The 142,356-nt window shown below is 43.3% G+C and overlaps 8 protein-coding genes across 12 annotated transcripts; 4 read left to right on the top strand and 4 right to left on the bottom strand.

The window, feature by feature from the left end:
- The first annotated feature begins 7,907 nt into the window (after positions 1 to 7,907).
- On the top strand, positions 7,908 to 16,295 carry CHIA (chitinase acidic). Its single transcript, XM_045895369.1, is given in 15 exon segments — positions 7,908 to 7,932; positions 9,132 to 9,161; positions 9,699 to 9,900; positions 11,419 to 11,478; positions 12,151 to 12,189; positions 12,191 to 12,240; positions 12,243 to 12,325; positions 13,561 to 13,670; positions 13,852 to 13,947; positions 13,949 to 13,973; positions 14,239 to 14,424; positions 14,905 to 15,024; positions 15,112 to 15,253; positions 16,008 to 16,084; positions 16,116 to 16,295. Coding segments are annotated over 15 exon segments (1,425 nt in total).
- A 9,103-nt stretch (positions 16,296 to 25,398) lies between these two features.
- Positions 25,399 to 30,387, top strand: CIMAP3 (ciliary microtubule associated protein 3). Its single transcript, XM_045899037.3, has 6 exons — positions 25,399 to 25,417; positions 25,648 to 25,790; positions 26,425 to 26,523; positions 27,264 to 27,394; positions 29,036 to 29,153; positions 30,162 to 30,387. The coding sequence occupies exons 1-6, from the start codon at positions 25,399 to 25,401 to the stop codon at positions 30,228 to 30,230; spliced, it is 579 nt and encodes a 192-aa protein (XP_045754993.1). The 3' UTR covers positions 30,231 to 30,387.
- A 5,208-nt stretch (positions 30,388 to 35,595) lies between these two features.
- Positions 35,596 to 44,304, bottom strand: LOC123842558 (pepsin B). The gene is made up of 9 exons (XM_064587482.1): positions 44,249 to 44,304; positions 43,342 to 43,498; positions 42,059 to 42,176; positions 41,441 to 41,559; positions 40,564 to 40,763; positions 39,295 to 39,417; positions 37,126 to 37,273; positions 36,129 to 36,227; positions 35,596 to 35,894 (listed from the first exon to the last, which is right to left on the bottom strand). The coding sequence occupies exons 1-9, from the start codon at positions 44,302 to 44,304 to the stop codon at positions 35,742 to 35,744; spliced, it is 1,173 nt and encodes a 390-aa protein (XP_064443552.1). The 3' UTR covers positions 35,596 to 35,741.
- A 22,771-nt stretch (positions 44,305 to 67,075) lies between these two features.
- LOC135363997 (pepsin B-like) lies at positions 67,076 to 73,579 on the bottom strand. The gene is given in 8 exon segments (XM_064587481.1): positions 67,076 to 67,228; positions 67,455 to 67,553; positions 68,431 to 68,578; positions 70,579 to 70,754; positions 70,796 to 71,061; positions 71,561 to 71,678; positions 72,831 to 72,987; positions 73,524 to 73,579. Coding segments are annotated over 8 exon segments (1,173 nt in total).
- A 4,177-nt stretch (positions 73,580 to 77,756) lies between these two features.
- OVGP1 (oviductal glycoprotein 1) lies at positions 77,757 to 92,860 on the bottom strand. The gene is given in 12 exon segments (XM_064587527.1): positions 77,757 to 78,190; positions 78,193 to 78,705; positions 79,674 to 79,809; positions 83,786 to 83,902; positions 85,461 to 85,646; positions 85,742 to 85,850; positions 87,304 to 87,428; positions 87,936 to 88,101; positions 88,319 to 88,375; positions 89,373 to 89,577; positions 89,991 to 90,020; positions 92,803 to 92,860. Coding segments are annotated over 12 exon segments (1,854 nt in total). The 3' UTR covers positions 77,757 to 78,038.
- Positions 92,861 to 95,617: 2,757 nt separating this feature from the next.
- Positions 95,618 to 104,229, bottom strand: WDR77 (WD repeat domain 77). 3 transcript variants are annotated; one of them, XM_064588658.1, is made up of 11 exons: positions 103,972 to 104,229; positions 103,535 to 103,720; positions 102,383 to 102,524; positions 101,792 to 101,841; positions 99,344 to 99,414; positions 99,157 to 99,211; positions 98,609 to 98,680; positions 97,946 to 98,054; positions 97,340 to 97,408; positions 96,658 to 96,733; positions 95,618 to 96,602 (listed from the first exon to the last, which is right to left on the bottom strand). In XM_064588658.1, the coding sequence occupies exons 1-11, from the start codon at positions 104,084 to 104,086 to the stop codon at positions 96,540 to 96,542; spliced, it is 1,008 nt and encodes a 335-aa protein (XP_064444728.1). In that variant the 5' UTR covers positions 104,087 to 104,229; the 3' UTR covers positions 95,618 to 96,539. The 3 variants fall into 3 exon arrangements, with proteins under 3 accessions (XP_064444728.1, XP_045752928.1, XP_064444727.1); XM_045896972.3 differs by having other exon boundaries at positions 95,618 to 96,733; XM_064588657.1 differs by lacking the exon at positions 99,157 to 99,211 and having other exon boundaries at positions 95,618 to 96,733.
- Positions 104,230 to 104,319: 90 nt separating this feature from the next.
- On the top strand, positions 104,320 to 118,622 carry ATP5PB (ATP synthase peripheral stalk-membrane subunit b). Its single transcript, XM_045896974.2, has 7 exons — positions 104,320 to 104,488; positions 104,769 to 104,805; positions 108,803 to 108,948; positions 110,633 to 110,796; positions 111,202 to 111,327; positions 117,086 to 117,265; positions 118,283 to 118,622. Exons 1-7 carry the CDS (start codon positions 104,449 to 104,451, stop codon positions 118,358 to 118,360), a joined length of 771 nt encoding a protein of 256 aa, XP_045752930.1. The 5' UTR covers positions 104,320 to 104,448; the 3' UTR covers positions 118,361 to 118,622.
- A 139-nt stretch (positions 118,623 to 118,761) lies between these two features.
- Positions 118,762 to 140,658, top strand: CUNH1orf162 (chromosome unknown C1orf162 homolog). 3 transcript variants are annotated; one of them, XM_064588660.1, is made up of 6 exons: positions 118,762 to 123,886; positions 137,874 to 137,950; positions 138,742 to 138,808; positions 139,287 to 139,381; positions 139,641 to 139,708; positions 139,854 to 140,658. In XM_064588660.1, the coding sequence occupies exons 2-6, from the start codon at positions 137,914 to 137,916 to the stop codon at positions 140,013 to 140,015; spliced, it is 429 nt and encodes a 142-aa protein (XP_064444730.1). In that variant the 5' UTR covers positions 118,762 to 123,886; positions 137,874 to 137,913; the 3' UTR covers positions 140,016 to 140,658. The 3 variants fall into 3 exon arrangements, with proteins under 3 accessions (XP_064444730.1, XP_045752925.1, XP_045752926.1); XM_045896969.3 differs by lacking the exon at positions 118,762 to 123,886 and adding an exon at positions 135,874 to 135,933; XM_045896970.3 differs by lacking the exon at positions 118,762 to 123,886 and adding an exon at positions 135,962 to 136,106.
- Positions 140,659 to 142,356: the final 1,698 nt, after the last annotated feature.

Here is a 142,356-nt window from a genome sequence, read left to right as displayed (position 1 = left end):
TGTCAATTTAATCATTATTACTTTTTTCCCTTTCTTACCAAACTATTACCATTTCTCTTTATTGAAGTTCTGCAGTTCACTCTTTTAGTTTATTTTTACCTTTATGTTTAGGTGTGGTTTTATTTTTTTTCCCTTCTGTTTGATACTAAATGCTCACTTTCAATCTGAGGACTCACATTACTTTTTTCAATTCTCAGCCTTTATCTTTTTAAAAATCTTTTAGTTCAAAATAATACATGTACATAAACTAGGAGTTGAAAATACTACACAATTACAAAATAAAAACAGCAGTTCCCTAGAAGGCTAATTCCATCAACTATATTTCTTAGTACTTATTAATATTATGTACCCATTAGCCATTATTTGTACAAGTGAAAGAAGAGATGGCCAGACAGAAATAAGTTTATAAATCATAAGTAGAAATGTTCTTAGTATACAGTAGTTCCCAGGCTACTGTACTTAAATATACTTTATAAAATAGTATATTTTATTTTATTTATAGAGTATAAAATAGTATATTTTATTTTATTTGAGTTTAAAATAGGAATAAAATAAGAAGATCATAATTGCTGAATTTCATACACTTTTTTCAATGGAATTTATTACACTTACTGAGTACCTACTATATTCCAGGCACAATTCTATGCATTGGAATACATAAATGAAGGAAAGAGAGAAAGATCCTTGTTCGTATGGAGCTTACATTTTAGCCAGGAAGACAGATATTAAATAATAAACATAATAAATACATAAACCATATAGTATGTTGGATGCTGAAACGTGTTATAAAAAATGGAGAGGAGAGGAGCTGGAGGTTTCCAGGGTAGGGATCGCCGTTTGAAATGGCGTGGTCAGCCAGTTTCTTAGGCGTGTGACCTATGTGTTTGCTTTAATGCTCTGTTGTTAACGTGTTGGATTTTAATCATTTCTGAACATGGGATCCCCTGTTTCCATTTTATACGGGGCTCACAAATTACCTGAGCAAGTATATAAAGGAATGAAGATGTTAGTCTTGTGGCTATCTTGGGGACAGTGTTGTGGAGGGAAAGATTGGTACAAAGGCCCTAAGGAAAAATTCCTGACATACGAAATGAAGGAGACCAGTTTTGTTGGAGAAAAGACAGAGAGTTGTGGGGGCGGCGGGGGGGAGTTATAAGAGATGTGGTCAGGAGAGAGCAGATTGTTCAAAGCAGCAGTTGGCAAACTTTTTCTGTAAAGGGCTAGTTAGTAAATATTTTAGGCTTTGTGGGCCATATGGTCTCACTGCAACCACTCAGCCCTGCTGTTGTGGTAGTGGTGAAAGCAGCCAGAGACAATGCATAAACGAATATGCATGGCTGTATTCCAATAAAATGTTATTTATGGATGCTGAAATTTGAATTTTGTATAATTTTCATGTGTCACTAAATGTCCGTTTTGGTTTTTTTCCATCCATTTAAAAATGTAAAAATCATTCTTAGCTCCCAGGCTACTGTACAAAAATAAGCAAAGGTCACATTTGGCACTCAGACATTAGCTTGCAGACCCATGGTTTAAGGCTTTATAGAGCATTATAACGACTTCTGCCTTTACTCTGAAGCAATGAGGAGCTTTGAAGGCTTTCAAGTGGACAAATCATTTGATTTCTATTTTAAAATAATTTGGCTGCTCTGCTGAGAATGTAGTTTGGAGACTACAGCAGTGATCCAAGAGAGAGATGATGGCTCAGAATAGGGTAGCAGCAGTAGAGGGTGGTGGTCAGAAGTGATTGAATTTAGGCTGTGTTTTAAAGTTGGGGTTTTTTGTTTTGTTTTGTTTTGTTTTAACTAAACAGATTTATTTATGGATTGTATGTAGAGTATGGCTGGGGAAGGAAAGGATTCAAGGATAATCCCAGCATTTTGACCTGAGAAACTGCAAATATAGAGCTGCCATCAACTAGAATGAGAAAGGCTGAAGGTAGAGCAGGCTCTGGAGGAAGATCATGAATTCAGATTTGGACATGTTGAATTAAGGTTCCTATTGGATTTCTAGTGGGAAATGTTGAGAAGGCAGTTGGACATGAAACTTTTGGAGGTTGGAATGTAGTTGGTACTTAAAGTCAATAGACTTGATGAGATCTTTAAGGGAATGAGTGTGGAAAGGGAAAGGAGTCCAAGGACTAAACCCTGGGCATTCCAACATCCAGAGGCTGCAGAGAAGAGTAGCAATGAGAAATGAAGACCAAAGAAGGAGGGATGCGTGAGGGAGAACACCAAGACAGTCAAGAGTCTGGAAAGAGGAGAAAGTGATCAACTGTGTCCAATACTGCCAATAGGTCAAGTAAGGTGTGGTCTGTGAGCTGACCATTAGGTTCAACAACATGTGGGTCATGACCAAGAGCAGAGGCAGAACTCCACTTGGTGGCAAAAGCCTGAGTGGAGAAGGTTTAAGAAAGAATGGAAGGAAAAGAATTGAAGACAGAAAACACAAACCTATCCGATGTGCCTCAAAGGAAAGCAAAGAAATGGGTTAAGAACAAAAGACGATAGAAACTAGGAGCTGGACTTGCATGTTCAAGCTCATGCTTCAATGCTAGAGGTATGAAAACTAAACATTTAACACTTCCGATACTTGTCACCTCCAGATTTTATGTTATTATTTTCATTTACTCAAAAATTTTAATATCACTTCATTTTGTAATAGAACTAAACTCTTATGTTTACATTAATGCAATGCTCATGAACCGTACTTTTACTACAGCTTCTCTAATACTGGTTTCTCCAGTTCATCTCCTCCTTTGTTTTTGTTTGCCAGGAAGGGCTTGAAGTTGTGGTCTTCCATTTTCTCACAGGTATGAACATGCCTGACCGTTGCCTTTCTACTTGATCAATAGCTTGTTAGACATAAACCTCTTGGCTCACTCTTTTCCTCAAAATTTTGTATTAGTCCTTTCTTTTTTCTGGCATTGCATATTGAGCTACTTCTATTCCTGTGGCTTTTCATTTATTTTGGGTTATTGTTGCTTTCGCTGATTGCAGCTGAACAGTTTTTTTAAGTAGTGCCATGGCTACTACAGACCTTGAGTCCCTTCACAAGTGAGAATGTTCCTTTGATACTTGCAAAATTCCTTGACAGAGTATTATATGACAGGCTAATACTTTTTTTTCATCAGAACTCTGTAGGTGTAGACAAAAACTCTTAGCACCGTTTCAAATTCTCACTGCCTTACCTTTTAACTTTAACCACAACTGCAGCAACCAGCTCTGCGTAAGTTTCAATCGCCTTTGTAGTTCCTTTGCTTCAGGCCTGTGTCCTGCACTTCTGGCTTCTTACATGAGGCTTCTTAGATAGAAGCTTTCACTAAAACATGGACACCCTACCCATATAGAGGAGTTAATGTCATCACTGGGAGGTCAGGGACCCATGGTCTTTCCACTTTTCTTCTCTGGATGATCTAGAAACACATTTCATAAGACTTCTAAGACAGTCCCAAGGGACTCAGCATCCAGTTGCCCCTAGCAATGACCAACTTAATAATATATTTTTGTATTGGTCTTCCCTTTTTTTCCCCTGTTTCATTCTTTTATCTTTTATTCCTGCTTCCTGGATTCTACTCCCAAATAAATTACTCTCACATGAATTACTTTCAGGTAAATTTAACCTTAGATAATAGGCATTGCTTCATTGTGCTCTCACATTGAATATTGATTGTTGTGGGGATTTTTGAGGCCAGTGGGTACCCACTACCCCTTCATCAACCCATACCTTTTAAGTTATTTCATAAATTTTTCTTTCTGGTGGCTGAAGAACTCAATAACTTAACCAAGATATGTCTTGGTTATGATGGTTCTTTATCAATTTTTCTTGGAAGATAGCTGAGGGGTGATGATTAAGTTAACTGATGCCCTGTAGGCTGGCTTCCTGGAGAGGAAGTTGGCTCGCTGACTCTGGATACCAATGATAGCCTACAACCTAGGGTTTAATGCAATCCATCCTGGCAGGGAGCTGACATGTGGATTGAGACCTCAGCCAAGTTTCCACCTAGTAGTAGTGCTGTAATCACAAGGGTTAAGATCACACCCTGGGGAAGCCAAGTGTTCTCCCAATTGATGAATGCTGAGATAGTGGGTGGAGCTGAAAGCCAAGGTTCTGCTGTTAGAGCCTATGTCTTAATTTCACTAGGAAGAATTTGGTTCTTTAATAATTAAGGAGTTTAAAAACCCTAACATCTAAGGCCCAGGATCTTTCTCTCAGATGTAGATTTACAGTCTGTTAGATTGTTGTGGGCTTCCTGAGAATAAGATGATCATGAGAGGATCATTCACATGTACTGCAGATAGAATGCCTTTAAGGGGGCACCTGGGTGGCTCAGTCAGTTAAGCGACTGCCTTCGGCTCAGGTCATGATCCTGGAGTCCCAGGATTGAGTCCCACATCGGGATCCCTGCTCAGCGGGGAGTCTGCTTCTCCCTCTGACCCTCCTCCCTCTCGTGCTCTCTGTCTCTCATTCTCTCTCGCAAATAAATAAATAAATAAATCTAAAAAAAAAAAGAATGCCTTTAAGGAGGTAATTAAGGTTAAACGAGGTTACAAGGATGGAGCCCTGATCCAATGGAACTGTGCCCTTATAAAAAAGAGACACTAGATCTTTCTCTGTGAGAATATAGCCCGAAAGTGACTGTCTGCAAGCCAGGAAGGGAATCTTTCCAGAAACTGAATCTTGTTGGAAACTTGATCTTGGACTTTCCAACCTCCAGAACTATGAGAAAATATATTTCTGTTATTTAAGTCACCCAATCTATGGTATTTTGTTATGGCAGCCAGAGCAAACTAAGACAATGTCCAAATTTAATCAGATGGCTATTTCATGTTTCTTATTACCCACAGAGGATGACAGCAGGAGAATGCAGAGAAGTCAACACAAAGACAAATTGCTTAAGCCCAGTGTTCACTCCAAATGGTATGCTAACTGGATTGCTTGCCCAATGCTATAAATATCCTAAATAGAGCCATTCCTAGCAACAATCCATCTGTTCTCAGCCATCTGTTATGAACTTAGGATTCTGAGCACAGAAAGTTTTCTGGTGCTGAACAACTGTGATTTGGGGACCCAATCCAGATATCCCTTCCCACACCTTTTTCTTTTTTTCCCCCCAACCCTGTCTTAGCAACTGTGAAATCAGGACTGCTGCACTAAAAGACAGGTGGAGAATATCCTGGGTCACTGCTCTACCTGGTTGTTGATGGTTTCTCAAATTGCAGCTTTGCCCCTTACCTTTGCCCGACCACCTGCTGTGATACCAATACTCTGCCATGTGGGCACTGAGAAGCCAGTCTTATCCTGGTGCTGGTGCAAATGAAGTGGTCCAACTATTGCATGACCACAGAAATGGGAAAACGTTGGTGCAGGATTCCCACCAAGGTGATGGTCCCGGGTATGGGCAAAATGCCATGGATATTTATGGAAGTAGAAAAAGTCCCTTGCTAGGTAGGAAGGAAACCTCTGAAATCATGGGATGTGGGATAGAGATGCATTCTCACTATCCTGCATTAGATTGTCCTAGGAGAACTCTCAATCAGGTTGTCCCAGGTTCTTTGATGCAACTCTCACAGGTGGTGGACTCTTCTGTTAATCTTCATGCTACCGATTCTATTTCTTCCCCAAGTTTTTATTTAAATTCCAGTTAGCATACAGTATAATATTAGTTTCAGGTATAGAATTTAGTGACTCAACACTTACATACAGCACCTGGTGTTCATTACAAGTGCCCTCCTTAATACCCATCATCTATTTCACCCTTACCCACCCTTCCTCTGGTAACCATCAGTTTGTTCTCTATAGTCAAGAGTCTGTTTCTTGGTTTGCCTCTTCCCTCCCACCCCATATTCATTTGTTTTGTTTTTTAAATTCTGCATGAGTGAAGTGGTATTTGTCTTTCTCTGACTGAATCTATAGTCCAGAAGTAGGTGCAGCTAGGGAGAGCCAGGGGCCATTTTGGTATCTCCTAATGTCACTATCCTTTTAGAATATTCTATTGAGTTATACCACCCAGTATCTGCCAATGTAACTCACTGTCAGTGGAAGATTGTAGGTCCCAGGCCTAGTAGGCCATGCAGGAGAGACTTCCTTCCCTCTGGGATGTTACTGGCTCCATGGTCATTTGAGTTGACTTGGGACCAATGTTGTAGCCATTACTCAGTTATATCTTGACCTTTGTACTGCATCTCCCAATAATGGCCTTGTTCAACTCCACAGAATGTGTATGTTCGTCAGTAAGGAGAACAATCAATGACTGGTTGACCCTGGTTGTACATGACACTTTCTGGTCTGTATACTGTGCCCACGAGGGGGTCTTCCTCCTTATGAATGAACATCTTCCTTGGTCAGTCTCAAGCAAATGAGACCTGCACCCTGCAGAAAGTTCACCCAACCATTTTTAGCTTTCCAGTACTCCCTTCCAGGACTCTGTGCCCATCATTGTTCTGGTTTTCTTTTCTTTTTTTTTTAAAGGTTTTATTTATTTGACAGAGAGAGACAAAGCAAGAGAAGGAATACAAGCAGGGGGAGTGGGAGAGGGAGAAGCAGGGTTCCCGCGGAGCAGGGAGCCCAATGCAGGGCTTGATCCCAGGACCCTGAGATCATGACCTGAGCTGAAGGCAGACGCCCAACCATCTGAGCTACCCAGGCGCCCCTCTACCGACTTTCTCTGGTCCTGCCAGTGGGAACTAAGCACTCAGGGCCTAATTATCATGGGATGAATGGATACAATGTAGTTTCTAAATGTGATAGAGAAGTCAGTCTGCACCCATAGAAGTCAGCGAAGGTGCTGATATCCCACAATGGGCGCCCATATGCCCACCAACTACTTCCGGGTATTGCACAGGACAGTAGCATGTAGGCAGTACAGACAATAGGTACTAGAGTATATAAGATATTTCAGAGGAAGAAGAGATCACTGAGCTTCAAAGAGAGGGGCTAAGCTGGGCTTTGAAGAACTGTAAAATTGGGGCAGGCAGTGAGGAGAAGGAGAAGACGTTACAGGCAAAGGGTGGAGAGATAGTATAAGCAAAGGCATGCAAGACATGTTTGAGGACAACAAGTAGACCATTTGTCTGAAGCAGAAATTTATTATAGGATAATGGTAGTGGATAATGTTTAGAAAGGTAGATTGGAATTAATTTTAAACATAAAATTCTAGACAGTCAAGTTGCAAATATTTCTATTAAAAGAGACTCCTTTCAATATCATCACCATCATCTCTACCCATCAGCAACACTAAATATTTTTTTTAGCATCTTCTGGGTGTAATTTGGAACTATGGAACACTAGAGAGTTCTTGTTGACCTTCAGAGGGGACATTTTGGAAACCATTCTTAGATAAAATTATCATATAATCATGACTTAAGATCATTCCAAAGAACAGGTGTTCAGAAATGTTCAGAAAGTAGCACCTAAGATGGAAAGTTTGTACTGATTGTACAAATTATACATGAATAATTCCATGAAGAAAAAGGGTTTAAAAACAGCTAATAACTTCTAAGGGCTTTTATTATTTGCTTTCCAATAAAGATATGCTTTGATGCCAGGCACGAAATGTCCACAACATAAAAACCTAACCAGAATGTTTAAACAGATGCTTATCAGCCCTGGGAACTGCCATAAAAGCTATTAAGCTGGTGGTTTCTATTGTGGTGGTCTCTACCACCTTGTTAGGAGTCATAGCATTGCTTTGTCCTTATTGAGCAGAGAAAGTGGTGGTGCTGGGGAAGTATAGGTTGCAGGTCTAAGGTGTGGTGTTTGTAGGGGAGGAGATCTGTTGATTTACTGATTATTTACATACACATCTGAGTCCATTGTTCTCCACTTGGAAACCCTTATGATAACCTGGGACTCAGATGGTATAAAAAGCAAATCCAGGCTCTGCTAGACCAGTACCAGTGACAGCCATGGCAAAGCTTATTCTCCTCACAGGTGAGTCTGTAGTCAGAGACAGAGCCTTACTCTTACCTGATTTCTTTTTCTCTCTGGATCTGACAGCTGTGAAGCAGTCTTCACATTATACCTCTGGGCTCTTCCATTCTTCTTCCATCATTTAAAATTTCCAAGAGAATCCTGACATATACAAATCAGTCTCTTATTCTAATCTCAGCTGACTCTAGTAACATTTCTACCTTCATTGATCCCATGGGCATTGTCCTAACAGAAAGGCTTATTTTCTTCCAATGCTTCTCTTATTCTCTAATCCCTTATCAATTGTTTCTTGTTCTGCATTCATCTTCCTGCACCACCTCATTTTAATTGGTATCATTTTTATTTACCTGCTTGAATCCTTGGTCTAGCCTTTCTAGGGATGAAATCAGTAGAACTGAGATAGAGTGATGTGAGTTATCTTTGTTCTACTGTTTTCGGAATTACTTCTTTTTTATCCCCTACTGTCCTCCTGAGTTGCTGATGTATCATAAAAATGTCAGCTAGAAATGCAATCATTTAAAGGGGTTAAGTCAGTAACTTGTTTAGAACCAAGCTATATCCATTGTTTATTAGTTGTTCTAGAGCTGTGATTTACAAACTTTTTATAGTTTCAAAACCTTTTCTAAATGAAACTTCTAGCTCACTTTATAAAACACTCATGTCAGAAGTGCTCTGGTAGAACCAGGGAGAGGCATCTGGAGTCTTGCCTCACAGTTCCTGGTACTTCTCTTCTACTAGAAGAGCTCCTGAAAAGTGGCTGCAAGGAAATGCCAAAGCTTCAGGAGATACTGGATTCACGGCTTTAGAGGATGCCTTGTCTGTGGAAGGATATAACCATCCCGGTTCAGGGAGGTGCAGCACTGATGGATGTGTACTCATTGAGTAGAGTACATTCTGGGTCATTCCAGTAAAAATTCAGTAAAGCTTCCAAAACAGTACCCTGTGAACTCTGCATTTAGTAACATTTATTACTGACATGAAAGGTGGAAGAAGAGAGTGCCATGGCCATTTTTGACTAAGATGAGGGAAGTGTGGATCTATTGGTGCCTTCACTGGAAAACCCACTCTTCAGCATAATCCCTACGTGCCCCTGGGCTGTAACAACCTATGGCAAATAGGATGGCTCCCAAGGCCTCAGAATCAGATTCCACAGGGTATAGACAATTGGTTCAGAGTGCATGTGTTTTCTTTCCCTCTAGGTCCGGCACTTCTGCTGAATGCTCAGCTAGGTAAGTCATGAACTCTGTCTTCTTTCTTTGACACAATCTTTTCCTACCATAAACCACAAATCTCTATAAATTACTCATAATGCAATTGTCTGATTAATGTATTTTTTAAAGTATATCAAGAGATAAGCCATATGAGGGAAAGAGAGCTACTGTCTACTTCACAGATGGGTTTGACACTGAGAGAACCTATTATTTTGGATTGGCTGTCACTGCTCGCCTCTTTAGCGTGACCACTGGGAGTTATAAATTAGTATTCACTGGGTTTCACAGGACTACTGGACATCTTTTCTTAAGTGGTTCTTAGGCTTAAGATCCCCAAATGAATCTGTTGGAGTCAAAAATAACTAACCCCAAGTCAGTGACTAGTTCCCAAGTTAGAATCTTTGAACTCATCTGCAAAAATATTTACATTAAACACCCCCACATAGAGATCAGGCATTGAGGCAAAGGGAGGGAAACAGAGACAGAGCCAAAACTCATAGCACCTTTCAGTGGCACCTAAATCAGGCCATTATTCTCACTTCTTACTGCTCTCAGGTTCTGCTTACCGGCTGACATGTTACTTCACTAACTGGGCCCAGTACCAGCCAGGCCTGGGGTGCTTTAAGCCTGATGACATTGACCCCTGCCCATGTACTCACCTGATCTATGCCTTTGCTGGGATGCAGAACAATGAGATCACCACCATTGAATGGAATGATGTGACTTTCTACCAAGCTTTCAGTGGCCTGAAAAACAAGTAAGAGATGGAAGAGATATCTAATTTGGTATCTCCTGGGTTAGTGCTTCCCAAACATAAATGTGCAAACAAATCACCTGGGATCTTCTTAAAATGAGTTCAGGTTCAGTGAGTCTGAGGTGGGGACCAAGATTCTACATTTCAAACAAGCTCCCCGATGATGCTGATGCTTCTGGTTCAGGAAGCTACACTTTAAGTAGCAAGGATATAGATAACATAGCACATTGCCTGCTCTAGCAGGTATTCAAAATATATCAATTTTATTTCTCCTTTTCCATGTCAATAGCTTTTTTTATGATCCAAGAAACTGCAAGCCATCTTAGCTACTCACATCAGAGAGCAGGAGGCGGAAGATAATGAAGATTAGACGTCACTGAGGCCCCCAAATCAGAAATGTCTGCTGTATTTTAAGAGTTCTATTTGTGTAAAAATGAAACATAACAAAGAAACAATAACCCTGGTATCTTTTAATTTCTGATTTGCTCAGTTTAGCTATTTCTAGGAGAAATAAGGCTACAGGCCATCACTATCATCAGTAATGGTACTATCTTGAATGTAACTACTAGAATATAAGTTATGATAGAGGAAGTAAACTTCTGTGGAGTGGTATTTCTTTAAGTGTGATCCATTGACTATGTATCAGAATCACATGGGGCACCTGATAAAAATGTCAATCCCTCCCACAGTCCAACTGAATCAGAATCTCTAAGAAAGGGGCTATAAGCCCAGAATTTTAATGTTTTCCCACTCTGACCGTTGAACTCCATTCTTATATAAACTGTTTGAGAACCACTATTCCAGAAAAATGGGCATAATTTTAAGCAACTGATTTATAGTCATTATCTTGGAGGCTGAGAAAGTAATTATGCTCCAGCAACATTTATCATTTCATCTGATGGAACAGAATATGATTTAATTATGCTTTTAAGTTTTATATATATTATTGCCAATAGATACCTGTTTTTACAAAATCCACTCCCATAATTTGGATTTCCTCGAAGAATTTTGAGTGCATTTATGATAACAACACAATTTTGTTGTTGTTGTTGAAGTCTAATTAACATACAGTATTAGTTTCAGGTGTGCAATATACTAATTCAACAATTCTATACATTACTCAGTGCTCACCATGATAAGTGTACTTTTCCTCTCTTTCACCTATTTCACCTCATCCCCTTACCTACCTCCTCTCTGACAACTACCAGTTTGTTCTCTGTATTTAAGTCTGTTTTGTGTTTGTCTCTTTTTTCTTTGTTTATTAAATTCCACATCTGATTGAAGTCATATGGCATTTGCCTTTCTCTGACTGACTTATTTCACTTAGTATTATCCTAAGTATTGGATAACAACACAATTTTTATAAAGAAAGTCTTCAGTAGTGAAGGAAAATTATCCTACAGAATATCTTATCAAGGCAACATCAAACTATATGACCAGGCCCAATACCAAAGCAATGTTATTTTAAATAGAAGGACTCATGGATTTTGAAATTTCTCTTTTCTATTCTTTGCTTTGTAGGAACAGCCAGCCTAAAACTCTCCTGGCCATTGGAGGCTGGAACTTTGGAACTCCCCATAAGTCCTCTCTGGGAGAGCCTGGTGTTCATCTGCTATTGAAAACAAGTTATGTTCCTTTACACTTCACAATCTAAGACAGGTTATGAAGGATGCACATTAAACAAATAGGCTACTGGAATAAATTACTCTACCAGTACCTCAATATTAAAGTAGAACACAATTTATTTTATATGTTTACATTTAGATGTATATTCTGGGATTCCATTCACAGAGGTTTAGTTACTGAGATTTCAAAACAACCTCTTCTTAAAGTATTTCAAAAGCACAATCCATGTGGAGAGTGCTATAGCACTTCTATTTACCTTCTGGGGGAAGAGAAGAGAAAGTCATGCAAACAAACAAGAAGACTTTGAAGGCATATGAACTTGGGGGGGACTATTTGGAGAGAGAACACAGTGAGCTGGGGTAGCCAGGTTTCAAAGCAACAAGTGCAACCTATGGAAAAAAAATCAGAGTTGGGTGGATAACAAAATAAAGGGAACTCTGAAATACCATGGCTGGCTGAGTACTGATTACAAAGTAATGACAAAAGAAAACTAGAAGCATACTTATATCTGGGTTGTGGGTCCCCAGTGAAGAGCTCTGAGGCAGAAATATAAAAGTTTGATTTTACTAGAAGGTGTTGGGACCACCAAGGCGTTCCCTCACCTTGCCTTCTTTGGGTCTCCCTCAGCTTCATTGCCATGGTTTCCACTCCTGAGAACCGCCAGACTCATTGCCTCAGTCATCAGATTCCTGCACCACTATGAGTTTGATGGGCTCGACTTTGGGAGTACCCTGGCTCTCATGGGAGCTCTCCTCAGGGCAAACATCTCTTCAATGTCCTAGTGCAGGTGAGGAGGGAAGTGGCAATCTCTAACCCAAGAATATTCAAAGCCTATTCTTTCCAAGGAGAATCTGGTGTTTCCCAAGTGCAACTAAACTGAAATTTAGAATTATGGAATCTTCACATCACAAAGATTCTTAGATATCATGCCTTCATTCAACAGCATTTCATAAAGATAACAACAAGAACACATGTGTGCTATGTGCCAGACACTATGCTACTTTATTCTACTATTGTATTTTAAAAATTGTAATTCATTTCACCTGTACATCTATTCTATAATCTAGGTACTATAAGTATCATAATCTTTATTTTACAGAGGAAACTAAGGTTTAAGTAACTTGCTTAATATCACACAACTAGTAGGTGTCATAACTACCCATGCAGTCTGGCTACAGAGCCTACTGCTTCTAGTCATTACACTAGACTTATTATTTACTTATTTGTTGACAGCTGTAGAGATAAGAAAGAACATCTCTATTCTTAGCCAAAACATGCATCCAGTCATAATTTATAACTTCCAGTCATTGGCTTTAGTTCTGCTCACCAAAATAACAAAGGATAAAACATCTTTTGTAATCTATCATTCAATATTTGCAGACTGCTGTAACATCCTGCCTATAATTTCTCTTCTTCCCTAATTCCTTTAACTAGTATCACATGACAATTTTCAGACCCACCCTTCACTGGAACACACTCTGGCACACTCTAATAATACAACTATAAAAACTGAACCCGGTCCTCCAAATGAGATTAAAATCACCCAAAATAAAGGTGCTCATGCTAAATAATGGAAACCCATCACTTGGCTGTAACCACTTCCCTTATTGACGAAATCAGCATTTCATATGATGGGATGTCAGTCTTACAAAGTAATTCATTTACTGGATAAAGGGAAGCAACATGTATACTGCCAAAAGCTGGATACAGGTTACTGCAGCAACTATAAGTTCAGAGTATAGTGATATAAGTGGAGCTCCGCCTGGTCATCTAGGACCTGCGTTTTGGGCATAACCTGGCTACTAACTTGCTGTGGGACTTTGGTGAAATTGTGTAACTTCTATTCATATTATATAGCTATAAAATCGATTGATATCATCAATCCTATCTACTTTACAGAGATATTGAGAAACTAAAGTAAGATAAAATATAGGAAAGCATTTTGAAAAAGAAAAGCATGATACAAACTTACTTGTTTAAGGAACTGAAATCAGATGCATAGATGACCTACTGTACTTGATTATTCTACAGGGGAAGTGCGTGAAGGAGGCCAAGCAGATCAACAAGCCCAGTCTGATGATCACTGCTGCTGTAGCTGCTGGCATCTCCAACATCCAGTCCAGCTATGAAATCCCCCAGCTGGCCCAGTGAGTCATTCACCCTATCCTCAAACTCCTGTAGTTATCACTTTTGCAAGGTAGACTTGTCCTCAGTCTGTCTTGCTATTCAGGGACCTCATTTAGGAGGCTTTGGAAGTGGTAACTTTTGCCTGCATAGGTGTGGGAAATGACTGTCACAAATGTTTTTAAATCCCTTACCCCACCTCAGGTACCTGGACCACATCCACATCATGACCTATGACCTCCATGGCTCCTGGGAGGGCTACACTGGAGAGAACAGCCCCCTGTACAAATACCCGACTGACTGGCAGCAACACCTACCTCAGTGTGGTGAGTCCCTGCACACATGCAGATGCAGACCAGAGATGAGGCTGTACACCATATGGAAATTCAGGGACAACACAAATGAAAATTCTGCAAATGTCTCACTTGGATAACTATCCTTCCAATCTCATTAACTATAATTTCACCAAAATGCTTTGAAAAAAATACTATCTGTCATTAACATCATACAATTTGCCTGTTAGAACAGTGGACTAACATAACTAAGCGCTGGGTCATCAGCCTGGTGGAGCCTAACACACTGTCACTGCAGGATTACGTCATGAACTACTGGAAGGACAATGGGACTCCCGCTGAGAAGCTCATCGTTGGAGTCCCCACCTATGGCCACACCTTCACCCTGAGTGACTCCTCCAACACTGGCATTGGCGCCCCCACCTCTGGCGCTGGTCCTGCTGGGCCCTACGCCAGGCAGGCTGGGTTCTGGGCCTACCGTGAGGTAGGTAGATTAGACTATACAGTTCTGTGAATTCCATGCCCTGTGCTGAACAGAATGAAGGCTCATTCTGTCTGCTACTTATCTACTTAAAATACAGCTATCATTCCAAATGCTTTAAGAGTTTAAATTCATTTACCTATTCATTTACCTAATCCAGTATGAAGAGCACTTAGAATGTGCAATATCCCTTCAAGCAACAAACTACATACTTAAGGTCATTTATATTAGCATGTAAGAAAATAAAAGAACTAGATCTCTCAAAGTAATGTGGGCTCCCAAAATCAAGTATTAAGGGTAGGGATAACAGGAATATTTCAAAAGCAACTTGATATTATTTACTTCAAATAACAACCCATAATTAGAAACCAGGAAAATCCCAATTGGAGACATGAAAGAAAAAAAAAATCAAAGAGGCAAGTGTTTGTTTTTTCTTTCATGGGAATCTTATTTAAAAGATTTGAATCTCTTGACTTTTTAAAGATCTGTACCTTCCTGAAAAATGGAGCCACTCAGGCATGGGATGCTCCTCAGGATGTGCCCTACACCTATCAGGGCAACGAGTGGGTTGGTTATGATGATGTCAAGAGCTTCGGTCTCAAGGTAAGGTCAGCCTGTCTGACATACTGCGGGCCCAGCCGTGAGTCCAGGGAAGTAAAATGACCTCTGGTGTCCTCTATCCTTAAATAGGCTCGGTGGCTTAAGGATAACAATTTTGGAGGTGCCATGGTCTGGGCCATTGACCTGGATGACTTCACAGGCACTTTCTGCAACCTGGGCAAGTTCCCCCTGATCAACACCCTGAAGAAAGCTCTTGGGCTGCAGAGTGCAAGTAAGTGAAAACAGAAGGATGCCAGGGGTATACAATTGCTCCTTCTCCCAGTCAAAAGGCAACTCTAACATCTGCCCCCCTCCACTGGCCAGGGAGTCACTTCACATTTCACCTCACTGCTCTTGCCCAGCTGAGACACAGGTGCTCCATTCTTTCCCTACCCTTGAACTTCCAGGTCAGGAATGTCATGCTTTTATGGCAAACCAGGCCTACCTGAGTTTTCCACCTCGGCTAAGTCTTAAAGGTGTGGAAAAGCCCCAAGAAATTTGGTTGACCTTCAATATATAAGCATTTACTTTTCTATGAACACTTCCCTCATGAAAAGTCTCTTTCAGCCCACCTAGAGACTGAACAAGAAACCCTCAGTACTGCTCACATGTTTCTAATCTGTAATTCAGGGGAAATACCACATCTTAAATTTTTTCCAGATTTTTCTCTCAGAGCTCATTGGCTTGCCACTTATACCCAGATCCTAGGCAAGTATTTTGCACATACTGATGCTCAGTAATTTTTTTTTTTTAATGATTTTGACATCATCAGGGAAGAGAGAACTTTTTAAAATTTAAAAGCAGAGTGGCTTGAAATTATAGCTTTTCCTGAGTATGGAGTTATCTTGTGATCTCCTCACTTGTAGGGATCCAGAGCTAACAGCACTCCACCTCCAGACCTTCTCCTCAGGGCCACTAGTCTCCTCCCCTCTAGGCGAGGGTGGGAGCCTCTTCCAGGTCCATGAGTCTGTTTTGTGCTGTTTCAGGTTGCACCGCCCCTGCTCAGCCCGTGGAACCCATAACTCCTCCTCCCAGGAGCTGAAGTGGGGGCGGAAGTGGGAGCGGGGAAGTGGGAGCAGGAGCCCAGCTCTGGAAGCAGCTCTGGAGGCAGTTCTGGGGGCAGTGGATTCTGTGCGGGAAAAACCAACGGCCTCTACCCTGTGGCGAATAACAGAAATGCCTTCTGGCACTGCCTGAATGGAGTCACATACCAGCAGAACTGCCAGGCCAGGCATGTCTTTGACACCAGCTGTGATTGCTGCAACTGGGCATAAACCTGACCTGTCTCCATTCCCGGGTCTCCTTCGCTTGGTACATCTTGCTCCTACCTAGAGTTCTGCAATAAAAGCTGTCAGTCAAAACATGAGACTTGGGGCGCCTGGGTGGCTCAGTCGGTTAAGCGTCTGCCTTTGGCTTAGGTCATGATCCCCGGGTCCTGGGATCGAGCCCCGCATCGGGCTCCCTGCTCAGTGGAGAGCCTGCTTCTCCCTCTCCCACTCTCCCTGCTTGTGTTCCCTCTCTCTCTGTGTCTCTCTCTGTCAAATAAATAAATAATCTTTTTTTTGAAAAATTTTTTTATTATTATGTTATGTTAATCACCATACATTACATCATTAGTTTTTGATGTAGTGTTCCATGATTCATTGTTTGTGCATAACACCCAGTGCTCCATGCAGAACGTGCCCTCTTTAATACCCATCACCAGGCTAGCCCGTCCCCCCACCCCCCTCCCCTCTAGAGCCCTCAGTTTGTTTTTCAGAGTCCATTGTCTCTCCTGGTTCATCTCCCCTCCAATTTCCCCCCCTTCATTCTTCCCCTCCTGCTATCTTCTTCTTCTTCTTTTTTTTTTTTTAACATATAATGTATTATTTGTTTCAGAGGTACAGGTCTGTGATTCAAATAAAAAATCTTTAAGAAAAAAACAACAACAACATGAGCCTTTTTGGGTTAAGTGATTGGGGTGGAAACATTTCTAGATGTGAAAATACAGGCTGCTCAGGGGCAGGGGGTGGCCGAAGAAAAGAGTGTGTGACGAAGTAGGGGAGCCTGGTTGATCTGCATGAAGGTCAGAGGCTGTCAGGAGGAAATGCCTGAATGTTTGGTGCTGGGATGGGATGAGGACATGAAGAAGATAGGTCTGTAGCCTGGAGACTGCCCTCAGGAAAGAGCCAGAGTGATTCCGTGACACTTGGTGGCACAGGCCTGTGCGGCTTGCTCAAAAAGATGAAGCCCAGGGCACTCTGTCCATATCTGCTGAGGTCCCAGAGCTGGCACAGCGCCTCTTAGACCAGGAAACTTTGGGGATGTCTGCCCAGCCTGTGGACCTGCAGTGCTCCTTTATCAGGAGATTGTCCCCTTCTTTGAAGTCATGGCCGTGGTCCCCAGCTGCTGTGCTTATACTGAATCTTCTCCTCCCCTGGCTTGGCTGATTGACTAGGATGGACATCATTAGACTCAAGAAGGCTAATCAAATCACCAAGCCTTGAAATCTGCAACAGGCAACAAGGAGTGGCTGTCATACCCTGAGAGTGGCTTGCCCGGGGATACTTAAACTCAGGAGCTGTAGTGAGAGGCTGTGGAGAAGGGCAGTTGCTCTGGATACAAAGCAAGAAGACCGAAGGGGAGATGCAGTTGAAAGCCGCCACGAGAGACAGAGGACGCTTATGGACAGCTTTCCGCCTTTTAATTCCAGCTCCTTCCTGAGACTCAGATGCCTTTCTGCCTTTGGACTCTGTGAAACACCCCTATACCTCTGCCGTAAATTCCTCTTTGCTGCTTAAGCTGGCTTCAGTTTGTTATTTTTTGCAACTAGAAGAATCCTAATACAATGGCTCCTATTTTTTTTTCTTTTTCTGGAAGGCTTAGTGTATGTCAAACTCTGTTCTAGGTGTTTTACATGTATTTTATTATTTAATTCTCCCAGCCACCCTGTGAGGAAGATAACATTAGTTCCAGAAAACTGCGGCACAGAGGAATTAGGTCACCTGCCCGAGATCACCCAGCTAATAAGTTGCAGAGCCAGATCCCAAGCTAGGCAGGCTGGCTCCAGAGCTCACAGTCCTAACGACTGTACTTCACCACCTCCCTTGATACAGACGTCAGGGTTCACGCTGTAGATGGCCACTTTGTCGATAGTGATAAGGCACAAGCAGCTTTCTGGGTCATGACGACACATTCATGAGCTCACAACACTTGTGGTTATTATGTGCCAGGTAATGTTCTAGGTACTAAAGACATATTGGTAAATAAGATAAAGACTCCACCCCTATGGTGGTTATATTTTGATGGTGAGAGTGTTAGGCAAACAAAGAAATGAAAAAAAGTGTAACAGTGATAGAAAGTGAAAAGGAGACGAATGTACTTTAGTTTGGGCAGTCCAGGAAGGCCTCGGTGGGGGGCAGGGGCCTGGGTGGCGCAGTCGGGTGAGTGTCTGACTCTTGGTTTCGCTCAGGTGGTGGGATCGAACCCTGGGTCAGGTGTGGAGTCTGTTTGAGATCCTCTCTCGCTCTCCCCCTGCCTTTCCCAGCCCCTCTCTCTCTCCCAAATAAATAAATAAATCTTTTAAAAAAAAGAAAAAAGGAAGGCGTCTGTGGGGAGATGAGCCTTGACATTCAAGAAGAGCCAGTCATTTTGAGGTCTGGGAAGAGGGAGTTTTGGGCACAGGTGCAGCAACTACAGAGTCCTTGAGGTGGAAATGCACACGGCACATTAGAAGGAAGAAGACCAGGGCTGCGCCGGGGTAGTGGGCACAGGAAAGAAATAGGCAGGCGTCAGATCACGCAAGGTCTTGAAACATGGTTAGAAGTTTGGATTTTATTGTAAGTGAGCTGTGGAGCCATTGGAAGTTTATAGCAGGGATGGAGAGGTGGTGACATGATCTAAATTCACCATCGAGAAGAGAGGGCTAGAATAGGGTTATAGAACGTGGGAAAATCGCATTCATGATTGTAGCTGATGTATTGAGTTCTGAGCGCTTACATGACATGCCTTGGAGACCAAAAACATAGATATGGGAGTGTCCTCAATAAGCTGGTGAAGGCAAAAGTCAGCAAAATTGGGTATTATTGTTAATGTAATTACATTTCTAACCAAAGAATAAAAAAGCCTAGAGTAAAATAGAGCATAGGAATTTAGGCAGACTTTTTGGAAGGAGTTTCTGTTTAGGTCACTACTATGGCAAATAACACTGAGGAGGGGATGCAGGGAACTGGACTTGGTGAAGGACATGAAAGAGGCCATTGACTCTGAGGAAAAGTATCTTTTTTTTTTTTTTTAAGATTTTATTTATTTATTTGAGAGAGAGAGCATGAGAGAGAGCACAAACAGGTGGGGAGCGGCAGGCAGAGGGAGAAGCAGGCTCTCCACTGAGCAGGGAGCCCGATGCGGGGCTTGATCCCAGGACCCTGGGATCACGACCTGAGCCGAAGGCAGACACTTAACCAACTGAGCCAACCAGGTGCCCTGAAGAAAAGCACCTTTGAACAACACAGTGGCCAGCTGCTAGATCAAAGTGGTTTCCAGGACTAATACCTTCTTCCGATGTCACTATTTTCCCATAAAGACTGATTCTGTCACCATTTCTAGAATGCAGAAATTACTGCAGCCTAAAAAATGGTGTCCCCCATTTTTCCTGCTTCATTTACATATTAATTAGTCAATCAAATGAATGTTTACTGCATACCTACTACATGCAAGAAGAGGACAGGCAAAATCCAGCTCTAGATCCATGAAGGTTCTAATGTTACCTCCTTTGACTCTTCTCATTCCCTCCACTTCAACTATGTTAGCCTCTTTTCTGTTTCTCATATAGTCCAGGCCAGTTACTGCCTCAGGGCCTTTGTACAAGCTACAACACTCTCCTCAGGTTTCCATTTGACTTTTGACCTCACGTTCTTCAGACCCTTCCTCAAAGCCAACTTCTCAGCAAGGCCAATCCTGGCTGCACAACCTTAAATTGAAACCTCCTTGTTCCTTCTGCCCTTCCTGTGCTTCTTTTCTCTTGGTACCTGCCATATCATACATCTTATGTATTTACCATTTTTATTGTCTGCCTCCTTCAGTAGAATTAACCTCTGTGAGGATAAGGATTTTGGTTTACTGCTATGTTCCCATTGTCCAGGGTGCCCGGCATATTACAAGAGTTTAATAAGTACTTGTTGAATAAATAAATCGGTTAGGGCAGGAAGGGAGACAGGAACTAAGAAGGTGAGTATTCAAAGCATGAGACTTTGTACTTTATATAGACTATCTCCTGCATGGTGAATATTGTCCCCACATTATAGGTGAGGGAATTGAGATCTTGTGAGAAAACCTTGCCCAAAATTATGCTGTCAATAATTAGAACTGATTTTCAAAGAGGGGCCTTTCCGGCTTCCTTCTCACCATAATGCTACCCTTCAGAAAGCAATGTCACAATGACTTGGAGGACTTCAAGGGTGGGGCTGCTGCTTAGCAGCCAGTCTGAGTTACACCCTTCATCTTTATCTGTTCATGAGAGTGGTGACTCATGGAGCCATTGTTGAATGAGGGAAACAGGTCAGTTCAAAGGCCCTCCGATGGGGACATCTGGTACAGAGCTTTTTGGAGATCTTCAAGGTCCAAGCCATCTGATCCACTTGAGTACATGAGTAACAAAATCCTGCCATGGATCACCCAGCCATTTCTTTGGAACTTTGCTAATGGTAATCATGTTCTTAAACTCTAGTACATCTATGAAAACTCATTCCTTCGGTATGGGAGTCTAACTGGAAAGAGAGGGGGTATGCTTAGGATTACATAAAAGCCCTGATCCAGGCAGGGCAGGGGGCAGTGCTCTTCTCATCAAGTCCTGAGCCTTGATAAGAAGTGGCACCCATTTAGATGAAAGGGCAACTTTTTTTTTTTTTTGCACAGAGGTACTCTGGGAGTTACCTGTGGTTCTGGGTATGGAGATGGTAGATCAGAAGTGCATTAACTTTTGTTAAATGCCAATTATAGGCTAGTCATTTGCTGTGTAAGATTTGTCTTGTATTATCTCTTAAATTCCCATGGCAGCCCTAAGGAGGCAAGAAATAATTTGTGCCATTTTATAGATGAATCAAGACTAAGTAGCTTCCACAAAGTCATGTAGCTAGTAAATGACACACCAGTACCTGCTGGAAACCAGTTCTGAAAGTCTTCAAAGCCTGTATTCATTCCTCTACCACCAGATGAGAGAGGCTGGTACTTAAGTCTGGAAAGTGGGATTTAGAAAGTCTCTGTTCCTCTCCTTCTTTCACCTTCTGAAGACACATCCATTCTCTAGATCAGAGGTTCTCAGTCCTATCCAGACCCAAGTCCTGCTTTGAGTAAAAAATTATTTTGTAACACCCCTTTTATTATCCTAATTAAATTCATGGATAACATAACCTGCCACGCATAATTTCATAAATAATATAATGCCATAATTGTAAAGGAGAAAAATAATTTCTAATAAAATAATATGCATTTCAATATATAAATGCTCATATGTGATTACTTTATAAGACAATGAAGTAGTCAGGCTCTTGCACCATATAATAAACAATGAATAAGCCTAGAATTAAGAAAGAAGGTTAAATGTTATCTCATACAAGCAGTTAGGAAAATAAAAAAGCAGATTTATAAGCGGATGCCAGGACAAAGACCAGTGTTAAGAAAATTAATAACACTCCAGACTTACTGTTTCCTGATAACAAAAAGAGGTGAATAGCTTTAGTTACAGTAGGGATAATACTCAACTAATTACCAACCAGTGAAGTAAAAAAAGGAAAAGGAGTACGACTATGTTATTTTTGAAAAGAAGTAAATAATGTTAATGTGCTTCCTCTAGGATTGCCAGATTTTTAAAAATAAACTATTTTATTGGTCTATCATGCATACCAAAAAGGGCCCAAATCATAACCGAACAGATTAATGAAATATGCAAGGTGAACTCCTCAGTGTAAGCAGTATACCCAGTCCAAGAAATGGAACACCATTATTGCTCCAAAAGCCCTTCTCATGTCCCCTCTCTTTTACTGCTTCCACCCTCCTTAAAAAGTACCCCCATTCTAACTTCTAACACATAAATTAGTTTGCCTATTTTTGGATTTATGTAAATGTACTCATGCAGTATGTAAATGTTCATGTCTAAATTATTTCATTCAACACTGTGAGATTAAGCTAGATTGTTACATATGCAGGATTTTTTTTCTACTCCTTTGCTATATAGTATTCCTTCATAAGAGTATTGCACAACTTGTTTTTCCATTCTACCATTAATGGGCATTTAGTTTTTCCAGTTTGGGACTGTTTTGATCATGTTGCTTTTAATGTTCTTATACATGCCTTTGTGGTGCACATTTGTATGCATTCCTGCTGAGTACATACCAAGGAGCAGGAATTATTAGGTCATAGGGATGTCTACTTCAGCTTTGGTATAAAAAATTTTGAGGTGAATGTATCAATTTCTATTTACACTAAAAGTGTATTCAAGATTTCCAGCTGCTTCGCATCCTAGCATCACCAAGTGTTATCTGTCTTTATAATTTTAGCCATCTTGTGGGTAGCTCATTGTGGTTTAAATTTCTAACTCCTTTATGACTACTGAAGTTGAGCACTTTTTATATGTTTACTGGTTATTTGGATATTCTTCTTTCTGAGTTCCCCATTCAAGTATTTTACCTATTTTTTATTAAGTTGTTTTGTCTTATTGATCTGTAATAGTTGCTTTATATATCCTAGATCAACACTATCCAATGTCAATATAATGTGAGCAATGTGTTTAATTTTAAATTTCTAATAACCACATTAAAAAAGTAAAAAGAAACATGTAAAGTTAATTTTGCTACTGTTTTATTTAACCCGATATATCCAAAATATTATCATCTCAACATGTAACCAATACAAAATTAATGCGATATTTTGTACTCTTTCTTTTCATTCTAAGTCTTTAATTTCTGATGTGTATTTTACACTTATACAAATCTCAATTTAAATTAACCACATTTCTGGGCACCTAGGTGGCTCAGTTGGTTAAGCATCTGCCTTCAGCTCAGGTCATGATCCCAGGGTCCTGGGATCAAGCCCCACATTGGGTTCCCTACTTCTCCCTCTGACTACCACTCCCCCTGCTTGTGCTCTCTCTCTCTCTCTCTCTCTCTCTGTGTCAAATAAATAAATAAATAAATAAATAAATAAATAAATAAATAACCACATTTCAAGTGCCCAATAGTTAATATGGGTAGTGGCTCATACATTGGATGGACACTGCAGGTCTTGATGCTTTTGTGCTTATGTCTTCCTCCATATCTTGGCTTACTTTCTCACTTTTCTATTGGTATCTTTTTTTAATTATTATTTTAAAACATTTTCAAACCTAAAAAAAGTTGCAAAGACAGTACAAAGAATTTTCTTACTTATTTACCCCAATTCTTTAATTGTTAAATGTTACTTCTCCCTCTCTCTCTCTCTCTCTCTCTCTATATATATATATATATACACACACACACACACACACACACACACACATCCAGTTGACCTTTGAACACATGAGGTTAAGAGTGCTCACTCCCTGCGCGGTCAAAAATCCACCTATAACTTTTGATTCCCCCCAAATTTAATAGTCTACTGTTGATAAGAAGCCCTACAAATAACATAAAGAGCTGATTAACATGTATTTTGTATGTTATACACATTATACACTGTATTCTTACCATAAGGTAAGCTAGAGAAAATAAAATATTAAGAAAATTGTAAGAGAGAATACATTTACAATGCTGTACTGTAAAAAAAAATCTGCATATAAGTGGAACTTTTCATTGTTTCTCATCTGTCTCTTATACTTTTTTCCCTGTATTCTCTGTCCTTTTGCATCTCCAAGCTTCAGGTCTGAATATTTTCTTCCGATTCAATTCCCAGTTCTTTCATTCTTTTTTTCAGCTTTTGTAATCTGCTGTTAAACTCATGCCTTGGGTTCTTACTTTTAGAGATGGCACTTTTTATTTGTACAATTTTTATTTGATTCCTTTTTATGTAGGACATATGACAGTTCACTGTTTGATGGGACAATGTGCTGCAGGGTGTCCAGGCTCCCTGGCCCAGTGATCAGGAGCATCCCCTCAGTAATTTTTAACAAGCAAAAGGCTTCCTCAAGTTTCCAAAATATCCTGTAGGATTCAGTATCACCTTTTTTGGAAACCCTACATTAAATGTGTGACATCATCCCTGCAGACAGTTCTAGGCCAAGGTGTGTGTGGAGGGTAGCATGGAGCAGTCACACCCTATGTCTGCTGCCTCCCACATCTGATAACTCCTAAAGCTATCCAAAACTCAAGAGAAAAACAGGTTGGTGTTAATATCCAGGACAGGTAAAGGTAAAGAAGGTAAAGAAGTCAACACACACCATGACCTTTCTTCTTGGGTTAGGATGGGAGTGCTCCTGAGGGGACTGGGTACCATCTTAATAATAACCTCTTGCAACTGCCACCTGCCAAGTGCCAGGGCCTGATTGCTTTCATCCCGTTCTCTCAATCCTGCCGTCACCCACTAAAGAGGAATTATTATTCCCAATTTGGAGATTAGGAAACTGGGACTTAAACCTTTAAGTGACTGCCCAAGATTTTACAACTATTAAGCACTTCTGTGATTCCTCTGCAGTCCCTGCCCCACTCAAGATTTCCAACCCTTTTAAAACCTTGTGCGTGGAGCGCCTGGATGGCTCAGTCTTTAGGTGTTCGGCTGAGGTCATGATCCCAGGGTGCTGGGATTGAGCCCCGCATCGGGCTCCCTGCTCGGTGAGCCTGCTTCTCCCTCTCCCTGCTGCTCCCCCTTGTTGCGTTCTCTCTCTGTGTCTGTCAAATAAAATCTTAAAAAAAAAAAAAAAAAGAAAGAAAGAAAAGAAAGGAAAGCCTCGTGCGTGCCACGTTTAGAGGCAGGAGAGGGCACCCTGCAGAAAAATGGGTCTAAGAGGGGCCTAATAGGGAACCGTCTAGGCTAAGCTCCATTTAGTCCCCAATTCCCCTGCTGTAGGCGTTGTCCTGGAGCCCACGCCACCCGCCATCACTGCAGGGGCTGCGTTTTCCTAGGTCCCTGATCCTGGCAGTCCAGATTTCGGGGCATTCTGAACCCAGCGTCCCTCCCTCTTCAGCAGCTCATTCCCAGTGGCCCAGCTTCCAAAGCCCTTCTGCTCAATCCCTCACCCGCGCAGCTGCTGTAGCCGCTGGTCCAGCAAACCCCCCACCTGCACCCAGCCACAAAGTTCGACCTGCTCTCCGCCCGGGACTAAGGGGTGCGGGAGTCCCGCCCCACTGCGCAGGCGCGCGCGGAGCCACACCCCTTGAGTCGCCCTGCGTTCCCTTAGCAACGCGGTACACAAATGCTTGCCTGGCCACCAGCGCGATGTGTTTCGGCAAAGCGGGTGCGCTGGGCTGGGATAGAGGAATCAAGGGTAGAGGGCAGGAGCAAGAGTGGGGAGGCTGGCGGGCGGGGGGTTGCAGTCCGTCCCCTCCACGGGGTTCGGTCTGGTTTTTGTTCTCGACTGGGCCCCAGTCCCGTCTCGACCTACCCACAGCCCACGCGCCCCCAGAGCGCTCACTTGGACCCAGGGGCCTTCCTCATGTGGAGTTTCTCCTCTTTCTTGATCTTCAGAGTTGCTGGTTAACTACCCCTTTGGTACACGTCAACAGAGGAAGCTCTTTCCTCACCACCACCCCCCAAACTTGTTGGGGAACAAGTTTCTTCCTCTCCGAGGAGCGCCCCACAGAGGGCCAGGATGTTACATTGCAGAAGATGTGAGTATACACCTTCCCTTGGGTGGGTCTCAGTTCCCTGACTATCTGCGAATACCCAGGTTCCATGGAAGAAAAGTTCGATGGAATTTGTGATCTTTGGGGTGACAACATGAGAAGGTGCCCTGGTCCTCTGCAGCCAGCTGTCAGATCCAATGTAGGAAATTAAAGGACCCTTGCTCCCCACTTCCAACACCCACCAAACGCAAGCCTTTCTTCATATAGTCCTCTATATTGTCCCCACTCCATTCCCACCTTCAAAAGCCTCCAAACCAATGCCTCCCATTAGTCCAAACTGGGAATGTTGCTGTGCTGCTAGATCAGTTTATGAAATGTCATCAGACTGAGGGTGGGATTACAGCAAATTCAGCTCTGTGGGGCTTACAGGACTGGATTCACTGGAATGCACCAGAATGTCATTTACTATACCTAGCCAGCCACATTTCTTTGCAGACTGGTACACCTGCCTTGCTTATATAGTTGTTTCTATGGTCTTCACTCGGAGGAGTCAAAAAAGAAAGCAACTTCTACAGAAGATTCAGATAAGAACAATTTGAGTTCACTCTGTTTTGATGACTATAATATTCTCTGTGTATTTTCTTTCTTTCTTTCTTTTTTTTTAATATACTACCTGAAGGTATATGGATTGGCATACAACCTCTCTAAGATCCCGACCAGTAGAAAAGGATATGCTTTTGGTGCCAGAACAGCTGAGAGGTTTAAGGAAATCAACAAGGTTAGAAATGGCTTGAGTGTGCTTAGATTTTAGTGTGATCCACGTTGCTGCATGTATTTGCCTCGGGAAGCAAAGCGGGGAGATCGGAAAGTTACCAAAAATTGTGCCCTGAAATTCAAGAAAAATATTTAGACAAACGCTATGAAGAAGTCTATCTGAAAAGCTTGGGTGTTAGCATCTCAAATGTGTGTGAGAGCCCCAGGAGCGTGGAAAACAATTCTTCAAAGAAATGGTATCAAGACCGGGCTTCAGGGCTGATACAGCTAACATTAAGTACCAAAGCTTTGTTTCTATTATCTTGCCACTTAAAAAACAAATTGCTACTTTTGAACCCTTTTGTGTGATTGGATTTCAAGTCTAAAAGTCTTCAGTATAGGATCCTAATCTGTTGTTGGGTATTTTTCTGACAGTGGAGCTCAAAGAGAGGGGTACTGGCTCTAAAAAAATCTCTGAGTGGGATGGTGGGGGCAGCAGGTGCAGCAAGTCACCTTGGTCCTTTAACTCCTGCAGATCTCTTTCTACAGCCCCAGCTTATGTGCCTTTAGATAGCTGAACCCCACACTTATCTTGGATTTCTCCCAACTGTAGCCTTATATCTATAGCTGGGGTGGTGAAACTATAGCTGATACAAGAAGAGAAAGAGGATGAGTTTGTTTTCTTTAATTAGAGGCTTTATATGTATATATATATATATATATATATATCACCCTCTAACATGTTTATCTTTTTCTGACAAACAGGACATGATGCTTTACCCCGGCATGTACCAGGCTGCAAATCCTCAGGAGCAAATACACAAACAAAATTTTGCTCCATTTAATGCCTTGTTGCCTCGATTTAGGACATACTCAAAGGGCAATTATTATCCTGGGTATGTCTCCTCTCTTCTGGAGCATTTCATCAAACAGCAATAGAAAAGGATGTATAAAGGAGGGGTTCCATCCAAACCATGCCAGCTGAATAAGGAACCACCCACCCATCTTTAAAGAGCCAACCTCTGACCTTCCAGATCTCTGGCATTATAGAATTCTAAATCATAGGTGTTTCACTCAATCAATAGCTATAAATGTGCCAGGCACTTCCAAGGGGTCCAGAGATTTTGTGTTAAACCCCTCACACAAGGCTCCTCATTTCTTGGAACTTACTCTCTCAAATCCGGACAGATGAGAAGCAACTACACTCAAAAAAACCCAATGGTAATAAGGACGGTTACCATATAATTTAGCAGTCAGACAGTGACACTTCTGAGAGTGAGCTTACTAATTATGGCAAGAGACTAGCCATGAGCTAGGTTTGCCACAGGCACACCAGGCAGCGTGGTGACCCGGTGATGTGCTGTGAAGACAGTGAACAGGGTGGTGGTAATGGATGGATGGCGCCACTTTGGCAAGGATGTCCAGAAAGGTCTTTAGGGGCAATGACACTTGACCTGAAGTCTGAATGACAAGACTGAGCCAGCCCTGTGAAAATCTGGGCCAGGGCTTTCCAGGCAGGAGGAGCGGCAAGTGCAAACGCTGTAAGCTGGGGAGGGACTGGTGGGAGGAATAAGGAGGAAGCTGGTGTGGCTAGAGTGTGGAGAGCAAAGAGGAACTGAAAACAGAGCAAGAGTGCTGGGGCTGAGCCCGTGGCCCAAGTAGACCGAGTGCTTCAGAAAGCCATTCGGCAAGTGTGGAACTGCGGGGCAAAGGGTCGAGGTCTTTGTTTTGCTCATGAGAAATCCAAGGATCAGTGAGTGAGTGTAACTTTCTCAAGGTTGCATTAAGGAAGTGGAAGTGTTGACTCTTGGCCCCCGTGTCCATTCTAAGTACTATTTCCAACACAGCAAAGAGTCTACACGAAAGACCAAGTGTTATGAACAAAGGCAATTATAATGCCACATCAATCAAACTTTAACTGCTTCTGCCTCCTTGTCCTGAGATTGCTGATTGACTTATCATTACACTTCTAGCCCCAGTTTCCCATCACAGGCAGTACTTATTCATGACTGTGGTAGGCCCTTTTCTCACCCACCACTCCTGGGATCTTTTGGTCCCTCAGCCAAGGATACTGAGTTGCAGAAATATTTTTCAATCTAGAGTTCATTTTAACCCTAACTGGGATGTCAAGACTAGATCTCTCTCTTTTTTTAAAAGATTTTATTTATTTGAGAGAGAGAAAGAGCACAAGCAGGGGGAGTGGCAGAGGGAGAAGGAGAAGCAGGCTCCCCACTAAGCAGGGAGCCCAATGTGGAGCTCAGTCCCAGGACCCCAGGGCCATGACTTGAACCGAAGGCAGATGCTTAACCGACTGAGCTACCCAGGCGCCCCAAGACTAGATATCTTTAACACTCACAGCTAATCAGAAATACATTAACAGGCAAGGGAACCCCACACTTGCCCCACATTAAAGAGCTAATTGGGCTTTTGCTTTTTCTCAAGGAATTAGGCCAAGTTCAGGGATAGTTGTGGTACTGATGGAGTTCCTATATGGTCCCTAAGTCATTACACATGATGCTTTGTATTTTTATTTCTAGCCCTGGCACATACAACCTGGAGGTGAAACCACCCCCCAAAATCACCTGGCCAATGAAATTTGGATCTCCAGACTGGGCTCAGGTTCCATGTCTACAGAAAAGAACCCTAAAAGCTGAGGTAAAAAGACTGGACTTCTGTACAGCCTCTCTCTTGTACGTTCATATGTATCAAGGGTTCTTTTCCAGGAGTGTCTGAATGAGCTTCAGGAAGTCCTTGTTCCCCTGACAGCATATGTATGTGCAGTTTTGTGCAGATATGCATATGAGAATCTTTTTGGAGAGTTGCACAGTTCTGTTAGATTTTTAAAGATGGGTATGACTGACAAAAGTCACATTTTCTTACTTAATCCTCAAATAATCTTCTGGTGCAGGAACAGGACAATTATACCTCGGTGATAGAGGAGGAAAATCAGGCTCTGATGGATTAAGTGACTTGTGCAAGTTGACAACTTGAATCTAGATCTTGTGACTCCTAAACCAGTACTCTTTCCATACACCACTAGAGTATTAGATCAGCAGGGGGCTGTAGAGCATTCTGGTGAGAAAATGGATTCAGGAGACAGACTGCCTGGGTTCAAATACTAGCTACCATATTGCTGGCTGTGTGATCTCAGGCGATTTTTCTAAGCCTCAATTTTCATTCTTTAAAATGGATATAATAGAATTAAGCTGATAAGGCTTTAAAGATCAAGCAAATATAGAAAAGCATTTAACATAGTACGTGTAACATAATAAATGCTCCACCCATGTGAGCTATCATAATTCCAGAGGTGCTGTTATTTAAGAGGAACCTTGGATTAATTCCACAACTATTTATTAAATGCCTACTGTATCAACATCATCATGCTAGACCTATGAGTAACAGTCAGGAATCAAACACATAATCTTTGTTGTTGAGAAGTTTACCAGTTACACTTGGAGATTTACCAAGTCCTAGCATGACAGCACAGTAAGATGACAGAGACTAGCTCTATGTTGACAGAATCCTAAGACTAGGCTCGTATGGGGTGGGCTTCAGGTGGGCCACAACAGCGGTGATGTGCACTTCTATTTTGCACAGCCAGGAGGACAGGAGGTAGAGGGTTCTCATTAGAATATTGACCTAAATAGTATTCCTTCATTGCAGTTGTCCACCGACAAGGACTTCAGAAAGCACCGGAACCGTGTGGCCTACCTAAGCCTGTTTTACAGTTGAGGAGCTGTGACTACCTTCATATGCTCCTCCTGACCATAGATCCAGGACTGAGGACAGAGCTGCTCTTCCCCCCTGCACTGCCTTGCTCTCTTGTCTGCCAGCATGGGGCCCAGGGAGGGAAGGGGCTCATAACTACTATGTGAGAACAGAAAGACTACATCAGACTATTCTGTGTACACGTGCTGGTTTGTCATATACATATATAGATGGGTCTGGGGTTCCTGCCCAGTGTTCAGTGGGGTGGCTCCATTTTACTGAAATAGTCATGGGTCTCTGTCCTCATGCTCTAATCCCCAGGTTCCAGTTTTATGTATTCTACCACTAGCCCTGAAAAGGGGGCTGTTGGCCTCTCCATATCATGGATTGGATGACTACTTGGGCTTATTCATGGGCTTACTACACATGGAGGGTACTTACAGGCAGAGTAAAACATTTATATTTTAGAAACTCTTCCAGATTTCTGAGTTTCTGACATGCAGGAGCAGGGTCAGGAATTTGTTCCTTTTCCCAGACTGATATTAAACTTACTGGATCAGAAATTCCCCATTTCCCATTACTTCATCTATGTCATTTGTGGGTCATCATATTAATTGAGTTCCTACCATGTGTCAGGAAGAGTGGCAAGGACTGGGAATATAGAAAGAATCAAAATAACCTTATCTCCTGGTCTGGAAGCTACAGAAGCTGTGCCCTGCTGTAGACGTATCCGGAATACCTGACTTCCTGGAACACACCCTCTAGGCCTTGGAAATGCTTTACTTTCTAGCACTTTCTAGCAACCCACAGAGAAACTCACTTTTACATTCTGGTATCTGAGCATGTGAAAAGAGGCAGAGAGCACAGCAGCCTGAAAAAGCAGAGGCCTGGTGGAAGTATATAAAAAGACAAGAGAGAAATGGCATGGAAAAATCCAAACTGAGCCTTGGCCTGTTGAAGCTGGGGGCTGGATCCCTGCTCCCTGCTCCTTGCTGGAGAGACGAAAGGTCTGGGGTCTGTGTGACTTACTAGCTCAAAGCAGTACCACCCCATCTCGGCTGCAGTCTAGCACAAAGGCCTGGGGCCCCGGGCTCTCTACATAAGGTCTGAGCCTAGAAGGGCCTCTATCTCTCTGAAAGTGGAACAGCTGCAGAAGGCAGAGTACCAGAAATCTAGCCTAAAGCCTGCTTCCAGGTCTACATTGATCCATTCCTGAGCCCCACCCCTCACCAACTGCCCAGCCTATTTTCTTGTCAGAGCCTCTACCTGGTGTGGCCAAGTTCAGAGAACTCATTACACATCAAATCTTCTCAACAAGGTAATATTCTTCTGCACATGTGTTTGATGGTGAATGGCACATGGAAGCAGGCCTTAATGAAAACCTCTACCATGTTGGTGCAAAGAGGAGATTTTGAGATTTCTGGTGACATTTGCATAGTAAGAGCTGGGTCAAAATGGAACTAAGAAAGGGGGAAGCCAAGAATTCACTACTATTGGTTGGCTCTAAGTTCTGGATTTAGTTGTCAGATACAAAGGGGTCTTCCATTTCTGTTTAGCTCTTCCGGCCACAATGGTGAGCCTAGGAAAATGGCCAGAGTTCTAGAGCAGAAGCTCTACCAGGAACAAAGGATATGCCTCTATCTGAAGTTGAATCTCTATGGAAGCTAGACCCTGGGCGACCCCAGGTAAGGACTAGGGAACAGCAGAGGAGCCCTGCCAGCAGAGCCCTCTTCCTCAAATATCTGATCATAGGTCTCTCCTCCACTGAAACCCATATGGGTCCGTTTGACAGCAGAATCAAGTCCAGAGATTTAACAAGGCCCTGCCCCTCTGACCGCAACCCACCTTGGCTGCCTCATTTCCTACTATCCTCTCCAGTACCTTGTGTCCAGCCAGTCGGGATTTCCTGATGCTCTACAATTACACAAACTGTCTCCTGCCTCTGTGCTGTCCTTATGCCAGTTTCTGCATGAGATCCCTTTTCTAACTTTTTCTACCCAGTGAGTTCCTACACATACTTGAAGGCGAAATCTAACATGGTTTCCTTTGTGATACTTCCTCTTTCCTGCCACTCTCAGGCACCATTCGCTGTAACAGTCTTTATGTCACTTGTATTATGAATGTGGTTGTATAGCAGGCATTGCTAAGCACTTGTTATCACAAAACATGTCAGATCTGGGGACTTAAAGAGAAAAATGAATGGTCTCTTTTCTCTTGATCATAACTGAGTTGTGGAGGCGGACGTGCAATGGGTACGATACAGTGCAATGTGTAGTGAACTGTCAGAGGTACAAAGTGCTATGGGGGGAGGGAAGGAGGAGCAATAACCTCTCATGGGGGGGTGGGCGGAGGACACGCAGGAAGATGTCAGGGATCAGGGAAGATTTTACTTACACAAAGAGATTTCAATAAATACCTTATGAATAAATTAATGATATTTCATCAGTGGTGATGGCATAAGCAGTAAATGGAAAGAAAACTCTAGAATGTGTTTTACAAGTATAACCCAAATATAGACTGGGGTCCATGTGGCCACTTTCTTCATGAATTCACATTTCAAAAGTGCATTACAGCAGCTAAAAACAATTAAAAGAGGAATTCCAATTTTTGTATCTCTTGCAGAACATTAAAAAGTCTCTAATTTGTAAGCAAAGGCAACATTTCTCAAAATCTTCATCCTATGTTCCCTTTCATCAATCCTATGTTACTGTGGAGCATCTCCCCCAAGAAATTTCCAATTCCAAGTCTTTATTTTCACCTCTCCCATCCATAGTTTCTATCCCTTCTCTCTTCCCTATTACCTTCCAGCTTTTTAAAAATCTCATTTACTCCTCATTCCTTTTACCTTTTTTGACCCACTAGCATCTCTCTTCCTCTCTTCATCTCTCTCTCTTTTTCTGTCCCAGTCCCTCAGTCTCTGTCACATAAGATACAAGAATCAGACAGACAAGATCTTTATTAGTGTGGTGGGGACAGAGTGGCATATTGGAAGGTAGGGAACACTCCCATATGAGTAAATTTTGTCCCTGTCCTACCATGATAGACAAGGTGGAACAGACCATAGCTGTGGACAGCTTCTGTTGGGTGCTACTTTCTAGAATCCAGGAGCAGACAGAATTGCTAGCTCTGGCTTTACGAATACCATATGTTGTTCCAGTGTCTGCGGTTTGTCCCTGCTGATGAATTTCAGGCTACTCATGATAACTTGTATTTGTTGTATTTCAGTGCTGAGAACTTTCTAGCAATTATATCTCCATCTCAAGATCTTTGCTCTATATAGTTGAGGCCATCCACCAGAGCATGAATAGAGGTGATACTGAGGCAGGAACAGTGGCTGATGGAGCAGGGATGAGGATGCAGGTGAATTGGGGCTGAACTGAGCTCCCTTCCCTTTGACAAAAGAAGGCTGTATCTCCCATAAGAGAAGCACAACAGAAAGAAAAAGCAATTGTCAGAGTGCAGACATTACCCAATTCCATAAGATCAGCTCCATCGTGTGTTGGTGAAGGAGAATGATGCAATGATGTAGAAAAATGTACACCTCCATCTACCACTACCACCCACAAACATCTAGATTGAGAATTCTTTGCATCTTTCTTTCCAGGTAAATCCTTCTAATTACATTTCTTGAAAGAACTTTGGGTCCCAGAGCAATACCAGTTTTTACCTCCCTAAAGGCAGCATTACTGCATTAGAAGAACCCACTGCAGATGATTGTTCATAACCTACTGTGGAATGCAAGTTCAGCTACTGGGCTTACTTCAGACCGGAAACATGCTCAAGAGCAATATGCTGTACTTGATAGAAAATTCCTAGTGAGCCAATGCCATGTCTCATTTATAATCTCATGCCTCCATGGCTTGCACATAGCAGACTATCATATAGCAACACAATAAAAATATTTAATACATTGCTCTGGATCTGATTTTAACACTAACTGTATGCTAACCTGTCCATACCCCACTTTCTTCCACTGTAAAATGAGATTGGGGTTCTAAACTCAAAAGCTTTCAGGCCCAGGCAGGTAAAGTACATATGTGAGCAACCTGAGAGCACCAATAGTGAGTAGGGGGTCTGTGAAAATATAAGATAATGTCAACATACATTAAAGTTGTTTTGCTAACCTACAAAATCAAAACCAAAACAAAACCCCAGAAAACCCACTGTGTTGTCTGACCAGATTTGGTCTCTGAGCACAAGTTTGGAATGTCCTCTAAGGTTTCTTTTTCTTCTCTAACATTCAAGAATGGAGAGAAGAATGTGTTGGAATGGAGAGTGCTGGGAGGGCTGGTCACCACCACCAGAGTACTTCATGTAGGTACCATTGTGTCCTTAAAGTCTGTGCTGTGGGTCCTCACTCAGAGACCTCTGCTTTCTGTCTCGCCCATTGGTCAATTCACAGATGCCCCAAAGAGCTGTTGCTAACTTTCAATCTAGAATAAACTTTTTCTTATGTTAAGTTAGCCACTGTATGTCATTAGTTTTTGATGTAGTGTTCAATGATTCATTAGTTGCATATAACACCCAGTGCTCATCACAACATGTGCCCTCCTTAATACCCATCACCCAGCTACCCCAACCCCCCCCCCCAAGCCCTCAGTTTTTTCCCCAAGTCCATAGTCTCTCATGGTTTGTCTCCTTCTCTGACATCTCCCCCTTCTGTTTTCCCTCCCTTCTGCTATGGTCCTCTGTGCTATTCCTTATATTCCACATATGAGTGAAACCATATGATAATTGTCTTTCTCTGCTTGACTTATTCCACTTAGCATAATCCCCTCCAGTTCCATCCATGTTGATACAAATGGTGGATATTCATCCTTTCTGATGGCTGAGTAATATCCCATTGTATATATGTACCACATCTTCTTTATCCATTCATCTGTTGAAGGACATCTCGGCTCCTTCCACAATTTGGCTATTGTGGACATTGCTGCTATGAACATTGGGGTGCATGTGCCCCTTCTTTTCACTACATCTGTATCTTTGCGGTAAACACCTAGTAGTGTAATTGCTGGGTCATAGGGTAGATCTATTTTTAACTTCTTGAGGAACATCCATACTGTTTTCCAGAGTGGCTGTACCAGCTTGCATTCCCACCAACAGTGTAAGAGGGTTCCCCTTTCTCCACATCCTCACCAACATTTGTTGTTTCCTGTTTTGTTAACTTTTGCCTTTCTAACTGGTGTAAGGTGGTATCTCATTGTGGTTTTGACTTGTATCTCCCTGATGGCTAGTGATGTTGAACATTTTTTCATGTGTCTGTTAGCCATTTTTATGTCTTCTTTGGAGTAGGGTCTGTTCATGTCTTCTGCCCATTTTTTGACTGATTATTTGTTTAATACAAGCAGAATACAAAGAAGATATTTAGAAGGATCAGCAAGGATGTTTAGAGATTCTTAATTTATTAGTTGAGGGGGTAAAAATATAGTGCACGGAGGGATCAGACTAGTCTAAAATGCTGCTGTCAGCCCAGAGAAATAGTAGGGCAATTTCAGAGTCTTGCTGGGAGGGTGGAGACAGCTGCCTCTTGCTAGTCTACTTAGAGAGGGCAAAACCCACCCTGTTGACAGCCAAGTCGTAGACAGTGTAATATTCCCTGAGGAAGACATCTCCCAGAATCCACAGGGGCTGTCCACTGGGGGAGGGCAGGTAAGTGACTTCAATCCCAAGGGTGCAGTAGCCATTGTTCTGAAGAGACAAAGGACATGACGATATAACCAGGTGCATGGAAAGGCCCTTCCCCACAGGTACCTATATTCCCCACCCTATATTCCATGACACCTGTGAGGTCTCTGGCTTCTTGTTCACTCTCAGCCCTGCCACTAGTGACTTCCCATAGGTGCTCAGATGTGAGCTGGGACACAGAACAGCTGTTTGGGTCCATCCAATCCCATATCCATGGAGCCTGGAGTGCATACTTACGTTTAGGACATAGGTAGAGGGAGGCAGAGGTAAAGGTGACCCACTGATGACAAAGGTAATGGTGGGCATGCTCTGTATGGAGTTGCAGTTGACCACATACTGAGAGAGAGGAGAAGCAGAGCTGTAGAATGTCAGGGGACTGGGGGCCCAGACAAAGGGCCCGACCCGAGTCCCCCATTCCCTGTGAGACTCTCTTCTTGACCTTCCAGCAGAGGTTGGTTGAGAGCATGGAAGGCAAAGCCTGGTTCCCAGGCAAACACTGACAAGATGCTTTTGCTTTCCTGGACCTCCTTGGACACATCTCAGCTCTGAGATTTTGGTTGTATTGATATGGCCATAAGGAGTTAAGCTTATTCCAGAACACATATTTCTACCACCAGAAAGTACCACTTACAGAGAAGAAGCATGGGCACATCCTGTGTGAAGCATGCTCTCACACAATTCATATCCACACTAGTGTACAACTATCCACGTACTCATCACAAACACACACACACACGCCCTGAGGAACCAAGATTTAGTCTAATTAAACTAGACTCTTGCATGCAGGAGTAGCAAACTACAGAAGTGGGTATAGGGGAACAGGGGTGGGCGCAGAAGGCTGCTCAGAGTAAAAGCCAAAGGAGTATTCCTAGGGAAGAAAGAAACCCAAATGCAATGGAGAAATGCAATATGCCTGGCTCTGTTCATAGAGTCAAATGACAGTGCCACACCAAGGTGAGATGTGTTCCAAGGGCCTGCAATGGAACAGCCACCCCTCCCGACAATCATTCAGCCCATACTCACAGTTGGAGTTGGTGTTATTCCCTCCCCTTATGCCTCCTTGCATTGAGGGTTCATGCCTGAAAGGCCATGATGTGTCCCCACGTGTTCTGTTCCACCAGGAGCTCAGTTCTCCCCCAATCCCTCCTCTTGTCTCTCATGAACTCATTGCACTCAGGCTCCTATGCTGAGGCTGCCTGGATGTGCAGAGGAGCCCTGGCTTCTGGTTACTCACATCACCATTCTGATCTTGTTGGGCTCCTGTTGCCTTCACAAAGAAGTCCAAGTACTGCTGGGGAACAGTCAGTGGGAAGGTTCCCGTATCCACGATCCCCTGGCAGCCCTGGGAGCACAAGCCAGTGGCCTGGTTATCAATAAGAAACCTGAGGGGCACACCAATACAAAGAGAGTCAGGCATTTCTAGGGGTAGCTGGGTGGTGCAGTCAGTTGAGCGTCTGACTCTTGGTTTTAGTTTCAGTCATGATCCCAGGGTTGTGAGATGGAGCCCTGCATTGGGCTCTATGCTTAGCTCGGAGTCTGCTCGGGACTGTCTCTCCCGCTGACCCTCCCCCCGCTCTCTCTCTCCCCCTCTCTCTTTCAAATAAATAAATAAATAAATCTTTAAAAAAGAGAGAGAGAGTCAGACATTTCTGCCATAAATAAGTGCTGCATCCTCCCTAATCTCCTAACCCTGCGGCTCTGAAAAGATGAGTCTTCCAAAAAGCCAGGCCATACCTTGACACTGCAATCCATGTAATAAATCTGTGTCTTTGGGACCACTGGAATAATATCCTCAGTCTTGCTCTGGTAACTACTCCAGCTCTGACTGAGCTCTGTGGGGAGTAGGGACTGTGTCTTATCCTCTTTAATCTGCCTATATGAGGCCCAACACATAGTGCCAAACATAGCTAAAGTTGGTAATCAAATCATAAATACACATTGGGCACCTACTATGTACAAGACACTCTTAGAAGAATTAGGGTGATATGAAGAGGACTAACTTATATTCGCTGTTTTTAAAGAGCATATTCTAATGGACATGAGACAACACCATACATTAAGCCACAACACCATAAGGCAATAGCTGGTGATCTCCATAATGTAGTCCTATGTGATTCAGTCCCTGATCCCTCATCCAGCTTTTTCGGCTGCTCTACTCTTCCTCTTCAGTCCATTTATATTTTGGGTACTGTTGGTGAATCAAGGTACTTGGATGTAATGGTGAACAAGACAGACACCACAAACTTAACAGAAACACGTAAATGGTGTTTAATTGTAGCCCTGGTGAGTGCCATGAAAGAAATTCAAGAGGCCAGAGAGGAGGGGACTTGATCTACTCTGGCCGTGAGAAGCAGTTGGTCAGACAAGGATAATTCTGAAAAGAGATGCTTAAGGGGTGAGTGCAATTGGTCCAAGTGAAAAGACCCCTCTACTCCAGGCACAAAAAACTACTTGTCAGACATCAACTGCTTACCTCTCTACTCATGCACATTGGGGTGATTCCACTGTGTCTAGCCACAGATGAAGAGAGACATGTTGGGACACAAGCCAGTAATACTATGGGACTGAAAGAGAGATTGGGTCCCTGAGAGGTCTTTTGGGGGGAGGTAGGAATTTATCTGGTCTCCAAAGGATGTGCACAGGACATGAGGGGCTTCAGGTGATATAGTCAAAAGAGAAGAGGCAAAAAAGTCATGGCAAGGTGCAAGGACGTGGTGAAGTCTGTGCTGCACGTCAGGAAGTGGTGGGAAGGCTGTAGCGATAGGTAGTGCCCAGCTGTTGTATGGTCTTGAGCAAAGGCCAAAGAAGTGTATCTTTAAATGGAGGTGATGGAAATTTCCTGAAGGGTTGGAGTGTAGAAGTAACCGATTCATGGTACTAAGCTCTGGGAACAGATATGCTTGGGCTCAAATTTGGAAATTTGTGAAATGTGTGACTTTGGATAAGTTACTGAACCTCTGAGCCTTGATTCCTTTATCTACACAATGAAATAAACTACTGACCACCTCATACTGTTGTAGTGGAATATACATGCAATAATATATATAAAATATTTAGCACAGTCTCTGGCACATCAAAAACATCAATGAGAGCTGTTACTTTTACTGATGAAGGACTTGGTAAGGACTGTGCTACTTGGGATAATGAAGCTCCCAGGAACAAAGACATGGATTCACAGAAGCCTAGGAATGACCAACCTGCTGACACGACAAGTTTCAGTGACCAAGTCAAAAAGTTTAGTCAAGAGCTAGATGCCAGGGTCTACTGAGCTCCAGGAACAATCAGCCTGAGGGTTTGCTGAATCTTTCAGAAGTGTGTGCCAGTGCAAGAACAGGAAATATTGTCACACTGGAGAACATCCTAGGGGTGTCCATAATCCATAGGAAATTTCCCCTGTACTTACTCATCGATGGCAATCTGCCAGTACATTTCCCGGGTGACAGGAGCCCAGACGATCTCACCAAGATAAAATTGGGAGTCCACACCTCCCAGGATGAGCTCCCCACCATACTGATAGGTTGGTTGGCTATAGAGAAAAGGAGAAGAGCATGAGTTCCCACAATACACATGATCAGGCAGCTCCTTCCTTCCCTCTCACCATCCCTCTCTCTTTCAGACACAGAGGAACCACAGGACGAAGGGTCTTGTCCTCTGATCTGCTCTTCAGACTTCACCAGGCTGAAGGCACGAGGGAGAGGAGCCTCCTCAGAGGAACACCCAGAGTATCAGAGAACTGGAAATATAAATCATGCCCATAAAAGGGGAGATGGAATTGGAAGCCAGGCCTCTGAAAACAAAACAAAGCATCCCAGGGAAACCCTTCTGGGGACAAAGTGAGAACAAGAAGAAACACTTCAGGGAGTACCTGGAATTGGGACCTGACAGAGAGAGATCTCCTGTGTGCAGTGAAGGGGACGCTCCTGTCATGCTCAAGTTGGTAACTAAACAGTGTTAAGGGAATTCAGGTCTCTTCTGTTCCTTACGTTTGGCCTGCCACTCACTGAAGAAAAACATCTGGAATCAAGTACCCTGAGGATCATTGTTCAGGGAAAAGAATCAGTAAGTAAAGTTTGCTATGAAAGCTCAAGGCCAGTAGAGTAGGAAATGTACTGGATTTGTGACCAAGATTTTTGCATTTGAGTCATGGCTTCACACCTACCAGTGAGTTAGTAGTGACCCTGCTCAACATTGACCACCTGTTTGGTCCTGCATTTATTTTCTGGCAAAACGAAGCCAATAGAATCTTTGAGATGTCATTTGAAGAAATTACTATGGGAACACTTTGGAAAGCCAGACATATATTGCAATAATCATTTCATTGTTGTTCTCTTTACTAGAAAATGATCATCAGGCTTGTTCTATAGCTCTACAATTGTACAAAACTAATACAATATCTTCAAATTTATTAATCAAAAGGTGAGGGACTATAGTTCATTTTTAAGAAAAGAGTCATCTTATGGTTTATGGCCTGAATTAAAAAATACTTCTAGTGCTTTTAAAATAAAATTCCCTCCAAAATGAAGTAATAAATTTTCAGAGATGCGTGAATTCATATAGCAAGTTATACTCATTGTATCAGGAAATTTTAAAACCTCGGCCCTGTCTGGTGTTGACTTGCTGAAAGCCCCCACAGTCTCATTTGCTGAGACCTACCCAGGGCAAGGGTGCTCACCGAGAGAAATAGAAGCTGAAGATGGGCTGGGTGAGTTGGTCCTGATACATCATGTTCTGCAGAACTGTTGGGCCATTGTCCACTGCCAGGTTGGAGTAGGCCATTCCCAGAATACCGTCAAAGTTTGCATAATAGAAGGGGTTGCTGGGCTCAATCTCACTCAGACCAAATAGCTGGTTATTGATGACGATGTTCTGAACCTGGGACAAGCAGGGAAAAAAGATCAACAGTTCAGGTGGATAAAGCCTTCCCAGACTTAGGTGCCCAGAGAATGGAATCTAGACCCTTTTTGGGGGAGAGGAAGTTGGCTTCTTTCATGCTTAGCTCAATCATGGGTGGGGTATGGAAGATGAAGGGACAACAGCATCACCCAACCACGTATGTCTTGGAAAGACGAGTGTAGGTGTTGGGGAAGCAGAAGCTGTTGTGTTTTGGAGTTAAGAGTTTCCACTTCCATGGACAGTGAAAGGACAGTGGCTGGTTTTATACTGAACAATCCATGTGCACAAATGACATAGGAATTGTGGGTGTTTGATGTAAAAGGAAAGAAAATAGTGAAAGGAAGATCTTCAAATACCTAGAGTAAAGTCATGTGCCCGAGGAAGCAGATGTGCTCCATGTGGCCAGAGGGCAGTAAGACCAGGGAGCAAAGTCACAGGCAGGCACAATGTAAAGAGCTCCCTGCAGTCAGGACTGCTGTGGGAGCAAGTCCTGTCTTGGGAGAAAGGTTTAATTAGATGGCCTTTGGTGTCTTTTCCAACCATCAGCTTCCGGGCATTCGTGCCTACCTAGTAATCATGGGTCTCTCTGACAGCTTTAGGCTCTAAAAAAGGGGAGCCAAAGAGCAGACCCACAGAAGGATGAGAACAGCACTTACATTAACAGTGTCATATCCCAGGAGCACAGTCAGGCTGCCACTTCCATAATACAGTGTATAGGTTTGCCCATTGTTTCTGTAGGTAGAGGAACTGCTGGGGTTGAACCTGTTGTGATTGACTGTGCAAAGATAGAATGGGAAGTTAATGTCAACACATTTTCCGAAATACTTGGAGGACACTTATCCTTGATGGCCTGAGACCGTCAGACCAAGCCTGGGGTTGGGCCTCAGCCTCAGATCCTTTGTGCTGAAGACAATCTGTAGCCCCAGAAAAGTCTGTCCCCTTGGCAAACAGATGTTGCCCCTTCCTTCCATTTCCTGAGGAATGGCTCAACTCAAAGTGACAGGAATTGGGGCCCACAGGAGAAAGCTGAGGAAAGGGAACAATGTAGAAAAGAACAGAAGCCTTGGTCTATTTCTGCTGTCTCTCTCCAGAACTGTAGCACTTGTGAAATGTAGACCAAGGGCAAGATTTCCACATGGTCTCAATTTAAGGAGGATGAGATCATGGGTATGCACCAAGAACTCTGGACTTGGATGCTGAGATTGTGCTCAATCCTGACTCTGCCCTGGCCTCTGCTACTATCCATGGGTGGGTGGTGATGGTGGTATACTCACAGCAGGCCCGGCTTTGGCAGTAGGTAGAGGGCACCCACAGGTTGGAGGAGCCTGTGTCAAAGAGGACCAGGAAATTTTGTGGCGGTGTCCCAATGCTGATCTCTCCAAAGTAGTAGGACTGCAAAGAAAAGTTTGTCACGCTCATTTAGTAGCCAAGCCTTGTCCTAAGGATGGGGAAGACAGTGACTCACTAGAAACCACATTTGGACAAATTATATTTTTCTCTTTCCAGAAGTTCTCCTTCACATCTAGAGCCAGATCCCCTCGATATTGCCCATTTTTGTCCCTAATTGCAAGACTTTGACTAGGTGAGAATTGGTCTGGCAAACCAGTCTCTTCTTCCAAAGCATTTTCCACTTTGTATCAGGTGATAACACCATGGATTTACCATGCTATGCCAGAACATGCACACTTGGAAAAGCAATCACCTTTTCTCCATTCCCAGTGCCCAAACCCCTCCCCACATCACACACACACACACAAACACACACACACACATAAACACACACACACACATCCTTCTTTTTCTTCCAGTGTTAGATATTTCCCCACCATTCCCCTCTCTCTGGTCACACAGTAGCTAAGGTGCTAGGAAATCCATAGGAAGGTGAGACTTTGGTTTAGTAATGAGAAGTAGCATGGAAAGCAAGAAGAGAACTTCACTGAAACACAGTTTAAGTTCTAAGTGAATTCGGGCCAGTCATGTCACTTACCTGCCTCTCCTTCCACCATCTATAGAAAGTGGAAGTCGAAATAGGAGATCCCTAGGGTGGCTTCTAGATCTGACACTCATGTAACATCTCACTAAGGACAGTCCATAGGACACCAGTGTGTTGAGATGCCCTGAGCAGACACTGCAGCCTCAAGAACACTCAAATACTTGCTCTGAGTACCAGTGTATGTTTCCAAACGGGGAGATCTATGTCATCTGGAGCCACTGGAGATTTTGCCTGGCAGCTTGGCATGTGCTCTCCTTCTTTCCCCTGCAGCCCATCACTGGGACTTCCTTTGGCTCTCTCAATTGACTTGAATATGGTCACTGTGGATCTCTTAACCACATAAATGGAGCTTCAGAGAATGAGCCAGTAATGAGAAGAAGGAAGGAAAGGGAATCCAATAGTGTTAAGTGGTACCAACTCATAACTTATCCAGAGACTTTCCACAGGAAGGTGAGACTCAGGTTTAGTAAAAAGTCCAAAATCAGAGCTGATGAGAGGTCTAAGTAAGTATCCAAGAATGGTTATTAGCCAAGGGTTATGGATACCACCTCCCCTTTCACTTACATCCAGGTAGTTGGTGAAGGGTTCATAAGCAACAGCATCATTATTGTAAAGATACTTGGCGGCTGGATCAACCTTTGGGTGGTTCTTCAGGAATGTCTCTAATACACCCCGCTCTTCCATCACCTGGCGGATGGACTTGCCTTTCTTCAGAATGATTCTGCAGAGATTAGGGCAAACAAAAGGAGTGAGCTTCACCTTCCCCGTTAAAGAAATCACTTCAGTGATCTGATCTGGCGTTTTTAAACCTACTTCTACCCAAGAAGAGCCTCTTGTAAGAAATCCTTCTGGGGCGCCTGGGTGGCTCAGTTGGTTAAGCGACTGCCTTCGGCTCAGGTCATGATCCTGGAGTCCCAGGATGGAGTCCCGCATCGGGCTCCCTGCTCAGCAGGGAGTCTGCTTCTCCCTCTGACCCTCCCCCCTCTCATGCTCTCTCTATCTCATTCTCTCTCTCAAATAAATAAATAAAATCTTTAAAAAAAAAAAAAAGAAATCCTTCTGGATTTTAGCAAGTTCTGCAGTCACTTCAGCATTTCCAGCCTGAAAATCCACTATAACATATATTTGGGGTTTCCTGCTTATATACACTCTTTCCACAGAATAAATACCTGTTCCTTCCCAGTCCCTCCTCTAAGCTTTATAGATATTGTACATCCTTCCTTCTTGGCTAACAAAACACCAACCCACCTTTACTAATACACACACACACATACACACAGCATCATCATCATCATCATCATCATCATCATCCATTTCAAGTCTAGGGTCCCTGTGGTTTTTGGGTTCATGTACCAAGACACAATCTGCCTGCCTTTCCATGAGATCTGCAGGGGAAGGCCTTTGCTTTACCCTAGCTTGTGATGCTCCCTTAGGGCTGAAACTCACAGTGAAACTGAATCCCCATACACACCTTTCCACACCCTCTGAGAGGTGTAGACAAATCAAGACCAAGACCAGGATCTTCATGGTGCTGATTTTAGTGGCCCACAGACATACCAGGACACAGTGGCACACTCAAAGGTTGGGACACACAGAGTGAGATTGCGTCTCTCTTTTATACCCTGATCTCCCTGAACTTTTCACCTGTAGGCACGTGGGCTTCTTAACCTTGAACCAACTTGTGCCCCTACATATCCATGGATTCTGTTTGTTTTTCCTCCTGGCAAGAATTACGGCCTTTAATATCCACTCTGCAGTCAATTTAAAAAGTGATTAGTGGCTTTGCTGATGGAATCCAAAGATTAGGATGTGATAACAAATGTGAAATTCACTGGGGACAAAGGATCCTGGTGCCCACATCTACTGGGAAATGGGTGCTGGCAACTTCTGCCAGAACAATGGAACAATTTGTTCTTTGGCTCCAAAGTCCATGTGCTTTTTGGAGATTTACAGTAGACTCTCCACTCCTTCTTCCCCTTTTCCTTCCTGTTCCTCTCATCAGACCCATCTATAGTCTTCTGATGTGATTCTCATGGTCCATGACACTCTGATCTTTATTTTCAATTTTTTAGTTCACAATTAGCCAACATTTATGGAATGTCTACTCTGTGCTCACTTCTACACTAAGCTCTGGGAGTACAAAGAAAATTCAGAAATGGTCCTTGTAGGCAGTCAGCATCCTGCCTAATGACTGACATATAATCTAATTATGAGATGATGTGATCACTCTAGCATCCAAATGTGTGTTGAATGAATGAGAATGATAAGAACAGTATTCATAAAGCAAGCAGAGACAAGAAATGATAGCTTGTGGCAGGGGTGGGAGGATGGAAAAGCCTTCAGAGAAGAGGTAATTTGAGTTAGGATCTTCCTGGTTGGTAGATGAGAAGGTAAGGAAAGTGGGAAAAGCCACTGGAGGCAGAAGCAAAGCCTGAGCAATGGCACCCAGAAGTGCAGTTTGTGTCATGAAGTCAGAGAACACTGTGACCAATGTGGCCACAAGAGCACTTCTCAACATGGCTCCTCACAAGCCAAGACCCACCCAAAGGACCTGCACTGGGTCTGCACAGTCCTTATCATGCCAATTGGCTCTGGAAATTATTTTCTCCTCAGAATTCTGTTGCAATGGAAAGGACTGTAATGCTAAAACAGGGATACTCTTGATTCTACAAAACTATATTAAAGCAGCATGGATTCAGTATCCACAGTATTTTAACTTCTAGTCCATCAAACTATTTATTATTAAGCCTCATACTAATGGAGCACACTGTGGAGCATCTGGATCAAACTCCTGGAGCACAATATTAAGTGTCTACACGGGGGTGACTGGATGGTGAGGTGGACCTCATATGCCATGCTAAGGACCATGGACTTTATTCCTTAAGCAGTAAGGAGCCATTAATTTGTTTTAATCAAGGAAATGACACATTTAATGCCTTCTATAGACCCTTTACTAGTTTCTAGATTGGAGCCTTCTAGAAGGCTCTTCTCTGAAGGCTTTTCCATGTGATGAAAGAGGCCAGCTTACAAAATGATTCCCTAGGTAAAGTTGTAACGGGCATGAGAGAAGTTACTGGAACTTTGTCATGAATGTACCTTGAAGCCTTTGAGCTATGCACAAACCCAAAGAGTTTCCAATTTCATATGCATGATTTAATGTTTCTTTATAGAAAGAAATTGTTAGAGGGAAACTGGAAGATCTATAGAAGATCTAACTACAACTCTCACTTACCGACCTTGGACCAGGCACATATTTCATTTAACCGTTGTAACAACCTTAGATTTAACTTCCCCGTGATCACATAGTTAATCAAAGGCAGAGCTGGGACTTCAAGTCCTGTTTGCCTGAACTCAACCTGTATCTCAGCACAGCCTCCTCCTCTAAGCCTGGGGTGTTCACGCTCTCTCTGTCTCAGTGTGCACAAAAGTATCAGCTTTCATGATAATGACAGAGATTTATATGTGATTTGATTTTCTGTAGAAAGGGATTCTAATGGCTTTTCTTCTGCTCTTCTAGTTGTCTGCTAGAAAATGTAACCCTGTATGCTGCTGCCTCCTGGTGGCAACATTCCTAACTTCACAGAAACAGGGTTTGGGAACCTTTTATGGGACTCTTAAAAGTCAATGAGAAAGTGACAAAAGCTCCTAACATCGTGTCCACAGCTCACTTTCCTGTGTGGAAACAACTGGTGTCTGCTCATCAATCATGTCCTTGAGGCTGTGTCCTGCCTCCTTGTCCACCCCCCTCCAACCTGTCATCTATTCCAAGGACTTGTCCATCACACATCTGTGCCTCTGACCTCTTGTCAATCCCTTAACACGGCAGGCTCTCTTACTGCGCTTACCAAGTTGTCTTTGCAGCAAGACATTAGTACCTAAGCTCTCTGAGTCTGCTTCCTCAGCATGAGATGACATGTCTGTGAAGCACTCGTTTTTATCAGAGATAAACAACCACTCGTTTTTATCAGAAATAAATCATTTGACTACTTGTCTTTTCTCTCCCACTAGCGTTTAAAGTCTTGTAGACATCTGGGTCCTGAAATATCACCCACTGTGCTCAGCACAGCGCTGTCCACTCAGAATCATCACTCAGAATTATCCACTAGGAGAGGGGAGAAGGTAGCAAGATACAGAGGCTTCCATCCCCAGTTATTCAAGGGGCGCTTGGGGACAGTCTCTTCAAGGACTGGGTCTATTAGGAGACATAGTATTGACATTGTTCTTTGGCAAATGCCAGTTCTTTCAGACACAAGTAAATTATGTCTAATGTGCCACATTATCTGTGGAAAGTGATTACAGTCTTAAAAGACCACTGTCATGGCCATCTGTTTCTGGTCATATCACAATATTTGAAGAGTTTACATAGTCAGGAAGGATGGAGGGTTCAGCAGGTATTGTTAGAATCCTTATAAATCAAAAACTCTTCAATTTCTTGACTCAGGGATACGAGGTCTGGGTCAGAGCATGCACCTAGAAAGATAGCACACCAGAGACAAGGGATTAGTCAGAGGTAGGGTCCTAGGGTCGGTCCCTTGATCTTAGGAAAAAGAAATATTTAGCCAAAAGCTACTAAGAAGTGTATCTGAAAAGCCTGGGTGTTAGCATCTCAAATGTGTGTGAGAGTCCCAGGAGAGTGGGAAACAATTCTCAAAAGAAAGGATACCAAGGCAGGATTCAGGGCTGACACAGCTAATGTTAAGTACCGAAGCTTTATTTATATGCATCCTATTATCCTGTCACTTAAAAACAAATTCCTGCTTTCTTCCATTTTGTGTGATTGGATTTGGGTTCTGAAAGTGTTCAGTATAGGGTCCTAATCTCTTGTTGGACATTTTCCTGACACTAGAGCACAAAGAAAGGGATACTGGCTATAAAATACCTCTGAGTGGAATGGGAGCAGCAGGGGCAACAAGTCATCTTGGTCCTTTACCTCCCATCGATCTCTTTCTACAGCCTCAGCAAATGTGTCTTGAAATAGCTGAACCCCACCCTCATCTTGGTTTTCTCCTTACGGTAGGCTTACTTCTATAGCTGGGGTAGTGAAACCATACCTGATACATGAACAGTGTGGGGGTCAAGGGCAGGTTGCCCCCAAATGTGCTACGTTGGCATATTGGTTATTTTAAATAAAAATTACTTTAAAAACAGCTGGTACAAGGACTCTCAGACCCTCCTCTGTCCCCCTAAAAGCAGGAAACCAATCTCCTGTATGAAAACTGCCCTCCCTGTACTAGGAAGTAAAAAGAAACCCTTATCACCAGAGATAGGGACTTTAAAACTGAGAAAGCTGTAAAAACAAACCTTGTTATTTTTTCTAATCTACTACCTCAGCCTAAATTCTGCTTAGAATTTCCTAATTCAAGCTTCCAAACACCTTTTTTCTTTATCCAATCAATTCCTCACAAATTTATTTTCTCATTGTCCAAACACTGCCTGCCTTGATCATTTCTTTAGGTCTCATTGTTGGGCCTCCCTGAGATTAATAAAACTTTGGGTATTTTATTCCTGTTAATTTGTTTCATGTAAATTTAATTCTTAGTCCAGATGGAAGACTGAATGGTAGAGAAAAAATTGTCCTTTCCCAGTAACAGAAAGAGGAAGATTCTGTTTTATCTACTTAGAGCCTTTATATGTATGTATATATATCACCCTCTAACTTATTTGTTGACTTATTTCATGGAAATAGGTCATGATGCTTTACCCAGGCATGTACCAGGCTGCAAATCCTTGGGAGGAAATACACAAACAAAATTTGCTCCATTTAATGCCTTGTTGCCTCAATTTAGGACATACTCAAAGGGCAATTATTATCCTGGGTATGTCTCCTCTCTTCTGGAGCATTTCATCAAACAGCAATAAGAAAGGATGTATAAAGGAGGGGTTCCATCCAAACCATGCCAGCTGAATAAGGAACCACCCACCCATCTTTAAAGAGCCAACCTCTGACCTTCCAGATCTCTGGCATTATAGAATTCTAAATCATAGTGTTTCACTCAATCAATAGCTATAAATGTGCCAGGCACTTCCAAGGGGTCCAGAGATTTTGTGTTAAACCCCTCACACAAGGCTCCTCATTCCTTGGAACTTACTCTCTCAAATCCGGACAGATGAGAAGCAACTACACTCAAAAAAACCCCAATGGTAATAAGGACGGTTACCATATAATTTAGCAGTCAGACAGTGACACTTCTGAGAGTGAGCTTACTAATTATGGCAAGAGAGTAGCCATGAGCTAGGTTTGCCACAGGCACACCAGGCAGCGTGGTGACCCGGTGATGTGCTGTGAAGACAGTGAACAGGGTGGTGGTAATGGATGGATGGCGCCACTTTGGCAGGGATGTCCAGAAAGGTCTTTAGGGGCAATGACACTTGACCTGAAGTCTGAATGACAAGACTGAGCCAGCCCTGTGAAGATCTGGGCCAGGGCTTTCCAGGCAGGAGGAGCGGCATGTGCAAACGCTGTAAGCTGGGGAGGGACTGGTGGGAGGAATAAGGAGGAAGCTGGTGTGGCTAGAGTGTGGAGAGCAAAGAGGAACTGAAAACAGAGCAGGAGTGCTGGGGCTGAGCCCGTGGCCCGAGTAGACCAAGTGCTTCAGGAAGCCATTCGGCAAGTGTGGAACTGCGGGGCAAAGGGTCGAGGTCTTTGTTTTGCTCATGAGAAATCCAAGGATCAGTGAGTGAGTGTAACTTTCTCAAGGTTGCATTAAGGAAGTGGAAGTGTTGATTCTTGGCCCCCGTTGGAAGTACTATTTCCAACACAGCAAAGAGTCTTGGGCAATTTTTCTCAGACAATTTTTCTAAGCTCCTTTCTTTAAAATGAGTATAATAATAGAATCAATCTACTAAGGTTTTAAAGATCAAGCTAATGTAGAAAAGCATTTAACATAGTACCTATAACATAATAAATGCTCAATCCATGTGAGCTATCATAATTCCAGAGGTGCCATTTTTTAAGAGGAAACTTGGATTGGGCGCCTGGGTGGCTCAGTTGGTTAAGTGACTGCCTTCGGCTCAGGTCATGATCATGGAGTCTCGCATCGGGCTCCCTGCTCAGCAGGGAGTCTGCTTCTCCCTCTGACCCTCTTCCCTCTCGTGCTCTCTATCTCTCATTCTTTCTCTCTCAAATAAATAAATAAAAATCTTAAAAAAAAAAGAGGAAACTTGGATTAATTTTACAACTTTTTTTTTAAAGATTGTATCTATTTATTTGTCAGAGAGAGAGAGAACACGAGCGGGGAGGAGGGGCAGAGGGAGAGGGAGAGGCAGACTCCCCACTGAGCAGGGAGCCCAAAGCAGGACTTCATCCCAGGACCCTAGGATCATGACCTGAGCCCAAGGCAGACGTTTAACTGACTGAGCCACCCAGGCGTGCCTAATTCTATAACTACTTGTTAAATGCCTACTGTATCAACATCATCATGCTAGACCTATGAGTAACAGTCAGGAATCAAACACATAATCTTTGTTGTTGAGAAGTTTACCAGTTACACTTGGAGATTTACCAAGTCCTAGCATGACAGCACAGTAAGATGACAGAGACTAGCTCTATGTTGACAGAATCCTAAGACTAGGCTCGTATGGGGTGGGCTTCAGGTGGGCCACAACAGCGGTGATGTGCACTTCTATTTTGCACAGCCAGGAGGACAGGAGGTAGAGGGTTCTCATTAGAATATTGACCTAAATAGTATTCCTTCATTGCAGTTGTCCACCGACAAGGACTTCAGAAAGCACCGGAACCGTGTGGCCTACCTAAGCCTGTTTTACAGTTGAGGAGCTGTGACTACCTTCATATGCTCCTCCTGACCATGGATCCAGGATTGAGGACAGAGCTGCTCTTCCCCCACCCCCACACTGCCCTGCTCTCTTGTCTGCCAGTATGGGGCCCAGGGAGGAAAGGGGCTCATAACTACTATGTGAGAACAGAAAGACTACATCAGACTATTCTGTGTCCACATGCTGGTTTGTCATATACATACATAGATGGGTCTGGGGTTCCTGCCCAGTGTTCAGTGGGGTGGCTCCATTTTACTGAAATAGTCATGGGTCTCTGTCCTCATGCTCTAACCAGGTTCCAGTTTTATGTATTCTACCACTAGCCCTGGAAACAGGGGCTCTTGGCCTCTCCATATCAAGGATTTCAATGAGATTTGGGCTTGTTTGGGCTCGTATTTGGGCTTGCTGCATATGGAGGATATTTGAAGGCAGAGCAAAACATGTTTTAAGGGTTCTTCCGGGGCACCTGGGTGGCTCAGTCGGTTAAGTGTCTGCCTTCAGCTCAGGTCATGGTTCTGGGGTGCTGGGATCAAGCCCTGCATCAGATTCTCTGCTCAGCACGCAGTCTGCTTCTCTCTCTCCCTCCTCCTCTGCCCCTGCTCATACAGTCTCTCTCATGCTGTCTGTCTCATGCTCTCTCTCTCACATGCTCTCTCTCTCTCTGAAATAAATAAATAAAATCTTCAAAAAAAAAAAAGAACTCTAAGCTTCTGAGTTCCTGGTGTGGAGTGGGAAGGAAGGTCCTGATTTCTTTGCCTTTCCCAGATTAATATAAAATTCACAGAGCCCCAAATTCCCAATTTCCCACTATATAATCTGTTTCATTTGTCAATCATCATAGAAATTGAGTTCCTACCATGTGTCAGGAAGAGTGGCAAGGGCTGGAGATATAGCCAGAATCAAAATAAGCTCCTTCACTGGCTTCTTAGACTGGCCTGAAGTATGCTGAGGCCTCCCCAGAAGGCTAATGGACTGGGTCTGCTCTCCAATCTGAATGATCCCCAGAAGACTTCCAAAGGTATAAAGGTCAGAACACACAGAAGCCACCTTCAAAGTACTTATCTAGACACTCTGGCCTGAGAGGTAGGCCCTTTCCTTCCAACACTAACTGAAATAACTCAAGTATAATTCCTTCAGGATGGGCACGAAGTGTGGTCTATCTTATCTTTTAATTGGGAGGTCTTTAGTCCCGCTTAGTCATTAGCAGAAAGGTGAGAAGTCTGTATATGTCTGAATACCAAAGATTGAGAAGCTGTCAGTGACTACAGAAAAGCGTTAGTATTAGTATTACAATACTCTCTGAATTGTTGGCACAGAATTTGAGTGAACACAATCAATTTAGGCTGGAAGGAAAATAAAATCATTTGCCATTCCTGGGCTAGACTATTGAAATCCTTCTCTAGCTATTCACATGGATGTAATAGAATTCAGGATTTGCTTTGGGGCTGTGGGAAAGATGATGCCCGTACACTTCAAAATCCGAAAAAGAAATTCAGACTGATTTTTGTTTTTTATTTTATTTCTTTTAGTGAAAAGTGTTCCACAGCCATTTTTCCCAGGCTGCTTGTGTTCAGAGCTGTGAGGGGCCAGGATATTAGATCTCAAGAGAAGGGTAGCAAGATGACTCAGAGAACGACAGAATTTTCCTCAGTGTATTTTAAGCCTCCATTAGCCATGCCAGTTATGTCATAGTAAGCCAAGAAGCTAGACTTCCATGTGTAAGGACAAGAAACTGGGACACAGACTGAGGATTAGAAGTGCTGAGTCAGAAGGTCCACCCATAGGGAACACTATGATGAACTTCTCTGCAGGGAACCCATAGTTTGTCCAGTACTTTTGACATATTCCTGAATAAGGCAACACAGGCATTATTTCCTTGCCAGTCGTCCCATTTAATTAACAAAATCTCCCAAAGAGAAAGCCTCTTTCCCAGAAAAAGAACAACAGAAGCTCTCCCCAAACCCTTCCCTATACCCCTCTGCATATGATTTGAGGCTTTTCTTGTTACACGGTTGAAATAATGCATGCCTTGATCCTTGGATCCTACATACAGGGAACTGTTTTTGTCCTGAACATCTGTCCCAGCTACCATGGAAGTCATAGGTCTTCACACCAATTAAATCAAGGAGCCTGGAACAAGATGTTTTGAGCCATCAGGAGCTGGCAGCATTTTCTTATAGACTATTTAGGAGCAGGAAATGGTAGCAGTGGGAAGCTGATGATGTCAACAGATACCCAAATGGCCCCTCCAATGTGGCTTCCTGACAGGCTCCAGGGAACAGGTTATGTGACCCCCATAGGGCTAGACAGGATGTCTCCTCTACCTGCTTGAAAGAAACTCAAAACAGAAGGTTAGGAAATGTGGGGTGTTAGAACATGTGTCTCAGAAACATGTCTCTAGGGCCATGGGAATCACAGGTGAGTAGCTCTCCTATTGCTTTATCAATCATAGCTTTCTTGATTTTACAGCTTTTTCCAAAAGTAATTGCTAATGAGGACTGCTAGTATAAGGGTTTGCCATGGTCTTGAGTCTTGTTCCTCTTCTCCCCAAAGTCCACCATGTTGACAATTTAAAGGGGCCACTGCCATATTTCAGAGTCACTAAGTTCCCAAACCTCTTTGGCAACTAAAGGCACCAACTTTCTTAACATCATGTTGTTGACCAAGAAAGAATTCACTGACAATTTAAGCAAAGAGGCATTTATCTGGGCAATTAGAATTGTAATTCGGAGACACAGGTTCAAGTAGAAACCTGACTCGGGTTCTGAGGAAGAAAAAGAGGACGCAGAGCTGTAAAGGTGAAAGGCCATGAGAGCAGCTCTCATTCAGGTCCTCCAATCCAAAACAGGGATTGGTTGGGTTAGTGTGCAAATGAGGGATTGAAACTTCTTCAACTGCATTGGCTCCTGTCCAAGGGAAGAATGTGACCCATTCAGGTGTCATGGTGAGGAGGAAGTTGAGTCCAGGCTGAGGGCTTCTAGCTGGCAAGAAGTTCATGGCTCTTCCAATGAAGACTTGCATAAATTCCTCCTCCCTTATGGCCTCCCGACCCTATTTTCAAAGAGACTTTCTTAGCTAGGCTGGCTTGCTTCATCTTGATATCTCCTCTTACAGTGTTTACATGATGACTTGGAGTACTATCCACCAAAAAGCTTAGGAATCTCTGCTCCAGGATTTGGAGGCCTGAGAGACCCAGTGCACTCACTTCCCCATCTCTGCAATTTCATATCCTGCATCAAAGTTCCCCTTACCAGCAGATACAGTTGCTGTGATAAGCAGTCTAGATATAGCCTGTTGCTTTAGCCTCATCTTCAAAAGCCTCTAGGATTTCCAGGGAGAGAAGAGAAGGAGATTTTGGTAGCTACCTTCATTGTCTATTTTCTATACTAAGTGCCTCTTGGGCTACTTCCCAGTTCACAGCAATTCTCCATTTCTGGAAATAGCCCCTAAAATACAGGGATAGGTTCTGGTGAGGTATAACTTGAAACAAAGAGAAACAGACTCTAAGATCCTTGAATCTGAGTTACATTTAATGACAATTCTGGAGAGAAGGCCCAGGAATTCCTGGCAGAGGTCCAGGAACTGTCATACCTGCTGTGACTTCACCTTCCCTTTTAAAGTTCTCATCTCCCAGTTTTGTATGGCCTGCTAAGCTCTTTCCTGCCTCAAGGCCTTTGTTGATGCTGTTGCTGGGTTGCCATTTCCTGAGAAAATTCTTCTTCCTGTCCTTTGTATGCCTGATTCCATTTAATTCTTCACAGCTCAAAGGTAATGTGATGTCCTCTGAGAAGACTCCCCTGACCACCCTAATTCTTTTTCTTTTTTTCCTTTTCCATTTATTTTCTTTTCTTTCTTTTGTTCTGTATCTTTCACTACATTGTAAGTCCCACAAGAGCTGGGATCATGTTTGTCTTGTTCACTGCTCTATCTCCAAAGTGATGCACAGTGCATAGAATACAGAAGGTGTTTGTAAATACTTACTGATGAAAGATATAATAAATTGTTCCACTCTCTCAATTCAATAGTTTCTTCTTTGGGTTCTTATAGATACTTATATCCTTCCAATAAATTCTTTTTTGGCTTAAGCTAGCCAGAGAGTTTTTCTGTTGCTTGTGATCCCAAATACCTTAACCAGTGTACTGACGGCAGCACCCTTTGCTATCTCCAGGAAATGCAACTCTTATAGAAAATCCACGAAGGCATCAGCTCCTCTACAAGAAGACACCGGAGGAGTGCTCCATTCTCACCTTAATATAGTAAATTGCATTGAATATTCAGTCAATGCCATCAAATTCATGGTGACAAAGGAAGTGAGTGACAGAACAGATGAACATTTTGTGGTTGAAGGCTGTGGATGGTGGTGAATCTAGGCAGAGAGTTGGTCTGTATTAACATCAGCAGACCCCAGGAATCCTCCCACACCATCTCTGATATCAGCTTTTATTATGCACTTCGTAATAACTCCTGTTGGATTTTTACAGTTAAGATGAACTAAAAAATATTAATTTACTCAATGGATGAGTGTTTTTAACTTAAACTTTTTTTTTCTTCAGTGTACCTATTGAATAGTATTTTTCTATTTGTAAGATCAAAGATACATGTGCATTTTCTTTATTAGGGGCAGACTATATGTCTTTGATTCTAAGATGTTCATTGTTTTATATTTACTGTTTCCAAAATTAAGATGTAATTTACAATCTGTGAATACATTTAACAAAGCCCTTCTGATCCCCAGAGAATTACTATTAAATATAGTCTGAGTCCTCTACTTGAAGGTGCTTTAATATCTTAGGATATTTAGTTCCTCTGCCATAGTTAGCAATGTTATAGCCTATTAACACTTGGTTAAACATTAGGTTTTTTCCTGATTATACTAAGCCTGTGATGAACTCTTTGAAACTAGATCACAATCTCCCTAATTTATCTATTTTTTCTAGTTCAAGTATTTAATAGGTAGGAAGTTGTTTTTTGGTTTTTGGGTTTTGGGTTTTTTTTAATGAAAGTATATTAGCCAAATTGGGTAACTTAAGAGTAGGGGGAGATGTTGAAGTTTGGGGAGATTAACCTACCAACATTTTTTATTTGAGTGATTTGTGGGCAAGATAAGGAAAAGCTATATTGGTGGAGTGGATACTTTAGGCAGAAGAAATATGGATCAAATACTATAGATGAGAATTAGCTTGCTAGCTGATAGGTAACCGTCAGAAAGTTTACTTAGCTGTTAGAGTGAGAAGAAAAGTAGTCACTGCAATTCATTCTAACACTGCACTTCCAGAATGGCTATCTCTGGAGAACCCGGAAAGAGAAAAAGAGACAGGGGCAAGTTACTTTTTATATCAAATAATTTTTTGCTGAGGGTTCTAGAGGGGAGGGATGTGGGGGGATGGTTAGCCTGGTGATGGGTATTAAAGAGGGCACGTACTGAATGGAGCACTGGGTGTTATATGCAAACAATGAATCATGGAACACTACATCAAAAACTAATGATGTAATGTATGGTGATTACCATAACATAATTTAAAAAATAATTTTTTTGCTATCTAATTTTAAGAATAATTGTGGGAATGCACCATTTTCATAATTAAATAGTGACTTACCACTGACTTGGGCAACTCTGTACATACAAGTCAGGTTTAATCTGAGAATCCCCTTTGTCCAACTCCAAGCCTAAATGCCTGTGAGACCCCCAATCCTTTCTGATGGCTTCCCAGAAGACAAGCCCAGGGCTCTGCATTCTCATCAGCTGGGGTGCTTCTCCATCACCAAGCCCCTTCTCTCCCACTCATTGTTTCCTACACTCCTTTGAGTGTTTGACAGCCCAGTCTCCATTTACCATTGTTATTTCTACACATCTGCTGCCACCTGTCCTTCCCACCAGCAGACGTCGGTTTCTCCCAGACACCAGCCTCTTTCCCCTCTGCAATACCCATTTCCAGCTCTCCTCTGGCACCACTGTTTCCTACCCCAGCCCTATGGACTCTTTCTCTTGCCTTCACCCTCATCCCCTAGCCATGGAAAGACTCTTACTTCCAAATGCCAAAGTTCCAGCTGCCAATGGCCAGCAAGTCAACTGGATCTCTGTAGCTGCAGAAAGAAACAAAGGGGCACATTCAAGTGAGATCTCTGTGAGGCTACAGGATACAGACATGTGGAAAGTGACTATTCTCCCCTCATTCTCGACTGGTAATGGGCAGCTCCCAAGTATGACCCTAAAGTCCCACATGGCAAGTGTTCCTCCCCATCTGCCCACATTAGTGTTTACACCATAATTTACCATGTGTGTTAGACATCTATGTCTCCTTCTCAGGAATAAACTATCTGCAAAAGGGCTTTGCCTGCCAGAATCTTATGTTATTTGAGAATGAATTACGGACTGCACTTGGGCTCTCCATTATCCCTCTGTCTCCCCTTCACTGTGGATTCAATTCCCCTGACCATTCTTTCAGGGCTCAGAACTGAGGACACAGGACATCAACATCATTACATTCATAGGGAGTAGTCTCGTCATTTATGCCAGTGAGGGCATATATCAGGTGTGTGCACAGATGTGAATCTGCATCCGTGGGGAAGAACTTGGCTGGTTCTGGTCAAGACTGGGGCCAGTTGATAAAGTAGCACACTGGCTTATAGGCTGGGCCTGCAAGGAGAAACCAGCCATCACTGTAGTCTCCACTGCCGGTCTCACATGCTGATGACCTCTACAAGGGGAAGGGCTACCTTGGAGTTAGCTTGGCATGATCCCGGTAGATACTGCTATGCTCCTCTCCCATGCCTATGGGAGAACTTTAAACAGTCATGACACTTTTTTCAACAGAATCTGAGCAAGGCCTAAGCACCTTTTATGACTCAGAAAGCTTTAAAAATCATTTAGAGCCAACACATAAAATAAAATCAATTTGCCATCACAGAAACAAGTAGCCAGGATAATTATGCTCCTTGTATGAATAACTTCACAGACTGTTCAAGTTCATTATCAATAAAACAGCTACCTTTTGTAGATGGCATATAAAGGGATTGGTGCTTTGTTTAGAGGCTTTACACACATTGTTTTGCTTAAATTTTAATTCCTGCAATGGTCCTATGAGGGAAATATTATCCTCATTTTTAGATGATGCTCAGAAAAACTTCTCAAAACTGAAAGATTAAGATTAATACCAATTCAGTCATCTATTCTTTCCCCAAATATTTACTGGGAATGTACTGTTTCCAGGCAGTCTTATTCCAAAGCTCATGTTCTCCTCACTCTCCTCTCCTGAGTGGCCCCATTTGGTCTGGGCCTTAGTCTTATCTCACACTTATAGCCAAACACTTAGGTATCAATCATGAAGAAGGTGAGGTTTGAGGGGAGAAAAGACAACACAAAGACAAGTATGGACTGCTAGGAATAGAGACTGTACCAGTGTTGGCATCAGAACATATGGATAAGTCTTGGTGCTGAGTACTGAAGGCCAAGTCACTTCCCCTCTCTGTGCCTTAGTTTTTTTATCTATCAGTGAGGCATTTTGGATTTGATGAGCTCTGTTTTCTCCCAGCTCTGACATTCTGGAATCCAGCAAAATGGCTGGTGGCTTGTGGTTCTAGTCCTGACTTCATCGTGGAAGGAGAAGGGAGTGCAGAGTTGGAAGAAAGGAGAGGAAGAGGAGTAACTTTCAGGAAGATTAGACTGGGGAGAGAAGGTGGTGTTATTCCTGACACAGGAGCTCCTACAGCAGAACAGCCATACCTAAAAAACAAACAAACAAAAAAAAAAAAAAACAAAAAAAACAAAACAGGAAGTTATACAGGCTTCCCAGTTGGGGCTTGCTGCCACCCAGGAGACTTCCGGGGTGTCAAGCGCTCAAGGGCCTTTGGATTTATTGGTGGCCTCTCCCAGGGCTCGATTTTATCATTCCCTAGTCTAGACTTCCAGTTCCTCTGCTCAGGGCCCAGGGCATGGGGTGGGGGAGACCCTGTGTAGCAGCGTCCTGGAAACAGATGTCTGCCCTCCACCCCATTTCTAGGGAACTCCCCCTCTCCACCTGTGAGAAGGAAGAAGGGTGAAAAGACCGGAAGACTCAGAGCTCCAGAGCAGCATCCTCCCCATCATGCCTCCACACCAGCTCCCTTGGTCATGGTCAGCCTCCTTGATCAGCCCTATAGAAGAGAAGACCCCTTTATCACTGTGGGAGTGGCATAGCTACCATCTCAGGACCACACGTCCCCAAGGCCTTCACGTTCATATCTCCACCCATCCCACATTCATGAGAACGGGCACTGACCCCCCAGTGGAGAGAGTAAGCCAGCAGAACCCCCTAACCAGCAGGCCTCACTACTCTTGACACAACTGCTTACAATTGGAGGTATTAACTCAGCACTGAGGTCAAGTCCCCTTAGGGGTGTGGAAGCCCAAGGAGAGAGTGAAGGGCACCATGCTGGGAATCATGGTCCCAAGCCCAGGGCCCAGGGCCAGGAAAATACACGAGGGGCTGCGATGAGATACTGAAGCATTCAATTGAGGAATGTAATTTTCCTTCTTCAGGACTGGGCCCTACACTCAAGGCCAGTAGCAAAGGTCCTGGAGAGGATCCAGTTCAGGGAAAGGGCACAATTAGCCCTGCTCATCTTCTTCCCTGTACCTTTGTGCTTCTATTGCCACAGCTCTGGAGGGGAAAGACAGGGCAGCCATAGGAGGCTGCGGCTGCCAATTCTCTTCCCTTATTTCAGCCCAGGGCAAGGACAAGGAGAGGGCAGTTGCTACCAGAGAAACGTAGACCTTGTACCTATGCCCACTTCTCCTCATTCTGGGAGGGGTAGTGGCAGTAGGGTGTAAGGAACATTGTGACCTACTTTTGGTAGAGCCTGACTCCCTAGGAAAAACAGATCAGGGGAGGGCAAAGTGTGCAGGAGGGGAGGGCGGTCAGTGTCACCCAGGTGTCAGGCAGGGCTTGTTTCCGCTCACCTTGATGCAGGTGTCAGGGCTTGTTTTTTCTCACCTTGATGCCCCTGAGGCCATAGATTTGCCACTGCCAGCAGCTGTGCTCTCTCAGCCAGCAGATAAGAGTGGGCACAGGTGCAGGGGCCGCTGACAGCTTGGCCTGAAAGCAGATCCTCAGGCTGAGCCAAGAATTTGGCTGAGTGCATCTCACCGCCTTCTCTGGAAGGAGCTGATTCAGATGCCCAGGGTGAAATTGATCTTTGGGTCCCTAGAACTTGACACAGACTAGGCCCCTGATGAAAGTTGGTTGGTTTTATCCTAAAACTTCGCTATTAAAACAGTAAGAAATATTTATTATTTCAGGGCGCCTGGGTGGCTCAGTTGGTTGGGCAACTGCCTTCGGCTCAGGTCATGATCCTGGAGTCCCAGGATCGAGTCCCGCATCGGTCTCCCTGCTCGGCAGGGAGTCTGCTTCTCCCTCTGACCCTCCTCCCTCTCATGCTCTCTCTCTCTCTCATTCTCTTTCTCTCAAATAAATAAATAAAATCTTTAAAAAAAAAAAAGAAATATTTATTATTTCATATAGTTTCTGCAATTCAGGAGCAGCTTGGCTGAGTGTTTCTGGATTGGATCCTGTCATAAGAACTGCAGGTTGCAGTCAAGATATTGGCTGGGACAGTCCTTGAAGGCTTGACCAAGTCCAGAGGGTCCATTTTGAAGCTGACTCATTTACATGGCTGGCAAGCTGGTGCTGGCTGTTAGCAGGAGGTCTCAGTATCTCTCTGTGGACCTCTCTGTAGGGCTCCTAGAGTGGTAGCTCTTTCTCTCAGAGTAAGTGATCCAAGGAAGAGCATGATGGAAGTCCCACTCCAACATAGCCACAATATTCTAGTAGTTACATAGGCTGGTCTTAGTGTAGGAGGGAACTGGCGGGCAAGAATCACTGAAGGCCATTTTGGAAGCTGGTATCCACACTGACCTGCAGTTTTTTGAACGCCCATTGTGTGAAGGTATTTTGCTAAATACTGGGATTCAAAAACTGAGACACCATCCCTGCCTCCAGGAACTCAGAGACTAGTGGGGGAGATCTAGATATTGCAGGGTGCCAGGGGAGCACTCAGCAGGGGCAACAGCCCAAACTGGGTTGCTCGTCAACAGCCTCCCAAGTGTCTGACCCTCCTATCTAGCTTTTTTTAGTAGAGTTTTCATATTTTGTCAACTTATCCAGTGCTTCCCAGGGACATGTGCCTGGTACATGGAGAGTGCTCAATAAATCCTGAGTCTTACTATCCTCCTTTCTCTAGACCTGATTCCTGCCTCAGACTCATCTTGTTGGTAGAAGTCCTGATTGTTCTCACTTCCTCAGTTTGCTGACCTGACTCTACCCAGATGCTTTACTATCAACTGTGCACATACTTACAACTCAGGATAGGATTCGCCTGCCTACAGCCTGTAACTATAGAGCCTCTATCAACTGAATTACTCCTCAAGCGATGGACTGATCTGCATCTTTTACATTTAATGGTGTTTACCTCCTCATTCTCCTTTGAAAGGTAAAGTGATACACTGGCATATAGAAGGGCAGATAACCCAGACCCAGCCCAAGATCTTTCTGGAAAATTAAGAGAGTTTTACCAACTATATAAAAATTAATCCTCAGGATCCCCCAAATTCTCATACCTTACAACTTGTCTAGCATCTAGGACATGTTTTATTCCCTTGAGAGAAAACCTGTATTTTTTTTTTCCATTTTAGAGTATCCTGAAAATTGGCCTAGAAATCTTTCTGATCCCCTGGGGGAGAAATATCAACTTACCATCCACTTCCTACTTCCACCACTGCCTGAAGACCCCAAAATTCTGACCTGTACAAGTACTGAATCATGAATACCCACTGACATATGGGAAAAGGAAAAACAGTGCATCATTTAAGGGAAACCATTAGCTTGAAGGAAAAAAAAAAATTCCAATAAATACAAAAGTGTTTCTGAATTTCCTATTAAAAATCCTTCTTATAACATTTTTGCTATCTCATGGAACATGTCTTTATTACTTTTCTTAAGAAATATTTTTTTGGTCACTTTCACTGATGTATTTTTCTTAATGAAACTTATAATCAATTTATCAAATAAACACACATACACTCTTTGGGATTTTAAATTAAAACATTTAGAGATTGACATGTGAAAATTGACAACACTATAATATTGAGTTTTCCCATCTAGGGACATGATTTATTTCTGAGGGATTATGAGAGCCACAAAGAAGAAATTTATATATTTTATTTCCTCAGATCCTCAGGGCCCAGCAGATTGCCTGGGGTGTAATAGATAGTCAATAAATATTTGCTGATTCTTTATCAGGTTTGAGTGAAATGTGAATGAATTGGGAGGCTTTTCCTATGCTCTAAAATTATTTAATTGTTTCTTAAATGTTGATGGGGTATCTGGCTCTAGTGGGTTTTGGCAAAACTTTTTTTTTATTATGTTCAATTAGCCAACATATTACATCATTAGTTTTTGATGTAGTGTTCAACGATTCATTAATTGCATATAACACTCAGGGCTCATCACAACACATGCCCTCCTTAATACCCATCACCCAGCTATCCCATCCCCCAACCCCCCTCCCTTCTGCAACCCTCAGTTTGTTTCCCAGAGTCCAGAGTCTGTCATGGTTTGTCTCCTTCTCAGATTTCTTCCCATTCAGTTTTCCCTCCCTTCCCCTATGGTCCTCTGTGCTATTCCTTATGTTCCACATATGAGTGAAACCATATGATAATTGTCTTTCTCTGCTTGACTTATTTCACTTAGCATAATCCCCTCCAGTTCCAACCATGTCAATGCAAATGGCAGGTATTCATCCTTTCTGATGGCTGAGTAATATTCCATTGTATATATGAACCACATCTTCTTTATCCATTCATCTGTTGAAGGACAGCTCAGCTCCTTCCACAGTTTAGCTATTGTGGCCATTGCTGCTATGAACATTGAGGTGCATGTGCCCCTTCTTTTCACTACATCTGTATCTTTGGGGTAAATACCTAATAGTGCTATTGCTGGGTCGTAGGGTAGCTCTATTTTTAACATCTTGAGGAACCACCATACTCTTTTCCAAAGTGGCTGTACCAACTTGAGTTCCCACCAGCAGTGTAAGAGGGTTTCCCTTTATCCACATCCTCACCAACATTTGTTGTTTCCTGTTTTATTAATTTTTGCCATTCTAACTGGTGTAAGGGTTATCTCATTGTGGTTTTGACTTGTATTTCCCTGATGGCTAGTGATGTTGAACATTTTTTCATGTGTCTGTTAGCCATTTGTATGTCTTCTTTGGACATGTATGTCTACCTGTTCATGTATTCTGCCTTTTTCTTGACTGAATTATTTTTTTGGAGGGTGTTGAGTTTGAGAAGTTCTTTGCAGATCTTGGATACCAGCTCTTTTCTGTAATGTCATTTGCAAATATCTTCTCCCATTCTGTGGGCTGCCTCTTAGTTTTGTTGACTGTTTCCTTTGCTGTACAGAAGTTTTTATCTTGATGTAGTCCCAAAACTTCCTTTAATACTTTCTAGCATCCCACAGAGAACCTCACTTTTACATTCTGGACCCTAAGCTCATGGAAAAGGGAGAGAAAGCAACAGCCTGAAAAACCAGAAGTCTGGTGGGTTTGGGGGCGGGGGGGACATGCCAGACAAGAGAGAAATGGCATGGAAAAATCCAAACTGAGGCTTGGCTTGTTGAAGATGGGGGCTGGATCCCTGCTCCCTGCTCCTTGCTGGAGAGACGAAAGGTCTGGGGTCTGTGTGACCTACCAGCTCAAAGCAGCACCACCTCATCTTGGCTGCAGTCCAGCACAAAGGCCTGGGGTCTGGGATTTCTACATAGGGTCTGAGCCTAGAAGGACCTCATTATCTCTGTGAAAGTGGAACAGCTGCAGAAGGCAGAGTACCAGAAATCCAGCCTAAAGCCTGCTTCCAGGTCTACATTTATCCATTCCTGAGCCCCACCCCTCACCAACTGCCCAGCCTATTTTCCTGTCAGAGCCTCTACCTGGTGTGGCCAAGTTCAGAGAACTCATTACACATCAAATCTTCTCAACAAGGTAATATTCTTCTGCACATGTGTTTGATGGTGAATGGCACATGGAAGCAGGCCTTAATGAAAACCTCTACCATGTTGGTGCAAAGAGGAGATTTTGAGATTTCTGGTGACATTTGCATAGTAAGAGCTGGGTCAAAATGGAACTAAGAAAGGGGGAAGCCAAGAGTTCACTACCATTGGTTGGCTCTAAGTTCTGGATTTAGTTGTCAGATACAAAGGGGTCTTCCATTTCTGTTTAGCTCTTCTGGCCACAATGGTGAGCCTAGGAAAATGGCCAGAGTTCTAGAGCAGAAGCTCTACCAGGAACAAAGGATATGCCTCTATCTGAAGTTGAGTCTCTATGGAAACTAGACCCTGGGTGACCCCAGGTAAGGACTAGGGAACAGCAGAGGAGCCCTGCCAGCAGAGCCCTCTTCCTCAAATATCTGATCATAGGTCTCTCCTCCACTGAAACCCATATGGGTCCGTTTGACAGCAGAATCAAGTCCAGAGATTTAACAAGGCCCTGCCCCTCTGACCGCAACCCACCTTGGCTGCCTCATTTCCTACTATCCTCTCCAGTACCTTGCATCCAGCCAGTCGGGATTTCCTGATGCTCTACAATTACACAAACTGTCTCCTGCCTCTGTGCTGTCCTTATGCCAGTTTCTGCATGAGATCCCTTTTCTAACTTTTTCTACCCAGTGAGTTCCTACACATACTTGAAGGAGAAATCTAACATGGTTTCCTTTGTGATACTTCCTCTTTCCTGCCACTCTCAGGCACCATTCGCTGTAACAGTCTTTATGTCACTTGTATTATGAATGTGGTTGTATAGCAGGCATTGCTAAGCACTTGTTATCACAAAACATGTCAGATCTGGGGACTTAAAGAGAAAAATGAACGGTCTCTTTTCTCTTGATCATAACTGAGTTGTGGAGGCGGACGTGCAATTGGTACAATACAGTGCAATGTGTAGTGAACTGTCAGAGGAACAAAGTGCTATGGGGGGAGGGAAGGAGGAGCAATAACCTCTCATGGGGGGGTAGGCGGAGGACACACAGGAAGATGTCAGGGATCAGGGAAGATTTTACTTACACAAAGAGATTTCAATAAATACCTTATGAATAAATTAATGATATTTCATCAGTGGTGATGGCATAAGCAGTAAATGGAAAGAAAACTCTAGAATGTGTTTTACAAGTATAACCCAAATATAGACTGGGGTCCATGTGGCCACTTTCTTCATGAATTCACATTTCAAAAGTGCATTACAGCAGCTAAAAACAATTAAAGAGGAATTCCAATTTTTGTATCTCTTACAGAACATTAAAAAGTCTCTAATTTGTAAGCAAAGGCAACATTTCTCAAAATCTTCATCCTATGTTCCCTTTCAACAATCCTATGTTACTGTGGAGCATCTCCCCCAAGAAATTTCCAATTCCAAGTATTTATTTTTCACCTCTCCCATCCATAGTTTCTATCCCTTCTCTCTTCCCTATTACCTTCCAGCTTTTTAAAAATCTCATTTACTCCTCATTCCTTTTACCTTTTTTGACCCACTAGCATCTCTCTTCCTCTCTTCATCTCTCTCTCTTTTTCTGTCCCAGTCCCTCAGTCTCTGTCACATAAGATACAAGAATCAGACAGACAAGATCTTTATTAGTGTGGTGGGGACAGAGTGGCATATTGGAAGGTAGGGAACACTCCCATATGAGTAAATTTTGTCCCTGTCCTACCATGATAGACAAGGTGGAACAGAGACCATAAGCTGTGGACAGCTTCTGTTGGGTGCTACTTTCTAGAATCCAGGAGCAGACAGAATTGCTAGCTCTGGCTTTACAAATACCATATGTTGTTCCAGTGTCTGTGGTTTGTCCCTGCTGATGAATTTCAGATTACTCATGATAACTTGTATTTGTTGTATTTCAGTGCTGAGAACTTTCTAGCAATTATATTTCCATCTCAAGATCTTTGCTCTATATAGTTGAGGCCATCCACCAGAGCATGAATAGAGGTGATACTGAGGCAGGAACAGTGGCTGATGGAGCAGGGATGAGGATGCAGGTGAATTGGGGCTGAACTGAGCTCCCTTCCCTTTGACAAAAGAAAGCTGTATCTCCCATAAGAGAAGCACAACAGAAAGAAAAAGCAATTGTCAGAGTGCAGACATTACCCAATTCCATAAGATCAGCTCCATCGTGTGTTGGTGAAGGAGAATGATGCAATGATGTAGAAAAATGTACACCTCCATCTACCACTACCACCCACAAACATCTAGATTGAGAATTCTTTGCATCTTTCTTTCCAGGTAAATCCTTCTAATTACATTTCTTGAAAGAACTTTGGGTCCCAGAGCAATACCAGTTTTTACCTCCCTAAAGGCAGCATTACTGCATTAGAAGAACCCACTGCAGATGATTGTTCATAACCTACTGTGGAATGCAAGTTCAGCTACTGGGCTTACTTCAGACCGGAAACATGCTCAAGAGCAATATGCTGTACTTGATAGAAAATTCCTAGTGAGCCAATGCCATGTCTCATTTGTAATTGTATGCCTCCATGGCTTGCACATAGCGGACTTTATCATATAGCAACACAATAAAAATATTTAATACATTGATCTGGATCTGATTTTAACACTAACTGTATGCTAACCTGTCCACACCCCACTTTCTTCCACTGTAAAATGAGATTGGGGTTCTAAACTCAAAAGCTTTCAGGTTAGGCAGGTAAAGTACATATGTGAACAACCTGAGAGCACCCATAGTGAGTAGGGAAGAAAGGGGTCTGTGAAAATACCAGAAAAAATTAATTAAAACTGTGCTGCTTTCCTCAAGAAGAAACACCATTTTGTAATCTGAGTTGGCCTCAGAGCACCAGTTTGATATGTTCTCCAATGTTTCTTTTTCTTCTCTAACATTCAAGAATGGAGAGAAGAATGTGTTGGAAGGGAGAGTGCTGGGAGGGCTGGTCACCTCCACTAGAGTACTTTATGTAGGTACTACTGTGTCCTTAAAATCTATGTGTGGGTCCTCACTCAGAGACCTCTGCTCTGTGTTCTTGCCCATTGGGGAATTCACAGATTCCCCCAAAGAACTGTTGCTAACTTTCTTTTTTTTTATTAAGATTTTATTTATTTATTTGAGAGAGAGAATGAGATGAGAGAGAGATCATGAGGGTCAGAGGGAGAAGCAGACTCCCTGCTGAGCAGGGAGCCTGATGCGGGACTTGATCCTGGGATTCCAGGATCATGACCTGAGCCGAAGGCAGTTGCTCAACCAACTGAGCCACCCAGGCGCCCCTGTTGCTAACTTTCAATCTAGAATAAACTACTACAAGCAGAACACAAAGAAGACATTTAGAGGGAACAGCAAGGACGTTTGGAGATTCTTGATTTATTAGTTGCAGGAAGTAAGATTCTAGTGCACAGAGGGACCAGACTAGTCTAAAATGCTGCTGTCAGCCCAGAGAAACAGTAGGGCAATCCCAGAGTTCTGCTAGGAGGGTGGAGACAGCTGCCTCTTGCTAGTCTACTTAGAGAGGGCAAAACCCATCCTGCTGTTCCCAATGTCATAGACAGTGTAATATTCCTTGAGGAAAACATCTCCTAGAATCCACAGGGGCTGCCCAGTGGGGGAGGGCAAGTAAGTGGCCTCAATCCCAAGCGTGCAGTAGCCATTATTCTGCAGACAAAGAACATCAGGATATAACCAGGTGCATGGAGAGGCCTTTCCCTACCGGAACTTCCCACCCTATATTCCTTGACACTTCTGGGGTCTCTGGCTTCCTGTTCACCCTCAACCCTGCCACTAGTGACTCCCCATAGGTGCTCAGATGTGAGCTGGGACACAGAACAGCTGTTTGTGCCCATCCAATCCCATTTTCCTGGAGCCTGGAGTGCATACTTACATTGAAGACATAGGCAGAGGGAGGCAGAGGTAATGGGGTCCCGCTGATGACAAAGGTCATGGTGGGCATGCTCTGTAGGGAGCTGCAGTTGACCACATACTGAGAGAGAAGAGAAGCAGAGCTGTAGAATGTCAGGGGACTGGGGGTCCAGACAAAGGGCCCGAGTCCCCCATTCCCCGTGAGACTCTCTTCCTGACCTTCCAGCAGAGGTTGGTTGAGAGCATGGAAGGCAAAGCCTGATTCCCAGGTACAACACCGACCAGATGCTTTTGCTTTCCTGGGCCTCCTTGGACACATCTCAGCTCTGAGATTTTGATTGTGTTGATATGGCCACAAGGAGTTAGGCTCATTCCAGAACACAGATTTCTACTGCCAGAAAGTACCACTTACAGAGAAGAAGCATGGGCACATCCTGTGTGAAGCATGTTCTCACATAAGTGTGTACCTATCCACATACTCATCACAAACACACACACACATCCTGAGGGACCAAGATTTAGTCTGACTAAACTAGACTCTTGCATACAGGAGGAGCAAACTACAGAAGTGGGTATAGGGGAACAGGGGTGGGCACAGGAGGCTGCTCAGAGTAAAAGCCAAAGGAGTATTCCTAGGGAAGAAAGAAACCCAAATGCAATGGAGAAATGCAATATGCCTGGCTCTGTTCATAGAGTCAAATGACAGTGCCACACCAAGGTGAGATGTGTTCCAAGGGCCTGCAATGGAACAGCCACCCCTCCCGACAATCATTCAGCCCATACTCACAGTTGGAGTTGGTGTTATTCCCTCCCCTTATGCCTCCTTGCATTGAGGGTTCATGCCTGAAAGGCCATGATGTGTCCCCACGTGTTCTGTTCCACCAGGAGCTCAGTTCTCCCCCAATCCCTCCTCTTGTCTCTCATGAACTCATTGCACTCAGGCTCCTATGCTGAGGCTGCCTGGATGTGCAGAGGAGCCCTGGCTTCTGGTTACTCACATCACCATTCTGATCTTGTTGGGCTCCTGTTGCCTTCACAAAGGAGTCCAAGTACTGCTGGGGAACAGTCAGTGGGAAGGTTCCCGTATCCACGATCCCCTGGCAGCCCTGGGAGCACAAGCCAGTGGCCTGGTTATCAATAAGAAACCTGAGGGGCACACCAATACAAAGAGAGTCAGGCATTTCTAGGGGTAGCTAGGTGGTGCAGTCAGTTGAGCGTCTGACTCTTGGTTTTAGTTTGAGTCATGATCCCAGCGTTGTGAGATGGAGCCCTACACTGGGCTCTATGCTCAGCTCGGAGTCTGCTCGGGACTGTCTCTCCCTCTGACCCTCCCCCCGCTCTCTCTCTCCCCCTCTCTCTTTCAAATAAATAAATAAATAAATCTTTAAAAAAGAGAGAGAGTCAGACATTTCTGCCATAAATAAGTGCCGCATCCTCCCTAATCTCCTAACCCTGCGGCTCTGAAAAGATGAGTCTTCCAAAAAGCCAGGCCATACCTTGACACTGCAATCCATGTAATAAATCTGTGTCTTTGGGACCACTGGAATAATATCCTCAGTCTTGCTCTGGTAACTACTCCAGCTCTGACTGAGCTCTGTGGGGAGTAGGGACTGTGTCTTATCCTCTTTAATCTGCCTATATGAGGCCCAACACATAGTGCCAAACATAGCTAAAGTTGGTAATCAAATCATAAATACACATCGGGCACCTACTATGTACAAGACACTCTTAGAAGAATTAGGGTGATATGAAGAGGACTAACTTATATTCGCTGTTTTTAAAGAGCATATTCTAATGGACATGAGACAACACCATACATTAAGCCACAACACCATAGGGCAATAGCTGGTGATCTCCATAATGTAGTCCTATGTGATTCAGTCCCTGATCCCTCATCCAGCTTTTTCGGCTGCTCTACTCTTCCTCTTCAGTCCATTTATATTTTGGGTACTGTTGGTGAATCAAGGTACTTGGATGTAATGGTGAACAAGACAGACACCACAAACTTGACAGAAACACGTAAATGGTGTTTAATTGTAGCCCTGGTGAGTGCCATGAAAGAAATTCAAGAGGCCAGAGAGGAGGGGACTTGATCTACTCTGGCCATGAGAAGCAGTTGGTCAGACAAGGATTTTTCTGAAAAGAGATGCTTAAGGGGTGAGTGCAATTGGTCCAAGTGAAAAGACCCCTCTACTCCAGGCACAAAAAACTAGTTGTCAGACATCAACTGCTTACCTCTCTACTCATGCACATTGGGGTGATTCCACTGTGTCTACCCACAGATGAAGAGAGACATGTTGGGACACAAGCCAGTAATACTATGGGACTGAAAGAGAGATTGGGTCCCTGAGAGGTCTTTTGGGGGAAGGTAGGAATTTATCTGGTCTCCAAAGGATGTGCACAGGACATGAGGGGCTTCAGGTGATATAGTCAAAAGAGAAGAGGCAAAAGAGTCATGGCAAGGTGCAAGGACGTGGTGAAGTCTGTGCTGCACGTCAGGAAGTGGTGGGAAGGCTGTAGCGATAGGTAGTGCCCAGCTGTTGTATGGTCTTGAGCAAAGGCCAAAGAAGTGTATCTTTAAATGGAGGTGATGGAAATTTCCTGAAGGGTTGGAGTGTAGAAGTAACCGATTCATGGTACTAAGCTCTGGGAACAGATATGCTTGGGCTCAAATTTGGAAATTTGTGAAATGTGTGACTTTGGATAAGTTGATTCCTTTATCTACACAATGAAATAAACTACTGACCACCTCATAGTGTTGTAGTGGAATATACATGCAATAATATATATAAAATATTTAGCACAGTCTCTGGCACATCAAAAACATCAATGAGAGCTGTTACTTTTACTGATGAAGGACTTGGTAGGACTGTGCTACTTGGGATAATGAAGCTCCCAGGAACAAAGACATGGATTCACAGAAGCCTAGGAATGACCAACCTGCTGAAATGACAAGTTTCAGTGACCAAGTCAAAAAGTTTAGTCAAGAGCTGCATGTCAGGGTCTACTGAGCTCCAGGAACAATCAGCCTGAGGGTTTGCTGATTCTTTCAGAAGTGTGTGCCAGTGCAAGAACAGGAAATATTGTCACACTGGAGAACATCCTAGGGGTGTCCATAATCCACAGGAAATTTCCCCTGTACTTACTCATCGATGGCAATCTGCCAGTACATTTCCCGGGTGACAGGAGCCCAGACGATCTCACCAAAATAAAATTGGGAGTCCACACCTCCCAGGATGAGCTCCCCACCATACTGATAGGTTGGTTGGCTATGGAGACAAGGAGAAGAGCATGAGTTCCCACAATACACATGATCAGGCAGCTCCTTCCTCCCCTCTCACCATCCCTCTCTCTTTCAGACACAGAGGAACCACAGGACGAAGGGTCTTGTCCTCTGATCTGCTCTTCAGACTCCACCAGGCTGAAGGCACGAGGGAGAGGAGCCTCCTCAGAGGAACACCCAGAGTATCAGAGAACTGGAAATATAAATTATGCCCATAAAACACTTACATTAACAGTGTCATATCCCAGGAGCACAGTCAGGCTGCCACTTCCATAATACAGTGTATAGGTTTGCCCATTGTTTCTGTAGGTAGAGGAACTGCTGGGGTTGAACCTGTTGTGATTGACTGTGCAAAGATAGAATGGAAAGTTAATGTCAACACATTTTCCGAAATACTTGGAGGACACTTATCCTTGATGGTCTGAGACTGTCAGACCAAGCCTGGGGTTGGGCCTCAGCCTCAGATCCTTTGTGCTGAAGACAATCTGTAGCCCCAGAAAAGTCTGTCCCCTTGGCAAACAGATGTTGCCCCTTCCTTCCATTTCCTGAGGAATGGCTCAACTCAAAGTGACAGGAATTGGGGCCCACAGGAGAAAGCTGAGGAAAGGGAACAATGTAGAAAAGAACAGAAGCCTTGGTCTATTTCTGCTGTCTCTCTCCAGAACTGTAGCACTTGTGAAATGTAGACCAAGGGCAAGATTTCCACATGGTCTCAATTTAAGGAGGATGAGATCATGGGTATGCACCAAGAACTCTGGACTTGGATGCTGAGATTGTGCTCAATCCTGACTCTGCCCTGGCCTCTGCTACTATCCATGGGTGGGTGGTGATGGTGGTATACTCACAGCAGGCCTGGCTTTGGCAGTAGGTAGAGGGCACCCACAGGTTGGAGGAGCCTGTGTCAAAGAGGACCAGGAAATTTTGTGGCGGTGTCCCAATGCTGATCTCTCCAAAGTAGTAGGACTGCAAAGAAAAGTTTGTCACGCTCATTTAGTAGCCAAGCCTCATCCTAAGGATGGGGAAGACAGTGACTCACTAGAAACCACATTTGGACAAATTATATTTTTCTCTTTCCAGAAGTTCTCCTTCACATCTAGAGCCAGATCCCCTCGATATTGCCCATTTTTGTCCCTAATTGCAAGACTTTGACTAGGTGAGAATTGGTCTGGCAAGCCAGTCTCTTCTTCCAAAGCATTTTCCACTTTGTATCAGGTGATAACACCATGGATTTACCATGCTATGCCAGAACATGCACACTTGGAAAAGCAATCACCTTTTCTCCATTCCCAGTGCCCAAACCCCTCCCCACATCACACACACACACACACACACACACACACATAAACACACACACACACATCCTTCCTTTTCTTCCAGTGTTAGATATTTCCCCACCATTCCCCTCCCTCTGGTCACACAGTAGCTAAGGTGTTAGGAAATCCATAGGAAGGTGAGACTTTGGTTTAGTAATGAGAAGTAGCATGGAAAGCAAGAAGAGAACTTCACTGAGACACAGTTTAAGTTCTAAGTGAATTCGGGCCAGTCATGTCACTTACCTGCCTCTCCTTCCACCATCTATAGAAAGTGGAAGTCGAAACAGGAGATCCCTAAGGTGGCTTCTAGATCTGACACTCATGTAACATCTCACTAAGGACAGTCCATAGGACACCGGTGTGTTGAGATGCCCTGAGCAGACACTGCAGCCTCAAGAACACTCAAATACTTGCTCTGAGTACCAGTGTATGTTTCCAAACGGGGAGATCTGTCATCTGGAGCCACTGGAGATTTTGCCTGGCAGCTTGGCATGTGCTGTCCTTCTTTCCCCTGCAGCCCATCACTGGGACTTCCTTTGGCTCTCTCAATTGACTTGAATATGGTCACTGTGGATCTCTTAACCACATAAATGGAGCTTCGGAGAATGAGCCAGTAATGAGAAGAAGAAAGGAAAGGGAATACAATAGTGTTAAGTGGTACCAACTCATAACTTGATCAGAGACTTTCCACAGGAAGGTGAGACTTAGGTTTAGTAAAAAGTCCAAAATCTAGGGGTCTAGGTAAGTATCCAAGAATGGTTATTAGCCAAGGGTTATGGATACCACCTCCCCTTTCACTTACATCCAGGTAGTTGGTGAAGGGTTCATAAGCAACAGCATCATTATTGTAAAGATACTTGGCAGCTGGATCAGCCTTTGGGTGGTTCTTCAGGAATGTCTCTAATACACCCCGCTCTTCCATCACCTGGCGGATGGACTTGCCTTTCTTCAGAATGATTCTGCAGAGATTAGGGCAAACAAAAGGAGTGAGCTTCACCTTCCCCATTAAAGAAATCACTTCAGTGATCTGATCTGGCATTTTTAAACCTACTTCTACCCAAGAAGAGCCTCTTGTAAGAAATCCTTCTGGATTTTAGCAAGTTCTGCAGTCACTTCAGCATTTCCAGCCTGAAAATCCACTATAACATATATTTGGGGTTTCCTGCTTACATACACTCTTTCCACAGAATAAATACCTGTTCCTTCCCAGTCCCTCCTCTAAGCTTTATAGATATTGTACATCCTTCCTTCTTGGCTAACAAAACACCAACCCACCTTTACTAATACACACACACACATACACACAGCATCATCATCATCATCATCATCATCATCCATTTCAAGTCTAGGGTCCCTGTGGTTTTTGGGTTCATGTACCAAGACACAATCTGCCTGCCTTTCCATGAGATCTGCAGGGGAAGGCCTTTGCTTTACCCTAGCTTGTGATGCTCCCTTAGGGCTGAAACTCACAGTGAAACTGAATCCCCATACACACCTTTCCACACCCTCTGAGAGGTGTAGACAAATCAAGACCAAGACCAGGATTTTCATGGTGCTGATTTTAGTGGCCCACAGACATACCAGGACACAGTGGCACACTGAAGGGTTGGGACACACAGAGCGAGATTGCATCTCTTTTTTACACCCCGATCTCCCTGAACTTTTCACCTGTAGGCACGTGGGCTTCTTAGCCTTGAACCAACTTGTGCCCCTACATATCCATGGATTCTGTTTGTTTTTCCTCCTGGCAAGAATTACGGCCTTTAATATCCACTCTGCAGTCAATTTAAAAAGTGATTAGTGGCTTTGCTGATGGAATCCAAAGATTAGGATGTGATAACAAATGTGAAATTCACTGGGGACAAAGGATCCTGGTGCCCACATCTACTGGGAAATGGGTGCTGGCAACTTCTGCCAGAACAATGGAACAATTTGTTCTTTGGCTCCAAAGTCCATGTGCTTTTTGGAGATTTACAGTAGACTCTCCACTTCTTCTTCCCCTTTTCCTTCCTGTTCCTCTCATCAGACCCATCTATAGTCTTCTGATGTGATTCTCATGGTCCATGACACTCTGATCTTTATTTTCAATTTTTTAGTTCACAATTAGCCAACATTTATGGAATGTCTACTCTGTGCTCACTTCTATACTAAGCTCTGGGAGTACAAAGAAAATTCAGAAATGGTCCTTGTAGGCAGTCAGCATCCTGCCTAATGACTGACATATAATCTAATTATGAGATGATGTGATCACTCTAGCATCCAAATGTGTGTTGAATGAATGAGAATGATAAGAACAGTATTCATAAAGCAAGCAGAGACAAGAAATGATAGCTTGTGGCAGGGGTGGGGGGATGGAAAAGCCTTCAGAGAAGAAGTAATTTGAGTTAGGATCTTCCTGGTTGGTAGATGAGAAGGTAAGGAAAGTGGGAAAAGCCACTGGAGGCAGAAGCAAAGCCTGAGCAATGGCACCCAGAAGTGCAGTTTGTGTCATGAAGTCAGAGAACACTGTGACCAATGTGGCCACAAGAGCACTTCTCAACATGGCTCCTCACAAGCCAAGACCCACCCAAAGGACCTGCACTGGGTCTGCACAGTCCTTATCATGCCAATTGGCTCTGGAAATTATTTTCTCCTCAGAATTCTGTTGCAATGGAAAGGACTGTAATGCTAAAACAGGGATACTCTTGATTCTATAAAACTATATTAAAGCAGCATGGATTCAGTATCCACAGTATTTTAACTTCTAGTCCATCAAACTATTTATTATTAAGCCTCATACTAATGGAGCACACTGTGGAGCATCTGGATCAAACTCCTGGAGCACAATATTAAGTGTCTACACGGGGGTGACTGGATGGTGAGGTGGACCTCATATGCCATGCTAAGGACCATGGACTTTATTCCTTAAGCAGTAAGGAGCCATTAATTTGTTTTAATCAAGGAAATGACACATTTAATGCCTTCTATAGACCCTTTACTAGTTTCTAGATTGGAGCCTTCTAGAAGGCTCTTCTCTGAAGGCTTTTCCATGTGATGAAAGAGGCCAGCTTACAAAATGATTCCCTAGGTAAAGTTGTAACGGGCATGAGAGAAGTTACTGGAACTTTGTCATGAATGTACCTTGAAGCCTTTGAGCTATGCACAAACCCAAAGAGTTTCCAATTTCATATGCATGATTTAATGTTTCTTTAGAAACATTTCTTTAAGAAAGAAATTGTTAGAGGGAAACTGGAAGATCTATAGAAGATCTAACTACAACTCTCACTTACCGACCTTGGACCAGGCACATATTTCATTTAACCGTTGTAACAACCTTAGATTTAACTTCCCCGTGATCACATAGTTAATCAAAGGCAGAGCTGGGACTTCAAGTCCTGTTTGCCTGAACTCAACCTGTATCTCAGCACAGCCTCCTCCTCTAAGCCTGGGGTGTTCACGCTCTCTCTGTCTCAGTGTGCACAAAAGTATCAGCTTTCATGATAATGACAGAGATTTATATGTGATTTGATTTTCTGTAGAAAGGGATTCTAATGGCTTTTCTTCTGCTCTTCTAGTTGTCTGCTAGAAAATGTAACCCTGTATGCTGCTGCCTCCTGGTGGCAACATTCCTAACTTCACAGAAACAGGGTTTGGGAACCTTTTATGGGACTCTTAAAAGTCAATGAGAAAGTGACAAAAGCTCCTAACATCGTGTCCACAGCTCACTTTCCTGTGTGGAAACAACTGGTGTCTGCTCATCAATCATGTCCTTGAGGCTGTGTCCTGCCTCCTTGTCCACCCCCCTCCAACCTGTCATCTATTCCAAGGACTTGTCCATCACACATCTGTGCCTCTGACCTCTTGTCAATCCCTTAACACGGCAGGCTCTCTTACTGCGCTTACCAAGTTGTCTTTGCAGCAAGACATTAGTACCTAAGCTCTCTGAGTCTGCTTCCTCAGCATGAGATGACATGTCTGTGAAGCACTCGTTTTTATCAGAGATAAACAACCACTCGTTTTTATCAGAAATAAATCATTTGACTACTTGTCTTTTCTCTCCCACTAGCGTTTAAAGTCTTGTAGACATCTGGGTCCTGGAATATCACCCACTGTGCTCAGCACAGCGCTGTCCACTCAGAATCATCACTCAGAATTATCCACTAGGAGAGGGGAGAAGGTAGCAAGATACAGAGGCTTCCATCCCCAGTTATTCAAGGGGTGCTCAGGGACATTTTCTTCAAGGTACTGGGTCTATTAGGATGTCATTGCTCTAGCCCTTTCCAGCGGTGAAAGCAGGAAATATATTTATGGATACACATATTTCTATATCCATTTCTATATCAACCAATCCATATATATTTTTAAAACCATGATTTCCTGCTGTTACTTCTGAATCCAACACCCCAGGGTTCATTCCTGCCTTTCCTTTTTCCCTATCTATAACTATTTCTCTGACTGTGAGAAACACGGCTCTTCTTATCCACAGTATGTTTCCTTCTGTGTTTAATTCTGAAATACACATAAAGCAGTTTCAGAATTGCTAACCTATGTAAGTATAAAAAGCAAATTTGCTAGAGTACCGTATTTGTCCATAGTTCCTTTTGTCTTTAGCCTTTCAATATAGAGGCAAAATGCTATTTTCCAAAGCTGCTAAGGTTCGTTCTTTCCTTCCCTAATTCCTTCAATGTGATTATGTTGTTTCTGTATTTTAATATAGTTAAATACGTTTGTTACTCTTTTTTTTTTAAGATTTTATTTATTTATTTGAGAGAGAGAGAGAGCACATGAGAGAGGGGGAGGGTCAGAGGGAGAAGCAGACTCCCTGCTGAGCAGGGAGCCCGATGCAGGACTCGATCCTGGGACTCCAGGATCATGACCTGAGCCGAAGGCAGTCGCTTAACCAACTGAGCCACCCAGGCACCCACATTTGTTACTCTTTGTATTTCAATTTTGAGTTGATTTTATTTATTTTGTGGGTCATGTGAAACATTTTCATGGTTCTAAAAGTGAGAATTACACACATATGCGTACTCGGGTAAGTATCAATCCCTCCTTCCCTGGTACCCTGTCCCCAGTCTCCCATTTTTTCCACCCCATCTTCACTCAACTCCTACAGGTACCAATCTCATTATTTCCATATTTATCCTCTCTGTAGTACTCGTGCACAAATGAGCAGACACGTGTATTTTCTGTCCCCTTTTTTCTTATGCAAAAGATAGCATACTATAGATATTCTTTTGTGCTTTTGTTCTCTTGACAATATTAGAGCTGCTGTTTAAGTGATGTGTTTGGATGACAACACCAAGAGTGTAAACATAAATATAGAAGAAAAGAGACCCAGAGAAGAGACTTGGAGCTCCCCGGCGTTAAGCGATCACGAATGAAAGGAGAAATCAGTATAGAACACTGTGAAGGAATGACCAGTCAGGTAAAAACAAAAGCTGGAAGCACCGTGAAGAAAGTGTGTCAAGGAGGACAAAGTGACCAAGTGTGTCAGTGCGGCTGCTGTCTCAAGGAAGGTTGGAACTGACACTTGGCCACTGCAGTGAACAGCATGGGCATCACCAGTGACCTTGGCAAGAGGAGTTCTGATATATTCATGGGAGCAAATGTTACACTGGAGTGAAATAAAAGGAGAATGGGAAACTGTGCTGGAAGAGATTCTGTCTCAGACCACCCGTGAGGGGAGTAGTTGTGCAAGGCAGAGAGGGAAACACATAATCCACATTGGAAAACGTCGACACAGGCTAGACACAAACTCCCTCCTTCCAAAAAAAGCAGTAGGGGAAAGTGAACTTGAAAGGCAGATGCTGACAATTGCATTGCACAGGTCATTTCAAGAAAAGAACTCCAGAGAACTCAGATGAATTCTTGTGTTTCCAGTTTATTCGACAGAAAAGAGATGATTTCACTGGCTTTGGGGCCTGCTTGTACCCATGAATGGTTTATAAATGTCTAGGTAAAAGCAGCTCCTGTCAGGGGCCTATAAGAAAAGACGAGGGCTTTCCCCAGCTTCTGCCTTCAATAGAGCTTAGGCTCCTTGACCCACAGCAGAATTTTCTGGGTTTTCTTTTTTTAGAGAAAGAGCGCTTGTTGGAAGGGTCATCGAGTTGACAGAGGAATCATTTCCATTAATGGGAACACAGGGGTTGTCAAAAGCAGGAGGAATGTGTCCTGGGGCTAGATGACAGGCCCTGAGGATGGCCTCCTGCTTTTGGCTTCCATCTGAAGAACAATATAATCCAACGGGGGATCAGTGTCCACCTCAGAAGTCAAATTCTCTTCTAGAGTCTTGGTCTGCCCATCAGGAGTGACTGTCATCTTTCCAGAGGGGACAGTCATCATTTCAGGGACTACAGCCCTCTTTCCAAGGGGCATGATCTTCCCTTTAGAGGTCCAACGATCATTAGGAATCATAGTCGTCTCTCCATGGGTCATGGTCTCTCCAGGAGTCTCAGTCCTCCCTTCCAGAGCTACAGTGGGCTTTCCAAAGGACTTAGTTTCCCTCCTAGGGGTCACAATCCCACCTCTGGGCCTTGTAGTCATATTTTGAGACTTACTACGGGAATTAATGGTCGGAGACTTTCCTCCTGGGAATGAAATCCTCATGTCAGTGGTCAACGCTTTGGTTATAGTTGGTCTTTCAGAATTCATAGCAGTTGAGAGCCAAAATTTTGGTGAAGGAGTTGAGCTGACCTCTAGAGAAAATCATTGGAACAGGATGAGACTCCTACGACTTCCTTCCCATCCTATTAATTACTGGCAGGACTACAACCACTCCAGGGCTGAAGTACCTACTCCCAAAATCCAGAGTTGAAGGATTTCATAATACACCCACTTGAGGGCATAGATAAAACCCCACTGCATGGAAGCCCTGCTCCTTCACTTCATCACGTTAACGGGACCCCAGACACCTATGGGCACTCAGCACATTTACATTTACTACATTTCTGGTGAATGACCCCGGGAAGCCTGCCAGTTTTCTATGCTTAAGGCCTCACTTTGACCTCACTGATTGCACATTCAGCAAGACCTTGCTGTCCCCAAGGCCTAATAACAGAAACCTCCTGTGTCCCCCATTGTAGGAGGCACCAGGAACAACGCCAAGGGGCAAGGAGGCCACTCTAGACAGCATTTTGTAAAGAACTGGGTTGGAGTCCCATCTCTGCCCCTGCCTAGCAGTGTTAGCTTTCTGAGCCTCAGTTTCTTGGTCTGTAAAATGATGGTTATAAACCATCTCAAAGAATGTTTCAGTTCAAGCATGCTAGGTTCCATCTCCTAAACATCAAAGAGATGTCAAAAGAAATCTGGCTTCCTTTTCTGGCCCTTGTCCCATGAAAACAGGAGGAAGCAACAGAGAAATAAACTGGCATATATTGAACACTAACTATGAGCCAGTAGTTTTCACTCCTTATCTCATTTAGTTCTTGTAATAATGTCATAAGTATAAGGATCATTCCTGTTTCACAGATAGGGAAACCAAAGCTCAGAGGGGTCACATGGAGCACGCCTCTAAACTAAGAAAATGGACTGGCCTGACATCAAAGCTTATTCTCTTCCCTCATTGTCATGCTGCCTCACCAAAGCCTTCGCATCTAACAGAAGGGACCCAGCCAGAGCCTGGTTATACAACTTCCAACCCCAGTTCCAGGCCATAGCTACTCACCAGTCTGCACCAGGAGACTATTCAACTTCTTGACAAGGGGGAAAGGGCCAGTGCCACAGAAAGCGCCCTTGGCGTCATCCAGGTCCAACGTCCACACCATGGCTCCCCCAAAATGCTCTCTCTTTATGAACATTGCCTGAAAAAGTAGTAGTCAGTCAACCTGCTATGCTGGGCATCCCCCAGACTGGGTACAATGGCAAAACACCAAAGACAGACCCTCAGGAAACACTACAGGAGCAGGAAAGCCTGTGTTTGAATCCAGCCTCTAACCACTTCCTAGCTGAGGGTTCTTGAAAAGGTCACACAAACCTCATGTGTCTTTGGGTGCCTGGGTGGGTCAGTCGGCTAAGCATCTGCCTTCGGCTCAGGTCATGATCCCAGGGTCCCGGGATTGAGCCCCGCATCAGGCTCCCTGCTTGGCGAGAAGCCTGCTTCTCCCTCTCCCTCTGCCCCTCCCCCCTGCTTGTGCGAGCTCTCTCTCTCTCTCTCCTGCTCTCTCTCTCTCAAATAAATAAATAAAATCTTTAAAAACAACTATAACAACAAAACCTTATGTGTCTTAGTTGCCTCATTTGTAAAAAAGGAATAGTAACATTTCCAACATTTTTAGGGTCCAAAGAATTCGTACATGTACATGCTACAGCACGGATGGAGCTCAAAGACATTACACACTGAGTGAAAGAAGCCAGTCACGAAAGGACAACTACTGTATGATTCCACTCACAGGGAGTACTTGGAGTAGTCACGTTTGTATAAATGGAAAGCAGAGTGGTGATTACCATGGGCTGGGGAAGAGGGGGAAGGGGCAGTCTGGGAAGATGAGAAAGTTCTGGAGATGCAAGGTGGTATGAATGCGCTACTGAACTGGATGCCTAAAATGTGTTAAATGGCAAATTTTATGTTATGTATATTTTGCCACAATTTTAAAACTGGATTAAAAAAAAAAAAAGAGTTCCTACCTGTAAAATACTTGGAGAGATAACTTGTACCTAGTAAATGTTCATAAATATTAAAAACTGTTTCAGCAAGATCCCAATGCTAATCACCGTTATCATCACTCTAAATCATAGATATTGCTATATTACTTTAAAATCACTTCCATATAACTTATCTCACAGGGATGCTATAAAGAAGAGATAAACTACATTCACAGATAAGAAAATAAAGGCTTTTTTCCATGATTTCTAAAACCTCAGATATAATGACGTGGCAGGGTTTAGACTCAAATCCAGGTCCTATTACAACTTTGCTAGTGTTCTCTGTCACGGGTGATGGAAAAGACAGACTCCATCACATCCACATAGCTGCATGACTTGGCCAAGTCAGTTGGCTCCTTTCTGGGATTTGCTTTCCCCAAATGTAAAATAGGGACCCAATTAGAGTTCAGCTGAAACTGTGAAGATTCCGAGTTTTTATCCTGCTTACAAACAAACAGGTTAGACTGCCAGTTTTATGTGTACGCGTGCACGCACATGCACAATCTCTGGATCAGAGAACAGACCATTATTACTCACAGCAACAGAACAGTCAAATAGCACCTTGACTTTAGTCCTCATGCCCCAGTTGCCCAAAGAATGACACAGCGAAGGCCAGATAGCCACCTGCATGTGCAGGAAGGCAAATCAGACCCTCGTCCCCTCCGGAGAGATTGAGAGCTTCACTGGAATGTAGACAAGTCCTCTCTGGGGAGGGGACCTCTACATCTCTGAACGTCAGCAAAGGCCTGGGGGAGGGGGAAAGGTAGGTTCCTATTTTTATTAGAGCTGGTCTGCTTCCTTTGCTCAGAATGCCCAGACAGTTCAGGAACACTGAGAAATCCATGGATAATTATCTCCTAATGACGATCTCTGAGGTTTCTTTCAGCTCTGGGATTCTGTGATGAAATCCTTTGATCACCCTCACACAAGGCTCTGTCTCCCTGTAGCTCTGCAAGGCACAGTGACGGCCCCTTAAAGCGAGGACACCATTCCTGGCTGGCCTCAGGCCTCCCCCAACACGTAGGTCAATGCCCTCTCCCGTGTCCTGTGGGTCATATTTTTAATTCCATCCAACTGGGTAATTCCATTGAGTCATTGAATTTTTCTGTTTGTGTCTTCTGGTCCCAAACCAGAGGAAGATCCTGGAGGTTGAAAGCCATGCTCTTTACCTCTCTCCCCACAGCGGGCTTCACTCAGTGACATGCACAGAGGAGGTACACACTGGATTCTGCCCTCTGATGCTTTCTACCCCAAACTTCCCCCAAAGAACAGCCAACACCTGTGCTTCTCCATCACCTATAATAGAGGAGATGTGACTTCTAATAAGCCCCGATATCCAGGAAGTTGCCAAGTCCTGACAATTACTCATTCAAAAATTACCTCTTCTTCCAACCACCTGGTCCAGACCCTCATTATCTTCCCTGCACACCTCTGTGTTCCTCAGAGCTTCCAAAATGCCAAACTGGTTACAGCAGGATCACATGGGGCCATACTAAGAACAGTTTCCAGATTCTTTCTAAGACGGGCTGAATATTCGGGGGTGGAGCCAAGACCTTCTACGTTTATCAAGTCTCAGGTGATTCCAAAGCAGAGGCAGGTTTGGAAATCACCAAAGCATGTCATTTCTGTTGGAATTCACTATAGAAACCGGCTCCGCTCACCTTCATTCAACATTGCTTGCACAGGGCGAGGGGGTGATCAGAGTTAGGTTCTAAAGGTTTCAAACTTGCAGGTCATATGGCTGGTCAGAAACCTGATTTTGCTTCCAAGTGTTTGAATTTCCGACAAATTTTTTCTTGTGATTGAGTTCCAGTTTAAAAGCATTATGGTCTGAGAATATGTAGGGAATAATCTCAATCTTTTGGTATCAGTTGAGACCTGATTTGTGACCCAGTATGTTGTCTATTCTGGAGAAAGTTCCATGTGCACTTGAGAAGAATGAGTATTCTGTTGTTTTAGGGTGGAATGTTCTGAATATAGCAGCAAAGTCTGCAATATCCAAACTGTGAAAAGAGCCAAGATGCCCTTCAACAGATGAATGGATAAAGAAGATGGGGTATATATATACAATGGAATATTACTCAGCCATCAGAAAGGATGAATACCCAACTTTTACATCAACATGGATGGACTGGAGGAGATTATGCTAAGTAAATAAGTCAAGCAGAGAAGTCAATTATCATCACTTATTTGTGGAACATAAGGAATAGCATGGAGGACATTAGGAGAAGGAAGGGAAAAATGAAGGGGGGGACTCAGAGGGGGAGATGAACCATGAGAGACTATGGACTCTGAGAAACAAACTGAGGGTTCTAGAGGGGAGGGGGGTGGGGGGATGAGTTAGCCTGGTGATGGGTATTAAAGAGGGCACGTTCTGCATGGAGCACTGGGTGTTATACGAAAACAATGAATCGTGGATCACCACATCAAAAACTAATGATGTATTGTATGGTGACTAACATAACATAATAAAATAAAATTAGGAAAAAAAAGAAAGAAAGAAACCTGATTTTGTGTTAAAATGCCTGCAAGAAGAGGTCCAAACACCTTCACCAGCATTCAAGTCCCTCTATAAACTGGCTGGTACTTTATTGCCTTCTCTTACACTTTACAAAAATTCTCTGCCCCACCCAAATTCTTTGTACGTACTTTGAATGAGTTTTCAGTCCCCACTGAACCTCTCCCCATGTCATTACTTCCTCCTGCTGCTCACCTCCCTCAGGAAGCCCTCCCTGACTCTCCTATCCCGACACATATCAGTGATATTCATGGAGCGTTTAACATGATCTACCTCATATTGTATTTATCTGTTATGGAATTATCTGGTCCAAACAGAAAAGAAGAAACTTGCCAAAAATCTGTGTAAACTGAGAGAAGTCACTTCTCCCCTCAACACCGAGATTCCTTCTCTTCAAAAGGAGAGTGTTGGATAGATGCGATTAGGAAACCCCAGGTAGGTCAGGTATGCCCGAGACTCACCTGATCTAGTCAACCTCACCTCTTTATCCTCCACCCAGGACACGCACACACATGCATGCACACATACACACGCACACACACACACTGTACAGATAAGAGCCTCATGGGAGCCAGAAGGAAACTATATGCTGGAGCAAGAAAGGACCAAGGTCTTACCTTGTAATTGAAGCTGGTGGCATCGTCATAGCCAACCCACTCCTTCCCCTTGTAGGCATATGGAACATGCTGAAAATCAATCCAGCGCTTTGTTGCTCTCTGGAGAAAGGAGCATATCTGCCAGGAGGATCACCAGATTAGTTCTGGGAAGTGCCATGGAGAGAAACACCAGCAGGCACACTGCTCTTTTCCCAGTGGTGAAGAATCCAAAGGATCCCTCACCAGGGAGTGAGAAGAGACAGACCAAAGAGGGAGTGGGAAGCCACTCACACAAGACCTTCTCTCTTTCCTGAACAAATTCCTACTAGAACATGTTCCTTTCTCTAATGTCCGTGATAGAAAGAGAGAGAGAACCAAGGAGTGGCTGACATCCTTAGAAACCAAACCAGGCTTTGCTAAATAATGACAATGCCAAACTACTAATGGTAACCTATCGGACCTTGACCAAACATGTATCTTTTCCAAAGAGTTACCATAAACAAACCTCTCCTCTCTTCATTAGCAATCAGCATGAAGGGCCCAGTCTTGGTAGTTACCAAACTAGCTTGTGAACCTCTAATAAATTTAAAGTTCTCAAAGGTAGGGAGAACTGGGTTGTTACAATCAGTCGCGCAGCTGAGTGTCTACTAGGTGCCCAGCCTCGTGCTAGAAACCACACGCCACATAGAAGTCGAAGCATTCCAGCTAGTAGCAGAAGCTCACGTATGAGGCTTTTTTTCTTTCCTTTCTTCCTCTTTTTGCTTCTTTAAAGGTTCTATCAACATCTCTTTGGCCTATAATGTCTTTCAAGAACACAATTTCCACTATGACGTCACTGGCTTAGCAGGATAACATCTCCAGCCAGCCAGCAGAGAGCAGAGACCGGGGAGACCCTGCGCCTCCACTCCTACCTACAGCACCCACACACACCATGTGCCTCAGTAACTGCTGTCCTTTGCCTCCGAGACCCTTCCCTCTTGTCATTCCTGCCCACCAGGATTCTTCCTATGCTCCAAAGCTCTGCTCCCTGAGACCTTTCCAATCCCTAAGCCACACCCCCGTGCCTCTTGTTGTCCTCTCTTGTGTTTTATAGCCTCCTGAGTCCGTGTCTCTTTTCTCCATTCAGTAGCGAGCTTTGATGAGATGGAGAATAAGGGAATGGAACTGCGGGAAGAAGAAAGAATCTGTAGGAGGGAATGTCTTGGAATTGCTTCAAAATAATCTAGTAGTGGGAGAGAGGGGAGTCGGGGATCGAAGATGAAACAAGATTGGCCAGGAGTGGTTAGTGACTGAGGCTGGTGAGGGGCAGGTGGTAGTGGGGGAGGGGGAGAGGAGGTTACACTATTCTTTCATTTTTGCAAATGTTTGAAATTATAAATATTTCAGGTATTAATTATTTTTATTTAGGCCAGATAGTAGTAAGTCAGGATTGACTTGTATAACAGTTAAGATTCTTTTGAGGGGTCCCCCCTCCACTTAGACTCTACCCAGCCCCTCATCCCTTATGAGGGACTCAAATACCTTCTCCTGAAGAAAAAGGAAATATCTCAGAGAGTGGATTTCTCTTGAGCTAGTAAACCACTTCATTGTCCTGTCTCCAGCCCTCACCCTTGCCTCTGCCTGGTTGTCTTTGCTCTTGCTCTGTTAAAGGATGGAGAAGCCCTAACTAATAGACAGACTTCCCTATTCCTGTCACCTCATAATAAGCCAAGAAGCCAGCTTGCTTGGTGTACTTTCCCGGAGACGCAGGTCCCACAGCTTTGGCCTGCAGTCCATTCTTAGAGGCTTTGAGAAGGCGAAAGGTACGTCCGTAGGTGGGGAATCCCATGAGGAGCTTCTCTGGGGGTGCCCCCAGCTTACGCCAGTAATTCATGGCATATGCCTGCAGGTAGGAAGAACACAAACCCCTCCGTGTTACTGAGGGCCAATGGCCTGGGCTCAGGGCAGGTGTCTGGGCCCCTTGAGATCATTCCTTACCGAAGAGCTGGGGTCTCCAGACAGAGAGAACAGGGGGCTATTGTGCCCTGTGAACTTTTCCCAACTTCCATGAAAGTCATAAGACAAGACGTTGATGAAATCCAGGAGTCTGTGAGGGCGAGAGGAGGACATACGCAGATTCGGCTAACTAGATTTTCAAGTCAGATCACCAGAGGACTAACTGGCTAACTAGCTGTGCCCTGGCCACCCAAGCTGCCTGCCCGTCTGCGTCATTGACTTGAGATGTGCCACCGCAGCAAACTGCTAGTCAGGGACAGCCGTGCCTCAGGTCCCATGCCATCCTGAGAGCTTCCATGGAGGTAGGCAGGAGTCAGACAAGAAAACACATTCGTAGGGCGCCTGGGTGGCTGAGCCGGTTGAGCATCTGTCTTCAGCTCAGGTCATGATCTTGGGGTCCTGGGATCAAGGCCCACATCGGGGAGTCTGCTTTTCTCCCTCTGCCCCTTCCCCCTGCTCGTACTCACACTCGCGCTCTCTCTCTCTCAAATAAATACATACAACTTTCTAAAATAATTTTAAAAAAGAAACACATTTGTGCCTGATGCAAGTGCTAACAGGTTGCGTAAATTGTCATGAGGAAGGCAGTACGCACAGCAGCTAAAGAGCTTCTGTCCTTCCACTATTCAAGGCACCAGTGAAACCACGTCTTCCAGAGCACTTTCAGAATGAACCAGTGTCAGTAAGCACTTACCGGGTCACAGGCATAAAGGTGTACAAGGATTCCATCATGTAATTTTAACGTGGCCAATGGCTCAGTGCCACAGCCGTCTCCATTTTAGAGTGGAAGACATTGAGGCTCTGACAGGCTCACTAACCTGCCTAAGGTCACCCAGCCGGCGGACGGTGGGACTCCCTCAGTCCTGCCTGCTATTAAGACCAAAGATGGCGAACTCTATGCCCCACGGGGCCTCTCCCCTTCTGCCCCGACACTGAACCCCGGCCCCCTGGTGTGCTCACACGCAGAAACACCCCATCCCCTCTTCCGTTCCGCGTTGGCCTCAGCTCCTCATCTGTAAAAACTCCATTCTTGAGGTTGGAGAAAATTAGCCCAGAGCTGGCATGGCCAGAGTGAGTGAGTTACGAGCTCTTCTTTGTTCGGCTTTGTAACTTCTGCACAGACACCCGTGCTCAGAAAGCTAGGCCTGGCTGCGCGTGCCTATTTTTGTATTTGTGGCAGGCGTTGATTAATCATCTGCCTCTGATGCCAGCCATGGGCTGCACAGGGTATGTCTACCGCTGTCCCTTGGCACGGCAGAAGCCAGGCCCGTGGGACGCTTTCCCGTGAGCCCCAGCAAAGGGCTTTGCAGAACGCCCTACCCAAGATGACGTGATTGTGGGGACACCACTTCTGATCTCCTAAAGAAAGCCCAGGCTATGTGGAGCTAACCTTCGTCCCCACCCATGCCCCTCAGCAGTCCGCCCCCAACTAGCACCTGTACGTGGAGAACTCAAGGGCAGGGCTTGAGCGGGGTGCTGCCCTTCTGAGCATGACCGGCCTCCTTCCCTCCAACGTCCTGCCCCACCAGGCAGCACCGTCTCACCTTCCCAGAAGGCGCACATCATAAGCTGTTTGAATGATGTGCGGATCCCCAGAGACAGCCGCAGAAAGCAGCAACCGCGGACGCATGGTGAGCGTGGCCTCCTGCTGGAAGGCAAACAGGAGCTCCTACCAAGAAAGAGGCAGACACAGAGACCCAGACCAAACAGTCAGGGAAAGAAGGATCAGCCAGGAAAGCTTCATTTACAGAGCCCCCTGAGCCAGGCTCTGGGGACACAGAGGTGAGGCAGACACAGGCCCTGCCCCCAGGCTCGTGAGAGAGGTGGCCTTGAGCCACCGTGGTAAGTGACTTAACAGAGGGGTAGAGGGGTGCCAGACAGGGTCAGGAGCACAAGCTGCAGACTGCCTGCCTGAGGTGGGCCAGGCCGCTGCACAGAGGAAGCATTACTTGGGCTGCAGGACTGGAACAGGACCTGGATGTGACCAAGAAAAAGAGCCACAAGACTCCTGCTCTTTGGCCTGACCCTTCTAAGATGATGGTAGTAAAAGAACATTCTGCTACCACTCCCCTGCCCCGTCCCCGTCCCTGGCCTTCTGCTCCTCCTATGCCATGAGCCCAGATATGATAAAAGTAGAATCACTGCTGGATCCTGGAGCTGCCAGACTTGGCCTTACTTCAATTAAGAGGAGAAAAGTCCACCGGTCACTCTTGGGGCTGCCTCTCAGTCCAGGGTACAAGAAGAAGAGGTCCAGACCATCAAACTTATGTCTCCTCAGGAGGGATACAACCGAACCAATAAACCTTTCCCGGTTGGATAACGTGGACAGCATAGTGGTGAACCTGCAGGAGACCCAGGGTGAGGCGAGTAAGGAGGGCTTTCTGCAGAACCACAACCTCCACAAAGCCCCTTGGTTCGTGCCCTGTGGAGGGCACACAGGTATGGCTGGGGGAAAGGAAGTTAGGTCAACCCTTCTTAGAAGCCCCTCCCAGCACTGGGAGCTAAATACCTGGCGGTGATGGGGAATTCAAGCAGCAGGGAGGGGCTGCAGAGTCTCACCTGGATGTGCCAAAGTTCCACCCACCAATGGACAGCAGTGTTCTCAGCTCCCTGTTCCTGTGATGTGGGATAGAGGGAGGTAAGCTGGGGCCCCACTCCAGTGGGTCCCTGGGGAACGGTGGAAAGTAGAGGGGGAGGGAGGAAGTGAAAGGGGAAGGCAGGTGGAGGGAGGGAGAGAGAAGAGCAGAGCAAAGCACAGGGAAGGAAAAAAAGGAAAAGAGGGGAGAACAATCAACCCATGGGTCTTCACAACCCAGGACCCCCCCCCCAGGCTGTCCAAAGTCCACAAAATTCCCCCACATCCCCATGATGCTCCCACATAAAGGAAAAGAAAGAAGTAGTCTAAAATGTTTCTTTTCACTGTTTTCTTAATCGACAAGTATTTATTGAGCAATTACTATGTGCGGTTGATTGCTTTAGGTGCTTGATCAAGATACAACAGAGAGTGAAAGAGACAAGCTCCCTGCTCTCAGGGAGCTTGTGATCTAGTGACAAGGATTTTTACCTTGGCCATCTATAACCATTCACGCAGAGACAGACCTCCCCTTGGACAGGGAGAGAACCCAGGAGTTGTGGGGATAGGAATACTTAAGCAAGCACTTAGTGAGCACTAGCTCTGTGCAAGGCACTCACCCAGCTGCTGGTATACAAACATATTGGAGACCCTGCTCCTTCCCTTAGGGAGCTCATTGGCTGGGGGTTGCAGGTGACAAATGGTAATAAAGATACTAGCATTTGTGATGTGCAGGCTCTCCTTGAAGCATTCTAACAGCATTAGTACGTGAACTCCACCCCACTGGCTTGAAGGATGAGTTGGGGGTTACCAGGCAGAGGCAACAAAGGCCTCACAAGGGCAAGGAGGCAAGAATTAGCTCGGGGTGTTATTCAACAGGGAGTTCTCAGGCAGGGATGCTCCTGGGTCCCACTTGAGAGGCGGCTAGGACCAGAAGAATCAGAAGAAAGTTGATGAGTAACAAGAGAAAGAGGATTAATTTTCTTCCGTCTGTAAAACCTGAAAAAAAAAAAATGATCCCCACATGCAATATGAACACACCTCTGCTTGAGCTTGTTGAACTCTGGGTAGATAATTTTCTCATCCTGGGGATCCTTAGCAACAATCTGATTGTTGTTCATTGAGGCAAAGGCAAATATCAGGTGGGTGCAGAGAAAGGGGTCCAGGTCCCGGGGCAAGATGGAGGCAGGGCTGGGGCGACCCTGTGCCCAGCTGGTAAAATAACACACCAGTTTGTGGGCAGCGCCTGGCAAGGGAGGACACACATTAGCTGGCAGAGACCAAAGGAGGGGATGGAGCTCAGCTTCCACAGAGCACCATGAACACAGTCCAAGGGGCCGGGCCACCAGAACATTCCCCACGCAAACAGAGCCCAAAGCGACCCTGAGGTCTGGTCCCCCTGCCACCCCTACTGCTGAGGCCCCAGGGGGAAAAGAATGCCTTATGGGAATCCTGTTCAGAATGGATCCTCAAGCCTGGATCCTGGCACACAAAGCGACACAAGTGGCAGGACGGAAAATCCTCCGCTGAACTGCAGCGGATCAATGATGCTGGACACAGGAGCCCAGGCAGGGAAGGGCTCCAGGGGACACACCACACGGAGCACCTCTCAGCCAGAGAAGCTCCCTGGATCTGGAGAGGAAGACAGGATTTCCTTACCATCGCGCTGTTTCAGCACAAGAACCAGCCCTGCAGGAAACAAAGGATGGAATCACACTCAGATTCCCATGCTCACCCAGAGCAACATGCCCCAGCCCCGCCTCCAGTCCTCCAGTGCACCCACCAACTGGGCCCCATAGTCAGACACAGACACACACATGGAGACTCGCTGCGTTCACTGGCTTCCTCTTCTCTAAGTTGAGCCGGTGTTGCCAGATCTATCGAAGCTCCTATTTACCCCAACAAACACCACGTGGATACACCCATGCTTAGCACAGGGACAAGGATGACTTAGAAGTCCCAGCCAAAGCTCTAGGCTAGTGGTTCTTACCCTGGCTCCAAGTATAAAAAGCAGTGATGTTCTCCTCCCCTAGAGATTCTGATATCACTGGTCCAAGGTGGAACTGGGCATAAAGATATTTAATGGATAGCTGGAGTGGAGGACCACTGCTCAGATCTCTCCTGCCAGGGCCCCTCCGGCCCTTCACTATGTCCTGTCCCACCTCCACCTAATCCAGCCCCCAAATCCCTGGCTGCTTCTCAGGCACTCGAGAGGTGACAAACATAGGAAGCCTGGTATCTCCTGGACTGAGTGACGTCATGGGGGCCGGGACCTGCCACACTCACCAATCCACAGCAACAACCTGCCCATCTCAGAAGTCTGAGAGCGGCGAGGCTAGGGCTCGAGCCCCTTTATAGGAGCTCTGGGACAGCCCTGGGACAGCGCTGGCATAGCCTGGCCACACACACACAAAACCAGGGCCAGTGATGAATGGGCTGCTGCCCGAGTCACAGTGACCCCAGCACCTCCCATCCTCCCTCTCCAGCCAAGCTGTAGCTCTCAGAGCCAACAAAGCAATAGCTCAGTCTGACCCTGGCACACAGTGGGTGTCTGCCAAGGGCCATGGCGAGGGCAGCGCAGTACTCAGCCCTGTTCCTGGGGTTTGCCCTCCATGGACTGAGTATGAGCAGTAAACACTGCATGGAGGCAGTAATTCTACTGTTACCAGGTTATTGGTTAGGGAAGCAGTGTAATACAAAGTTTAGAAGTCCCAGCTTTGGACCTAGGTAGGCCAAGGTTTGAATCTCAGTGTCATCGGTTAGAAGTTTTATAGTCGTGGGCATTACTTAGATCTTTGAGCTTCGGCTTCCGCACTTGTAAAATGATGATAACAGCTCATACTCACCTCATAAGGTTTTATAGGATTAAAAAGATAATGTATGAAAAACTGTTAGTTCAGGACTTCGCATGTAATAAGGGCTCAGTGAATGGTAGCTGTTACTAAGGATGCCACGGAGTGGGGTTCTCAAACTCACATGCTGACACTTGCCAGATAGGTAACATAAATGGGTGAAGTGGACACAATATAACAGCTCACTCTCCACTTTATTAGAACAGCAGTTCAAGCCCAGTGATACACACAAACTAACATGAAGCCTCTTGGTCAGGAGACAATAGAGATTGGTATGAACAGGGACAGCACTCCGAGTAGCCACTAATGGTTACCATGTAGTGAAATAGATCCATGTTGAAAGATCCGTCAATTTCCTTCTTCCTTCCTTCCTTCCTTTCTTTGTCAGAGAGACAGAGAGAGAGAGAGAGAGAGAGCACAAGCAGGGGGAGCGGCAGGCAGAGGGAGAAGCAGGATCCCCACTGAGCAGGGAGCCTGATGCGGTACTTGATCCCAGGACCCTGGGATCATGACCTGAGCCGAAGGCAGATGCTTAACCGACTGAGCCACCCAGGTGTCCCGATCTCTCAATTTCTTAAGAGAAGACAAAACTCTGAATCTTTGTGTGGGTGAACAATGTTCACCAGTATATGAGCCAGTGCTGAGAATGTGTTATGAACCTAAGGAACATAAGGCATATAATTCTGGATACCTGAGAGCCAGTGTTTTTAAAATACAACAACATGGGGCGCCTGGGTGGCTCAATCGTTAAGCGTCTGCCTTCGGCTCAGGTCATGATCCCAGGGTCCTGGGATCGAGCCCCGCATTGGGCTCCCTGCTCTGCGGGAGGCCTGCTTCTCCCTCTCCCACTCCCCCTGCTTCTGTTCCTGCTCTCCCTATCTCTCTGTCAAATAAATAAAATCTTTAAAATAAAATAAAATACAACAATATGAAGGATAAACAAAACAGATCTGTAGCCAGATACTTTTATGATCCATCCGTTTTCTCTTCCTGCTACAGAGGACCTCAGATCATGAGTAGGTCCCATATTTCAGGGTCTGAATCTCAATCATGGAGGACCAGAAATCGGATGCCCATCTTCTCAGAGACTGGTAGTTCACCTAGTCCACGTGTCACTGAGGTACTAACCAGATGTCAACATAATAAATGACACCGGGAAATACAAGGACTGGTGGTTGAATTTGCATTCCCCTTCCAGTAGGAAGAAACTAGACAATCACTTTTTTAATCAGAAGATTGCTTAGATATCATGGAACAAAAACATTAAATGGTATAGAATGTTTAGGCAAAGGATATTTCCGTAAAACTCTAGGCAAGCCTGATGGAATACCCCACCTAAAAGAGACTGTGTCTCCATTTGTTCATCCATCTTTGTCTTCCTTTAAGTATTCAACAAATATTCATCGAGCATGTGCCAGGCCCTGCTAGGCACTCTGGATACAATGGTAAGCAAGAGTTTCTGCTCTCACAGAGCTTCTAGTCTAGTGAACAGACTGATCACACCCTCAAGAGCTAGTGTAGGTCTCCCTCTTGGAAGTATGTGTCTCATCTCTCTTGGATAGGGGCAATGGGGAAAACATGAGTTTTGTTGCTAAACAGACTTGAGATCCAGTTCTTACCCTGCACCATCACTGGGGCCACCTGAGTCCCACCTGCATGCTCAATGCCACACTCCATTCCTTGGGCTGAGAGTAACCTGAATCAGGAGATAGTTAAGCCTCCTGATAGAAACACTGGATCAGGCCAGGCAACAACTTGTACCACTGGTTACGTTACCCCTGGTGTGGTTTCTAACACTAATGACCATGCTCTTACTTCCCAATTCCTAGCCTGAGTCACCTAATTCTTGTTAAGAGGTCTCTGCATCCCTTTCTCTTCCTGTTCTGTAAACTATAGACACTACAGTGGTTCCCCAGGGCTTGGGTTCTGACTCAGTCTTGCCAGGCACCTGGGGCCCATGCTGGCTATCTTTTAAGACCCCCCTTGAAGTGAATGCCTGCCTTTCTCTACTTCTAAGCCTTCCCTTATGCCCCTTCTTCCTGTCCCCCAGATTCCATATCACTGAGATTTCCCCCTAGGTTTGTGCCCTTCCACCCCGACTCCTGCCAAAAGCACTAGTTCTTAATGCTGTCTCCAGGACAGAGCTAAATCTGCCTGCCAATTTGAACCATCTTCATCTGCATGTGGGTCAGTCCTCTGGGATCCTATTCTGCTGCAGCGGTAAGGCTGGATCTCAGACCTAACCATTCCAGGCCTTAGGATGACTGAGGATGAAAAGAACACAAGGTAACAATGGATGCCCAGGAGTGACCTCTGCTTCATTCAGCGATGACAATGGCAAGGATGGCAACTATGACTCCATGTGCATAGCAGATGATGAATAGTAAATGCTGAATGAGGGTTATGTTCAGTCACGGTGCCATGTCACTCTGCCTGCTCTCAATCCTTGAGTTCTTGCTCTCAAAAAATACAACCATTGTTATATATACTTTTTACACACCCACCCGGATACTTGAAAGTACTCCTCCCTAGTGTTTAGCCTGTTCTCACGAGTAAGAAGACATTTACAAACGTCTTTCAGTTGGCTTACTGAAGAAAGGCCTACAGCAGTGCACCCCCTCCCATATCTTAACAATACTCAACTAGATGCAGGCAAGATCACGGAGCTGAAATACCTTGGTTTTAACAAAGCATTCAGCCAAATCTTTTCTGATACTCGTGTGTATAAATTGGTAAGTGTGACTTGAACAAAATCAATTGGTTGAATCTAAGAGCCCAAAGAGCGTTGACTATATTGGTGCAAACTTGAAAGATCTTTATCATTTTACATCTTTAAAAAGAATGGGATGGGGTTGCCTGGTTGGTTTAGTTGGTAGTGTGCAACTCCTGACCCCAGGGTTGTGAATTTAAGCCCCACGTGTGGTGTGTTTACTTAAAATATTAAAAAAAAAAAGGGGGGGGGTATAGAGCAGTGTTTCCCAATATTTGATGATTTTTGGTTGTGCATGAGGATTTTAAAAACATTAATGTATATTAAAAGTATATATTTCCCCACATCCCTAATTTCATATTGTTTAAAAATTGAGGCAATTCAAAAAAGAATATTTTAATAAATTAATATAATGCTCTTTGGATGATTTTGCTGCTGTAATGATAGTGAATCAGTAAGTCATGCCTATATAGCTATTAAAGAACTGGCCTCCTGCCGTCCTGTGGGGCAGGAGACACCTTGGGAATCAGCAATGTGTGGTGCCAAATTAAACCCTACAGAACTCCTTCAGCATATGGCTCGGGACCCTACCCAAAAAGTGAGCCTTATGTAACCGTGGTGACTGCAGATCAGCAGTGGACTACAGTGGGTCAGGAGGATGGGCTTCAGAACAAGAATAATGAAGATGGGGAAATGGATCTACTCCAGCATTAGACATCTGAACTAGTGAAATTAAATGCAATATAAATGCCTGTAGCTTTAACAAGTAAAATGAGCCTGTTCCCAACCATCACCAGTTAAGTCCATGCTCAGGCTACTGAAACTCTCCTCACGTCTGGGACTTACTGAACCACATGGGCTATCACATTTCTCATTGAGGAGTCACTTTCTATTCTAAACCACCTTTTTTGCTCACTGTAACATACACATTCAACCCAAACTGGGACAGCCATTCCAACCTGGGATGGTGATTTTGATCAGATTTGCAAATGTCTTGGTGGCAATCATTAATAGATGTGATAACTCTCATCAGCACAGACCTGAATCCAAACCAACTTTTCCAGTAAAATAATGTGCTTTTTCAAAAACTAGGTTTTCCTTCTTTGCTGTGATTTTAACCACCTTGAAACAGACATTTCCTTGGGTTCTCATCTCCACTGCTTTCCTCTCTTCTATTCCTGAGTTCAGGAGGAAAAGGGCTAGGCAAATTTAGTTCCGACCCACCTCACCCCTCCTTTCTCTAAGCCATCACAACTTTGTGAAGTTTATCTCTGGGAAGAACTTAAGCGTTTCCATCCACCCACCCACCCTATTACCTTCCAAGAAGTTATGGTCCGGAACAGTGAAGGCTTTCTTCCCACCTTACCCCAAACCCAGTAATCACATGACTACAAATTCCAATGTTTTTACTCGTGGTTATTGTGATGACAGGGCTCATGTTTGGCAAGGGTGAAGCATGGAAGCTTTTCTTACAAATATTTTGTCCATATTCCTTCAAACTGCCCCATATATTGTATTTAGTTTCATAACCAGTAATTGACCGTGACTTCTGGCAGTAACCAGTCCACCAACCCAAGTAACCCAATATTTAAGTCCCAACTAGCTACTCTAAGGGGTTAGGGAAGCACATACACAAAAATACGGCTATGACTAATACCCTGATGACTCACATAAGTGAGATATGTCTAACTGCACATAACACATGCTTCAAAAGACAGGCCAACAAAGCCTAAGCTTTTTATTTCACCAACTAGTATTTCTGATTCTCTGATGCTGTACTTTAAAATCTTCAGAGTCCACAAAAACAGCATTCAGACTTCCTATATCCAAAGAAAGGGGTCCAGAAGCCAGGAAAGGTCAGGCCCCAAGCTGTTTTCCGGAGAGAAACATGGCAGACATTTCTCTGTGAGTCTATGTCAGTTTTTAACTTAACTGAAATGCCTTTACGCTCTCCACCATCCCCCAACCTTTCTCCACGGGATCTGTAACAGGAAAACCCTCATCTTTCATGTATACAATTCCATGGGGTGAGCGGTGCGGGGGAGCGTTATATAGGCACCAGCCAAAATTTTATTCAGCCAGAAAATGGATTTTTGACTCAGTTTAATGGCAAAGAGATTTGCAAAACCACGAGGAGTGTCCTGGCTTTTCCTCGAGGTGAGCTGGATGGGATTTTTGTGAATGGAAGCATTGCCATAAGAAAGGCAGATTAACCTTAAGTTCTATAAAAAATAAAGTTGCTCCTATCTCCATGAGTAGTATATAAGCTGCTTCCAGGAATCCAGGGATGCCCACATCCCACACCCCATCCAGTCATGGCACAGCTACATAGGAAGCATAAAACCCTTTTGTAAACTTTTTTTTTTTTTTTGGTGGGGGGAGGGCTTGGGAAAGAAAGATGTAAGATGAATTTTTTTAATGCCCTCCCACCACCAAAAACTATGTATCTACACACACACTAAGACACACATACATATCCAATTTTAAGAAAGTTTTTCTTCCCTATGACTACAGGATCCCAAAATCCAGCCTCCCTCAGGCTGAGACAATGCCTATTAACTGCCCAGATCTGGTGTACCAACATACTGTATAAGGCTCCTGTGTGGTCTCACAGACGGAGAGGGCAGGGGCAGAGGGAGTGGATACTCATGGGGGATTTGCTTTTTGTCTTAAATCCACTCTACTCGGCCACGCTCTTAGGTCCAAGGGCTGGGAGAGGCTCTGTAGGCAGGATGTGGTGGATGACCTGATGGTCCCAGCCCACTGTGGTAAGGAGAGAGTGATTGAGCGGGGACCAAGTAGCATCTCTCACAAAGTCTCTGTGGGCTCGGCTTCTAAACCTAGAAAAGAAAAAAAGGTAAGTTAGGGCATGGTGAGAGACAAGACTTGGAGAAGAGAGAGAATCCAACACAACCAGGGCACCTTTGTGGATGTGTGACCCAAACTTCACCGTATGTGTGGCCTTGTCACCACGGTAGCAGTGTAGTTATCCACAGAGAACTTCATCAATCATTCAATCCAGTGCCCCCATTTCATAAAGTAATGGTGGCTAGAGCAAGGGTCGTAATACGGGCCAGGATCAGAGAGCAAATCATGGCTCTCTCAGCGAGAAGGAAGTATTAATTCCAGTACTGTGTTTGCTGCCTTTCACCCCAAGCAGGTCGCATTTCACGTATGTGTTCTTTATGTGAAAGGGGTAGACTGTCCCTTTCTGGAGATAGCTGCAACACCAGACATGGAAATCCCACCTACCACCACACCCCCCCTTTACCAGGGACAGAGTTGGCTGTGAGTCACCCCCAGGAACAGGGAGAGTCAGTGTCAGCCTGCTCCCACCGCCCAGTCCCCTTGAGTGAGACCGTGCACTTTGATGAAGACAGAAAGGACCCAGCCACCCGCAGCTCTTCTCCCCAGTTCCTCATCAGAGGACCCCATTTCACACTTACACCTCAGAAAGGCCTGAGTCCAGCACAGCAAGTGAGCAGTCCTCACTGACAGAGGCCAGGAACGGGGTGCTAGGAGAGCAAGGGGAGGGTTGGGACAGGTAAAGCCATGGTCCCAAGATGAATCCTGCCTGGTCTAGCCCCCGCCTCCCACCCTAAAGTGACCCAGAGGAGGTGGCCTGGTCCCCACGTCAGGTTAAGGTCTGGCTACCACTCAAGTCCACATTACAAGTTCCAGGGAAAGAGGAGGGAAATGGAGTAAGCCAGGGTGGACAATCATCCTGGCAACCGACTACTCCATCTGGTCCCTCCCTGCACCTTTAGCAAGAACCCAGAAGCTTTCCCAACTACACAGTCTCAGAAGCCCACAATATTAATCATTCTGGGTGTTGAGCAGGAGCAGGACCTTATTTTAGCCCTGTGCAGACAGAAAACCATACTACCCAAAAAAGGACTATGCTCTTCAGAGATCATTAGAGTTCTGAAGCTTCAGCTAGACCACTGTCTGCTTTAAGGAATGACCTAATCAGCTAATGCTCTGCAAACATAAGCATGCCCCAGCACTGTCCCATTCATACCCATCAGGCCCCTGGGGACAAAGGACAGTACCTGTGTGGGGAGAACACCAGGCCAGTGACACACTGGGAGTGCACAGCTGAGCTGAGGGCACACCTTGCACTCTTGGTGTCCACAAGGGAGATGGTCCCACTCTCGTCCCCTAGAGAAAAGAGGAAGCCCATCACAGTGGATAAGAACATGGGCCCTGGAGTCAGCCAGACCTGGATTTGAATGCTAGCTCCTCAACCTTTTACGAGCTAACCACTCTGAGCATCAGTTTCTTCTTTTGTCAAATAGGGTAATTAGTCACTGGTGGTTGTGAAAATTAATGAACAAGGCAGTTATTATTCTAACCACAAACTATGTCACCACATGTACAGCCTCATGGCTATGAGAGCACAGGAGCTATCCCTACTCGACAACAGAATTCCCTATCTAGCAATCCACTTGTTTTGTGGTACACTGACTTCTGCCCATGCCCAGAATATAGGAGCTGGAGCACCCAATCAGGAATCAAATCTAAAAAGTCATCATGTTTTCCAAAGCCAAACTAAAACCACTTTTGGATCATCCCACCTTCCCACTGGCATAATTCACATAATGCCCAAGCCTGCCGCTGAGACTGAGTAGCTTGAGCCTTGTGCATTACAGGGTCAGCGTGCTCTCATCCTCCCCCTTCCCAGAGTCAAAATGCTGTGGGACAGGTTGCCTTACCAAAGACAAAGACTTCACTCTGCTGAGGATGCCAAGCCAGGGAGGTAGGAAGGTAGCCTGAGGCAGTGCAGCCTGCAGAGAGAAGAGGGATCTGAAACGAGACTCAGAGCCCAGCTCTGTGAAGAAGCTTCTCAAACAAAGTCACTCCAAGTCCCAGAAGCACCTTTATGCGCCTTCCCAAACCCTGCTAAGGCAGTTGTGTCCTTGCCCTTGACCCTCATACCCTTATTTATCCTTCGGCCTCCTGCCCTTTCTGGACACGAGTCATAGGCAGATTTCAGACATAAAGCATGAAGGCAACAATTCTGGCCCCTTTGTCCATCCTTCCCAGAAATGTAAAGTAAATCAGCCACCCATGAACCAACCCTTCCTCTTGGTACCCATGGCACAAAATGGAATCAACAGAGCCTCAGTGGGGAAAAAAGTGATTATGTCCCTTATGTCACACTGACGGAGCATCTGATGACTTTGCCTCTGTCTCTGGCCAAGGAAGCCTCTTCCAGGTGGGTTCCTAGTACCACCCTCCCACCACTGGCTCTCAGACTCACCCATCTGTGATGCTGGCTTGGGACAGCGGGTATCCCAGAGTAAAATTCTGCTGTCCTAGAAGAAGGAACAGCAAAAGAGCTTCACAGTCCAAAAAGCGGCTGCTGGCCAAGTCTCCACACTAGACTTGTAGCCAGAGGGTTGGAATGTGGTTAGGCAGTGGGGAGGGAAGGAAAGGCTGTATCTCACCTCACTGCATGAAAGGAACATGGAATCCTTGTGCGGGGAGGCTGTGACACAGGTGACCTGCCCGGAGTGAGCTGTGAAGGAGAGAAAAGGAAGTATGACAGAGAAGAAGCTGGGGGCATTACCACCACGCAGCCCAATACTACCAAGGGAGGTTTGAGAAACGGGCCTTATCTCATGATGCAATTTAAAAAACTTTGTGAGAGATTTTGGATTAGACAAAACCTAAGAGAAAATGTCGATGGAGTTCTAAAACCTGGAAAGGCTTGGGGAAGAAAATGAATTAGTAAAGACAAGGAAAGAAAAAGTAGGGGCTGAGCAAGAAGAGTGAAGGGATTTACATCCCAGAACAGGAATTTTCATACGACAGTACACACACACCTCCAGAAAACATACAGACACTTTCAAGGGAGGTCTGCACACTGATACATTTCGGGAAATAAACTTTTCCTAAGTTCTCTTTCCTGAAATTGAACTGAGAAGCTGCCAGAATTCAGTTCAAAGTGCCCCTTTCCTGCCTCCGCTTTCACATTCCTCTTCTCCCAGTTGTAGAAGGGACGCGCACCTCTCACCCACCCCACATCGCACCATGGTATGGTGCACAATGCCCAGGTGTATGAAACCCTAAGGTATTAAACCAAAGGGGCTTTTCCCTAAGAGCCAAAGAGCAAAAGAAAGAGCATCTGGGTAAAATTCAGTGCAGGGGCTGGCCTTGTTTCATTCTACCACAAACCACAACATACCACAAGCGCTAGAGTGATTCTGGGACTTATCTCCTCCTAGCAATGAAAATTTTGAAAACTATGGGAGTTGGTTGTCATAAGGACACATCTGACAAGTTGAACTGAACTTAAAAATGAAGTCAGACTTTTTCTAATAGAAAGTTAAGTCTAACTTGGCCAGCTGGCTTAACAATGCAGGGTTAGTTTTTAGCCAGTTAGGTTATTTGGTAGACACTTTTCAGAGATTAAAGGGGCTTACTCTGCAAATCCAGTGCACAATAATGATATGGCCAGAAAGTACCTCCTTTGCAACTATTTAAACTTAAGTTAGATGCCAATTTAAAAATGTGTGAGAAGGTAGTTTTTTGAAAATTTTTCAGGAGGCCTACATGCTAAAAACTTTAAAGATCACTGGTCTATGTTAATTACAGGCTGTGGAAACCACATATTCTAAAGACATTTACCCAGACTACCTGAGATAGTCCAAATATGGCTCTGCCCGAGACAGGAGGATGTAATCAAACCACCTTTTATAGTTCTTTCCTCACCCTAGAATCCATGGAAAGCCAACACAATGAAAAGGATGATTGTGCACTTGAAAGCAAAGCTCAGAGACAAGTACCAAGGGAAAATACAAAAGATAAAGTAGTTCCTCTGCCCTCAAGGGATCTGCAATTCAGTGGGGGGAATAAGACAGAATACAAAGAACTAATGAAAAAAGATGAACGGAGGAAATGCTGAAAGAGTTAGGGCAGACCAGGAACACCCTTCATAGGCCTAAGAAACAAAAGGCATGTGTAGTAGACTCCACATTGGCATTTTAACATTGTTGGACCATTTACAAGTCTTGAACACTGAAGGTCCGAGATCTTTAGGAGTTTGTGATTTCTGCTTTGGCACATATGTGAACCATACACTTTGCAGTTAGAATTGGCAGGGGATGGCACTTAGCCATTGAGTGAACCAGGTGATCATCCAACATCTACATCTCTTAGCCACACAATAAATGCTCCAGGTATTATCTTCATGAAGAATGGCTCCCAGAATAAAGTCAGCTGCTACTGCTATTAATAAAAATGAGTTAAAAAAAATAATAATAACATTAATAGAAAGTGATGGCTCTCACCAGAAAAATAGAAATTTTATGGAGGTGAATATTCAAAAGTTCAAGATTCACAAATCTCAGGGTTATTCTTGGAGAATGTCAAGGATCTACTATGACTGGTTTTAATTAGAGCAGTATGTTTGAAGGGGGAGTGAAAGAAGGGCTTGAATGCCATGACAAGAAAATGGGATATTAACCCACAAGCCACACAAACCACGAAAGATGAGGGACTGCAGATGGACAGATGAGGTGAGCACCACCATCTGTGTGAAGTAAAACCTGAAAGCAAAAGGGAGCGTCAGGAACGGAAAGGGAAATCCCTGACCAAGTGGAAAAGACTCCAAAGAACTCTAGGACCCACTGATAGTGAGGAAGCAGGAGGGGTGGAAAAGGACTGAGAGCTGGAGTCTCATGTGGCCAAGAAAGATGGTGAGGCCAATACTGGAAATAGGGAAATTAAGAAAAGGCAACGGATAGATATTGGGGCCTGATTATAGTTTTGGAAGAAAACTATCAGGCAGAAGGGCAAGGAACTGCTGCCCCTGATATCCAAAGTTCAAAGAGCCCAAGGGGAGAATAAAAACAATACAGCTAAGGCCAGGACTAAAAAGAATGTGCACTCACCCCGGTATGAACTCAGTACCATCTGCTGGGCAAGGTCCCAAACCTTGATGCTAAGAAGCAAAAGAAAACAGATCCTTAATTTTGACCTACAGTATCTACATAAAAACATGTGTTCCAACAAGAACTTCCTTTAACTGATTTCATTGCTCTATGTCATTGCCTACTGGGCTTCTGCTAGGGCCTATTCACAATGGATTGTAATCTCTCTACAGAAATGTTATAGACATGTCATAATTAATCACTGCGTTCTTACAACACGCCCAAAACATTACTCGATGAGGCTAATAGGATAGTAAAGACACCCAAAAGAGATCTCAAATGCAGGACTGGGGCGCCTGGGTGGCTCAGTCAGTTAAGCGTCTGCCTTCGGCTCAGGTCATAATCCTGGAGTCCTAGGATGGAGTCCCGTATCAGGCTCCCTGCTCAGTGGGGAGTCTGTTTCTCCTTCTACCCTTAACCCTGCTTGTGCTCTCTCGCGCGCACTCTTTCTCTCTTTCAAATAAAATCTTTAAAAAATAAAAAAAAATTTTTTTAATTAAAAAAAAAATAAAAATAAAATAAAATGCAGGAGCAATGAGCACAAGGACCCACCAGAAGTCTTTGCTACCGCTAACAGCTTGTGTGCCAGAGCTCAGGACACTGACTGTAGACACAATGTCATCATGCTCATACTTGCAGAACTTGCTGACAATGAGTGTCTCGTTCTCATCCAGTTCCCACAATTCAACAGCACCTGTTGGGAGTGGGGAGAAGGTAGAGGGAAATGAGTGTGGATTACACCAAGACAGTAATTCACTTCCAGGATTCAAGTGAGTCCATGGTCACTAAACTAACAAAGTAAGCTATTTCTATAAAAGCAAAACCCATTATCACTAAAGGATTTAGCTAATTTCCAAGCCATCTGGCTTTATGCTGGCATGACTGTTTTCTTAATAACAGTCCAGACAATTAGGCCAGGGAAAGCTTCTAGAAAGACAGAGAAAGATGGAATGGCTGGCAAAACCCATTATCTGGCTTCCATGAGAAAACACTGGAAAATAAGTCCCAAGAGACAAGGATTAAAGTCTCAACAATCTGTGTAGTACACAGTTCAGTGTGGTTAAATCTTCCCAATTGCTTGGACATTAGTATTTGTTGAACAATTTGAATAAATGCCTTACAGCTTCTTCACAAATGTTGTGAATTACTGAATGTCTTGCACAGTGACAGGTTAAGTACAGAGAACCCCCAGAAGTTGTCTTGAATATGTTGTGCTGAAGCTCAACTGTCAGAGATGCTCAATCTTTAATGTCCCACTTTTATCCTTCCATGCAATGCCTGCCAGTATCCAAATACTGATTTTTTTTAACTCCAAAGACTCCATTGCTGAACCTGACTTTCAAAACAAACAAAGCAGAATGAAGACGTTTAAAAAGAAGAAAACGGGAGGAAATGGAAAGAAGCACAGACTGACTTAAGCATCATCTTTAAGATCAAGATTATCCTTGGTCTGGGTTGAGGGGGGATACTGGGAAGGTTATAGGGAAGAAAAATGGTTCTAATCCACTTCTTAATTTTGTTAGAAATCCCCACCAGGCAATTTAGAATCTCGGAAAGGTATTTTCCCGCTACACCAGAGCTCTCCTTCGGGCCAACACCCTCAAGCTCCCCAAGCACTGAGTATGGGACAATAAAGATTGAACACGGTCCGATCTGTATCCCATGCTCCATTCCACCCGTGGGGTTGTGGAGAAAGTGACTCACCTGAATCGGAAGCCACTAGGATACCTCTGTCCCCAACCCAGGTGAGGTCAGCCACTCCGGCCTCCGTCTGGACTCCAGCGGAGCAGAAGCCTTCGTTGGGGGCTGCACAAGGGTCCTTGAACAGCCAGAGGGAGCCAGCCCAGCAGCGGCCACTCAGGCTGGAGGCCCCGAGCAGGAGAGCCCCATCTAGAGGAAGTACAAGCCCTCAGCGCGGGAGGAGTGCAAGGGCTCGTCTCCATGGTGACCGCACTGAACAGCACGCGGGCCGAGTCTGGATCTGAGCTCAAGAACCCGGGGCAAAGGTGGGGACTGAACTAAGCGACGCGAGGCAGGGGTCAGGAAGGCATGCGGGGCGGGGGCGGCTGGAAAGGCCAGTCCTGGGAAAGGGCATCCCGAGCCAGGGTGAGGGAGCGCCCAGGCCCGGGATCTCGGCTCACCGGACCGATACCGCGCAGCCTCCAATTGACGTTCCATACAGGCGGGCGCATTAGGGGGAAGGTTCCACTCGCGGACCGCCGGGGGCACTAGGGGGGGCGGGGTTTCCTTCCGCATCTCCACGGTTCCAACTCCAACCTAGACCCAAACTGGACGGCCGCCCGAGATTCAGCTCCGGCAGCCCCACGTGGTGCCCCTCTGGGCCTCCGCCCCTCTCCACAGGCTACGGCCACTCTACATCTCGCGAGAATTGCTTCTACGGTTCCATTCCTGGGTCAGCTGCGGCCCTCCGGCAAAAAGTGCTCCGAGTTCAGTGCCTCTTATCGCGAGAAAAAGAATTCGAGGCAAAGTCAGTGGACAGAGGGCGCAATGTTCTCCTCTCGCGAGAGTTGTGAGCGACCATCTTGCTCCCGTCCCTGACAGAGCCTCTTGCCCGGGTCACCGGGACGCGGAGCCTACTGTGCGGACCCTGGTTGACCATGCTGTCCCGGGTGGTTTTTTCTGCGGCCGCCGCAGCGGGTAACCTATCTACACCCTAGTCCGGGCTATCAGAGTGATTGCAAAGGAGTGCGTCTAGGGTTACTGGAGGGGGTGGGAGGAAACGAGGTGTAGGAAGGCGCAGCAAGACTTGGCCCCGAGTGGGGAATGAATTGCGCCGCTCACTAGGGGCGCGCGTGGGGGTCTTGGGAGACTGGAAAGAGGGGTGCATGGCCTTAGTGGGCGGGCCCCGCGGGCACCGAGGAAGGGACAGTCCAGATTTCACCTTGACCTTGCTGACCTGCGCCTTGTTTGTGTGCAGCCCCCTGTCTGAAGAACGCAGCCCTCCTTGGTCCAGGGTAAGTAAGAGGGGTGTAATACTTCCTTCGTCCTTGTTTTATCACCTCATTTCACTTCTCTGTAACCCCCTCTTAGCTTTAGGCCCGAAATTACCTTTCTTTAGGTAATTTTGAAAGGCTTAAAGCTTCATTCAAACACTGGTGCTCCTGTAACTGGAACATTGTGTTATCATCTCATGGCAAAGACTAAGAGGGTAAGTGATGTGTTCGAACAAAACTAGAAGCTGGTTTTGGTGTCTTCTAAGCCCCGCCCCTTTCCCTTGTGACCTTCATCTGGACTTAGCTGCCAGCTGCCACAGTGGGAATCGGGAGTTTCTAGATTGCATACCCAAAAGCAAGTTTTATTAAATAAAATAATGAAGCATGTTATTTTCAGTCTTTCTCCCAGATTCCGACTTTTACTGCCAGATCATAAGAGTCAGAGAAATCATTCATTGATTCAGTAAATATTTATCTTGCCACTTACATGACAAAAGATAGAAAAATAAGTAAAGCTAACCTGTTTTCGTGGAGCTCAGTCTCTGAGAGGAGGCAGCTATAGAATAGTGCTTTAGAGCAAAGACTCTAAAGCTAGAGTTATACCTGGTTCCTCCACTACAAGCTGTGTGATCTCAGTTTCCTCCTCTACAAAATGGAGGTAGTAGTATATTATGGTTAGGAGAACTAAGACTTAATTCCTGTAAAACTCTAAAAACAGCATTCCATATTATAATACATAGTATGTGATAAGTGTTGACATCTGTTTTTAACGTTTCATAAATCATGTTAGTTTTCTTGGAATTTATCTTTTTGCATCCAGACTTAGCCCTAAATCTTGCCAAAATTTGACAACTATTTTTGCCTTGAAAAAATGGCTTTTAATCCACCTGTAATTAATTTTTGTGTGCGATAAAGTGAGGCTGCAATCGCTTCCAACTTACCAGAGAAAAAAGATTCCATACAATCAGGTAAACCATTTTAATAGAAGTCATAAATAAATAATTACATATGTAAGATGTAAGGAACATACTTGATTTCTGTTTCACCTTCCATATCTAATATATGGAGAAGAGCAAGGCTCTTCCGCCAAATTATATCTGGACTTTTAACCATTCTTCCACTACCACTGCTACTGAAGTGTGAACCACCATCAACTTTCACCTGGTCTATTTCAGTAGTCTCTTAACTAGTCTCCTTGCATCTCTATTCTTGTCCCGTTATAGCCCATTCTCCTAGTAGACTTAGGGATTACTTGAGGCCCCCCATCCCCCACCCCAGCAAAACCCTCCAGAGCTCCTCATGCCACTGAAATAAAATCCAAAGTTACCATAACCCAGAAGGCCCAACATGAATTGATCTCCTCCTACCTCTTATTTTATCTCCTTATATTCCTTTAAGCTCGCTCTAGCCATGCTGGCTTCCTTGTTGTTGCTGTGAAAAGCTTATTGTTGCCTCAGGATCTTTGTACTTGGCTCTCCTCTCTTTTCCCCAGGTCACTGACTCAAATGTCGTCTGACCTCCTATCAAAAAAGCTTTTTCCCATTCCATTGCTCCCTAGCTCCTTACCTTACCCCATTTTTCTTCATAGACTTTGAGCAGCCTGGAATTGTGTATGGACATACACACACACTTTCTACAACCCCACTGGAATGTGAAGGCTGGGACCTTGTCTGTTGCTATGCTCCCAGCACCTGACATAAGGGTGAATGTAAGATTGGGGAGGCCTTTAATAAAAAGGATATGCTCGAGATGTTCTGAAGGCTGTTGGGGTTGGCAGCCATTTAGTGAAAGCCATTCCAGGCAGAAGGAGCAGCATGAGGCATGTTGTTTGGTTTTTTTTGTTTGTTTTTGAGAGCTGTAAGTAGTTCCATGTGGCTAGAGGATAGGAGAATGAAGGAAGAGGATAGAAGATCTGATAGGTTCCGAATCACGTATACTATGTTAAGGAGTTTTGTGTAGGCAGGAGAGCCTGTTGAAGAGCTTTAAAGTCAAATTTGCATTTTAAAAACATTGGTACAGGGGCACCTGGGTGGCTCAGTCGTTAAGCATCTGCCTTCGGCTCAGGTCATGATCCCAGAGTCCTGGGATCGAGTCCCACATCGGGCTCCCTGCTCCGCGGGAAGCCTGCTTCTCCCTCTCCCCCTGCTTGTGTTCCTGCTCTCGCTGTCTCTGTCTCTGTTAAATAAATAGATAAAATCTTTTAAAAAAATAAATAAATAAATAAAAATAAAAACATTGGTACAAGTGTAGAGGGTCTAGGTTTAAAGGGGTATTTGTTGAGAAGCAGAGAGACCAGGTTTTGGATTAAGTAGTTTAGGCCAGAGATGAAGAGGGCTTGAACTAAAACAGCCAGTTCAGGAGAGGATTTGAGTTGGCCTCAAGCAAGTTCTCTAGTTCTGTGATTTAAATCAGTGGTTCTTGGAGCACCTGGGTGGCCCCGTTGGTTGAGCGTCCAACTCTTGATCTCAGCTCAGGTCTTGATCTCAGGGTCTTGAGTTCAAGCCCCATGTTGGGCTCCACATTGGGCATGGAACCTACCTAAAAAATAAAAACAAAGGGGTGCCTGGGGGGCTCAGTCAGTTAAGTGTTTGCCTTCGGCTCAGGTCGTGATCCCAGGGTCCTGGGATCAAGCCCCGCATCAGGCTCCCTGCCCCTGCTCCCTCTCCCTCTGCCTGCCACTCCCCCTGCTTGTGTTCTCTCTCTCTATGTCAAATAAATAAAAATCTTTATAAAAATAATAAAAATAAAAAGAATAGATAAATCAGGGGTTCTCATCCTGGAGCAGTATTGCCCTCCAGGGGACATGTGGCAATGTCTGAAGACATTTTTGGTTGTCACCACTGGGGGGGGGGGGGGGGATGCTGACTGGCAGTTAATGGCATAAAGGCCGTGGGGATGCTGCTAATCACTCTACAGTGCACAGAACAGCCTTTCACAGCAACAAAAAAATGTCTATACTGATGAGGTTGAGAAATCCTGATTTAAATGAAAGAATCTTGAGCATGAGTCTCAAAAAAGTCAGTAGGCTAGGTAATACATTGGGAGGCAGAAATAATCTTCCAAAGATAAAAGCGTGAAACCAAAATCAATGAAATAATATAAACTTTTACATTGTAAAGGGATAGAGGTAGAATGGGGATGTGTGGGACAAAAACATACTGAGAATTTGAAGGAGACTGAGCTTGACAGCATACATAAAAAAGACTAGAGGATTTTGTTTCATCAGGATTTTAATGAGATACTATGCTGTAACTGCTAAAAATGCAGTCTTGGGCTGTTGGAATATGAGAATAGTTTACAAATCCATGGTACAATAATTCAAGCTCAGTAATGGCATTAGCAAGTTCTCAATATTTGTAGGATGAATGAATTGGTGAAGCTGTATTTAGTATTATCTTCGGTCCTGTATACCTCACTGTAGTAAACAGAACCAGAGGGCTCCTTGTGGACAGTCAGGATTGTGAGGGAACTGAGATGTTTAACCCAGATACATGGGCATAATGTATGTTACATAGAAAAATAAAATTAGAGCTAATGGATAGATCGGTTTCAAGTATGTACACAGCAGTTCAGTTTAAAGATGAACATAATTAGAGCTATCCAACACTGAAAAGGCCTGTTTCACACAGTGGTTGGTTAGCACCCCATCACAGAGAATAACCAAAAAAGTCAAAGTTCTGGCCATCAAGGTGCTCACAACACAGTGGAGATATAATAGCTAATTGCTTACATGGAACTTTACTGTATGCTTAGCACCATTCGAAGCAAAAATCCTCACAGCAGCCCTATAAAATCATATTCTTTATTCTCATTTTACCTAGAGAAATTTGCAGTTGCAAAAGCTTAATCTACTTGCTCAAAGTCAAGTGGCTGGTCTAGGATTTAAACCCAGATAATTTGGCTTTAAAGTCTACGTTCTTATATGTTGTAATTCTAATAGTAAACATACAAAGTGCTAGATAGATGACCTTTAAGACCTGCAGAATAGCCTTTAATTTTGTGTCATTGCTGCCCTTAGGGTATTGCAGGCAACAAGGATCTTCCACACAGGGCGGCCAGGTCTTGCCCCTGTACCACCTCTTCCTGAACATGGAGGAAAAGTTCGTTTGGGGCTGATTCCCGAAGAATTCTTCCAGTTCCTTTATCCCAAAACTGGCGTAACAGGTAAGCATTTGCCCAGTGTTTGATAGTATGTTTAGATGGTATAGTTTACATTTACCTAGGATTTTAGTGAAATGAGTAATTGTAGGATACATTGTCAGGTAATGGAAAGAGCTTTGGATTAAAATAAAGCTAGCTAAGACAATAGAGGTTATTGTATATATACATAAAAACAAATTGGGCCATGTTTATCAGTTTTTTCTTTTAAGAAGGCATACACTATTCTGAAATCTTAAAATTTTATAATGCAGTCTGCTTTCACTTATATTATTTAATCCTCACAGCGGTCCTGTAAGAGATTTTTATTACCAAGAATAACTAGAAAATAAAGAATTTGCAGAGATTTATTCTCGCTTTAGTGACTGGGTTGGACTTAAACCCAGGTTCTCCAATTCAGTATTCTTTGACAGCATCCAGGGGCCTTTCTTGCTCCAGCTACTGCTGTGACTAGGGAACACTGGAAACCAAGATTGTTGTGGGTTTTTTTAACCCTCCAGGGAGTGGCCGAAAATAGCTTTTCTCTAATGGAAATTGCAAGATACATTAGAGTCCACAGATCCCCATGGGAGATAAAATGTACCTACGATAGGCTTTTTTGCCAGTTCACAGTTGAAATTTTTAATTTACATTCAAATTTAAAGTTTATATATTGGAGGCAAATTTTAAAAAGAGCTACTGAAACTTTTTATGGGAAACTGGATAAAATACATTTGAGACTGTTAACCTTTTTATTCTTGTAATAATGCCGTAACATCCTTTGGTACTTGTGTTGCTCAGAAACACTGTAAAATGCTGCCCTTTAAGGGGGCAGCTTTTTCCTTGCCAATATCTTCTGAAGCACAACAGAAAATCCTAAAGAAATGTACATCATGGTTTTGTGTCCTTTCAGAACCCACAGCCTGGTATTAAAGAAAAAGATAGCTATATTTGAAGCTTTATAACTATAGTACTATAGGTACTATAGGAATTGAGAATCCTGATATTGAAATCCTTTTACATACATACTACTTTCTTTTTTTTTTTTTTTAAAGATTTTATTTATTTATTTGAGAGAGAGAACACATGAGAGGGGATAGGGTCAGAGGACGAAGCAGACTCCCTGCCGAGCAGGGAGCCCAATGCGGGACTCCATCCAGGGACTCCAGCATCATGACCTGAGCCGAAGGCAGTCGCTTAACCAACTGAGCCACCCAGGTGCCCATACATACATACTACTTTCTATTAGGGTTTTTTTGTTTGATTGCTTGCTTGCTTATTTCCAGTGTCAGGTTCCTATTCAATAAAAATAGGCAGGAGTGGATAAATTTTATCCTGACCAGTATTCCCATTCAATAAATAGTATATTTTGCTGCACAAATTACTTAAGCAGTTGTGCTAGGCACTCTACATAATTTCTCAGTTTCCTCTACCCCGTGAAGAAAGTACTGTTCCCATTTTACAAACGAGGAAACTAAACTCAGATAATTTATATTGCTCAGTTTCTTCTGTGTTGCAGAGTCAGATTTCCTGGAGTCCAGATCCTTGTTTTTTTTCCAGCGCTACCATACTGCTGCTCAGTGTGGGATTATTTATAAATCCAGCTACTTTAAATCATTATATAACACCTTCAACTAATCAAATGTAGAACTTTCTGTCTTTCCTTTCAGATACAGTGTATCCATCATAAAATAACTTTTCCTTCTTTTAGGACCCTATGTGCTTGGAACCGGACTTATCCTATATTTTCTGTCCAAAGAAATATATGTGATTACTGCAGAGACCTTCTCTGCCATATCAACAATAGGGTTGCTTATCTATGTAGTTAAAAAATATGGTGCCTCTATTGGAGAATTTGCTGATAAACTCAATGAGGTAAGAACTGTAAACCTGATTTCTCATTTTAGACTGTGTTAAAAGCATCAGTACCATCAAGTGATGGTTTTGATGTTAATGTTAGGGGACAAGCATATAGAAATGAATCTAATTACAATGATTAAAATTATAAGTGTTAATGTTGGTCACTGATTAGAGATAAATTTTTTTAAATCTACAAAACTTTGTCCAGTTTTTCCATAGTTATGTTCATTGGACAAGATACTGCGTAGCTATTATGAGCAATTATTTTTAAGGATTTGTGCATTTCTCCCTGTATGTGTATATGTTTCTTGAGGGGTGTTTTCACAAATGAGGACTGTAACTTTGAGGAAGCATAGAATGAAGCTGTTTTTGTTATCCTTTATGCTTTTGCTGAACTTTGTTGTAAAATCAAAATTGCAGCAAAAAATTGCCCAACTAGAAGAGGTGAAGCAGGCTTCCATCAAACAAATCCAGGATGCAATTGATATGGAGAAGTCACAGCAGGCCCTGGTTCACAAGCGTCATTACCTTTTTGATGTCCAGAGGGTAGGTTTCAGAACCTTCTAAGGAAAATAAAGTTACTCATTTGTGTGCATTTAGAATTTTATGAGGAATGGTTGAATATGTTGAGCATATTTTATTTAGAAAAGGGATTCGGGTGGGGCTGGCAGTTAGACAGCTATTTATATATTTAATATCTATCAAGTGGATAAATAGTTATTCTAAAATTAGAGTAAAAGTTAATAAAAGAACATATGTTGGATCCACACAGAAGGAAAGTAGTCATTAAATTACAGCTGACTAAAAAATGGTACTATCTAAGGCCATAGGTGAAATACATGCTCTGTGGTTCATGTATGCTTGCTATGAGGAAATCTTAACTTGACATACTTGCTATGAGGAAATCTGAGACCTTGTATTGCAATTCACAAAGCAAATTCAGATAGCTGTAAAGCTTTTTACCATGGTCAAGGCATCATTAGATTCTAAAATACTTCATTTCTGAAACATTTTTAGGAATATGCTCAAGTATTTTTTGTTTTAAGAATCACATTGTTGTTGACTTTGAGCCCCTGCTTCATGCCTGGTATTTACGGTGAGATGCCCTTATATTGAAATTTTATGTTACAGAAGCACATATGAAATGAAAAATGACATGCTGAGGTAAAGTATCTGAAATGGTAAAGATCTAGGCCAGTATTTCTTAGTGTGGTCTTAGTACCACGTGTATCTGTCCTCTTTGGTGCAGGTTTATGGACCCAGTCCAAGACTTCTGCAATCAGAACCTCTGTTAGGAGCTATCTAAGAATCCATATTTTTAAAAACTGATCCCTAAAGATTCTTAAGCACATAAATGTTTGAAAACCTCAGGAAACTTTAAAACCTCTTTCCATACATATTTCGATTTCAACCAGAGAATGTTTCCTATCTCATACATGATATGTACACACAAAATCTGACTTTTGAAGATGTAGCTCTTTAATAAGAATCAGATGGTAGTCTTTATGTTTTTACTTATTTATGAAATATTTAGTTACTATTGATTGAGCTTTTCCTGTGTGGAGACTGGTCAAGGCAGGTGTTTGGGAATAAAAGAAAGTCTGTCTTCTAGCCAGGGGTTGAGAGAAGCACAGAAAAAAAATAATTGAGCTGATAGGAATGTCAGTGGTAATAAATATTATGTAGAACAACAAACTAGAAAAGGAAAAGAGATTTTAGAAGAAGGGAGTTAATTTTTATTAGGCAGTCTGAAAGGCCTCTAATGCGTTACTTGAACAGACTCCTGAAGTGTTGGTGCAAGCTATGTGGACTTGTGGGGAAATAGTATTTTAGCAGAGGGAAGAAAAATCTCAAGGGCCCTAAACCTGGAAGCTTACTTGGTATAGTCAAGGAATAGTAAGGAGACCAGTTGAAGCAGAATGGGTGAGGAGAAAAATCCAAGTAGAGAGTGGTCAGGGGCTAGATTGGGTCAAGTCTTGTAGGCTTCTCTGTGGACTCTGATCCATCCTCTGAATAAGAAAATCATTGAAGCTTTAAGCAGAGGAGTAATACGATCTCACTTGCCTTTTGAAGGGTCACTGATTGCAAATAGCCTTTGGTCTTTTAGCATTGGTTTGAAATGCCTACAAGTTAGCCAAGTAGAGTTGTTAGGTTTAGACTATTGGATATATGAGTCTGGAATTTATGGGGAGAATTTCAGAATTCGAGGCTAGAGATTTGGGAGTCATAAGCTGACAGGTGGTACTTAAAGTTATAAGACTAGAACATGGTGGAGAAAAACCAGTGAAAACAAGGACAGTTCCAGTGTGTAGTCATCCTAGTTATGGTCAAGAAATAAAGGGCCTAAGAATTTGCCATGGATTTAGCAACATGGAGGTTATTGGTAACCTTGGTAAGGGCTATTTTAGGAAAGTAATGGGAGTTGGTTGAGGAAAAGGTGGAAGGGAAGAAATGGGAGTCAGTATAGACAACTGTCAAAATTGTCAAGGCATTTTACTCTAATGGTAGGCAAAGGAATTAATTGCTAGGAGGGGAGGATATAGGAATCGAGATTTTTTAAAGGATGGAAAGTATAGTTACACATGTTAGTGTCTGATAAAAGGAGAGAGAGAGGAAAATTGATGCAAAAAAAAAAGGAGAGAGGTGCTGGAGTGATGCCCTTCAGTAGGCCAGAGGGCTTGGAATATAACGTGTAGGTGGAGGGGCTGGCGTCGACAGCTCAGCCACAGTTACAGAAGGGAAGGCAAAGTACACGAGTATGGATTCAGATAGACTGGTTTATGTGGTGGTAGAAGTTTGTGGAAGTTCTCTTACTGTCCCCTTTTCTCAGTGAACTAGGATGAAGGTCATTGCTGAGAGTGAAAGTAATCAAGGAGATACTAGAGATTTAGGAGAAAGAAGACCAGGAGGGTAAATGGACTAAAGAAATGTACTTAGAGGTATTAAAGGTCTACTTGAAATTAATACCTCTATTTAACAGGCAGACCTATAAAGATTCTCATTATAGACTAGAAGATAACATTCCTGTCACTGTTATTAATTTGATATTATTCTTGAGATAGTAGCTGGATTCGAGAAGAAAAACGAGTAAGAGGTATATAATTTAGGAAAGAAAAGGCAGTTATAGGTTACCTGATTATATAACTAGAAAGCCTATGAGTATCAACATAATTATTAAAATAATTTTAATTTCAGTCAGGTGTCTGGGTATACCGTTAATATCTATAAGTGAAATCAGTACCCTTCCATATACAAATAAGTCAGTTAGAAAATACACCAGAAGAAGATAAACTGTCTAGGAAAAGAGGCCTCAAGTAAACTTCACTAGAAATGTGCAAAGTTTTTATTTCAGAAAACATACATTGCGGGTGCCTGGGTGGCTCAGTTGGTTAAGCGACTGCCTTCGGCTCAGGTCATGATCCTGGAGTCCCGGGATCGAGTCCCGCATCGGGCTCCCTGCTCGGCAGGGAGTCTGCTTCTCCCTCTGACCCTCCCCCCTCTCATGTGCTCTCTCTCATTCTCTCTCTCTCAAATAAATAAATAAAATCTTTAAAAAAAAAAGAAAACATACATTGCTTGTGAGGTGTAAGGTGCTAAGAACCTTGTTCTTAGATTGGAAGACTCAGTGTTATAAAGACATCAGTTCTCCCTACTTTAATCTCTACATTTAACACATTTCTAGAAGGAAAATACTTATAGCTTGGAGGGAGGGGATGTTGGGACTTGGACAAATTGATTATTAGTTTAAAAAAAAAAAAAAGAAGAAGGAAGGAAGAATAACCAGGAATATTTTGAAAAAGAGAAGTAATGAGGAACAGTCCTGCCAAATATGAAAACCCATTATAAGATATAAGGAGTTGTTGGGGCGCCTGGGTGGCTCAGTCGTTAAGCGTCTGCCTTCGGCTCAGGTCATGATCCCAGGGTCCTGGGATCGAGCCCCGCATCGGGCTCCCTGCTCAGCGGGAAGTCTGCTTCTCCCTCTCCCTCTCCCCCTGCTTGTGTTCCCTCTCTCGCTGTGTCTCTCTCTGTCAAATAAATAAATAAAAAATCTTTAAAAAAAAAAAAAAGATACAAGGAGTTGTAAATAGTATGGTGCAGTGCATGAATATAAAGTCAGGGTGGCGCAGCACAGATCTAGAGATCCAGCTAAACGCTAAGGTATTGTAGACATGGCAGTTCCATTGTAAAAGGGAGGTAAGTGGGCACTTGTGTAGAAATAGGGTTGGTTTCTTACCTTTGACTTTCTGCTAAAATAAATTTCAAACAAATTAAAGATCTTCGTAAAAAAAGAAGCCATAAAGTAGAAAAAAAGAACACAAAAAAATACCTTTGGAGTTGACAAGGCCTTTCTAATAAAGATAACAAAATTTAGAAACTTGTGTACGGTGACAGACGTTAACTAGACTTTGGTGGTTTCACAATGTATATGAAATATCGAATCTATGTTAAGCACCTGAGATTATACCTCAATTTATAAGAATTTTAAATTACACCTCAATTTTTAAAAATTCCATGGATCAAGAAGATGTGTACACACACACACACACACACACACACGAGAGTACTGCTGAGTCATCAGAAAGAATGAAACCTTGCCATTTGCAATAACATGGATGGAGCTAGAGAGTATTATGCTAAGTGAAATAAGTCAGAGAAAGATTTCACTCATGGAATTTAAGAAACAAAACAAATGAACATGGAGGACAAAAAAGAGAGGCAAACCAAGAAACAGACTCTTAGCTGTAGGTAACAAACTGATGGTTACCAGAGGGGAGGTGGGTGGGGGATGGGTGAAATAGGTGATGGGAATTAAGGAATGCACTTGGCTATGGTGAGCACTGGATGTTGTATGGAAGTGTTGAATCGCTATATTCTACACCTGAAACTAATATTACACTGTTAACTAACTGGAATTTAAATAAAAACTTGGAAGAGAAAAAAAATAAAAATTTAAAAAATCCAGAAACTATAAGAGGAAAAGTTGTTAAATTGATCTCATGAAAGTTTTACGTGTAAAAATGAGCATAAAGTTAAACGACAAACTGGGAAGAAGATGTGCATTCCATGTAACACAAAAGGGTAGTTAGTTACCTTAGGAGAGACCAACATCCCAGTAGAAAACTAGGCATAGGACACAGACCATTCATAAATAAATGTAAATGGTTTCTAAATATGTAAATGTTCATACGTAAATGTTTAATAATGACGTTAAAATTCCTGGGTTTTTTTCTGCTTATGAGAATAGAGAGTAAAAGGTTTTATAAATATCATTGGTCAGGGTTTGAAGTGATAGGCATTTGTGTTGCTGGTAGGAGAATGAAATAGTACAACTTTATGTGGAATGTGACAGTATTAATCACAGGTTAACAGCATGGGCTTTATAGCTTGGCTCCTTGTATTTGGATCTTGGCTTCACAATTTATTAGCTCTGTACCCTTGGACAAGTTCCTTCTGCTTCAGTTTCTTTGCTATAAAGTGGATATAATAATAGTAACTATCCTATGGTATGATTATAAGACTTAACTGAATTGACACACAGTTTTTAGAATATAGTAGGTACTTAACATGTTATTACAGCAAGTATTTTTTTTTTGTTAACTTTATTTTTTATTTACTTATTTAAAGATTTTATTAGAGCAAGCGAGGAAGTGAGCACGAGCAGGGGGAGGGGCAGAGGGAGAAGTAGACTCCCCGCTGAGCAGGGAGCCAGATGTGGGGCTCCATCCCAGGATCCTGGGATCAGGACCTGAGCTGAAGGCAGACGCCTGATGACTGAGCCACCCAGGCGCCCCATTTACAGCAAATATTTACACATAAGTGCAAAGACATATACAACAGATGCAGCATTATTTCTGGTAGAATTGGAAGCGATCTAATGTATTAATAGAGCTTAGTTAAACTCTGGATTATGGGACCCCAGTATAGTAGAATTCAGTGTAACTTAAAATTGTGGGTCTAGATGTTATAATTAGTAAAAGTGATGTGTGTGCGTGTATATATGTGCATGCCTGCCTATACCTGTATTTGGTTTATTGAGTATTTCTGGGAGGGAATACAAGAAATTCAGGAAGATGGTGGCCTGTGGACGGACTAGAGGAAACTCACTATATGTACTTTTAAGTATATTTTTACCATATGCTATTAGAATTTATTTACCACATACATCTCTTACCTATTCGTATTAAATAATTTTGCATAAAATACAAGAAAGTGGTGTTGGGGTATTCTAACCAACAGAATCTGCAAAGTGGAAGTGATCCTTCAGTGATGCCAAATTTTTCATCAATTCTTAATCTTGCTTCAGAATAACATTGCTATGGCACTGGAACTTACTTACCGGGAACGGCTGCACAGAGTATACAAGGAGGTGAAGAATCGCCTGGACTATCACATCTCTGTGCAGAACATGATGCGCCGAAAGGAACAAGAGCACATGATAAACTGGGTGGAGAAGCACGTGGTGCAGAGCATCTCTGCACAGCAGGTGCGTGGTGTTCTGAAGCTTCTGGAGTTGTATGGGCCTCTGCTGGTGCTCTGTTAGGATAGGAATAGCTGGCAAGGAGTCTTTAGCCTAGAGACACTGGGGTCACCCTGGTTCATTGTTCTGGGTAGTGGTAACCTGGAAGACCTGCACAGCTACCTTGGTGGCTTTTCTCTCCCTCAGAATTTGGTCACCAAAGGGTCTCTCGCTATGAGACAGCGGCAGATAGTTGAGAGCACTGATTGTGGCACACTTGTATTCAAGTTCCATCATGTGGGAAACACTAACCAACATATTTCATTTCTCTGTACGACAGACTGGATAAAGCTCTTTCTGAGTCCCTTCCATTCCCTAATTCCATGATCTCTACTCCCATTTCCGTGTCCCGGCCGCTTACATGATTGGTCTTGAACAGAAAAGAAATGTGTTTTATTATTGACCTAAATTTGTTTTCCTTTTTAAAGTTTATATTTTTTTAATTATGACTTGATTTTTTCTTCCCCAAATATTTAGGATATGTAGGCATTTCTGATCATTTTCTGTATAACCATCAAGGACTAGAAGAACAGGGTCTACCAACATTTAATGAATTTTTTTTTTCCACTAAATTGTCTTTTACATAATTTAGAAATGGAGAAAACACTAAAAAAAGAAAATTATTTTTATTCTTAACATTTCTATGTTATTAATGTTTGTTAGGTTGCTCTTTTTCAAGCAGCTGTTAGCTGTACAAGCTAACATCAGTGGCACATGGTTACAGGAGTGTCTGGCTTCAAATTCTATATAGATTTCACTCATAAAAGCTGTGAACCGGGAGATTTTAACTAATTCCCTGGATTTGCTTAGAATAACTTGCATCTCCCCAGTGGTACATAAAAAATTCCTAGTAGTCTGTCACGTCATCTTGAGATTCTGTAGGAACTTCAAGATCTTGTAGGAGCTGTCCTTTAAAATTACAGTATTTATACCTGCTTCTGTGATTTGGAGAGGTCTAACCAGATTTCTCTTTCCTTATCACAGGAAAAGGAGACAATTGCCAAGTGCATTGCAGATCTAAAGCTGCTTGCAAAGAAGGCTCAAGCACAGCCAGTTCTGTAAATGCATCTATCCCGGTGGAGACAGCCAGGAGCAATTGACTAAAGAAACTAGTCCATGTAACAAAATCTTTCTGTATTGCTGTCTACTGAAGTTACACTTAACCTTTCCTAAAAATGAAAAGTTTGTTTCATATAGTCAGAGAATTAAAACAATCTCTTGGCCAACGAGATGTTTTTCATCCTTCTTGTTCTGTATTTTGAGTTCCATGATTACTTTTGAATGAGCAGTTTGCTGTTAATAAAATTTGTTGGCTGACTAATGATTACCAAGTTACAGTATAGATTTGTAATTAATTCTACCATCTTGCACTTTATTTATTTTTTTTATTTCATTGATTTTATTCAGTATTGTTCTATATATCCTTCCAGAAAGGGGTTGCTTTTCTGTTTGTAGAATTGCGCTAGTCTTTTCTTTGATCTCCTGTTGAGTTCGTAGGTGGTCAGAATGGTTTGATAACTATCTAGCTGAATTCCTGGGACCAGACAAAATTTAAGTCTCCTACTCCTCCACCATCTTGCACTTTATAAGTGATAAGTTGAAGCTAGAATTTTCAGGTTGCATAATATTCTGAAATATTTTAACATCATATGGGTAAAAATTAAACATGTCATTGAGCTGATAATTTAGTGGTAAGCTATTTCTGGCTAACTGACAAGTTAAGGAAATTTAAAGCTTTTTATTCTTAAAATAACTAAAGGAAATGTGTATCAAATCACATTATTGGCTTTATTATTTTAGTGGTATGTCTATAGAAAATATTATGGACCCAGTGTGTCATAAAATTACCCTCAAGAGGCCAGCAGGTAAGTCAGAAAATTCTGCCTTTCCATAGGTTTATCTGCATTTAATTCTCCCATACTTGTATAAGGATGTACTTGTACACAAAGGACAACTTACATAATAGGAAATACTTGAAAATATGTACTATTTGAATAATTGCTGCTTTCACTGACTTACTAGGATTTTAATTTATGTAACAGCCGATGTCAGGTCAGTATTTATTGGTGGCTAATGTATTCATCTGCTATAGAAATGAGATTGACATCTTTACTGTTACTTAAAGAGATTTTCCTAGGTCAGCAGAGGTGTTCCAAATTATTTGTTTAACAAAGGATTTATAAATACCTAGTTTGTGCTAAGCACCATCCTGTACTGGTCATACAGAGATAAAATTCCCTCTCAGAAAGTTAAAAATCTAGAAAGGCAGTAAGAATATATGAACAATAGAGACTTTAGCAGGGGTGCTGTGGGAGTATAATGACAAGTGCCATTTCCAGTAGTGTCACTAGCCTCATTCTTGTACAGAACTATCAGTTAGCGTTCAGTTAGAGAAGCAGAACTACTAGGGTAGAGGTTTATACGGGATTTGACTTGACACTGTCGTGGGAGCTGGTTAACCATGGCTTTCTGAGGCTGTGACCTTTGTTTCTGATGTAGGAGCTTGAAGTCCAAGAGCAGGCAATAAAGAAGGGAAGATGGCTGTAAAGTGGGAGACCAGGAACAAGTAGAAATCGCAAGCACAGATTGAAGCCCTTGCCATTTTTATTACCTCGGAGTTTGATAATAGGACTCCTGGAAAAGCCTGGGTCCTTTTTCGCACATACCTTGTCCAAAGGTTAGAAAAACTTGAAGGGTGATCCAGGGAAAGGTTGGGAAGTTGCAGGCCCACCTTCCAACTGGTGAGCCACAGATGAGCAACAACATGTATGAGCTACTAAATAGTTGTTGCTTCACATCTGCCCTCTAAAATTGCTCAAGAATTGAATGCTCACTCTTAACCAAAACATTCAGGGAAGAGAATTCTGGAAAGTAGTTCAGCCTAACCCACTTGACACATTATGAACCACCACAGTAACTAGTCTATTAATAAATGTTAACCTGAATGAATAATACTTAAAGTAAAAATCTAGTCCCAAGAAGTCAATGAATTTCCAGTAAAACGGAGAGAGCAGGAAGGTGACAGGTCAGAAAAGAAAGGCTGAGCTGGCATTTGAAAGAGGAAGTTAGCCAAAAGAATGAGGAGTTGGGTCCAGAAAGAAGGAGCAGCATTTGTGATTGAAGAAGAAGAAGAAGAAGCTAATGTAGGAGAGTAACATTTTTAAAATTCAAGAAGTTACTCGAGTGAAATACAAATAGGAGTTATATTAGGGTCCTTAAATACTGTGCTTAGCAATTGGATTTTGTTCTGAGGACAGGGGAGCCAGTGAAAGGTTTTAAGCAGAGGAATGACAACTAGATTTTTGTTTCAGAAAAGGCACTATCAACAGTAGAGGACAGCTTGGAGAGAGGCAAAGCTAGCTCAGCTTCAGGTTCATTCTAGCCAAAAGACATTGGAGACCTTAACCAAAGGCCTTGTCGGTGAGGTTGGAAAGGAGGGAATTGAGAAACACTAAAGGCAACATTAGTGGGACTTGAGTGTGCAGAATATAGAAGAAGGGAACAATCAATGTGAGTCACAGCTTTCTTGCTTGAAAGGGAAGAGAACGGGAGGTACTGTTATTCACTGTGACTTCAAGAAAGAGAGTAAGTCTTGGAGCCATGAAAGACTATCAGTGTTTCCGAAATGATCGAGAATTCTGCAAAAGAAGGAATAGCCAGTTACTGGAGGAAAATTGGGAGAGAGCAGTGTCAAAAATCAAGACTTTGGAGAGTTCCATGTCAGAAGAGCCACTTTTTCGGGGAGATTAAGAGGACTCAAAGTGCCCATTAGAGTTAATAGCTTGGAAGTCTCTGGCCCTTCTTAGAGTAGTTTTGTTTGAATAGCAGGGACAAAAGATAGATTACAGTGGTGGTAAAGGATTGAAAGGCAGTGAGGAAATAGACCTACACAAAATAATTTCCAGAACACTACTTACCCTCACTTGTATTGTCTACACACCTATTAGATACCTTAAAGACATTTCAAATGTAAGTTAAAAATAGATCTCTTAGTCTCCACCCCTAGCCTGCTCTTCACTAAGTCTTCTCCATCTCAGATAATGGTACCACCCAAGTTGGTCAGCCCAAAAAACTAGGAGTCAGCCTTAGTCCCTTTCACGTTTTTTTTTTTTTTTTTAAGACTTTATGAGAGAGAGCAAGCACAAGAGGGGTGGGGAGGCAGACTAAGCTGACTCCCCACTGAGCAGGGGGCCTGATGATGATGTGGGGCTCCTAGATCCCAGGACCCTGGGACCATGACCTGAGCTGAAGGCAGACACTTGATGGAATCACCCAGGCACCCCACCCTTTCACTTTTCTGTCTAATCCATTAGCAAGTCTTGTTTACCTCTACTCTCAAAACTGATTATAAATCTGTCCCCTCCTACTACTGCCTAATCCAAGCTGCCATGTTTCACTTGGGCTACTACATTCTCTGTTGTCACACTTGCACCCCTTTTATTATAAAATGTAAGTCGAATCCTGTCACTCCCCTGCATAAAACTTTGTAATGCCCCATTTAGAATAGACTCTAATCCTTACCATTATTCATAAGGTACTATATGATCTGGTCCCCAGCAATTTCTCTGACCTCATCTACCACTCTCCCTATTCATTCTGCTTTGGCCACCTGTCCTTTGCTGTTCCTCACACGTCTAAACTTTTCCAGTTTGCAGACTTTGCACAAATTCAGAGCTTCCCAGACAGGTTGCCACAGATGGCAAATATGCCAGGAGATACTACTCCTTAATATGTGGGGCAGCCAGGCTGATCCCCGGGCCAATGATTTCAGGCTGAGAACAGTTTCATCTGGGGCTCCTCATCAGGCCACTTGGTCTGAGCAGATTCTGAGAACAGGCTCCACAGTCCCCAGAACCAGAGAACCAGATGACTGATGTCCTGCACTCAGCGACACTGAAACATTGCCAAGAGAGAGTGCTCTGCCACCCGGACATAAACAATAGTGGCTGGTTGTAGAGCACATGCTGCTTCTGTTGGGCAAGGGGCCATGGATGTGCTGGAGGAATTTGTTTACCTGTGCCCAAGGAGTATGGTGTCAACCCAAAGTGAAGCCAGCCAACAGCCAGAAGAGATGATAAGCCGAGCAGGGGTCCTAGAGGCAAAACTCCAGACCCCAGCTCCAAATCTCTACCTTTAAATTATCAGAAATGGGGCGCCTGGGTGGCTCAGATGGTTAAGCGTCTGCCTTCGCCTCAGGTCATGATCCCAGAGTCCTGGGATCGAGTCCCGCATCGGGCTCCCTGCTCCTTGGGAGCCTGCTTCTCCCTCTGCCTCTCTCTCTCTCTCTCTGTCTCTCATGAATAAATAAATAAAATCTTTAAAAAATAATAATAATAAAAAATAAAAATAAATAAATTATCAGAAATGTATTTCTATGTGGTAGATGTGGTTTGGGACCTACCAACAGGCTGCGTGGTGATTGGCTGTGCAGTCTGCAGATTAGAGTATCATGATTGTTTTTTAAGTACATGATATGAAAAAGTCTAATTGAATTTGAAGTATTTTTGTATTAGCAAAAGAAATAGATTACAATGTCAATGAAAAAAGGGAAATGTTAGAGTCTTGTTATAAAAGTTTTATAGTGAGCATAAAAAAATTTATAATGATGATAATTACTAATCTGAAGACCATTCCAGTCAAGTCAGTCACCCTAAGTCAGTGGCTGTTCTTAACATCCTTCATGGTGAGATAACCAGAAATGTTTCCTGATGTGATTAAATATAAAGTAGACAGTATCACCTATGATGTAATCTAGCCAAAAATAATTAACTTGAATCTATCAAGGCTTAAGATGTAAATTCCAGTTTCCAGGAACTGCAGGAGATAGAGGAACAAGATAAATGACAGTAAAGGAAGTAATTAAGGATTATGTTTCTCCATGTATTAGGTGTTAAGTGTTTTCCATTAAAATTTTTTTATGTTCTCTGTTAAGGTCTGGTACCTCTTTTATATAACATTTATTCTAAAACTCTCTATTCTTTATTAGTATTAAAAAATGTACCTTAAAAAAAAATAAAAAAATAAAAAATGTACCTTAAATTTTGTTTGTTGTTAAGAAATAAAATTAAGATGTAGATTCCTGGAACTTTGTTATTGGGGTTAAAATGCAATTGAAATGCAAAATCTTGTAACATCTGCTTCCAGTAATGATAGACTAGGTAATTCAGACCAGCTGTCTGACTGAAGAAATTGTTAACATTTGGGTGAGATATAAAACATATCTTAAGAATACTAAAGCACCTTGAAGAGGTAATGAGAAATCATCAGGCCAAGAACTGAGAGACAGTGGAAATTCAGAGAGGTGAGTTTAGGACTTGGGCCCACTTAAGCCCTGGGAGCATTTGCCAGCCTGAAAGAGATAGCTAAGAGACTAAGCTATTCTTTTGGTGACCTCACAGGACTAGAGGAGTGAAAGATGGAGTTCAGGACCCATTGAGGAGGGAGACGCAAGTAAACATCACCATTGCCTACCACCAACACACACAGACTCAGCTTTTGGTGCAGACTTAAAAAACCAGCCCTTCCATGGCCAGCGCCCTGCTGTGAGCGAACGACTCCATGAACACTCAGCCCTGAACTTGGATTAAGGTGATCCCAGATTGCTGGTGCCCCCAGGTCCCTGGCAAAAGCAATACAAGAAACCTGGTTTAGAGGAACAAAACATGATCCTCGTCTTTTCTTCTACAAACGATTTTCAAACCCAATTTTACAGTAAAAGATAATCAGATGATTAGGAGATAAGGATCTGTAAGCAAGAACTAAATAAGCCATAAACTAATTATGCTTACTGTATTAAAGCAGATAAAAGTCAAGTTTGAAAATGTTGACAAAAAAAACAGAAACAACATTTAAAAGAAAATTTGAAAAATACAAATTCTAGAACTGAAAAACTATATAGAAAAATTAGCTCAGTTGGCCACTTGTCAATAACAGATTAGACAAAGGTGAATGGAGCAGTTATGAACTGGAAAGAAGGAAGAGAGAGACAAAGATGAAAAATACCAAAGGGAGAGTAGGAGACAGAGAAGATACAATAAGGTCTAATATGTAGTTGGAATTCCCAAAGAAAATGAGGCAGAGGCAATATTTAAAGAGCTCATGGCCAGAAGATCATGACACAAAATGGTCGATCTGTGGGGGGAAATTACCTAACTAGAATTCTATAGCAGTAAAAGTATCTTTTAAGAATGAAAGAGAAATAAAGATTTTGAGAGAACTAAAAATGAGTTATCAACCAGTGGCACTTCATTGAAAGACTAAAAGGTATTCTTAAGGAAAAGGGGGTGCCTAGGTGGGTCAGTTGGTTAAGCATCTGCCTTTGGCTCCAGTCATGATCCCCAGGTCCTGGGATCGAGACCCATGTCGGGCTTCCTGCTCAGCAGAGTCTGCTTCTCTCTATCTCTGTCCCTCTGCCCCTCACCACTGCTCATTCTCTCTCTCTCTCTCAAAATCTTTAAAAAAAAAAAAAAAGGAAAACGATCCCACAGAAAATGACAGAAACAGGGAAAAAGGAAGAAAAACATAGCTGTTAAATATGTGAGTAAACCTAAGTGAACATTGTAAGTGTAAATATAAACTAGTGAGATTTTAAAATATTTTTATGTAGAAGTAGACAAATTCATAATTATATCAGTGACTAAAGAATTAATAAGCAGGTTATAGAATTTGAACAAAACAAACTGTGCTTAAAAGATACATAGAACACTACTCCCAATAACCACAGGCTACATATTCTTCTCAAGTACCAATGAAATAGTATACAAGGGGCCCCTGGGGGTGCTCAGTCAGTTAAGCCTCTGACTCTTGGTTTTGGCTCAGGTCGTGACTTCAGGGCTGTGAGATCAAGCCCTGTGTAGGGCTCTGCGCTGAGCGCAGAATCGGCTTGAGATTCTCTATCCCTCTCCCTCTGCCCCTCCTCATGCTCTCTCTCTCACTCAAATAAATAAATCTTAAAAAAAAAAAGAAATAGTGTACAAAAATTGACCATATAATGTTGCATAATGCATGCCTCAACAGATTTTAAAGGATTGAAATCATGCATAATATTTTTGCTGATCACAGAGCAATTGTGCTTAAAAGTTGTTAACAAAATGATAAGGAAATCCACATGTATTTTGAAATTAAGAAATGCATTTCTAAATAATCCATGCATCAAAGAGGAAATTAGAAAGTATTGTGAAATGAATGACAAAAAAAAAAAAAGATACAGAACCACAAGGAGTACAGAATCTGGCCCAAAACTTCCTGAAGTTGGGTTTGCGGTCGGAGATTCCTCAAAGAAAAGTTGTTTTGTTTTTCTCTTTATTCTCCTCTGCCCAGAGCCAAGATTGGAATAAGCCAGTGTGACAGGCAGAATTCTGCTCTACCCCACAGTGCTGCCGTCGTGTCACCCTCAGTAAAATCCCCTCCCCTGAGCGCAGATGGAATCTGTGACTTGCATCTAATGACTACAATATAGCAAAGGCGGTATGTTACAACTCCCTCCACTGGGTTACTTTGTGTGGCAAAGGTGATGAGAAGTCACTCCCACTGCTGCATTACACTGTATAAGACCATCCTAGCAGCCTGGCAAGACTCTCCTGCTGGCCTTAAAGAAGCGGACTGCCATGTTGTGAACTACCTATGAACAGGGCCATAGGCAGGGAATGGCAGGCAGCTTCTAGAACCTGACGGCAGGCGCCAGCAGACGGGCAGTAAAAAGCTGGGGCCCTCAGTCATACAGCTGAAAGGAAATGAATTCATGCAACAAATGGAGGTTGGAAGAGGATCTTCCCCCAGTCAAGCCTCTGATGAAACCAAGGTCCCAGCCAATACCTGCACTGCACCCTGGTGAGACCCTAAGCAGAGAACCCTGGTAAGCTGTACCCAAGCCTCTAACCCACAGACACTGAGAGATAGTAAATGTGTACTCTTTTAGGCCTGGAAATGTGTGATTGTTACGCTGCTGTCAAAAGCTAGTACAACAAGGATCCTTAACATTTCCACTGTGGCATGGCTTTTTTCCTAATCCACCTGCTGTGGGTCTCCTTTCAGAGGGTCTGATGCAAATTCCCCCCTTTGTGCAGGCTTACGACTTGGTTTCCTGATCTCATGGACATGGCCTTTCGACCCTAGCTCTGGGTCAACAAAAATCAGCAGATATTCCCAGAGCAAAGACCAGCTCCAGGTCTCACTCAACATGCTTCCTTTCTACCTTTGAGGATTTCCAACATCCAGTTCAGCCACACATTTTTCAATTCTGGTGTTTAACATGTTTCATCCAGCGTTGGTTGGTGTTCTTTAACAAGAGGATCTCTTTAAAGATCCAGTCTATGTCCTGGGATTCGTGTTCATCATTCAACCCACTAAAGTCTTAGTCTCCACCACTGCCACACCTAAGCTGCATTCGCAGAAGAGATCATGATCCCTTCATTCTAAATCCAGTCCACTCTTTGCAGTCCTCGTGTTACTGGGCCTCCCTCTTGGCAGCATCTGGTGCTATTGGCCACAGCTTTCCTTCCTTCCTTTCCTCCCTGGCTTCTAATACTGTGTGTTTGCTATCACTACTTCCTCTCAATTTCCTTAGCTGACAACTGTCTGTCTCCTTCCTAAATATTGGTGTTCCTCAGGGTTCTGTCTGATGAATTTTTATTCCCACTCTACAGACGACCTGGACAATCTTAGCCGTCCCCATGGCTTTTACTATCATGAGTATGCTGATGACTTCCTCATCTATATCTCAAATTGTATCAGGCAGGATAGGTTAGGTTAAGTGAGATAAGAAACTATCCCCAAATCTTCGTGTAACATGGAAAAGCTTATTTTTTGCTCATGGAGAATCCACCACAGGTCCAAGTGACCCTCCAGAGAAACTGTCCTCCATATGATGACACAGTGATCCAGCTTCAGAGCCTGCAACCTTACCTTCACACCACGAAATCTTCATGATCGCCCTGCAGGAGAAGGGGTCAGAAGAGGTCTTACTTCAGTGATTAAATGCTTCAACTCAAAGGGAATACATCACTTTCATTCATAGTCTGTTGGCCACAACGAGTCACATGGCACCACCCAAACACAGGTGAGGCTCTGGGCCAGAGGAGAGGAGAACTGGTTGTGGGCCAGAACTAGGACTGTCTACCACACAAATCTAGATCTCTTTCATGAGCCCCAGGCCTGTGTGCCCAGTTACCCTCGCCACATCTCTGCCTGAATGTTCCATGAGCACCCTGAAGTCAATGTGTTGAAGAATAAACACATTATTTGTCCAATCCTATACCCCTTTCTTCTATATCTGCACTATTAGTCAGTGACACAATGCAGAAATCTGGGAGCTACCCTGAGCTCCTCTCTCCCATACCTTCCTCTTACAAGTAATAAATGACTAGATTCATCACCTCTCTGCCCCATCTCTGCTTCCCCATGGCTATTGCCTCTGGTCAGAGCTCTGCAATGGTAAAGGACTTGCCACCCGCTGCCCGGCCCCTCCCCAGCCCTCCTATGTTCTGTTGCCTAAACCCAATGTGACCATGTTTCTCCTCTTCAGCCATCTCTCCATTCCCTCTAAGGTAAGATTTGTTTAGGGCCCTCCATTACCTGGTCTTGTCCTTCCTCTCCAGCCTTTCCTCTTCCATTCCCCATCCCCACCTGACCCTCATTCCCCGCTGCAGCAGCCATGGCAAAATACTTGCATTTCCTGGACTGTAACCAACATGACAAAGCATGCCTTTGCTCATGCAGTCCCTCTGCCTGGCATACACTTCCTTCCCCTGCCTGCCTAGAAAATGTGATTCATCTTTCAAGACACAACTCATACATCATCTCCTCTATGATGCTTCTTGTGACACTCAGTCTCCCTCCTTATTGTGTAAGCTCAGCCTTTTCTCTGTTGAATCCCACTCCATCCGGTGCAGATGTGAGCATTGCATCTACAACATTTCATTATGCTGTTTACTCCAGAATTTGGCAGTGCATGTGGTTCATAGTAGGTGCTCAGTTATTGCTGGATTAATTAATTAATTGCCACTCAAGTCTTGAGCTACTACTGTTTCCCTCTCTGGCTCTTCCTCCTTCAGCCCTTTGGTAACATCTTTGATCTTTTGCCCTTCTGCCCTTCCTTGTTCCTGCTACCACTCTCCAAATATCACTCAAATTCACTTATGTATTGGGCTTGAAAAAAACAGAGAAGACACTAGAGAATCCCTTTTTGGAGAAATAACTAAAATCTAATCAAGTTGAAATAAAAAAGGCTACTAATGAGATACAATAAAAAAATGGAAGTTCTAACTGCTAGGATAAATGAGGCATAAGAGAGAATTAATGATATAGAAGACAAAATGATGGAGAATAAAGAAGCTGAGAAAAAGAGATAACTATTGGAGCACAAGGACAATTTGAGAGATAAGTGATACCATAAAGCAAAACAGTATTAGAGTAATTGAGATCCCAGAAGAAGAGGAAAGAGAGAAAGGGGCAGAAGATATATCTGAGCAAATTATAGCTGAGAACTTCCCCAATCTGGGGAAGGAAACAGGCATTCAAGTCCAGGAGGCACAGAGAACTGCCCCCCCCCCAAAAAATAAAAAATAGGTCAATATCTCAACATGTAATAGTGAAGCTTGCAAATTTCAGAGACAGAAAAATCCTGAAAGCAGCTCAGGACAGGAGGTCTATAACCTACAAGGGTAGACACATTAGACTGGCAGCAGGCCAGAAAGGACAGGCATGATATACTCAGGGTGCTAAATGAGAAAAATTTGCAGCCAAGAATACTATATCCAGCAAGGCTGTCATTCAAAATAGAAGGAGAGATGAAAAGCTTCCAGGAAAAAGAGAAACTAAAAGAAATTGTGATCACTAAACCAGCCCTGCAAGAAATATTAAAGGGGCGATCCTTTAAGCAAAGAGAAAGCCCAAAGGTAACATCAACCAGAAAGGAACAGAGACAATATAGAGAAACAGTGACTGTACAGGTAATACAATGGCACTAAATTCATATCTTTCAGTAGTTACTCTGAATGTAAATGGGCTAAATGTCCCAGTCAAAAGACACAGGGTATCAGAATGGGTAAAAAAGCAAGACCCATCGATATGCTGTCTGCAAGAAACTCATTTTAGATCCAAAGACACCTCCAGATTGAAAGTGAGAGGGTGGAAAACCATTTGTCATACTAACGGACATTAAAAGAAAGCTGGGGTAGCAATCCTTCTATCAGACAAATTAGATTTTAAACCAAAAACTGTAATAAAAGATGAGGTAGGATACTATATCATAATTAAAGGGTCTATCCAACAAGAGATCTAACAATTGTAAATATTTATACCCCTAACATGGGGTATAAATGCCCCCACTCGTATAAAAGCCAGTTATATAAACCAATTAATAACAAAATTAAAGAAACACATTGATAATAATACAATAATAGTAGGGGACTTTAACACCCCACTCATGCAATGGACAGATCATCTAAGCAAAAGATCAACAAGGAAACAAGGGCTTTGAATGACACATTGGACCAGATGGACTTCACAGATATATTCAGAGCATTCCATCCTAAAGCAACAGAATACACATCCTTCTCGAGTGCACATGGAACATTCTCCAGAGTAGATCACATACCGGGTCACGAATCAGGTCTCAACTGATACCAAAATACTGGGATTATTCACTGCATATTTTCAGACCACAATGCTTTGAAACTTGAACTCATCACAAGAGGAAATTTGGAAAGAACTCAAACACATGAAGGTTAAAAAGCATCCTACTATAAAGAATGAATGGGTCAATCAGGAAATTAAAGAAGAATTAAAAAAATTCATGGAAACAAGTGAAAATGAAAACACAACTGTTCAAAACCTTTGGGATGCAGCAAAGGCAGTCCTAAGAGGGAAGTATTAGCAATACAAGCCTTTCTCAAGAAACAAGAAAGGTCTGGAGCTGGAGAAAGAACAGCAAGTAAAGCCTAAACCAAGCAGGAGAAGAGAATTAATAAAGATTAGAGCAGAAATCAATGAAATAGAAACCAAAAGAACAGTAGAACAAATCAATGGAACTAGGAGCTGGTTCTTTGAAAGAATAAGATCGATAAACCACTGGTCACTTATCAAAAAGAAAAGAGAAAGGACCCAAATAAATAAAATCATGAATGAAAGAAGAAAGATCACAACCAATACCAAAGAAATACAAACAATTATAATATATTATAAGTAACTATATGCCAACAAATTAGGCAATCTGGAAGAAATGGATGCATTCCTACAGACATATAAACTACCAAAACTGAAACAGGAAGAAATAGAAAACCTGATAAGAAGAAGAAATAGAAGAAATAGAAAATCCATAACCAGCAAGGAAATTGAAGCTGTAATAAAGAAAATCTCCCAACAAACAAGAGTCCAGGGCCAGATGGCCCCCCAGGGGAATTCTACCAAACATTTAAAGAAGAATTAACACCTATTCTACTGAAGCTGTTTCAAAAAATAGAAATGGAAGGAAAACTTCCAAACTCGTTCTATGAGGCCAGCATTACCTTGGTCCCAAAACTAAAGACCCCACCAAAAAAGAGAATTATAAACCAATATCACTTATGAACAGGGATGCCAAAATTCTCACCAAGATACTAGCCAAGAGGATCTGACAGTACATTAAAAGGATTATTCACCACGACCAAGTGGGATTTATTCCTGGGCTGCAAGGGTGGTTCAACATTCACAAATCAATCAATGTGCTTGATCACATTAATAAAAGAAAAGACAACATGATACATAACATTAATAGAAGAGACAAGAACCATATGATTCTCTTAATTGACGCAGAGAAAGAATTTGACAAAATACAGCATCCTTTCTTGATTAAAATTCTCCACAGCATAGGGATAGAGGAACATACCTCAATATCATAAAAGCCATCTATGAAAAGCCCACGGCGAATATCATTCTCAATGGGGAAAAACTGAGAGCTTTCCCCCTAAGGTCAGGAACACAACAGGGATGTCCTCTCTCACCACTGTTATTCAACATAGTACTAGAAGTCCTAGCCTCAGCAATCAGACAACAAAAAGAAATCAAATCAGCATCCAAATCAGCAAAGAAGAAGTCGCACTCTCACTCTTCACAGATGACATGATATTCTATGTGGAAAACCCAAAAGACTCCACCACAAAATTGCAAGAACTCATATAGGAATTCAGCAAAATGGCAGGACATAAAATCAATGCACAGAAATCAGTTGCATTTCTATACACAAACAATGAGACAGAAGAAAGAGAAATTAAGGAGTTGATCCCATTTACAATTGCACCCCAAACTGTAAGATACCTAGGAATAAACCTAACCAAAGAGGCAAAGGGTCTTTACTCAGAAAACTATAGAACACTCATGAAAGAAATTGAGGAAGACACGAAGAAATGGAAAAACGTTCCATACTCATGGATAGGAAGAACAAATATTGTTAAAATGTCTATGCTACCTAGAGCAATCTACACATTCAATGCAATCCCTATCAAAATACCATCAACTATTTTCACAGAACTGGAACAAATAATCCTAAAATTTGTATGGAACCAGAAAAGACCCTGAATGGCCAAAGGAATGTTGTAAAAGAAAACCAAAACTGGTGGCATCACAATTCCAGACTTCAAGCTCTATTACAAAGCTATAATCATCAAGACAGTATGGTACTGGCACAAAAACAGACACACAGATCAATGGAACAGAATAAAGAACCCAGAAATGGACCCTCAACTCTATGGTCAACTAATCTTCGACAAAGCAGGAAAGAATGTCCAATGGAAAAAAGACAGTCTCTTCAACAATTGGTGTTGGGAAAATGTGACAGCCACATGCAGAAGAATGAAACTGGACCATTTCCTTACACCGTACACAAAAATAGACTCAAAATGGATGAAAGACCTAAATGTGAGACAGGCATCCATCAAAATCCTAAAGGAGAACACAGGCAGCAACCTCTTTGACCTCAGTCGCAGCAACTTCTTGCTAGACACATTGCCAAAGGCAAGGGAAACAAAGGCAAAAATAACTATTGGGACTTCATCAAGATAAAAAGCTTTTGCACAGCAAAGGAAACAGTCAACAAAACCAAAAGACAACTGACAGAATGGGAGAAGATATTTGCAAATGACAGATAAAGGGCTAGTATCCAAAATCTATAAAGAACTCATCAAACTCAACACCCAAAGAACAAATAATCCAATCAAGAAATGGGCAGAAGACATGAACAGACATTTCTCCAAGGAAGACATCCAAATGGCCAACAGACACATGAAAAAATGCTCAACATCACTCAGCATCAGGGAAATACAAATCAAAACCTCAATGAGATACCATCTCACACCAGAATGGCTAAAATTAACAAGTGAGGAAACGGCAGACGTTGTTGAGGATGCGGAGAAAGGGGAACCCTCTTATACTGTTGGTAGGAATGCAATCTGGTGCAGCAACTCTGGAAAACAGTATGGAGGTTCCTCAAGAAGTTAAAAATAGAGGTACCCTATGACCCAGTAATTGCACTACTAGGGATTTACCCCAAAGATACAAATGTCGTGGTCTGAAGGGGCATCTGCATCCCAGTGTTTATAGCAGCAATGTCCACAATAGCCAAACTATGGAAAGAGCCCAAATGTCCATCGACAGATGAATGGATAAAGAAGATGTGGCATATATATATAACAATGGAATACTACTCAGCCATCAAAAAAAATGGAATCTTGCCATTTGCAATGATGTGGATGGAACTAGAGGGTATTACGCTAAGCAAAATAAGCCAATCAGAGAAAGACAATTATCATATGATCTCACTGATATGTGGAATTTAAGAAACAAAGTAGAGGATCATAGATAAAAAATAAAACGAGACTAAATCAGAGAGGATACAACCATAAGAGACTTAATCATAGGAAAAAAACTGAGGGTTGCTGGAGGGGAGGAGGGTGGAGGGATGGGGTAACTGGGTGATGGACAGTAAGGAGGACACATGATGTAATGAGCACTGGGTATTAAATAAGACTGATGAATCACTGAACTCTACCTCTGAAACTAATAATACACTATATGTTAATTAATTGAATTTAATAAAAAAATTTAAATTTAAAAAAAAGTGCTCCACTCTTTTTTTTTAAAGATTTTAATTATTTGAGAGAAAGAATGAGAGAGAGAGCATGAGAGAGGGGAGGGGCAGAGGGAGAAGCAGACTCCCTGTTGAGCAGGAAGCCCGACACAGGACTCGATCCTGGGACTCCAGGATCATGACCTGAGCCAAAGGCAGTCGCTTAACCAGCTGAGCCACCCAGGCGCCCCAAAAATGCTCCACTCTTGAACCACACTGATCTTCGGGAAAAACATCCCCTGAATCACAGCAACCAGTCCCAGGCCTGGGGTACTCCCTCTGTGGTTCCTTTCTGCCCCCTCCATCCAAACCCCATCCATGCCCCAGACCCCCAGCTCTGGGTCCACCTGTATGCAGCCTTGCCCAATTTCACCAGCTCGGCCGGCTCTGCCAGTTCTTCCTTTTCCCTTGTCTGTGAGTTGCTATGCCCTCTGCCTGAAACTGTCTTCTGGGGCTCCCTGCCTGACCAGCTCTTTCCCATCCTCTGGTTCTCAGTGTCTGCTCCTTGGACAGACCATCCCCACTCATCCATTTCATCTAAAGACCTTCTGCCATCATTTAATCTAGTCTAGCATGGCACTCTGCTTGTGTCCTTCATGGCCATTAACACAGTCTGTAACGTCTGCTGTTTTCGTGTTTATGATTTCTCTTCTCAATTAGACAATAGGCCCCATGAGAAAATTTTCTGGCTTGTTCTCTGAAATATCCACAGCACCTAGTTCACAGTTTATTTAGCAAGTATATGTATTGTTTTAAGTATCTTTTTTCAAATTATAGACTGTTTCTTGTTTTCAAATACTACACCAAAAAGAAAAAAATAGCACGCATTTCTTGATTAAGAGATCCAGAGATAGTGATTCTAAATTAAAGGTGTTTTTTTCTCTATTTCAATCGTTTCTTTGAGCTACTGAGAGGATAATCTGATGAGGACTATCCAGTCTGTTCCTTTGATAACTTCGGCCTCATAAGCATAAGAATTCTTGCTTTATTTTCCATGAGCTCCATAAATTGAGGACATTCTTTTGTAAAAAGAATAATAATTTCAGGGATTATTTTCTTTTGTCACACTTCTTGAATCCTTAAATATCAGATTTCATTCTCAAGGTACTGTTTTCTTATAGGGCGTACCTATAAGAAACACAATAGAGTAACCAGGACCTCTATAGTGTTCTTAGAAATTACTGTGGTCCAAATTTCTTAAATATCTGTGACTACATGATAATGAATCTTTCACAAATTCTATTTTGGTTAATATTTCTAAATCCATATGTTTATTTTTCTAAATTCATCCTCTATTTTTCACTACTTCTCTTTTTTTTTTTTTTAAGATTTTATTTATTTATTTGAGAGAGAGAGAATGAGAGACAGAGAGCATGAGAGGGAAGAGGGCAGAGGGAGACGCAGACTCCCTGCTGAGCAGGGAGCCCGATGCGGGACTCGATCCCGGGACTCCAGGATCATGACCTGAGCCGAAGGCAGTCGCTTAACCAACTGAGCCACCCAGGCGCCCATGGTGTCTTCTTCTTCTTCTTTTTTTTTTTTTTAAGATTTTATTTATTTATTTGAGAGAGAGAGAATGAGAGAGAGCACATGAGAGGGGGGAGGGTCAGAGGGCGAAGCAGACTCCCTGCCGAGCAGGGAGCCCGACATGGGACTCGATCCCAGGACTCCAGGATCATGACCTGAGCCGAAGGCAGTCGCTTAACCAACTGAGCCACCCAGGCGCCCACTACTTCTCTTAAGATGCAGAATATTAACATTATTTTATGGATAAATATTTATAAAGAAATGATTCGCCTTCCCTCTGAAGGGATCTCCATAACTCTTTTTTTTTTTTTTAAGATTTTATGTATTTATTTTGAGAGAGAGAGAGAGCCTGAGCGTGATTGGGGAGGAGGGTCAGAGGGAGAGGGAGAGAGAATCTCCAGCAGACTCCTCGCTGAGCGCAGAGCCCCATACAGGCTCAATCTCATGACTTGAGTCAAAACCAAGAGTCGGACGCTTAACTGAGCCATTCAGGCGCCCCCAGGGATCTATATAACTCCCAACACTCTTCATGTCTGCCCAGCTAGTAACCTCATGCTTGACACTGCTCTTTGTCCCTCCTTATCAGCCTCATCTTTCTGGCTAGAACAAGTGAGATTTGAAGATGCTTGATGACAATGATGAAGGCATATTGCTGGGAACTCCACCTTATCTCGCATGGTGGTTAAATACTTAATAAATACTTAATTAGAAATAAACTTGTCTTAACCCCCTATGTTCAGTGTTCCTGTGTCAAAAGATACAAAAGAAGCTGTTCATGGGATTAAAAAATATATGCTGTTATAAAAAATAATTTATATATATATATATATATATAAAAAATGTTGGCCTCAAAGAGAAATCTGACCTCAAGTTTGAAACACACAGCTTGATAGGGTAGTAGCAGTAAACCACTATTTCGTCATCTCTGAAAAGTAGGCGTAGTCACAGAGCAAGTGAAAAGTTCAGTCCTAGACAAGTGGCGTCTTATGACCGGACTTTGTCTTAGAAGGTAAATGCATTTACCCCATGCTTTTAATCTAGATGAAATAATCATTCACCCAAAGAAAATGTCATCTAATTTTTAGTGGTTTCTATCATTTTTTTTTTCTGTTTAACTTTATTTGGTGGGGGAAGGGTTGTATTTGAGTGGCTGCACGTAGCTGGTGGATTTTACGGCAATCGGTAAGAGTCTCCCAGGACCGGACAAAACGTGAGAAAGTATATATAGTGCTGTTTCTATCTTGATTTATGCTCTGTCAAATGTTTGGGGTGTTGTTTTCAAACAGAAATGTGTTTCCTGCTTTTCTTGGCCTGGATCTGTAAGAATTTATTTCCCTGCTGCAATGTGCGACGGTTTTGTCTTTCAGAATGGGGTGGCCCCAGAATTTTTGAAGGTGTTTCTAGTAGCATTTTTCTGTGGGATGGTTGTAAATTCAGAGCCACTGATGTGAAGGTTAAGATTTTACAGAAGCCTACGATCATCTCATCTCCCACGTCCCCAGTGGCGAAGTCCAATATAAATTCATAGGATAAGACCATGCTCTTTTTAGGGCAAACTTATATTTCGATATTTAAAAAATACTCTATATTTTATGGTGCTCTGCAAAGAGCACTGTTGACTTTTAAATTAGAAAAGGAGCAAAAATGCTAGAAAAATTGTTACCACTGATGATTCTGCTGTGGATGGTGGGCTTCCTGGTCTCATGTCTCAGAATTCTCACCAGATTTCCCTGTCAGCACTTTATCCTAGATTATGTTATTTGGTCGATTCTAAAGACTTATTATTGTTGCTATTGTAAGTGGCACATGGCGATGAGGTATCCTTCTCCTGACCCTCCCCATGTCCAAGGACTGGAAATTGATTCACTTTTGAAAGCTGAATAAATAAACACAAATAATAGATGGCATTTATTGTCTAAATAAATTACCTTAAAATACAGCAGGTATAAGCAGAGCCAAAAATTCTTATCATGGGTGTGCCTAAATATGAAGCAAAACTGTGGTTTCCTAACATGGTTTTATTCTTTAAATAAAAGTGGAGACCATTTTTATCAACAACGAAACTGGTTAAGCAAGCTATCGTTCATGGCTATAACAGAAATACTTTTCACCACTAAAAATGCTTATAGAAAGTTTTGAGTGGCATGGGAGAGATGTTTATGATTTGAAAAAAAACTTAGTAAAAACAACAAAAAAGGAGATATGAAGTCTCAACTAGCTTTTAGGAAATTCATGGAAGTATAACTAAAAAGAAATACACTAAAATATTAATAATCGTTAGTAGGATTTCGGTGATTTTACTCTGCTGCTTTTAGGTACCTTATACTTTTTAGTACAAATAAATAAAAGGGAAAATACAGAAAAGTTAACATAAGAAGTAGAACCATAGCCTAGATAAGGACACTGACATACTTGAAAAGACAAGTATGTGAACAGAATAAAAGTTCTGATACAGCCTAGAGGAAGGACCTTCACAAGAAAGTGGGTCAAAGGTTACCCAGCACTGCCAGGGAGGAGTGAGGCAAATACTTTAGATCTCTATGATGTTCAATATTAAAATCATCCATTCATCTTCTCCCATACTTAGTTCAATTCAATGCCAAGCAAACTGTGGTTTTAACTGGCTTTCTCACGTGTTCTGATAGAACATGCTGGTGACATCAACATGTTCCTTATGTCATTTCAGTTTATACATCAGTCTCCTGTGAGTTAGTTGGTGTGAGTCAGTTCTGGACCAATCAGTCAATTCTTGGTGCCCTGCTAAGATCAGATTTGTGGACCTGCAAAGCTGAGGACTGGTTGCTGAGGTGTAGTAACCACACCATGTAAAGTCCATGACCACTGTCCTCACTAGAACACCCACCATGACTAGCCTCTCTCTCATCGATACTGCTCTGGTATTAAAATTACAGTCTCAGAGTTTGCCCCTCTGCTACCTTTCCTTTCTAGGCTTTCAAAGAGGAACATTTTTTATTCTCGGGAAGACAGCATGGGAGGACAGCATTCCAAACCTGAACCCAACAATGGTAAGTCCAGGACAGAAACCATTACCTGCCTCATTACTGAGTTAACACGGCCTGGATTAACCAGTAACTGTACTAAAGAGCTGCATGGGACAACATTTCTGAAGTTAGAAGAATCAAATTTTATCCGATGCCAGGAAGAGTGACAAGGGGAACCAGGGAGAACAATCTATCCTCCCAAGTTGAGTAAACGGTGTCTGTGTGCTCAGTACGAGACCAGCTGGGTAGCTTAGGACAATGCAGTTCACTTCCCTTACTGGCCCCCTGTTTATGGCACCAGCCTTGGGAGAGCTCACTATGACTGCCTTTGGCTAGTCACTGTTAGAAGCCGCCCTGCAAACAAAGGAACAAACTAAAAAAGGCAGCAGTTTCCAAGGTCAAGTTCCCCAAAACTTTGGGAAATGCTAGTTCTGGGTTTTGCTTTTGGTTCTCCATTCCCTGGCCTTGACATTGTCTGCTTCTGTCCAAGGAAGCTCATCTCCCCGGGGTCCATTAAATCTTGGAGGGAGAGACAGGAGATGTGTTTGTTTGTCAAAGGGGCACATGGAGCGGCAGAAACACAAGGCTCCTCTTCCACGTGGGTAGCTGATTGTTTTCTCAGTTCTAACTCTAGTTTTCAAGTTAAAGGATCCAGGATGCGAAACATCATCCTCTCCTTTTGCAGGGTGGGGCCCTCCATCGTTTACCTTCCCTGGCTCCTTGGACAGGGTGGGGCACCTGGGGACATCTGAGCTGAAGACCCAGGAGCCATGGCAGAGACACTAAGCCCCTTTGTGCTCTCTCATCTCCCGCAGACAGACAAAGTGCCAGCACAGCGGCCCCGACAATTGCCTCTGCCCCCCGCTTCCTGGAACACACCAAGTAAGCCAGCACTCTCCCGCCTATTAATTCACCTTGTACCACATGGCAGTGGATTTTGTGCTGACAGCCTCGTCTGATGAGAGTTGGGAGGCAGGTCTGGGGAAAAGGGACGAGAAACAGTTGAAGAACTGAATCGGTTTTTTATATTTAGAGTGTGGGTCTTAACCCAGAGTGCCCCAGGGAGGGGAGATCCCTGGAGAGATTCATGAATCCCCTCAGCTCATTGAAAAACTGTGTGGATGGGCTTATGAAGATTTCTGAGGGGCACAGGAGCCCACAGTTTGCATTGAGGCCTCAAACAGTTCTGGAACCCCAAAGCAGAAAGTTGAAAAGCTGTGGATAAGAGTAAAAGTCACCGAACCAGCATGAAAGCTATTTCAGGGATTCACCCGCGGGCGGGAACGGTGACTCTCTGGCCTTCGGCAGAGGCCTTCAGAAAGCCCAGAGGGTCATCTGCTCCCTTTCTTTGCCAAAACAGCATACAGCATTTGGTCTTAGCCTTTTTCGCGGGGGTCCTACTGACGCTGCTGCTGCTGGTCCTTATCTTCCTCATCAGAAAGAGCTACAGGAAATGTAAGTGGTCCCCGAGAGCTGGGACAGCTCTTCTGGCTCTGACACTGAGAACAGCTGGGGGGGAGTAAAAGCCTGGTCCCTTACCTTGTCTGCAGACTGAGGACCTGAATCCCTTTGCTTCTCTCCCTGCCCCCCCCGCCCCTCCACTTTTGCCATCTCCAACACCCACCCCTGCACCCCAGCCTGCAGAGAGAGGCTTCCCATTCCTCCAGGCCCCACTGGTGAGACTTATCCCTCTCTTTCCTGGCATCTGTGGCAGGTCACTCCAGTCCCTGGGCCCTGAATCCTCCCTTAGACCCTCACTCCAGCCGAGATCCTCCGGCCAAGGTAAGATGACCACACTGCTTCTGGGACACTGGGCACGTGCATCTTCTGACCTCTTTGATCCTCTGTGACCCCAGCCTCTGAGTGGCTTCTAAAGAGACACCTTCCTCCAAATTGAACTCACTTATTCCTCCTTCTTCCTCTGCAGCTTTCATCCCCGGAGGAAGCACTTACCTATGCGAGCGTAGCTTTCAAAATCTCAGAAGAAAAGAGTGATCCCCTGACCAAGAAACATTCTGCACCCTTGAACCCAGTTGTATATGCTCCAATCAAAGTGACAGACTCTCCCTGCCTTTCCAATGAGGCTTGATGCCAGTCCCTCTTATTCTCGGTTCCATCTTTATATATCACTTACCCTTAGGACAAATTCTGGACCACAGCGTGGCCAAACTAGAGTTGGAGCTGTTTGGGTGGGATCTGGAAATGTTAGCCAGCAATTGTGAAGACCGAGGGGGAGTCCTTCTCTTGGCCTGAGAAGAGACTGCCTGCCCTCCTGCTTGGACGGACAGCCTGCTAGCCCTTTGAGGGCTGAGACAGCCTCCCTGGTCCCCTTCCAAAGTGTGTGGTACAGAGCCCAGCACACAGAGTGTTCAGTCAGTGCCACTGACCAACTTGGGAGAAGTCAGCCAAATGGGCAAGTTAGCAAGATTTACAAATAAAAGCAACCCCTCTTACAATGCTGGCTCCTCCCGCATCATTTACTTGTCTGGTCCTGTCACACCCAGAGATCCAGAACTCCCCACAGCCAGAAGCCTAACAGAGGTGATGGTACTCCAGAACAAGCTCAGGATTGATGGGGGCCCAAGTTGCAAGCTTGGCGCCAACTAGCTGCGGTCTTTTGGTAAGTGTAACTGCTTCCTCATGAAAACAGAACTAATAACATTTACCCCTTAGTGTGAGAATAAGTGAGATGTCATCTCCTGAGGTACTTTGTACATCCCAAGAGTTTTATACAAATGTAAGATCCCTCTCGTATAAAGCGCTATTCAAATGTAGAGTCCACCTCTTTGCTATAGCGTAAAAGATACGCAAAGCGATGTTATATGGGAGCTAAAAATTTAAATGTTAACCCCCTCCAAATCCTAATGGATGATCCCACAGACAGTCCCAGTAAAAATACCAATAAGATTTTCTTTTTTTTTTTTTAAGATTTTATTTATTTGAGAGAGAGAGAAAGCACTAGCAGGGGGAGGGCCAGAGGGAGAAGCAGACTGCCTGCTGAGCAGAGCCCAATGCAGGGCTCCATCCCAAGACCCCAAGATCATGACCTGAGCCAAAGGCAGACGCTTAAGAGACTGAGCCACCCAGGCACCCCCCAATAAGATTATTTTTCCTTCAGTAAGGTTACTCTAAAGTCCCTGGTAGACAATAAACCAGAAAGCAAATCCAGGAAAATGTATAAAAAGAAGCAAAATAATATAGGAAGGCTAGCCCTAACCACTAACTAAAAGTACTGTTTTATCAAGCATGACTCATTAAAATGTTTTCATGGTTCATGAGTAAACAAATGGGATAGAATAAGAAGACTAGATACAGATATACATGAGGAAATTGAGAGTATGAGGAAGATGGCATATCTAGTCATTTGGGGGAAATTGGTTTATCCATAAAAGGTGTTTCGATGGTAGGCAGCCATGTGGATGAAAATAAGATCAGATCCACATCTCCCTCCTTAAATCAAAATAAATTCTAGATGCATCAAAAATTTAACTGTAAAAAGTAAAAGCATTAGGAGAGTATATGGGAGAACTTTAAAAATAGAGTGGTCCCCACCTCGGATGTATGACCCAAAGCCAATAAGCCAGAAAAGGTTGATTAACTGGACTTACAAAATACCGTTCAAAATGCCAAGCCTGGAAAATATTTGCAAAGCATCTCATAGCCAAAGGGGTAATTTTCTTAATATACTCAGAGCTCCTATAAGTCAGTAGGGAAAAAAATCAGCAACTCAGTAGAAAAAAAAAAGGGGGGGGGACAAAGGATGAGTCTGGGTTAGTCACAGAAAAGGAAATATAAGTGGCTTTTCAAAATATGAGGAGATACTCAAGTTTACTCATAATAAGAGAAATAGTAATTAAGACTCCAATTAGATGTTTTCCATCAATGAGATTAGCAAATTTCAGAAAGTTTGCTAACAAACCACTTGGGCAGGACTGCGGGGAACCAAGATGCACATACAACTGCAAGGCAGGCAATTTGGCAAAAGCTAACCATGTTTTAAATCCTATAGCTACAAATACATCCTGTGGAAAATCACCTGTGTAGTTTAAATTGTAGCATTCACCAAACTGCCTAAAACTTAGTGAGGCTTGTCATAGTCCAAGTATACTCCATGTGCTTGGCATGTGTTCATGGAAGGCTCACAAAACACTAGCAGGTTACAATTATTATTATTCTCATTTTAGAAGAGAAAGGGAGACACAGAGGGGCTGAGTAACATGCCCGAGTTCTCACTGTTAGTAAGTAGGGGTGCTGGGGCTCGGCTCCAGAGTTTGCCCGTTTTTCCACTATGTTCAACTCTGAAACAGTGAAAGAGCAAGAAAGCCCTCAGTGTCTATCCAGAGGGGACTAGCTAATGGAGTCTATGTTCTAGGAAGAAAAGAATCTCTAAGTTATGTTAAACGTAAGGTGCAAGCTGCTGAACAGAATTC

This window comes from Mirounga angustirostris, unplaced genomic scaffold (genome assembly GCF_029215605.1).
Source record: "Mirounga angustirostris isolate CCGP_5_RB_7025 unplaced genomic scaffold, mMirAng1.0.hap1 SCAF_4, whole genome shotgun sequence".
Taxonomy (NCBI): domain Eukaryota; kingdom Metazoa; phylum Chordata; class Mammalia; order Carnivora; family Phocidae; genus Mirounga; species Mirounga angustirostris.
This window is presented reverse-complemented; position numbering and strand designations above follow the sequence as displayed.

Excerpts from the sequence above, each read along its gene's own strand:
- CIMAP3 (XM_045899037.3), top strand. Across the intron at positions 25,791-26,424 it reads GATGTTACATTGCAGAAGAT|GTATATGGATTGGCATACAA; the intron begins GTGAGTATACAC and ends TACTACCTGAAG. Across the intron at positions 29,154-30,161 it reads AAAGAACCCTAAAAGCTGAG|TTGTCCACCGACAAGGACTT; the intron begins GTAAAAAGACTG and ends CCTTCATTGCAG.
- LOC123842558 (XM_064587482.1), bottom strand. The coding sequence starts at position 44,304 with ATGAAGATCCTGGTCTTGGTCTTGATTTGTCTACACCTCTCAGAGGGT. Across the intron at positions 40,764-41,440 it reads TGGGATATGACACTGTTAAT|GTTCAGAACATCGTCATCAA; the intron begins GTAAGTGCTGTT and ends TGCTTGTCCCAG. Across the intron at positions 36,228-37,125 it reads AACAAGATCAGAATGGTGAT|TATGTGGTCAACTGCAACTC; the intron begins GTGAGTAACCAG and ends CCTCTCTCTCAG.
- WDR77 (XM_045896972.3), bottom strand. The coding sequence starts at position 104,086 with ATGCGGAAGGAAACCCCGCCCCCCCTAGTGCCCCCGGCGGTCCGCGAG. Across the intron at positions 103,721-103,971 it reads GGCTGCGCGGTATCGGTCCG|ATGGGGCTCTCCTGCTCGGG; the intron begins GTGAGCCGAGAT and ends TACTTCCTCTAG. Across the intron at positions 98,681-99,156 it reads CAAGCCAGCATCACAGATGG|GCTGCACTGCCTCAGGCTAC; the intron begins GTGAGTCTGAGA and ends TTCTCTCTGCAG.
- ATP5PB (XM_045896974.2), top strand. The coding sequence starts at position 104,449 with ATGCTGTCCCGGGTGGTTTTTTCTGCGGCCGCCGCAGCGG. Across the intron at positions 104,489-104,768 it reads TTCTGCGGCCGCCGCAGCGG|CCCCCTGTCTGAAGAACGCA; the intron begins GTAACCTATCTA and ends GTTTGTGTGCAG. Across the intron at positions 111,328-117,085 it reads ACCTTTTTGATGTCCAGAGG|AATAACATTGCTATGGCACT; the intron begins GTAGGTTTCAGA and ends ATCTTGCTTCAG.
- CUNH1orf162 (XM_045896969.3), top strand. The coding sequence starts at position 135,911 with ATGACCGGACTTTGTCTTAGAAG. Across the intron at positions 135,934-137,873 it reads ACCGGACTTTGTCTTAGAAG|GCTTTCAAAGAGGAACATTT; the intron begins GTAAATGCATTT and ends TTTCCTTTCTAG. Across the intron at positions 137,951-138,741 it reads CAAACCTGAACCCAACAATG|ACAGACAAAGTGCCAGCACA; the intron begins GTAAGTCCAGGA and ends CATCTCCCGCAG.